General features: G+C 33.2%; 8 protein-coding genes across 15 annotated transcripts; all 8 read left to right on the forward strand.

The window, feature by feature from the left end:
- Positions 1-4,943: 4,943 nt before the first annotated feature.
- LOC148604492 (uncharacterized) lies at positions 4,944-20,354 on the forward strand. The gene is made up of 6 exons (XM_088550968.1): positions 4,944-5,076; positions 13,219-13,289; positions 13,451-13,562; positions 15,753-15,805; positions 16,390-16,446; positions 19,725-20,354. The coding sequence occupies exons 1-6, from the start codon at positions 4,985-4,987 to the stop codon at positions 20,183-20,185; spliced, it is 846 nt and encodes a 281-aa protein (XP_088407094.1). The 5' UTR covers positions 4,944-4,984; the 3' UTR covers positions 20,186-20,354.
- A 3,326-nt stretch (positions 20,355-23,680) lies between these two features.
- Positions 23,681-28,660, forward strand: LOC148604493 (uncharacterized). Of its 3 annotated transcripts, none has more exons than XM_088551005.1 (6): positions 23,681-23,942; positions 25,460-25,548; positions 26,229-26,343; positions 27,154-27,200; positions 27,584-27,607; positions 28,086-28,660. In XM_088551005.1, the coding sequence occupies exons 1-6, from the start codon at positions 23,917-23,919 to the stop codon at positions 28,127-28,129; spliced, it is 345 nt and encodes a 114-aa protein (XP_088407131.1). In that variant the 5' UTR covers positions 23,681-23,916; the 3' UTR covers positions 28,130-28,660. The 3 variants fall into 3 exon arrangements, with proteins under 3 accessions (XP_088407131.1, XP_088407129.1, XP_088407130.1); XM_088551003.1 differs by having other exon boundaries at positions 23,683-23,942; positions 28,014-28,660; XM_088551004.1 differs by having other exon boundaries at positions 23,688-23,942; positions 25,460-25,530; positions 28,014-28,660.
- A 13,235-nt stretch (positions 28,661-41,895) lies between these two features.
- Positions 41,896-48,782, forward strand: LOC148604494 (uncharacterized). Its single transcript, XM_088551010.1, has 4 exons — positions 41,896-42,001; positions 44,162-44,214; positions 44,799-44,855; positions 48,134-48,782. Exon 4 carries the CDS (start codon positions 48,208-48,210, stop codon positions 48,592-48,594), a length of 387 nt encoding a protein of 128 aa, XP_088407136.1. The 5' UTR covers positions 41,896-42,001; positions 44,162-44,214; positions 44,799-44,855; positions 48,134-48,207; the 3' UTR covers positions 48,595-48,782.
- A 3,318-nt stretch (positions 48,783-52,100) lies between these two features.
- LOC148604495 (uncharacterized) lies at positions 52,101-56,677 on the forward strand. Of its 3 annotated transcripts, none has more exons than XM_088550996.1 (6): positions 52,111-52,351; positions 53,869-53,957; positions 54,638-54,752; positions 55,563-55,609; positions 55,994-56,017; positions 56,424-56,677. In XM_088550996.1, exons 1-6 carry the CDS (start codon positions 52,326-52,328, stop codon positions 56,537-56,539), a joined length of 417 nt encoding a protein of 138 aa, XP_088407122.1. In that variant the 5' UTR covers positions 52,111-52,325; the 3' UTR covers positions 56,540-56,677. The 3 variants fall into 3 exon arrangements, with proteins under 3 accessions (XP_088407125.1, XP_088407122.1, XP_088407123.1); XM_088550997.1 differs by having other exon boundaries at positions 52,120-52,351; positions 53,869-53,939; XM_088550999.1 differs by lacking the exon at positions 55,994-56,017 and having other exon boundaries at positions 52,101-52,351.
- A 4,184-nt stretch (positions 56,678-60,861) lies between these two features.
- LOC148604496 (uncharacterized) lies at positions 60,862-77,177 on the forward strand. The gene is made up of 6 exons (XM_088550967.1): positions 60,862-60,994; positions 70,228-70,298; positions 70,460-70,571; positions 72,733-72,785; positions 73,370-73,426; positions 76,705-77,177. The coding sequence occupies exons 1-6, from the start codon at positions 60,903-60,905 to the stop codon at positions 77,175-77,177; spliced, it is 858 nt and encodes a 285-aa protein (XP_088407093.1). The 5' UTR covers positions 60,862-60,902.
- Positions 77,178-80,419: 3,242 nt separating this feature from the next.
- Positions 80,420-84,930, forward strand: LOC148604497 (uncharacterized). Of its 4 annotated transcripts, none has more exons than XM_088551013.1 (6): positions 80,423-80,582; positions 82,099-82,187; positions 82,869-82,983; positions 83,794-83,840; positions 84,237-84,260; positions 84,749-84,930. In XM_088551013.1, the coding sequence occupies exons 1-6, from the start codon at positions 80,557-80,559 to the stop codon at positions 84,790-84,792; spliced, it is 345 nt and encodes a 114-aa protein (XP_088407139.1). In that variant the 5' UTR covers positions 80,423-80,556; the 3' UTR covers positions 84,793-84,930. The 4 variants fall into 4 exon arrangements, with proteins under 4 accessions (XP_088407141.1, XP_088407139.1, XP_088407138.1 ...); XM_088551012.1 differs by having other exon boundaries at positions 80,428-80,582; positions 84,677-84,930; XM_088551014.1 differs by having other exon boundaries at positions 80,444-80,582; positions 82,099-82,169; positions 84,677-84,930.
- Positions 84,931-88,948: 4,018 nt separating this feature from the next.
- LOC148604498 (uncharacterized) lies at positions 88,949-106,553 on the forward strand. Its single transcript, XM_088550992.1, has 6 exons — positions 88,949-89,084; positions 98,487-98,557; positions 98,719-98,830; positions 100,999-101,051; positions 101,615-101,671; positions 106,169-106,553. The coding sequence occupies exons 1-6, from the start codon at positions 88,993-88,995 to the stop codon at positions 106,435-106,437; spliced, it is 654 nt and encodes a 217-aa protein (XP_088407118.1). The 5' UTR covers positions 88,949-88,992; the 3' UTR covers positions 106,438-106,553.
- An 8,908-nt stretch (positions 106,554-115,461) lies between these two features.
- LOC148604499 (uncharacterized) lies at positions 115,462-122,289 on the forward strand. Its single transcript, XM_088550995.1, has 4 exons — positions 115,462-115,628; positions 117,614-117,780; positions 119,816-120,080; positions 121,672-122,289. The coding sequence occupies exons 1-3, from the start codon at positions 115,520-115,522 to the stop codon at positions 120,053-120,055; spliced, it is 516 nt and encodes a 171-aa protein (XP_088407121.1). The 5' UTR covers positions 115,462-115,519; the 3' UTR covers positions 120,056-120,080; positions 121,672-122,289.
- Positions 122,290-144,179: the final 21,890 nt, after the last annotated feature.

Raw genomic sequence — 144,179 nt, forward strand, 5'->3', positions numbered from 1 at the left:
TTAAAAGATGGTGAGAGTGTGGAAGTGTTGATGACTTGGCATTTGGTGTTTTTGTAGAGTCCTTAAATAATCTTTACTATTTGACAGAGATTCCATAGTGTAGTAGTACATATAAAGTGTATTCCTGTAAACTATGTCAAAGTCCACGAAGGTGATGTAGAAGGATAATTGCTATTCTACGGACTGCTCAATGATAACTCTTGCTAGGATGTTTCTTGGAAGTGTAGCTGAATTTCTCTCCTGTTTTGGCAGTTGTTCAGGTCGCCCTTATTTTGAAGCTTAATGATGTTACCAAAACTCCACTCCTCAGGGATTTCTACTGTTTTCTAGATGTCAAACAACTCTTTCAAGATGCCTTAGGGCCCCGGGGCGGGTGTCAAAAGAATACACTCGCAGCAGTGCTAAGCTTGTCGTAAAAGGCAACTAAATAGTACTCCGAACTCTGGCGGTGCTAAAGGCGTTCTGCTCACAGAGCAAATGGTGTGTGTGCCCCAGGTGATGGAATTGGGTAACCCTAGCATTTAACATTTACCCCTTCCTTTGTATTCTATTGGATGTATCAGCATCAACATTAAGATCTTCCCCAGGTAGGTAGATCAGGAGCATCTGGTATAACTTCTCCATTTAAAAATGGTCGATCTAGGTTTGTTATCTTATTGCCATTGTTGTCTACCACTGGTTTTGATGTGTTGGTCTTTCTACCTGCCAGCTGTCATGGGATGTTGTACGCAGTCTTGGTGTCATTTCTGGCCATTGCATTCTTTGCTTTTGAAGCGTGCTCGTTGATGTAGGTTCTTTTTCGTTTATACAAATCGCGGATTTTAATTTGCGAAACAAACTATTATATCAATCAATGGATTGCCATTACCATTGTCAAAAATATGTTGTGTTCCGTACAATAAGTGACCTAATTCAAAACGGCTGGTAAGTTTGATACGCTCCTCGAGACGTTAAGGTTTTCCGCACGCACGATACACAAACGCACGCCAAAGGCTCAACAAATGCACGATACACGAACGCTTCTAACGTGCGTTTAAACGAACGCTCCTATCACGATAGACGAACGATGAGAAATAATAATATTGACATATAATGAAGTCAGAAAAAAAGTAGAAAACAAAATTAATGAAATTATATAAATTAATGATAGCAAAAATTATAAAAGGAACAGTTAAATCAAGGAAATAATCAGAATACAAAAATAAACGAACGCTTCTATCGTGCGTTTATCGTGCGTTTAAACGCGCAAAGCGATGTGTAAACGCACGATACACGAACGCTAAAATTGGAAACGTAAGCATCCCAAGGAGTGTAACTGGTTTCATTTAAAATAGTAATCAAAGAAACCAAGATTTTAGCGGAAATCAAAAGAATATAATCATGGGACAGATCAAACGGGAAAAACAGACATACACAACTATGAATATAAAATAACCAAAATAATAAGTATAAAGCAACAAAAGTAAATGAACTCGGACTCTACTAAAAACTGGGAGCATTGACCAGGTGCACCGTAAGGGTAGGCGTCCTGTGCTTTCGTAGAAACACCCGCCGTATTGCCCATTAAAAGTCAAGTCCGAGGTCGACAAAAGAGGAAACTTCAGGAATACTATGAGACGTTGAACAATTGGTTCCTATGGTGCAGATGGATACTCCGGAACAATCCACGGGTTCATGATGACGACCATAAAACGTTTGTAGTGATGATTTCAATCTTATAGCAATATAAGCCTTTTCCAGAAAGTCTAGCGCGATACAAATAATCTGCGTAGTTACGGCATAACATATGAGTGTGATATGAAAACTCCATACGCAGATACTGAAGGAATATTGCAACAGATGAAATGAAGGTTGACTATACGGAATGGAAAATCATCGCGTGTGTTGTATAGCTTGGTCAATAGTTTTTCTTTGCCATCGATCTCTAAGTGTAGGTTAAATAATGAGACTGATTTAACGGTGTCTGTCGTATCTTTTATCTCAAGTTCTTTGGGGTAGATGCGATGTATCAAATCCTTAGAACTAGGAAAGATTAACGATAATACATCATTTAAATAGTGGAAACTGAGATCAAATGTTCTGGCTAAACGACGTTTAGCTTTCCTCTGTGATCAGCTAAAAGTCAGCCTCATAGAGTGAAGGAATTGGTCGGCTATTAGAGGAGCACAATTTGCTCCCATTGGAATACCGACCGTTTGTTGGAAAACGCGTCAACCACTGTATTCCAGTATTTCAAAAACAACCTTCGGTATATTTGGAAGATGATTTGAAATTGTTTTAAGCTCAGCTGGTCTACAGGCCATGTGAGGTATTGGCATCACTTTGCGCCCGTCGTTATCTGTAGTCGGTAACTTTCTTCAAACAATTTTCCTTCTGAAACTGCATTTTCAATCTAAATGAAACTGGGTGTAGTGGTTTCTTAGGATATCCTCGCAAACTGATTAAAATTGTTTGAATCTTCAAAACTTGACCACTGTTACTATAAATAAAATAGAGGTCAAAACCTTGCAAAATTCTGACAAGGTTTTATTGTCCATCATGAGAAAATGGATCTATGCTGAAATTTTCGAAATGATTTATCGCCTGATGTAGGAGTTATGGACATTGGAACATATTTTGTAGTAGTTTTTTCACGTTTACAACTTTGAATATCTTCTCTGAAACCATGTAACAAAATGTTATTAAAGTTTGTCGTAATTGTTTGGTAGGATATCATTCACAAACTGGCCTTTTAAAATTTGTTCATCAATTGAAAAATACAGTTTTTATGCAAAAATTCTGATGAAGATTAATATTGATCACTATCAGGAGACCGACCTATGCCAAAATTTAAAAATGATCTGTCGCCCTTGAAACAGATTTATTTTCGTTTTTTTTCACGTCTACAATTTCAAAAATTTTCTCAGAAACTGTGCAACAACATTTAATGAAGCTTTGCATATTTGTTTTGAAAGGTATTTTGCACAAACTGATCGTTTAAAATCTTTCATCGGTTGAAAAACAAGGCCATCATCACTAAAAGTAGTGATTTGGTGATAATTTTTTCTCAACTATTGAAGAATAATAAAGATGAAAGCTTCTCATAAGATAGACATAATATTCTACAATTAAGCGAAATTCTAAATTGTTGTTAAATACACACATGTACCTAGAAAACATACCCAAGATAGATAAGGAATCATGGCCATCGCAACTATACCTTAATTACATACATATGTCAGATACATGATGTCTCCATAGATGGTCTTCTTCCTTTCGTACAGAAACCTCTTTGAGTTCATCACAGTCATTCGAAATAAACTCTATTCTTTACCTCTCACTTTACTATACTCCCTTTACAAAATAAGTTTACCATCCAACAAATAGTACTGTCCTAAGGGAAGGAGAGAAATACTTAGTACTGGAAACGCAAAAAAGGTGCTGCAATACCTTGAGGGTGCAATTACAAGATCAAAAGTAAAAGAAACCTTTCAAGCCAATAATGAACTCTTGTATTGGCATGGTGTATCCATCTGCACCATGAAAATCGATGTGTTCAACATATCATAGTTTTTCTTCCCTCTTTCGTCTACCCAGGCCTTCAATTTTAATGATGCACTTGGTGGGTGTTACAAAAGCAGGGGAAGTTTACCCTACCTGGTCTATGCTACTAGTTTTAGTGAAGCACTAGTTGTTATTTTGTACGTATTATTTTGGTTATTTTATGTTATTTGTTGTTGTTAGGTTTGTTTGAGGTTTAATATTGTGACTTTCGTATATTTTATGTTTTCCCTGTAATTTGCATGTCAATGATTTTATGGTTTATGCGTCAATAGTTTAAACGACTATGGTTTATGCATGCGCCAACGGCTTTCAAGATTGATGATTTATATGCATATGTGTATTATGGATTATGCGTTCATGTTTATGTGAACCTAGCGATACTTTTGGATATATACATTTAAACTGGTATTATAGTGTTAATGTACAGCCTTTTCTATATTGGTCCTGTAACATGCCCAAGGTATTGATAATGGCCTCTGATGGATGTAATGTCCCGAGGCAGCGCCTAGAGCCATTACAGCCATCCGATGCCATTATTAATAACAAGATATTCTTGGAACTTTAAACTCTTAGTAAATGTGATTCATCCAGGAGGAAACCCGTCCAATGAAGAATATTAATACTGACTAGAAATAAATACTGATATAATGATTAACTTGATACATATACAAAACAGAAAAGTACATGTACATGTTTTTTTTTTCTTTTTTAATGGCAATATCCGTTTATGACAAATTTGCGTCCTTTTGCGCCACAACTTATTTGTACCAGTGTTGAGTTTGCGCCACTTACATTTTACAAACGTGAACTCATTTGTGGACTAAATTAAGTACTCAATTGAGCCAATTCTAATTAAAAAGAATAGAATGAACTCATCTTGCGAGGATGAAATGAAATATAGGAAACGTTTGAGCATCCAAGAAATATAATGCTGCTCTTTGTCCATTTTGAAGAATTCGTAGCCTATAATGTTTATGGTCGTCCAAATATAATTTATGTTGCCTTTCTTTTGCTGGTTACTCTTAATACTTACTGGTGCCGTTAAAATAATTTTAAAAATGTAACGCCAAACCTTCACCATTTTAAATGTATCGTCTTGCATGCTGTGAATAACGGCCCGTTTGATGATTCTAGATATAAGCGCGTATGTATTTGTAAGCATTTCGGATAGTCTAATGATCGTCATTTATTGATTTTACGCATTGTGTTTTACCAAATTAGTTGGAATTTGAATAAAATTAAAAATCACTTTTTGCAAGAGTGCGGGAATCCAATCATTTCATGTATGGTAAGAATTCAAGCCGACAACATAACCAAAAGCCTTATTTATTGAACAATAGATAAACATACAATGTACTATTTCCGTACATAATTGTAGTGTGCAATTAATTTGCTTAGCCAAGTACAAGGAAAAATTTCCTTATCAAATTAAAATTTCAAAATGGTTGTTCGTTCAATGCGATTGTACATATTTCTTTTCGTTGTTTGTTGTTCCCGAACAGACGAACAATCCCGTGTTTGCTCAAGAAGAAGGTAATCTTGTTTTACTGGTATTATAATTTCTCTGTATAAAGTTTACGTTGTATTTGAATCGGTTAGCTAATTTCAATTTGTATATTTAACCAAGGAAACAATCAATGGATGTTTGGCCGTTTACAAGAAAATACAGCTAGGATCGCGCAGAGAATGCAAAGCGCCTCCTGGAATTTTAGAAATATCTACTTAGTTGTTCACTAAATGTAAATGTGTATTTGAACTTGCATGTTGCAAGTGTGGGAAATATATGAATACAAGAGTTGACAAGGAACATGCAATTGCGATATGGCAATACGATAAATTTTAGTTTTACTCGTGCTAACGCTGGGTTAAATAGTCATACAACTTGATATAATATCCATAATACAAGTATAAGCTTTCCAAACAAGCTTGCGTACCGTTTGTTTTCCAGGATTATTGTTTTAAACCGATTGGATGTTGATGTTTTCTCGGTCATTTAATCTAAAAAATATTTAACTACTGAATGATTTGAAGTTATTCACAATCTCAGATAGTTCATGTAACCCAGATCGTATTTTTAGACATTTGGCTTTCAGAATTCAGGGACGTATCATTTTTCAATTGGTATGGGGTAGGGCCGGGCAGGTCAAAATGTAGGGGGTCTGTTTTTTCTACCTGTGATGCGGGGGTAGGTCAAAATATAGGGGAGACAGTTTTTTTTTCTGTGATGAAAAAATGGGATAAGTGTTGTTTGACTTATTTTGTAGTAAGGGGGTTGGGTGGGGGGGATTCAATTATTTATCTATATTATTTAGTTTCGTTTAAATGGCAATGGGAGGGGGTAATTATTTTTTTAATCACACGATGCAGCAACTCAAGAATGATAAGAACTTATTTTTGGTAATTCTCATTAAAAAGGCATCTCTAATGAAGAATTGTCAATCAAGCCATACAACTTTTTTTACAGTTAGAACGATCTACATATATTACTTGCCTTGTATATACTTTCATTTATTCAACTATTAATATACAATCTGGTTTTTCTGTTCTATCGTCTGTGCATGTCTTTGAAATGCTAACTTCTTGATTATCTTTTTGTAAAATGTGATTTAAAATATTTTGCTGTCTCTTTGTCAAAGTAACGACAAGAAGTCATATTTTTGCTACATTTCTCTCTGCCCCTGCAGCAGCGCTAAGCTTGTCGTAAAAGGCGACTGCATAGTGCTCAGAACCCTAGCCCAACAAACAAACAAACATTTCTTTCTTGTCTCGGTGTTATAGTCTATAATCCTTTAGTACTTGAGGTAGATCATACCTAATACACGGAGCATTCTTTTCTGTCATCTTGCGAAATCATACAGACATATACGTTTTCTATAAACTAATAGTGTTTGAAATTAAGTGAAAATTAGAATGGTAAAATTAAAAACTTTTTTGTAAAATAGCTTCTTTCAAGGGGAGATAAATCGCGGGAAAATCTTTCAAAGGTAGATAATTGGAAGGAAAATGTCCATTTGAAATTTTAGTTTATTTAATATTGCAAAGAACGTTTGGTAACGCACATTTTCGTTTTGAATATGCAAGAATGTCAACTAAGTATTCTTCATATAAAGTTATAAGAAATGTTATCTGCCACCATTTAGAAGTTTGCGAAATATTGAAAATTCCCTTAAAAAGCCATATAATATATATATATATAGTAAAATGTTAGCTTTAAGAAGACTCAAGTATCTCAAAATTAGGTTCAGTGATCTATGTTTTTTAAGATTAAAATTCTAAAGTATGTTCATTTAATGCCATCTTTAAGAAAAAAAAAAAAAACTAGGCAAATTTATCTACTAAAAATATTTATGATCTACCTTAAGTCACTTTGTTTTATTTTGAATATATGTAAATCGTTCCCTAGAGAATATTTTTATCCGTTTCTGTAGAAATGAATAATCTTGGTGAATGCTCTGATCAAGACAGGGGTAAGTTGTATAAATGGCTCTACAATTTTGGAAGATCAGGGACCTTATAATTTTTGGTATCAGGTGGATCAAGTTTTTATGCAAAAGTACATTGGAGATCAAAAATATCCCGGGGATAAAAAAATCAGAAACTTTTTAGAAATGACCACCTCCCTAACCAAATCCAGGTAAAAAATATGTTTCTTAAGTTGGTGTCTTACTACCAGTCTCCTGTTGATAACAGAAGTTATACATTCATACCTGTTAATTGATACAATGTAGTACATACTGTTAAAAAGTGTTAGGGCAGTTTGAGTTGTTAAGTACTGTACCTCAGTTGTGGCAATGAACTTTTTTTTGTGTATGAATGAATGGCTACCGCTTTTTCTATGTTAGATGCCTCTAATTTTGTTTCGCAAAATGAATGACTTTAGGGATGTCTTGATGCAATGGTAATTAAATGAATGGAAATAAGTTACTAGCATGAAAACTGAAGACGCACAAACGGACGGACAGCACGATCGCCATAAACATCCTGGTTTTCAAGCAAGGGAGTATAATATATACAGATTAACAATAAAATCTACCACACACAGAATAAGACATCAAAAAGACATGTTTTTTACATTTAATACAAATGTCCAATAAATGTTTTTTTGAATGAAGCGTTATCAGACAATTTGTGATGCAAACAACTATACTTACAAAAACTTTTTCTTGGGTCAAAAGGCCGATCAATAAAATATATATTTTTTTAAATTATGACTACATTTAACTGTTCTAAAATTCAAACATTTAGCAGTACCAAAAACTTTCTTACACCATGACTGTTTTAATTTATCACATAACCCTTGTTTTACCATATGAGACAATACTAAATTATGTGGTACATTCTATGTAAATTTCAGAAAGACTACTAGAATTCTAGAACTAATTTCCCCGAAAACACCATGACCTTCATTTACAGGTACATTGTATGACTTTGCCTAGGGACTGTGTGAACACTTCGATGCTTTACACTGTCCATGAGAGACCACAAATGATAGCAAAGGGCGTTAAGAAATCCCTCAGTCCATTATGTATCAAAAATACCACATATGAGTGCAAACCAATTATCACAGATTTATAATGCACGAAATTAAGGGTGTAACGGACACACAGAAAGTGTATTTTTTTTTTCAACTTTATTGTTATAGTGTTATTTAACAAGGACAGTTTGACAACATTTTATATCACAAAATTGTACAAAGGTATTTATTAATATATATTTACTTCGATTACAATTATGGGATCACTTACGTGGAAGGTTTGATCAAGAGTTTATCACCAAAGTAGAAAGGACAGATCACTTGAATGTTCATGGACAAGGACTTGCTTCCACTGTCAAATATGCAACTCGACTAGTTACATACTAGATGGTCTGCACATTTGATAGTTGTAGTAAGCTCCTGTGTTAATATTTTCTTTTTATGACTGAAATTGCAAAGTGTGTCTCAGGTGACAGGCCCTCATTTTATCTTGGCGTCATCTTTTCCACTTCTTGCACTTACTGTAGTTTTGCTGAAGCATTTGAGATGTTTGGGTAAAATGTAGATATTCTGTCAATATACAGATTTTATCATAAAATGGCGATCAACTGATAATTGTTCGCCGTCGTTTTATTTAAAATGAGAAGCTTGTCTGAGAATGTGACACGCTAATGAAATATTTTCATCTTTGATTCGGTTGAAAATATCTCATTTATGACAAAATCTCATTAGTTTGGGCACTCATCATATGAAGTATAGGCAGGAACGACACGAACTTAGTTAGACAATAGTAGTTGTAATTTTGCAAACAATTGAAAGTCTATGAAACTAATTGAATTTTTCAGAGGTGGCAAAAATTATTCTTTTTACATAGAGTGTTCTTTATTTGCAATCCCTGCCATTAGGCCAATTTGACTATATATAATAGCTTTCGTTAACCAGGAAATAATTGATAATTGATTTTGTGATAATCGATATTGTTTACTTCCTTAATATCCCTACGAACTGGCAGGTCTTGAAAAGTTTCCCTTTGACGTATACATCTTCCGCTTTGGATATTATAACACCTTAAATTTCTCACAACTGACGACAAGTAGAGTTTGTATGTGGTTCAACGATTTTTTTTATTGCTATGTTCTTTAATTGTCATTGTGAACAAAAAACACAAAACAAACATAAAACAAAACATATACACATGATTTGTTTTTGAGCGAAAAGATCTTTATTAATTTATATTTGATTTCAATGCTGCTAATGAGAGGTTACAGTCCCTGTATGGTATAAACATCCCGCTTGCCCCATGCCCATTCCCCATAGCCCCATCCCCCATTGCTCATTCCCCATTGCCCCATACCCTATTCCCTATAGCCCCATTCCCCATTGCTCCATCCTCATTGCATCGACTTATTTCCCGTTGTCCAATGCCTTTTCCCATTCCGAAAGGAAAAAAAGAGTAAATGTTTTATCAAACACATATAATGCATTAGGATGTAGAAATTGTTGTGCAATCAATATTGATTTTAGAATCTCGACGGCGAACTCGGGAATTATCGAAATCTCGCGATATTTGCATTGTTTACATGTATTATCGCCACTCCGAGCTGCATGCAAAATATTCTTAAAACTATAGATACATGTATAAATTGTGAATGAATTTGATTTCTAAAATTATTTTTAAAAATGTTAAAATTGTCCAGATAAGATTTTTGTTGATTGTTGTTATACATATATTTCAAACTACATTCTTGAAAATGAGATATTTTTGTATATTACAATGTAAATGAGTGCGAACACATAAAATTACCCTAATGGTCCTATATAATTGTTTTAAAATGTGAAAATTGATACATTTTTTCAATCAAATTTCTCAAAAATAATATATTTCTTCAGATTGTAAGGGTGCGAACAATTTTAATTTCAATAATGGTCCCAAATTATTGTTACAAATATTAAAACTGGCAATTTTTTTATCCAGTTGGTGGTTGCGACACTCATATTTCAGTCAAAAATCTGCAAAATGACATAGTTTTGCTAAGTGAATTTGCTTTTTTAATATACCTGTTAGTCTAAAATAATTGTAAAAATGTTCAAATTGTATATATCATTATTATGTTGATGGCTTTGATACATATATTTCAGACCAAATTCTTGAAAATGAGATATTATTTGCAAATTGAATGCTTGCATATACTTGAAATATCCTTATAGTATTGTTTAAAATGTTAAAATTGTCCAAATAAGCATCATGTGTGGCTGTGATACATTTATTTCAATCAAATTTCTCAAAAATAACACATTTCTTCAGATTGTAAAGGTGCGAACAATTTTAATTTCAATAATGGTCCCAAATTATTGTTAACAATATTGAAACTGGTAATATTTTTATCCAGTTGGTGGTTGCGACACTCATATTTTAGCCAAAAATCTGCGACACTTGTAATAATTAAAAATTACTCTAAAACAAGCTGGTTTAAAAATTATTTTAATTGCTGTCATAGAATTATGATAGGTACGTTGCTAGCGGAAAAAGGCAGAACAATTTGTTTGATTGACCAATCAAAATTATTCCCTCGCCCCATTGCCATTGCCCTATTCATTTACCCCATTCCCAATGCCCCATTCCCCATTGCCCCATTCCCCATTCCCCCATTCCCCATGCCCCATTCCCTCATACCCCATAAAATGGGAAGTTTATCCCATACAGGTACTGTACTCCTTGAAACACGTGTACAGAATATTTGCAATTTTATATGATTAGTACTTTCGAATTCTATAACCACTGGATCGATGCCACTGCTGGTGGACCCAAGGTCCCGAGGCTATTCACCAACCCAGTAGTCAGATTTGTCTGACCACAAATCATTTATATATACTTTATTTGCAGTAATACATATTTCAAATTCATGAAACACCATGACTTAATCTCTTGGATAGCACAAGGTAGAAGTTCTCGAATTTGCTTTCTATTTCTATACTTTTGGATTTTAGAACTTCTTGGTAATAATTTTTTAGATTAAAATCGTCATTTGTATTCAATGGGAGATTACACCTTGAAATACGTGTAGAGCATATCGAAATTCGCAACATTATGAGAGTGGTACTTTTGTATTTTACATTTATTTTATCATTGATTTTTGGTTTTAAATAATAAGGTCATTTACTTTTTAAGCACTTTTTAAGTATTCTGCGATGGATAAAATTGGACCATTCTGAACTCAAAAAACAAATAAAAGTCAAATTTGTTCCTAAATAAATTTCCTTTGTCATTTACTTTTCTTTCGCATCACACGGGGAAGGGGGAAATAAAGTATTTAGTAACATTTAGGAAAATCCCTCAGGCAAAACTTCACTTTTTATCTTTTTTTAATAATCCCCATAACTAGAGTTATGTTGGTATGTCTGGTCGTATATCTCCCTCAAAATACGCAGATGTTTGAAAGAAGGTCAGGAGAATTGGATAATAGTCGAACAGAAGGACACACGTACGATTACTGTTGTACTAATTTATAAGTCACAGTTTTTTTTTAAATTAATATTCTTGTGCTCTTTGTCATCAACGTACTAGAAGAAAAAAATTCAGGAAATGTTTACTTTTAGTTTGATTTCAAAGGATTATCATCGTTTTGTTTTCCATGGATTTTACCTTTGATGTGGAGTCTTTCTTGTTTCTCTCAACAGTATTAACTGTTTGATTTATGTTATATGCTTTTGCATTTGTTGCTTTTACTGCCAATTTCACTACTTAAAACTGTAGGATTAAATTACAGTTTCTCTGTGAATTATTAAAACTCATTTAACCTTAATATATACATGATTGTAAATTCATGATATGTGTGTATGTTCATCAAAAATAGCCAATATAAAGCCGAGAGTGTGTGCTTTAAAAAATTATATTTTTAATGTTTTTGAAAAGTGAAGAAATTGCTTTTTAAAAACAAAAATGGCCTTTATGAACTCTTAACCAAACTATGTAAAATACAAGTCAATAGATAACACACCTTTCTGGAGGAATGCAAATTTTTTAGAATTTCCATTAGCCGTCCAAAATTTGAAACTGTTTGATAATAATGATAATAATCAACATATAACGATGATAGGTTTGTCAAAGGGACAACAATTCCACCTGGATGAACATATCAACCCAAGTGATGCGCGTGTCTTGATCTCAGTTCTGATATTAATAATGGCAAGCTTATTACTAAATTTTACGATACAATGAATAATTTTTTATTCATTATTATTAATTATCAATTTGGTTTTACTTCAACAAGGTTTTCGAAACTACAAGCTCGTAAAACATTCACAAAACACTTCAATCGACAGAAGGAACTAATTTTCAAGACAAAACCATTTATTTAGAGTCCTGTTTATATCTGTTCACACTTCACTTTAAATCCATACTAGTTTTCCCTGTGAACGGATCTCTAAGAAAATCGAGCCCATCCAACATTTTATTAAGTATTGATTTAAGACAATATATGTGGGAGACAAAATGCGGAATTGTTTGTTCGAGGATAATGATAATGCTTACTTAGAGGTTATGATACGGAACATCGGAATTAATAATAATTCGAAGGTTAGATTTTACCATGCTTAATACAAAAACTTACAAGAACAATGATACCGCTGACTGACGTCACTGTCTCAACCTGTAAATGATACCTACAAAGATAACACGTGTTCACGTGTGGGTAATATCATAAGAAGAATTATAACAATTTACCTTTTGTGTTATTATTCATAAAAAAATAATTTACATATCTTATAATTTCCCCGTATATTTCACAAGAATCGATCTTTTCGCTCATAGTAATCATTTGGTTCCTTCTGCAGTGTTTTCAGGTGAATGTTGTCCTGCGAATTAATTTGATTGATTGGTTGTTTAACATCCGACCACAGGTCAAACCTTTTAGTACTCTTGATCGCCATTAATGATAACTTGGGCATGTTCGGGCCAATTATTCATGGAGTCTGGTTCAACACGGTGTAACGTTGGAAATTGTGAAATTACATTAAAAGTTAGTCATTTATACTTCAAACGATATTCCTCACTATTTTATCTTTCTTACTTTTTTGTCAGTTGGGTATTTGTACATTAATATTGTAAAATATGCATGTTTATATGTATACCAATGTTTCTACATAGGTTTAGCAGAAATAAAGTATACAAGAAAGTATATATACATAATAACTCTTTACAGGAGAAATGGTGAAAACGAAATAACGACCTACTACTGTTGTCGTCCTCTCGTAGAGACACAGGGAGTTTGTGGTAAGTTAGTGTTTTGTAACCTAGTTGTACATTGGTTCCTTTAATTGTATTAGTTTTGTTTTCTGTTTGGTAAGGATTGTCTTTGTCGTAATATGTTTTTGTTTTAATTCATGAATTCGTTCACACAACTAAATTAGTTAGTATATGCCTATTTCTTTAAGGGTGTCCGTATGGCCAAACATATAAACCAGAAATAAGTTCCTGCCAAAATTGCTCTTATGGACACTATGGTAAAGACTGTAAGTCATCCTGTAACTGTCAGCGTAATGAAAGGTAAATATATACTTGTTTTATATGATCTTAAATTCTTTCAATTTAAAGTACGTTTCGATCTGCAAAAAAAAATCATTTTTTATTTTTTTTCTTCTAAAAATACCTTTATATACTCTTTTCTCTTGCCATTACTATTTTGTTTCACTAGTATTTTTGCAACCATACTAAAACATAAAATGAATGCCATAACTTCATCACCCCACCCCCCACCCTCCAAAAAAGAAGGAAAACACAGAGGACTCCATAACAGCTTATGACTTAATAAGGCAATGCTACTTGTACAACACATTTACACTGAAAATAAGATGGACAAATATTTTAAATTGCAAACTTCAATTATTTTTTTCATTAAAGTTACAAACTTATTTTCACTCAGACAAAGATAAAATAGCATTTAAAATTTGGTTAAAAATAAGAAAATGGTAATAAAAGTCTTATTCTTAGGCAGATTACAATGACATTATTTGGCAAAAATTGATGTGTCAATAAAATGCATACAATACAAAGAAAGTTCAATTCTTGCTATTGTAACAGAAAGAGTTTTTTTTTTTTATAAAATTACCTATTTAAAACTGACCAAAAGAGGTAACTCTAACTTATTCAGGGTATAGTCTATTCATCAAATAACTGACTGACAGATACAATTAAAGACAACTAACTTTTTTGTTCGATACCAGGTGCTGTATAATTCATTTTGATATTTATTTCCAATATATTACAAAAATGCTATCATTATAACAGATAGACTTTAAACACAGAAATTAACTTAAAAACCCTGGAGTTATCAAGGGAATGTAGCACTGCTTTACACACACACACACACACACACACACACACACACACACACACACACACATATATATATATATATATATATATATATAGACGTCTTAGAATGTGACGACTCTATTCGCTACACTGCTCCATTAGATCAAATTACTACAGTTAACGTAAACTTAAAGAAGGGTCTGAAAAATTCCCAACGGTTTTAGAACTGTCAAATTTGCGATTCAAATTGTTGGTCGTTCCCTTTGCGGGACACTGCCTGCACAAAGTCCAGCGCCCTAGACCACTCGGCAAGCTACGACCAAAAAATTATTACATCGTTGGGAATTTTTCAGACCCTATCATAAGTTTACATTATCTTCCCTGAATCAATTTGATCCAACTGAGCATTGTAGTGAATAGAGTCATCACATTCTGAGACGCTTGTATACATAAAAACAATATGACAGTAATGTCAGGAGTGCAGTAGTAAAATAACAAATCATTCTGCAAAAAGGTTAGACAACTTACTGAGCAAAACATTTGAATTTCATTTATCAAATTCTTTTTCAAACCTTTGATATCTGCTATACCATTCTTCTTTAACTACTGATTAATTCAAAAAATTGTTCAATCTAAATCAATTTACAATAAGAATGAACACAACAAAGTGTAAGCCACAGGCCACAGATATTCCAAGTCAATTTTATCTGTACTCGAAGTCACATACACCACATTTTCGATTTGAAGCTCTATTTTTTAAACTGTCGGGACTTACGGCTACAGCTGTCTCTCTTTTATTTAATCTGAAGATAGTTCGCATGTATGCATGACGTGATAGTTCCAACGAGTCGTTCATTGGCTGAAATCGTGCGTAACAAATCCTTACTGGAAAATCCTATACTAATATCCACCATGTTGGTTTCTATGGGATGATTTGTTTACAAACGAAGTTCGTAAGTTCCCGTCGAACTCCGGTGACAATCGTCTGCTTGATCAACTTCTCGATGTTGTACGATGTTTGCGTAGAATAAATCCGAGATATCCGAATTAGCGCAGAAATGCATTCTGGGTTCTTCGGTTTTTGGACAAACCATTTAAACGTAAACAACATCTCCTAGCAACCCGATCACTGTAAACATGGCCGACTTTTGATAATGTAAATATTGGGACCGAGAATTAAAATCTCACCGGAATTAAATGATTCAATGTTTAGGGAGAAGCCGTTTGGCAAAACGAATGAGCAAGTCATTTAAGACAATTTAAACGACGGTAAGTGTCAATAAAGTCGTAGACAATATTTTTATTCAAATTTTAACAGTATCTTATTTATGTGACGCCGAGTATAATGTTATCTTCTCTTTCAGAAAATCCGTAAGGTTTTTTGAAGTAGCTTATTTATATGTTTTAAGTTTTTTTTTTCAGGTGTGATTTTAAGGATGGCTGCGTGGACATAAGTACAACCACAAGGGGTCCAGGTACTGTTACTTTTAATGTGTATTTCTTTTGTTTCCTAGAAAAGATAAAATTTTACTTACAATTTAGCTTAAATCACTGTAACTTTAATAAGTGTATAATTTTTGATACTTACGTGATTTATTGTATTTTTTCAGTTACCGATTCTTCTACTTACAATTAAACTTAATTTCTTTTGCGACATTTTTCATTTTACATATGAGTTTAAATATTACGGCTCCAAAAATGTAGACTCTAAAGACAAGGGTGAAACATTTTTTTTGGTTTCAACGAATTGTTACTCGTTATAAAAATATCTTTACATTCGGTGTATTATAAACTATCATGCCCCTGTATGATTCACAAAATATGTATCTAATTAAACTGGTCGTATTGTGATCGTTCCATTGAGAGAAGTTTTTGGACAAATAAAATCAACATTAAAGCCTAAATCAGTAGCTGTCAAAGTATAAGCACATAAAATTGCATTAAAATTTGTATCAAAGTGGAATTGATAAGATTGTACAAAAAATACGTGTACAATAAATATGTTTAAAACAAGGGTTTTAGCTAATCTACATCTGACCAGTGCTATCACTTACTTTAGTCGTACGTGATGAAGTGACAGGCTTACAAAACGAAGAACAAAGAAAAAACACGGAAGGTAAGATGAATATTCAAGCAATTCCAGATTTTACTGTACTCCTTTTATCTATGGTAAAGTGGTAATAAAATCCGTAAACAGACTCTCACGATTCTGTGACAGAGTGGATATGAATTAAGCCTCTGGTAGCTAAGGGTAAAATTATGAAGTCATTTTACAACTGAGGAAGTCAATCTGGAATGTCCCCTGAAAACTGACCTCAGGAAGTGGATTTCAAAACGAAATCTCATATATAGAAACAGAATAATCAAGAATCTTGCAGAAATCTAAAGAATGTAATCCAGGGACAAAGACATGACACGGAAAACAGACATCTATGACAAAGAACATAAAATAACCAAAAATAATACATACAAAATAATAAAAGTAAATGAGGCCATGTACGAACACCGGAAGGTTAAGCGTTCTCTGTTTTCCTAAAGAGTTCCTCAAAACATATCAAATCTGGTTAAGACTAAAGTGGAAAGGGAAACTATGAAAAGTTGAACAAATCTGTTATCAAGGTGTAGATAGATACACCGTAGCAATTCACGATTGCGAGTTCATGATGACGACCATAGCTCTTCTGTAGTGATGACTTCAATCTTGTAGCAACATAACCTTGTTTCAGAAGCTCACTTTTAAGAAGTCTAGTGCGGTACAAAACATCTGCGTATTTACGGCATAACGTATGAGTATATGTAATATAAAATTCCACACACAGGTGCTGAAGGGATGTTGCCAGAAATAAAAGGAAAGGAAAAGTCTGCTTTTGTCGTATATTTCGGTCAATAATTTTTCTTTACCATCAATCTCTGTGTGTAGGTTAAGATATTAGGCTGACTTCACTGTTTCTGAAGTATCCTTTTTCTGAAATTATTTGGGGTGGATGCGATGCGATGTATAAAATCTAAAACTCCTACACAAGATTGGATCGGGTAGAAATATTTCTGTGTGCCGGCAAGTACAACATAACGACTTTAACCATGTGATTGTACTGTTCACGGCAAATTAAAATCCATGCTTAAGAACTGGTGTTGGAGAATTCTCTCTTTACTTAAGACTGTAGTTCATACAAATAAAGCAAAATTAAAAAAAAACGGTATCAGCAGGCTCCCTGAAGATCAAACGCTGGAAACAGTGCAGGAAAAAGTACAATAGTAGAGAGACAGTAAGTGGAATGTGTGAGAAGAATTACCATAAAAAGCCTTAAAAGAGGAGACAATAACTTCTTAGAAATTAACGTCAATAAGTGATACACGTTTGGACAAACAGACTTTCCATAGTGTGTTACGACTGTGGTTGATATAAGTCAAAGGGTCTTAGATACGATTTTAGTTAAAGATAACAGAGAGGAATAGTGGCTTGTTTTTAATTATTACATGTAATTTCAACTCGAAATCGACATAGACAAACACTGGCTACTGAGTTGGGTCCAGTATATATGTATCACTATATGAACCTGTCAGCAAGAAAATCACATGTGGGGGTATTTGCACCGGACCATACATTTTGCACCGATCCATGAAGAAGTAGACCGAAAACGTGCATAAGAGTAACCAAATACTACCAAGTCAAAAGAATCCCTAACCTTTTAGAATGCCAAATAAGCAAAGACATCGCCAAGTTCGATCCAAGTCTGATTAATAATGTATATGGAGTCCAACAAATAAAGTTGAAATTGAATGCATTGAAGGCGAATAAGCAAGAGATATACATCCCCTTGTAGGCAAAGGACAAAAATACTATAGTAACAAAAACCTATGTCGGAAAGCATGAAACGCCTTGTGATGTACAAAGAAAGCAGTCTGAGCCGACCACAAGGCAGAGTAAACTGGGGTGTCCGAAGAATAAGCTTACCTTTAAAAACAATTTCAATCAATGAGAGACTCCTTTGAGGTTTATGCTTACTGCGAATGGTTCACAGAGAAAACCAAGTGTTAATCGGGGCTACGTTTTGGACTGGTTATCTATTCTGTTGGACGAAATGCTGTAAAATTATCCCAAATTAAAATTTGGGCACGACAGGATATTTAAACCCAGTAAATTATGCAACTGGCTTGTTCAGCCCGACAAGCAATACACAGCAGCTAATCGGAAGCACATACTATCTAGATCATTTTGTCAACAGCAAGGAATTGACGAAGACGCTAGTACTATTGTGAGAAGTTTGTTTTGGTTTCAACACTGTATTTTAGAATGGAAGAGATATGGTCCAGTTGTATAACATTAGTGCTTAACAGAATAAGATAAATATGAGATTTATTTCACAAGAATTATTTGAAAAAAGAGTCAAGGAAATGGTTCCTCAATGAAATAAACATCATAGTTGTTGACAGACTGGTCAATATCGTGATATTAAGAATGCCCGTAGGACAGTCAGTCTAAATATCACGATATTGACCAGTTTATCAACAACTATTATATCATCAATAGATCCGTCTGTACGTTCGAACAGTTGTGGTAACATTTTCTTAGCTTCTAATTTGTAGGGGGTGGTGTCATATTTGACACTAAGCTTCATCGCCATAAGTCCTATGTCTTCTAAGTATGTGTTTTATCCTTCAGGTGCAACCTTTATGTTTAACAAGATCAAGAACATATGATCTTATCATATTCTAGGAAGATGTTATAATAAACATGATAATTTTAAATTGTTTGATTTAAAAGAGTAATCAAGGGAACCAAGGTTATAACGGTAATCAAAAGAATGTAATCCAGGGACAAAACCAGACATGGAAAACAGACATACACAAAAAAGAACATAAAGTAACTAAAATCATACATACAAAGTAACAAAAGTAAATTATTCTTTCAACCTATTCAACTCAAGTGTTTTAGGAAATGAATATTGCCCGCACTTCACTTAAAAACCATTACACAAATTTTAAGAGGGCGTCCATCCAGAACCTATGCAGTAATTGGCACAGCAAAATTTTGTTTCATCGATTCCATACCACAAATGCATCCTTCCTCACAAATGAATGTTGGTTTTTGAATAACTGCAACGGTTAAAGAAAAAAAATTATAAAGAAAGCACTAAAATTCAATGAAAAGACACAACTTTTTTATTTTGTGCAAAATGTGGCTGCTTTCTTATGGAACTTATAATTATTTTCTGAAATTTCCAATTTCAATATAAACAAATCTTATTATTCGACCCACATTTGATAAAAACACTACATTGGAAAAAAACATTTCAGTGGGATAAAATTTACAGAGATATAACACAACATTACTTTAAGTACATTTAGAATATTATCCATGTATGTTTATTGATATGAATGATTTCATTATAGAATCCTTTTGGACCACACACTCATCGTATATTTATATAAGTGGTATTTTAGTAATTGTCATCGTTATTTCCATCATGATACATATTGCCATACATATAATATTACATCGAGGTAGAAAACAACAGACAAGCGTCCAACAAACAAACAGCAATGATTTGGAGTATGAAAACCAGTATGAGGAAATTGAAGAAAATGTACTAGAAAGAAATCTTCAACAAGAAATACCAGCACAGGTCGATAATTTAGAAATTAACAACACTGACGCAATAGAAAATAAAGATGATGGATATCTTGACCCAGTTGTTCATTACATGACACCAAAACTCTTTTCTCAGACTTCTGAGAACAGCAACTCCGGATCAGTCGCTAATATCACCTCTGACTATCTTTATCCATATATGCCTATTCTAAAGGGTTCAGCTGAATCTCATGAATATACAGAGTCATATCTCAGTGAGTAAGGAGTTATTGTATATGTCCTGTTCTTGAGACAGGTGGTGTCGGAGGGCCCTTTTTATCGTTCATTTCTTTCCAACATTTATCGCAGTATTTGCATTTTTTGGTCACAAAAATAAAAATAGTATTGTATTTTTATCTCTCTTTTTTATTTTAACTTTTCCGTCCAGATATCGTAACAGTGTAAATACATTTTGTTTATATAAAATAAAATAAAAACAAAACAAAACAAAAAGAGTTGTAGTAGTTCCACAGAATTTTTCTATCGCATATGTCATCTCGCAAGTGACAGAGAATCGGCGGACGTTACCCTTACCAAATCAAATTCACTTTGTCACTAGCCACTATGCACAATAATGCATATAATGATTATGTAGATTAGTTAATCATCTATATATTAAATTCAAATGATTGATATATATATATTGGACAAAAATGAACTTCCTGTGCGCAGCTTTGTATTCAAATACTAGATTACGAAAAATAATCTAAGTTATGTAATCATGTCAGCTCAGTTAATGAAGGTGCTTTTATCGTGTTTAAGGAAAGAATTTATTTCTTAAATCGTATACAAAAGCCAAACAAATACTGTACTATACTTACTACAGTGAGTTGGTGCATTTGACTAAAGTGTTTCTTTATTGTCTGAAATATTGAGTATTCGTATTACCAGCGTCGCATGCCAGACTAACGATATACTACTATGTTCATCCAGATAGGAGCACAGAAATGCGTCAGGAAAGTAAATGCAAAGTCAAAATGGCATTTAATTAAGATATGCAGTTAATAACTAAAGAAAGTTATATTTACATTATCAGTAAGCTTAGGTATTCAATGTTTTAATGGACAACCGTTTTACAAAAAAATGTACCAAACCTATCTCGCCTGTTTCAGTTATCGTCCCTTTTTTCAATTACTTAATAAACGTAACAAAAATGTAGAAGTCCGATGCTTGGTTGGTAGTAGGTGGTGCCTTACTCATTCTTTTTTCAGTAGGTATGCAGAAGGTGTGCAATTCATGGTAACGCTTACGCCACTTAGACATTGACATATCTTTATGGGGCAAAACTAATTTTATGTAAACGGATGTCATGTTAAAATATTTCCGTTATGGTATTTATTACTGACAAGTACAGTGAAAACTGTCTAAATCGAATCCCTTTCAGACTTAACATTTATTCGGTTTCGAAAGGTGTTCGGTTTACCCAGATTAAATTATATTAAAATTGATACAAGAGGACGTCAAGAAGTATCTGGTTAAGGCAGGTTTTCGAATTATTCAGGGTTCGGTTTAGACAGGTTTCACTGATATCAAAGTCTGACATTATTTTTTTTTCAAAGTTAAATTTAAAATGATTTTTGTTAATTTTAACACTAAATATCGGCAAAAAATACATTGTAATGCCAAAGCGCCGGCGTTTGAATAATGTCAAAATTCAAATCATTGACTGGGGTAAAAACAGTAATTTATGACGATCCACATAAACAATGCTGCAAACTTATAATAACAGAAAACATATACAGACTCAAGAACAGAAAAAAACAAGACAATAACAAAAAAATCAAAGCACTAGCAAAATAAACTCAATAAAAAGAACAGGAGTGGTATTAGGTGCTCCGAAGAGGTAAGCATGTCCTGTTCCACTAGCAGTACTTGTCATATTGCAAAGGAGAATAATCCAGTAATAGTCTAGCAACAATAATGCAGCTCTTCGACACGAGTCACAGAGAAGTTCCTGTAAATTGGTTGATTATAGAAACATTTCGAAAGTTTACATTCAACAAATCTTTCAATTTGGAATTATTTGTCTAGGTATCTTAGTATAGTCTGATTTAAAATGCGGGATATTGCACAGTCAGTTTATCGGTAAAATTTGTTTGTGTGACGAAAACCAGTATCAATAAGACTTCAGCGTGTACAGTTAAGATGTATTTTTTCAACAACACAACCAATTATTTAAATGTTCATGTCAAGGCATATCAACGAGATTGTTTTACCATACGTCTCTATTCATTTACATTTTGTGCACGTTAATGGTTTTACCGATTGCAACCAACGAACACAGGAGTCATTGGAGTGTATAGAATTCTCAATACTGAAAAGCTTGCATCATATGTAGATCTTATCATGAAATATCACCCAAATATTTAGTCATTTAATCGTATTAATTATTGCAATCAGTCAGTATATCTTCTTTGAAGTGAATATTTACAAAAACAAAAACAGTGCATTGAATTGACATAAAACTAGTATACGGCTGAGGATTAGAACCGCGGGTATTGCAAGGCTGTGTAGATTACTTTCACTGTTTCGAGACGAATGACTGTCAAGTCCGTGCATTATCATAGTTGATATCAGCACCAAAATGTTCAAACGAAAAATGACGTTCTTTAACGAAGGAAAACAACGTTTTTATTCGAAGCGTTAGACATCCTGGCAACTTCAAAACAATTTAACGTTTGTGATGTCGCAAAAGTTATATTCAGTCAGTGACCCATAAATCACTAGAAAATATATGGTCAATACATTTTGGCTGTTCAAGAAGAGAGGTTGCAGTTTAAATATTTTTTTTCAATTCTGTCATCTTGTGCACAAATTATCAGTTGGTCTATAGGTCTTTCGCTGACGCTGCTTACTGATATATATTTTGATATCCAAACCTCTCAATGAATTATCAAATAAAAATGGACATTTAGGCCTCGGGCCTTTACAAAGGTTCATATGTATTTGCCCTTTTTTTACCAATGTGAGTCTAGGTATTCCATAAGAATTTTCCTTGGGTATAATGGTACAACTAAGACGCTCACTACTGAAAGGATTGCTATAAGTATCAAATTTTGTTTTCCCTTTTATTCAGGTATATCGTATTGTGTATAAATCATTTTGTGAATCTGCTATATCTAAGGTGAATGTAAATTATCGGTAACATCTTCTCAGGTAAACTGTTAGGAACATTCATTCAACTCACTGGCCAAAAATTATTTTACATTTTCTATCTTACGAGCACGCATCTTTACATGATTTTAGAAAAACATGGAATGCTTACGCTAGCATTCATCCGTTTAATGTTACATTTTTAGTGGAGTCACGATTGATAATTTACGTTTGGTTTGGGTTTTCTTAAACTTAGTTGATAATGTCTTTTTTTTATTGCAAGTCGTTATCTTTGGATCATTTTTTTATAACCGTTCTAATCATGGTTCCCTTAATTTCCCTTTCATCGGATATCAGTGTAATGCTAATTGTATCGTGATCTGAATTTCTAACTTCATATCATCAAAATCAAATAAATGTTGTCTTTCGTTCGAAGGTCAAATAATATTACATGTAATATGACATATCTAGCAAACCTTTCCAAAAGATTCTCAACGCCGTTTTTACATCATTGAAACTTCTCATTTGCTCTCTGTGTTTTTTTTAATGTTAATTCTGTGATTATATTTAATATATTTTCTTTTTCTAGATAACTTTATTTCGTTTGTTTCTATTACTTTATTTATTTTTTTTTCATTTTTATACATGTTGCATTATTATAACGAATCTGCTGCTCTTCTCGTATCTCAATACGGAAAAACGGAAATAATTTCAACTCTATTTCCTAACCGATTTCCTGAGTTATACAGTATAAAATGGTAATATAATTAAAATGTTTCCTCAAATAGAATTAAAATGGCCAGTCTCTATATTATCAACAACTGTGTATACTTAATTGTTTATAGTACGGTGATTTAAGGAATGAAAAAGTGTTCCATTTATAAAAGGTAAAGCCTACAATAATAATAAATAAAAAAATATACTCAGAACATTAACAACTGTAATTGTGTAATGATTAAAATTATAATGAAGTATTAAGGAATTATTTCACAAGGTAGTATGCTGTCGTTATCGTATAGAATTCATGCATGTTATTCTATTATTTGCTTTTGTTACTTTGTATGTATGATTGTAGTCACTTAATGTTCTTTGTTGTGTATGTCTGTTTTCAATGTCTGGTCTTTGTAACTGGATTACAATCTTGATCGCCACTATAACTTAGGTTCCCTTGATGACTCTACTGTACACAAATCAGTGTCAAAATTTTTCAAAACTTTCAACAAGTAAGTGTGTTTTAACCATTCTCCAAAGAAGAGATAGTAGAAAACCATAAATATGTGCTATCCTCTTTTGGTCTCTTTACCAAAGACGATGATTGTGATCTACCATCTATGTACTTGATTTCGTAACTCCATACAAGAACGCTAAATAGCTGGATCTGCAAATGTACCACCAAACCTCTTTCTTTCAAATCTCTTAGCTCTAATGCTCACAGCTGTCAAGGAGGGTCACCGGTCGTACCACGTGAAAAATTCGAAAGATCTTCTTGAAATCCTCATTTCAAGATTATTATCAGAACACAAAAACATAAAAAAACCTATGCTTTTTCAACTCTTTATACTTCTATTCTCTATCCCGACTCAAAAACAATGTACATCTTTGTTACTCCAAAAATGACGGTTTACCTATATACAGATGTATTTCTTATTAAAGATTTCCCATTCTTTAAAAATACTATTTCAAATCTACTTTCAAATACACGGAAGAAGATGTTATCTAAATGCTGGAATTTATGTTGATCGACAATATATTTTTCCAGTGTGGCGGGCGCGTTTTTCAACAAACGTTCGGCATTCCGAAGGAAACAAATTGTGCTCCTATACTTGCTGATCTATTCCTTTACTCATTTGAGTCTGACTTTATAGCTGATATAATTCAAAGAAAGGAACATTGTTTGGCCAGATTCTATGACCTATGTTTCTGCTATATAGATGACGTATTATCGTTAAACAATCCTAGTTTCTGGGATTTGTACTGCGCATCTACCCAACAGAACATGAGATAAATCATATTACAGACACTGTGATGTCTGATATCTTGACCAACAATTAGAGATCGATTTTAAATGAAAACTATTGATCAAACTATACGATAAAAGCGATGATTTTTTATTCCGTATTGTCAACTGTCTTTTCATCTGTTGCAACATCACTTCAACACCTGCGTACGGAGTTTTCATACGTTATATAGGAGCTTGCCGTTATTACGCAGACTTTTTGTACCGCGCTAGATTTATTACAACTAGGCTTTTGAAACAGGTTTATATTGGTACAAGGTTGAATAATCACTACAGAAAATTTACGGTCGTCTTCATAAGCTCGTGGATCGTTCCTTGATTACTTTATAACAAAAATAAAGGTTGCGAAGACATGGGTAGAATTGTTTTCATTTTATTTTATTACAGAATGAACAATAGACTTGTTACTGGCTATTTTTGCTGTCATCCCCTAATTGAAATAGCAAATTCAACTTGTGGTGAGTGCTGTTATAAAAGTAAGAATATTTGTCTTTAAAATATTAATTCAACTGATGAAATCTGATACACCAATGACATTTGTTGTAAGAATTGGATTTTGGCCCTAAAAATGCAGACAGAAATTTGGCTTTAAGATCAGGACTGTTGGTCCCTCCAGGATATATATTTGTTTAGATAAAAGTATGCATCTCTAAAAATAATATGAAAATGCACTCGGACAAAAAATTACTTTTGTATTGGTACTAAAAAGGATAGGCACATCTTTCCAGTACAAAAACGAGATATCACCCTCTTTGTCCGTAACCGAGTATAATCATTTATGATTTCGTCTTTCTATAGCGCTTTTACTGCACGTCTGGTCTTTTTATCTCGTTCTCATTGCTAGTTCCGTTATGGAACTAATAGTGTAGTGATTGTAACTGATAAATGTACAGATATAGGCTATTTGTCTTCTATCACCAAGGACACTAGCATATTTTTTTTTATTTAGGTAGAATGTGTCATAGTCTTTCAAAATTGGTATTGCTTTTGTACTTATAGACCTTATACGAATTTTGAGGTTTTGCAACACGTGTTAATTATGAATGAACATTAAAGATGCATTATAATAGAAGTGTACATGTATGGAGACCGAGAAATTAGAAGTCTGCACTAAATCTTGAACTTCATACTTCGACATATATGTTTAATGATTTAGGATTCAAACCTGGATTTGTATTCAGTGAAACACAAGGTAAGGCATGTGTTAAGTGCACAGCTGGCGCTTATGGAGTTGATTGTACAGGAACATGTGAATGTGGACCGACCCAGCGGTAACTATAACATCTGATATATTTTCTTTATATAAATAAATCTAAAACTAAAACAATGACATCAGTTGACACTCCCGTTGCCTGTTTCGGAAAATTTGTCATTTTCATGTGTAAAAGCGTAATCATGGGAACCAAGGTTATAGCGGTAATCAAAAGAATGAATGTAATCAGGGACAAAGACCAGACATGGAAAACAAACACACACAACAAAGAACACAAAGCAACTAAAATCATACATACAAAGTAACAAAAGCAAATGAGCAACTCGGACTTCACTAAAAACTGGGAGCATAATAAACGGTAAATAATTACCTAGCATCCCCTTTTTCTAAGGAATCGCACCTTCTTTTCGAAGTGTTTTGATCCGCCCATGGACATATAGCTTAGAGTTCATTTTGTGACGATTTTAAATCATTATTCCAGTCCTACGCTGCCTTCGCAATGTGGTTGTCATGATATATTTACGAAAAGCAAAATTGTTTTCAATGATATTTTTTCATTAAGATTGTATTTACAAATCTAAGATCACTTTTTTTTCTCGTCTTTGTGTTCGTCTATTTCCATCTTTTATATATGTGGGTCTTTTGTAATACAATGTATATGAAGCTTGTACAAGACGCAAAATTTATTAGAATTGTGTTGTGTGTTAATAATGCAAAATGCAAAATCGACGTACTGTAGTTAGTCATTTTACAGATTTCCATATACAATGCTCTAAATGGTCGTTGATCCCCTTACGTATGAGTTATCATTTTTTCATATATCACGGACGTGTTTCTTCCTCAAATGTGTTATGATTTTTTTCTGTAGATGTGATCCTGTTGATGGTTGCATTTCTACGCCTAAGAATAACACAGGTAGATTGTAAATGTAAATTAATTTTGTATCAATAAGTTCTTCCTATCTTCGGACCTCCCGTCTCCCTTTTCAGAATATAAATTTCAATTTCCGAATTATTGGTCTTTAAAAACGGGCGTATAATGTGCAATAATAGCACAGCTGTTGGTTTCCTACAACGGTCTTTTTCGTACAAATTCAGAAAATTGGCATTTACTGGTGAACACCTGAAATAAAAACTTTGTTATAAATCATTTTATAGGTTAGTGATCCTTTTAAGACAAAAAAAAAATAAATAAATAAAATAAAATAAAATAAAATAAAAGAATAACATTTCCCTTGGAAATTCAAAAAGAATGCATTCACTACATTACTACATACACTCTGTGCTTTCTTTCAACAGCGGAAAGTGGATTTGGATCTACAGGTAGGACGGATTAATAAGTGCTAGTGTATCACAGTCGTACGCAAAATGTTTATAACTCAATAGCACATAGTGTCGCCAGATAATAAGTCCTCAGACACCTATTACAAGAAAACAAAAGCAAAATACATGAACTTACATGTTATAGTACATGTAGCTAAATTCTTTTTGTATTTACACACAAAAAAAAATAATGTCAAATTATTCCCATATTTTCCAGGTCCATTTATACAGACCTCTTTATTTTCTTGCATTTGTAATAGTAGCTTTTCATATAATTATATTTTGCGACATTCAAAAAAAAAAAAAAAAAAAACAAAACAAAACAGAAATGTTTCTCTCTTTGTTCGATTTGTAGCGGGAAGACAAAATGTTTGTCGTAACTGATGTATTTGAAAATTCGTTTTAGGCACCCCTGCCGATATCATATTTATGTCATGCATTGCTGCTATTGGATTAACTATAGCCTTCGGTATCGCAGCCTTCAGGAATAGAGAATGGTTGATCGGTAAAATCAGGGCATGAAGTGGAATGTTTTCGACGTTTCCTAGGCTGGATATACCAACCAAAGTGGAGAAGATGAAGAATAATGTCAGAAAAAGTGAGAATTGTTATGACGACATCAATGAGAAAGAAATGATCCGTGATTTTGGGCGTTTGAAACAGGAAAATATCTGACATTTTCTGTCATTCATTCAATTGAATTCATCATGAACATATGCTTGTGCGTACTGATTGCCAATAAGCGTGTAATTACTGTACATATTTGTGTGATGGATATTAATATTGAGGCCATTGATTTTCTATGAACAGTATTCATACAAATGCATTTAATATTTTGAACTATATTTTTTATAAAGTGATTCATAGTGTTACTTAGTGTTTCTCTTCATGTTTCTTTGAACCCATTCCTTAAAATGTTGGGCTGTATACATTTTGTATAGTGGAAGTAAACAAAAATACAATTGATTTCCGTCTTACATTTAGGAAGGGAAGTACACTATATTAGGTCTCGCGAGATATGATACGTGATTTATTAAACTATACTATACTGAATACAGATCTTCTAATTTCCTGTTGAAATATTTATATAAAAAAAATATTTTATAATACATAAGTTTGATTAAGCTATGTACAACTCATTTTGAGTTATGGTTTTCGACATATCCAAATGATGCACACCTAAACTCCAGGGCTATTCTTTGCTGCTGTATAAACGCCTCTTTTGTAGGGGAAACTTATTACAAAAACATGGATGTAGAACCCAGAAATGTTGGGTGATCTCATTTCGTGCCAAAAAGAGACTCTTTTAAACCAGTTATCCTTTTGCGCCAGTTTTCTTATTTCGTTTAAAGCGCTACGCATGTACCATTTTTGTCAAAATTTAATTTTCTGTTCTACTGACCACTCTATACATTTTTTTTTTAATTTATATATATATTTATTTTTAAGTACCGGGAAGTGTGTTAAAACGACAAACAATATAAGTATGTATAGTAAGTAATTAACGGAAGAAGATAAAAATATTAACAAGTCCTTAAATATGATTGAAAGAGAACACATCTTCAGACATGTACATATTGAATAAGAACATAGTTCTAAAGATTGTAAGAGCCTCCGATTATCAAAGGGACTATTAACTATCGTGTGTAGCCATGATATGAGCATTGTTTGACTTTGTTTGTTTTGATTTTATAGATTAGGTGTCGTGTGCAAAAAACATTGTTAAACTTCCAGAGCTGATGTCACAACATTACTGTAAAGAGTGCCGTATGCACAGGATTATTTCCTTCCGTATTGTTGTTTTTTTTGTTAACATCCGATCATATGATTGGTACTTCACCTATTTCAGAATTCTAAAGTGGTTATTGGCAGGAATAATTATTAAAAACACATGACAATTCGACATCTCATTATATCTAAACGTCCACTAATGAAGCTATTTGTTTATGGAAACATCTCTCCATATAAGGCAATGAAAAAAAGTCCAGTTCAAAGAATAAAATTAGAACTTTAAATAGGACCAGCATGCATGATGAAAACGACAACAATTTAAGTGAAAACAATCCGAAGAATGCATATGACTGAAAACAAGTAAAATCGAGTTTCGGGAAAATGTCAGAACTAAATAAAAAAAATGGTGGAATAGCGAATTGTATCACAAAATAATACTCGGTCAAAAATTACAAACAGGTTACAAAGCTTGATCTTGACTACGGAGAGTAATCAAGGGAACCAACGTTATAGCGGTAATCAAAATAATGTAATCCAGGGACAAAGACCAAACATGGGAAACAGACATACACAACAAAGTAACTAAAATCATACATACAAAGTAACAAAAGCAAATGAGCAACTCGGACTCTACTAAAAACTGGGAGCATGGACCAGGTGCACCGGTAGGGTAAGCGTCCTCTGCTTTTCTAGAAACACCCGCTGAGTTGCTCATAAAAAGTCAAGTCCGGAGTAGACAAACGAGGAAAGGAAAACTATGACCCGTTGAATAAATCAGTTCTCATGGTGCAGATGGATACATCATAACGATCCACGAGTTCATGATAACGACCAAAAACTTCTGTAGTGATGACTTCAATCTTGTAGCAACATAACCTTGTTCCAGAAACCTATTTGTTAGAGTTCTAACGCGACACAAAAAGTCTGCGTAGTTTCGGCAAGCTCTGGCTTAACGTATGAGTTGTTATATGAACCCTCCATATGCAGGAGCCGAAGGGATGTTGCCACAGATGAAAGGAAAGTTGACAATTCTGAATGAAAAGTCATCACGTTTGTCGTAAAGTTTGGTCAATAGTTTTCTTTTACCATCAGTTTCTAAGAATTAATCGGTTCTCATACCATCAAACGAACTAAAACATTTGAATAATACTGCATGTATATATGATATGACTATCTCTCACGTTACTCCTACCCCGCCTTTTTGCTAAATAAAAGAATAAAGATGAAAGCCTCTCATAAGATAAACATAATATTCTGAAATTAGCCGAAATTCTAAATTGTTGTTAAATACACACATTTACCTAGAAAACATACCGAAGACAGATAAGGAGTCATAGTCGTCGCAACTATACCTTAATTACCTACATGTAAGATACATGATGTCTCCATAGATGGTCTTCTTCCTTTCGTACAAAAATCTCTTTGAGTTCATCACAGTCATTCAAAATAAACTCTTTTCTTTACCTCTCACTTTACTATACTCCCTTTACAAAATAAGTCTACCATCCAACGAATAGTCCTGCCCTAAGGGAAAGAGAGAAATACTTAGGACTGGATACGGAGGCAAGGTGCTGCATTACCTTACTGGTGCAATGACAAGATCAAAAGTATAAGAAAACTTTCAAGTGAATCATGAACTCTTTCGTGGGCCTTTGCAACGTATCCATCTGTAAAATGAGAACCGATGTGTTCAGCATATCATGGTTTCTTCCCACTTTCGTCTAACTCGGCCTCGAATTTTTTTGATCCACTAGGTGGGTGTTACAAAAGCTACCTGTAGTTGTTACTTTGTACGAATTATTTTGGTAATTTTTATGTTCTTTGTTGTTTTTAGGTTTGTTTGTGTTTTAATATTGTGACTTGCGTATATTTTATATTTTCCTTGTAATTTTCATGTCAATTATTTTATGGTTTATGCGTCAATGGTTTAAACGACTATGGTTTATGCATGCGTCAACGGTTTTCAAGATTGATGATTGATATGCATCTGTGCATTATGCGTTCATGTTTATATGAACCTAGCGATAATTTGCGATATATACACATAAACTGGTATTATAGTATTAATATACGGCATTTTCCATATTGACCCTGTAACATGCCCAAGGTATTGATAATGGCCTCTGATGGCTGTAATGTCCCGATGCAGCACCGAGAGCCATTACAGACATCTGAGGATATTATTAATGACAAAAATTTCTTGAAACTTTAAACTCTTAGTAAATGTGATTCAACAGAAAAGTACATGTTTTTTTATTTCATAATGGCAATATCCGTCCATGACAAATTTGCGTCCTTTTGCGCCACAATCTATTTGTACCAGTGTTGAGTTTGCGCCACTTACATTTCACAAACGTGGACTCATTTGTGGACTAAATCTAGTACTCGATTGAATTAAAAAGTATAGAATGAACTCATCTTGCGGGCATGAAATGAAATATAGGAAACGTTTGAGCATCCAAGAAATATAATGCTACTCTTTGTCCATTTTGAAGAATTCATAGGATATAATGTTTATGGTCGTCTAGATATAACTTAAATTGATTTCCTTTTACTGGTTATTCTTACTTACTTACTAATACTTACTGGTGCCGTGAAAACAATTTAAAAAATGAAACGACAGACTTCACCATTTTAAATGTATCGTCTTGCATGCTGTGAATAACGACCCGTTTGATGATTCTAGATATATGCCCGCCTGTATTTGGAAGCATTTCGGATAGTCCAATGATCGTCATTTATTGATTTTACGCATTGTGTTATACCAAAGTAGTTGGAATTTGAATAAAATTAAAAATCACTTTTTCAAAAGTGCGGGGAAGCAGTCATTTCATGCATGGTAAGAATTCAAACCGGCAACATAACCAAAAGCCTTATTTATTGAACAATAGATAAACATACAATGTACTATTTCCGCACACAATTTGAGTGTGCAATTAATTTGCTTAGCCAAGTACAAGGAAAAATTTCCTTATCAAATTAAAATTTCAAAATGGTTGTTCGTTCAATGCGATTGTACATATTTCTTTTCGTTGTTTGTTGTTCCCGAACAGACGAACAATCCCGTGTTTGCTCAAGAAGAAGGTAATCTTGTTTTACTGGTATTATAATTTCTCTGTAAATAGTTTATGTTGTATTTGAATCGTTTGGCCAATTTCAATTTGTATATTTAACCAAGGAAACAATCAATGGATGTTTGGCCCTTTACAAGAAAATACAACCAGGATCGTGCACTTAGTGTACCGGAATGCAAAGCGCCTCCTGGAATTTTAGAAATATCTACTTAGTTGTTCACTAAGAATCGTTGTAAATGTGTACTTGAACTTGCATGTTGCAAATGTGGGAAATATATGAATACAAGAGTTGACAAGGAACATGCAATTGTGATATGGCAATACGATAAATTTTAGTTTTACTCGTGCTAACGCTGGGTTTAATAGTCACACAACTTGATATAATATCCATAATACAAGTATAAGCTTTCCAAAAAAGCTTGCGTACCGTTGTCATTTAGTTTTTGAGTTTGTTTTCCAGGATTATTTTTTGAAACCGATTGGTTTGTTTGTTTGTTTGGGGTTTAACGTCCGAGCAGCATTATTTCAGCTATATTCAGACAATGAACATGAAATGGATGATACAATGAAATGAAATGAAGAAAAAAAGAGGGGTCACAAGGATAATAGGGTCGACAAATTTTGATGGCCACTGGAAAAAGGGGGGATGGGTAAGGTTGGGCAATTTAGCCTCCTGTGGCGGAGCGCAAAGGTTCCTACTCCTATCGAATACAACAGCAGGGTTTTTTAACGTGCGAGGAACGTGGCATCTTTCCCAACACGGTGCACCACTATGGTTTGCGGTCAGGTTTTCCGTATTATAGCCTGACAACCCCAGCATGCAACACGCCAGGGGTACCCCATTCCACCACCTGGGGTACACATCCCAGTTGCTCTGTGGGCAGAGCGCCTAGCCCCCGGCTAGGTTTCTGAGCACTATTTAGTTGCCTTATACGACAAGATTAGCGCTGCTGCAGGCTTATTCTTTTAACACCCGGACCTGCACGGCCGATTGGATGTAGATGTTTTCTCGGTCATTTAATTTAAAAAATGTTTAACTACTGAATGATTTGAAGTTATTCACAATCACAGATAGTTCATGTAACCCAGTTCGTATTTTTAGACATTTGGCTTTCACAATTCACGGACGTATCATTTTTCAATTGGTATGGGGTAGGGCCGGGCAGGTCAAAATGTAGGGGGTCATTTTTTTTATCTGTGATGCGGGGATAGGTCAAAATATAGGGGATACAGTTTTTTTCTGTGATGGAAAAATGGGATAAGTGTTGTTTGACTTATTTTGTAGTAAGGGGGTTGGTGGGGGGGTTTCAATTATTTATCTATATTATTTAGTTTCGTTTAAATGGCAAAAGGAGGGGGTAATTATTTTTTTAATCACACGATGCAGCAACTCAAGAAAGATAAGAACTTATTTTTGATAATTCTCATTAAAAAGGCATCTCTAATGAAGAATTGTCAATCAAGCCATACAACTTTTTTTACAGTTAGAACAATGTACATATATCACTTGCCTTGTATATCTTTCATTTATTCAACTATTATCCATCTGATGCTTAAATTTGTACAGTTATAAAATCAAAGAGGTCGGAGTTATCCCCATAAGAACTGTCACCAAGAATGTCTTTTCCGGTTCTTTCTCGCTGGATATACAATCTGGTTTTTCTGTTCTATCGTCTGTGCATGTGTTAGAAATGCTAATTTCTCCCATGGTATTGTTGATTTTTGTTTTGTTTTTGTAAAATGTGATTTAAAATATTTTGCTGTCTCTTTGTCAAAGTAACGACAAGAAGTCATATTTTTGCTACATTTCTCTCTGCCCCTGCAGCAGCGCTAAGCTTGTCGTAAAAGGCGACTGCATAGTGCTCAGAACCCTAACCGGGGGCTAGGGCACTCTGCACCAGAGCAACTGGGATGTGGGCCCCAGGTGGTGGAATGTGGTACCCCTGGCGTGTTGCATGCTGGGGTTGTCAGGCTTAAATATGGAAAACCTGACCGCAAACCATAGTGGTGGACTGTGTTGCGAAAGATGCCACATTCCTTGCATGTCAAAGAACAATACTGTGGTATTCTCCCGGAGTAGGAACCATAAGGCTCCGCTACAAGAGGCTAAATTGCCCGTCCCTACCCATCTCTCCCTATTTCCAGTGGCAATCAAAATTTGTGGACCCCATTGTCCTTGTGTCCCATCCCTATTTCATTTCATCATCATTTCATGTTCATTTTATCATCAATTTCATGTTCATCGGCTGAATATAGCTGAAATATTGCTGCTCGGACGTTAAACCCCAACAAACAAACAAACATGTCTTTCTTGTCTCGGTCTTATAGTCTATAATCCTTTAGTACTTAAGGTAGATCATACCTATTACACGGAGCATTCTTTTCTGTCATCTTGCCAAATCATACAGACATATACGTTTTCTATAAACTAATAGTGTTTGAAATGAAGTGAAAATTAGAATGGTAAAATTAAAAACTTTTTTTTACAATAGCTTCTTTCAAGGGGAGATAAATCGCGGGAAAATCTTTCAAAGGTAGATAATTGGAAGGAAAATGTCCATTTGAAATTTAAGTTTATTCAATATTGCAAAAAAAGTTTGTAAAGCACATTTTCGTTTTGAATATGCAAGAATGTCAACTAAGTGTTCTTCATATAAAGTTATAAGAAATGTTATCTACCACCATTTAGAAGTTTGCGAAATATTGAAAATTCCCTTAAAAAGCCATATAATATATATATAGTGAGAAGGCTCAAGTATCTCAAAATTAGGTTCAGTGATCTATGTTTTTTAAGATTAAAATTCTAAAGTATGTTCATTTAATGCCATCTTTAAGAAAAAAACTAGGCAAATTTATCTACTAAAAATATGTATGATCTACCTTAAGTCACTTAGTTTTATTTTGAATATATGTAAATTATCCCTTAGAGAATATTTTTATCCGTTTCTGTAGAAATGAATAATCTTGGTGAGTGCTCTGATCAAGACAGGGGTAAGTTATATAAATGGCTCTACAATTTTGGAAAATCAGGGACCTTATAATTTTTGGTATCAGGTGGATCGAGTTTTTATGCAAAAGTACATTGGAGATAAAAAATATCACGGGGATAAAAAAATCAGAAACTTTTTTTAGAAATGACCACCCCCCTAACCAAATCCAGGTAAAAAATATGTTTCTTAAGTTGGTGTCTTACTACCAGTCTCCTGTTGATAACAGAAGTTATACATTCATACCTGTTAATTGATACAATGTAGTACATACTGTTAAAAAGTGTTAGGGCAGTTTGAGTTGTTAAGTACTGTACCTCAGTTTTGGCAATGAACTTTTTTTTGTGTATGAATGAATGGCTACCGCTTTTTCTATGTTAGAATGCCTCTAATTTTGTTTCGCAAAATGAATGACTTTAGGGATGTCTTGATGCAATGGTAATTAAATGAATGGAAATAAGTTACTAGCATGAAAACTGAAGACGCACAAACGGACGGACAGCACGATCGCCATAAACATCCTGGTTTTCAAGCAAGGGAGTATAATATATACAGATTAACAATAAAATCTACCACACACAGAATAAGACATCAAAAAGACATGTTTTTTACATTTAATACAAATGTCCAATAAATGTTTTTTTGAATGAAGCGTTATCAGACAATTTGTGATGAAAACAACTATACTTACAAAAACTTTTTCTTGGGTCAAAAGGCCGATCAATAAAATATATATATTTTTTAAATTATGACTACATTTAACTGTTCTAAAATTCAAACATTTAGCAGTATCAAAAACTTTCTTACACCATGACTGTTTTAATTTATCACATAACCCTTGTTTTACCATATGAGACAATACTAAATTATGTGGTACATTCTATGTAAATTTCAGAAAGACTACTAGAATTCTAGAACTAATTTCCCCGAAAACACCATGACCTTCATTTACAGGTACATTGTATGACTTTGCCTAGGGACTGTGTGAACGCTTCGATGCTTTACACTGTCCATGAGAGACCACAAATGATAGCAAAGGGCGTTAAGAAACCCCTCAGTCCATTATGTATCAAAAATACCACATATGAGTGCAAACCAATTATCACAGATTTATAATGCACGAAATTAAGGGTGTAACGGACACACAGAAAGTGTATTTTTTTTTTCAACTTTATTGTTATAGTGTTATTTAACAAGGACAGTTTGACAACATTTTATATCACAAAATTGTACAAAGGTATTTATTAATATATATTTACTTCGATTACAATTATGGGATCACTTACGTGGAAGGTTTGATCAAGAGTTTATCACCAAAGTAGAAAGGACAGATCACTTGAATGTTCATGGACAAGGACTTGCTTCCACTGTCAAATATGCAACTCGACTAGTTACATACTAGATGGTCTGCACATTTGATAGTTGTAGTAAGCTCCTGTGTTAATATTTTCTTTTTATGACTGAAATTGCAAAGTGTGTCTCAGGTAACAGGCCCTCATTTTATCTTGGCGTCATCTTTTCCACTTCTTGCACTTACTGTAGTTTTGCTGAAGCATTTGAGATGTTTGGGTAAAATGTAGATATTCTGTCAATATACAGATTTTATCATAAAATGGCGATCAACTGATAATTGTTCGCCGTCGTTTTATTTAAAATGAGAAGCTTGTCTGAGAATGTGACACGCTAATGAAATATTTTCATCTTTGATTCGGTTGAAAATATCTCATTTATGACAAAATCTCATTAGTTTGGGCACTCATCATATGAAGTATAGGCAGGAACGACACGAACTTAGTTAGACAATAGTAGTTGTAATTTTGCAAACAATTGAAAGTCTATGAAACTAATTGAATTTTTCAGAGGTGGCAAAAATTATTCTTTTTACATAGAGTGTTCTTTATTTGCAATCCCTGCCACTAGGCCAATTTGACTATATATAATAGCTTTCGTTAACCAGGAAATAATTGATAATTGATTTTGTGATAATCGATATTGTTTACTTCCTTAATATCCCTACGAACTGGCAGGTCTTGAAAAGTTTCCCTTTGACGTATACATCTTCCGCTTTGGATATTATAACACCTTAAATTTCTCACAACTGACGACAAGTAGAGTTTGTATGTGGTTCAACGATTTTTTTTATTGCTATGTTCTTTAATTGTCATTGTGAACAAAAAACACAAAACAAACATAAAACAAAACATATACACATGATTTGTTTTTGAGCGAAAAGATCTTTATTAATTTATATTTGATTTCAATGCTGCTGATGAGAGGTTACAGTCCCTGTATGGTATAAACATCCCGCTTGCCCCATGCCCCATTCCCCATAGCCCCATCCCCCATTGCTCATTCCCCATTGCCCCATACCCTATTCCCTATAGCCCCATTCCCCATTGCTCCATCCTCATTGCATCGACTTATTTCCCGTTGTCCAATGCCTTTTCCCATTCCGAAAGGAAAAAAAGAGTAAATGTTTTATCAAACACATATAATGCATTAGGATGTAGAAATTGTTGTGCAATCAATATTGATTTTAGAATCTCGACGGCGAACTCGAGAATTATCGAAATCTCGCGATATTTGCATTGTTTACATGTATTATCGCCACTCCGAGCTGCATGAGAAATAATCATGCAAAATATTCTTAAAACTATAGATACATGTATAAATTGTGAATGAATTTGATTTCTAAAATTATTTTTAAAAATGTTAAAATTGTCCAGATAAGATTTTTGTTGATTGTTGTTATACATATATTTCAAACTACATTCTTGAAAATGAGATATTTTTGTATATTACAATGTAAATGAGTGCGAACACATAAAATTACCCTAATGGTCCTATATAATTGTTTTAAAATGTGAAAATTGATACATTTTTTTCAATCAAATTTCTCAAAAATAATATATTTCTTCAGATTGTAAGGGTGCGAACAATTTTAATTTCAATAATGGTCCCAAATTATTGTTACAAATATTAAAACTGGCAATTTTTTTATCCAGTTGGTGGTTGCGACACTCATATTTCAGTCAAAAATCTGCAAAATGACATATTTTTGCTAAGTGAATTTGCTTTTTTAATATACCTGTTAGTCTAAAATAATTGTAAAAATGTTCAAATTGTATATATCATTATTATGTTGATGGCTTTGATACATATATTTCAGACCAAATTCTTGAAAATGAGATATTATTTGCAAATTGAATGCTTGCATATACTTGAAATATCCTTAATGGTCTTATAGTATTGTTTAAAATGTTAAAATTGTCCAAATAAGCATCATGTGTGGCTGTGATACATTTATTTCAATCAAATTTCTCAAAAATAACACATTTCTTCAGATTGTAAAGGTGCGAACAATTTTAATTTCAATAATGGTCCCAAATTATTGTTAACAATATTGAAACTGGTAATATTTTTATCCAGTTGGTGGTTGCGGCACTCATATTTTAGCCAAAAATCTGCGACACTTGTAATAATTAAAAATTACTCTAAAACAAGCTGGTTTAAAAATTATTTTAATTGCTGTCATAGAATTATGATAGGTACGTTGCTAGCGGAAAAAGGCAGAACAATTTGTTTGATTGACCAATCAAAATTATTCCCTCGCCCCATTGCCATTGCCCTATTCATTTACCCCATTCCCAATGCCACATTCCCTATTGCCCCATTCCCCATTGCCCCATCCCCCATTCCCCCATTCCCCATGCCCCATTCCCTCATACCCCATAAAATGGGAAGTTTATCCCATACAGGTACTGTACTCCTTGAAACACGTGTACAGAATATTTGCAATTTTATATGATTAGTACTTTCGAATTTTATAACCACTGGATCGATGCCACTGCTGGTGGACCCAAGGTCCCGAGGCTATTCACCAACCCAGTAGTCAGATTTGTCTGACCACAAATCATTTATATATACTTTATTTGCAGTAATACATATTTCAAATTCATGAAACACCATGACTTAATCTCTTGGATAGCACAAGGTAGAAGTTCTCGAATTTGCTTTCTATTTCTATACTTTTGGATTTTAGAACTTCTTGGTAATAATTTTTTAGATTAAAATCGTCATTTGTATTCAATGGGAGATTACACCTTGAAATACGTGTAGAGCATATCGAAATTCGCAACATTATGAGAGTGGTACTTTTGTATTTTACATTTATTTTATCATTGTTTTTTGGTTTTAAATAATAAGGTCATTTACTTTTTAAGCACTTTTTAAGTATTCTGCGATGGATAAAATTGGACCATTCTGAACTCAAAAAACAAATAAAAGTCAAATTTGTTCCTAAATAAATTTCCTTTGTCATTTACTTTTCTTTCGCATCACACGGGGAAGGGGGACATAAAGTATTTAGTAACATTTAGGAAAATCCCTCAGGCAAAACTTCACTTTTTATCTTTTTTTAATAATCCCCATAACTAGAGTTATGTTGGTATGTCTGGTCGTATATCTCCCTCAAAATACGCAGATGTTTGAAAGAAGGTCAGGAGAATTGGATAATAGTCGAACAGAAGGACACACGTACGATTACTGTTGTACTAATTTATAAGTCACAGTTTTTTTTTTAAATTAATATTCTTGTGCTCTTTGTCATCAACGTACTAGAAGAAAAAAATTCAGGAAATGTTTACTTTTAGTTTGATTTCAAAGGATTATCATCGTTTTGTTTTCCATGGATTTTACCTTTGATGTGGAGTCTTTCTTGTTTCTCTCAACAGTATTAACTGTTTCTGATTTATGTTATATGCTTTTGCATTTGTTGCTTTTACTGCCAATTTCACTACTTAAAACTGTAGGATTAAATTACAGTTTCTCTGTGAATTATTAAAACTCATTTAACCTTAATATATACATGATTGTAAATTCATGATATGTGTGTATGTTCATCAAAAATAGCCAATATAAAGCCGAGAAAGTGTGCTTTAAAAAATTATATTTTTAATGTTTTTGAAAAGTGAAGAAATTGCTTTTTAAAAACAAAAATGGCCTTTATCAACTCTTAACCAAACTATGTAAAATACAAGTCAATAGATAACACACCTTTCTGGAGGAATGCAAATTTTTTAGAATTTCCATTAGCCGTCCAAAATTTGAAACTGTTTGATAATAATGATAATAATCAACATATAACGATGATAAGTTTGTCAAAGGGACAACAATTCCACCTGGATGAAAATATCAACCCAAGTGATGCGCGTGTCTTGATCTCAGTTCTGATATTAATAATGGCAAGCTTATTACTAAATTTTACGATAAAATGAATAATTTTTTATTCATTATTATTAATTATCAATTTGGTTTTACTTCAACAAGGTTTTCGAAACTACAAGCTCGTAAAACATTCACAAAACACTTCAATCGACAGAAGGAACTAATTTTCAAGACAAAACCATTTATTTAGAGTCTTGTTTATATCTGTTCACACTTCACTTTAAATCCATACTAGTTTTCCCTGTGAACGGATCTCTAAGAAAATCGAGCCCATCCAACATTTTATTAAGTATTGATTTAAGACAATATATGTGGGAGACAAAATGCGGAATTGTTTGTTCGAGGATAATGATAATGCTTACTTAGAGGTTATGATACGGAACATCGGAATTAATAGTAATTCGAAGGTTAGATTTTACCATGCTTAATACAAAAACTTACAAGAACAATGATACCGCTGACTGACGTCACTGTCTCAACCTGTAAATGATACCTACAAAGATAACACGTGTTCACGTGTGGGTAATATCATAAGAAGAATTATAACAATTTACCTTTTGTGTTATTATTCATAAAAAAATAATTTACATATCTTATAATTTCCCCGTATATTTCACAAGAATCGATCTTTTCGCTCATAGTAATCATTTGGTTTCTTCTGCAGTGTTTTCAGGTGAATGTTGTCCTGCGAATTAATTTGATTGATTGGTTGTTTAACATCCGACCACAGGTCAAACCTTTTAGTACTCTTGATCGCCATTAATGATAACTTGGGCATGTTCGGACCAATTATTCATGGAGTCTGGTTCAACACGGTGTAACGTTGGAAATTGTGAAATTACATTAAAAGTTAGTCATTTATACTTCAAACGATATTCCTCACTATTTTATCTTTCTTACTTTTTTGTCAGTTGGGTATTTGTACATTAATATTGTAAAATATGCATGTTTATATGTATACCAATGTTTCTACATAGGTTTAGCAGAAATAAAGTATACAAGAAAGTATATATACATAATAACTCTTTACAGGAGAAATGGTGAAAACGAAATAACGACCTACTACTGTTGTCGTCCTCTCGTAGAGACACAGGGAGTTTGTGGTAAGTTAGTGTTTTGTAACCTAGTTGTACATTGGTTCCTTTAATTGTATTAGTTTTGTTTTCTGTTTGGTAAGGGTTGTCTTTGTCGTAATATGTTTTTGTTTTAATTCATGAATTCGTTCACACAACTAAATTAGTTAGTATATGCCTATTTCTTTAATGGTGTCCGTATGGCCAAACATATGAACCAGAAATAGGTTTCTGCCAAAATTGCTCTTATGGACACTATGGTAAAGACTGTAAGTCATCCTGTAACTGTCAGCGTAATGAAAGGTAAATATATACTTGTTTTATATGATCTTAAATTCTTTCAATTTAAAGTACGTTTCGATCTGCAAAAAAAAAATCATTTTTTATTTTTTTTCTTCTAAAAATACCTTTATATACTCTTTTCTCTTGCCATTACTATTTTGTTTCACTAGTATTTTTGCAACCATACTAAAACATAAAATGAATGCCATAACTTCATCACCCCACCCCCCACCCTCCAAAAAAGAAGGAAAACACAGAGGACTCCATAACAGCTTATGACTTAATAAGGCAATGCTACTTGTACAACACATTTACACTGAAAATAAGATGGACAAATATTTTAAATTGCAAACTTCAATTATTTTTTTCATTAAAGTTACAAACTTATTTTCACTCAGACATAGATAAAATAGCATTTAAAATTTGGTTAAAAATAAGAAAATGGTAATAAAAGTCTTATTCTTAGGCAGATTACAATGACATTATTTGGCAAAAATTGATGTGTCAATAAAATGCATACAATACAAAGAAAGTTCAATTCTCGCTATTGTAACAGAAAGAGTTTTTTTTATAAAATTACCTATTTAAAACTGACCAAAAGAGGTAACTCTAACTTATTCAGGGTATAGTCTATTCATCAAATAACTGACTGACAGATACAATTAAAGACAACTAACTTTTTTGTTCGATACCAGGTGCTGTATAATTCATTTTGATATTTATTTCCAATATATTACAAAAATGCTATCATTATAACAGATAGACTTTAAACACAGAAATTAACTTAAAAACCCTGGAGTTATCAAGGGAATGTAGCACTGCTTTACACACACACACACACACACACACACACACACACATATATATATATATAGACGTCTTAGAATGTGACGACTCTATTCGCTACACTGCTCCATTAGATCAAATTACTACAGTTAACGTAAACTTAAAGAAGGGTCTGAAAAATTCCCAACGGTTTTAGAACTGTCAAATTTGCGATTCAAATTGTTGGTCGTTCCCTTTGCGGGACACTGCCTGCACAAAGTCCAGCGCCCTAGACCACTCGGCAAGCTACGACCAAAAAAGTATTACATCGTTGGGAATTTTTCAGACCCTATCATAAGTTTACATTATCTTCCCTGAATCAATTTGATCCAACTGAGCATTGTAGTTAATAGAGTCATCACATTCTGAGACGCTTGTATACATAAAAACAATATGACAGTAATGTCAGGAGTGCAGTAGTAAAATAACAAATCATTCTGCAAAAAGGTTAGACAAATTACTGAGCAAAACATTTGAATTTCATTTATCAAATTCTTTTTCAAACCTTTGATATCTGCTATACCATTCTTCTTTAACTACTGATTAATTCAAAAAATTGTTCAATCTAAATCAATTTACAATAAGAATGAACACAACAAAGTGTAAGCCACAGGCCACAGATATTCCAAGTCAATTTTATCTGTACTCGAAGTCACATACACCACATTTTCGATTTGAAGCTCTATTTTTTAAACTGTCGGGACTTACGGCTACAGTTGTCTCTCTTTTATTTAATCTGAAGATAGTTCGCATGTATGCATGACGTGATAGTTCCAACGAGTCGTTCATTGGCTGAAATCGTGCGTAACAAATCCTTACTGGAAAATCCTATACTAATATCCACCATGTTGGTTTCTACGGGATGATTTGTTTACAAACGAAGTTCGTAAGTTCTCGTCGAACTCCGGTGACAATCGTCTGCTTGATCAACTTCTCGATGTTGTACGATGTTTGCGTAGAATAAATCCGAGATATCCGAATTAGCGCCGAAATGCATTCTGGGTTCTTCGGTTTTTGGACAAACTATTTAAACGTAAACAACATCTCCTAGCAACCCGATCACTGTAAACATGGCCGACTTTTGATAATGTAAATATTGGGACCGAGAATTAAAATCTCACCGGAATTAAATGATTCAATGTTTAGGGAGAAGCCGTTTGGCAAAACGAATTAGCAAGTCATTTAAGACAATTTAAACGACGGTAAGTGTCAATAAAGTCGTAGACAATATTTTTATTCAAATTTTAACAGTATCTTATTTATGTGACGCCGAGTATAATGTTATCTTCTCTTTCAGAAAATCCGTAAGGTTTTTTGAAGTAGCTTATTTATATGTTTTAAGTTTTTTTTTTTCAGGTGTGATTTTAAGGATGGCTGCGTGGACATAAGTACAACCACAAGGGGTCCAGGTACTGTTACTTTTAATGTGTATTTCTTTTGTTTCCTAGAAAAGATAAAATTTTACTTACAATTTAGCTTAAATCACTGTAACTTTAATAAGTGTATAATTTTTGATACTTACGTGATTTATTGTATTTTTTTCAGTTACCGATTCTTCTACTTACAATTAAACTTAATTTCTTTTGCGACATTTTTCATTTTACATATGAGTTTAAATATTACGGCTCCAAAAATGTAGACTCTAAAGACAAGGGTGAAACATTTTTTTGGTTTCAACGAATTGTTACTCGTTATAAAAATATCTTTACATTCGGTGTATTATAAACTATCATGCCCCTGTATGATTCACAAAATATGTGTCTAATTAAACTGGTCGTATTGTGATCGTTCCATTGAGAGAAGTTTTTGGACAAATAAAATCAACATTAAAGCCTAAATCAGTAGCTGTCAAAGTATAAACACATAAAATTGCATTAAAATTTGTATCAAAGTGAAATTGATAAGATTGTACAAAAAATACGTGTACAATAAATATGTTTAAAACAAGGGTTTTAGCTAATCTACATCTGACCAGTGCTATCACTTACTTTAGTCGTACGTGATGAAGTGACAGGCTTACAAAACGAAGAACAAAGAAAAAACACGGAAGGTAAGATGAATATTCAAGCAATTCCAGATTTTACTGTACTCCTTTTATCTATGGTAAAGTGGTAATAAAATCCGTAAACAGACTCTCACGATTCTGTGACAGAGTGGATATGAATTAAGCCTCTGGTAGCTAAGGGTAAAATTATGAAGTCATTTTACAACTGAGGAAGTCAATCTGGAATGTCCCCTGAAAACTGACCTCAGGAAGTGGATTTCAAAACGAAATCTCATATATAGAAACAGAATAATCAAGAATCTTGCAAAAATCTAAAGAATGTAATCCAGGGACAAAGACATGACACGGAAAACAGACATCTATGACAAAGAACATAAAATAACCAAAAATAATACATACAAAATAACAAAAGTAAATGAGGCCATGTACGAACACCGGAAGGTTAAGCGTTCTCTGTTTTCCTAAAGAGTTCCTCAAAACATATCAAATCTGGTTAAGACTAAAGTGGAAAGGGAAACTATGAAAAGTTGAACAAATCTGTTATCAAGGTGTAGATAGATACACCGTAGCAATTCACGATTGCGAGTTCATGATGACGACCATAGCTCTTCTGTAGTGATGACTTCAATCTTGTAGCAACATAACCTTGTTTCAGAAGCTCACTTTTAAGAAGTCTAGTGCGGTACAAAACATCTGCGTATTTACGGCATAACGTATGAGTATATGTAATATAAAATTCCACACACAGGTGCTGAAGGGATGTTGCCAGAAATAAAAGGAAAGGAAAAGTCTGCTTTTGTCGTATATTTCGGTCAATAATTTTTCTTTACCATCAATCTCTGTGTGTAGGTTAAGATATTAGGCTGACTTCACTGTTTCTGAAGTATCCTTTTTCTGAAATTCTTTGGGGTGGATGCGATGCGATGTATAAAATCTAAAACTCCTACACAAGATTGGACCGGGTAGAAATATTTCTGTGTGCCGGCAAGTACAACATAACGACTTTAACCATGTGATTGTACTGTTCACGGCAAATTAAAATCCATTCTTAAGAACTGGTGTTGGAGAATTCTCTCTTTACTTAAGACTGTAGTTCATACAAATAAAGCAAAATTAAAAAAAAACGGTATCAGCAGGCTCCCTGAAGATGAAACGCTGGAAACAGTGCAGGAAAAAGTACAATAGTAGAGAGACAGTAAGTGGAATGTGTGAGAAGAATTACCATAAAAAGCCTTAAAAGAGGAGACAATAACTTCTTAGAAATTAACGTCAATAAGTGATACACGTTTGGACAAACAGACTTTCCATAGTGTGTTACGACTGTGGTTGATATAAGTCAAAGGGTCTTAGATACGATTTTAGTTAAAGATAACAGAGAGGAATAGTGGCTTGTTTTTAATTATTACATGTAATTTCAACTCGAAATCGACATAGACAAACACTGGCTACTGAGTTGGGTCCAGTATATATGTATCACTATATGAACCTGTCAGCAAGAAAATCACATGCGGGGGTATTTGCACCGGACCATACATTTTGCACCGATCCATGAAGAAGTAGACCGAAAACGTGCATAAGAGTAACCAAATACTACCAAGTCAAAAGAATCCCTAACCTTTTAGAATGCCAAATAAGCAAAAACATCGCCAAGTTCGATCCAAGTCTGATTAATAATGTATATGGAGTCCAACAAATAAAGTTGAAATTGAATGCATTGAAGGCGAATAAGCAAGAGATATACATCCCCTTGTAGGCAAAGGACAAAAATACTATAGTAACAAAAACCTATGTCGGAAAGCATGAAACGCCTTGTGATGTACAAAGAAAGCAGTCTGAGCCGACCACAAGGCAGAGTAAACTGGGGTGTCCGAAGAATAAGCTTACCTTTAAAAACAATTTCAATCAATGAGAGACTCCTTTGAGGTTTATGCTTACTGCGAATGGTTCACAGAGAAAACCAAGTGTTAATCGGGGCTACGTTTTGGACTGGTTATCTATTCTGTTGGACGAAATGCTGTAAAATTATCCCAAATTAAAATTTGGGCACGACAGGATATTTAAACCCAGTAAATTATGCAACTGGGTTGTTCAGCCCGACAAGCAATACACAGCAGCTAATCGGAAGCACATACTATCTAGATCATTTTGTCAACAGCAAGGAATTGACGAAGACGCTAGTACTATTGTGAGAAGTTTGTTTTGGTTTCAACACTGTATTTTAGAATGGAAGAGATATGGTCCAGTTGTATAACATTAGTGCTTAACAGAATAAGATAAATATGAGATTTATTTCACAAGAATTATTTGAAAAAAGAGTCAAGGAAATGGTTCCTCAATGAAATAAACATAATAGTTGTTGACAGACTGGTCAATATCGTGATATTAAGAATGCCCGTAGGACAGTCAGTCTAAGTATCACGATATTGACCAGTTTATCAACAACTATTATATCATCAATAGATCCGTCTGTACGTTCGAACAGTTGTGGTAACATTTTCTTAGCTTCTAATTTGTAGGGGGTGGTGTCATATTTGACACTAAGCTTCATCGCCATAAGTCCTATGTCTTCTAAGTATGTGTTTTATCCTTCAGGTGCAACCTTTATGTTTAACAAGATCAAGAACATATGATCTTATCATATTCTAGGAAGATGTTATAATAAACATGATAATTTTAAATTGTTTGATTTAAAAGAGTAATCAAGGGAACCAAGGTTATAACGGTAATCAAAAGAATGTAATCCAGGGACAAAACCAGACATGGAAAACAGACATACACAAAAAAGAACATAAAGTAACTAAAATCATACATACAAAGTAACAAAAGTAAATTATTCTTTCAACCTATTCAACTCAAGTGTTTTAGGAAATGAATATTGCCCGCACTTCACTTAAACACCATTACACAAATTTTAAGAGGGCGTCCATGCAGAACCTATGCAGTAATTGGCACAGCAAAATTTTGTTTCATCGATTCCATACCACAAATGCATCCTTCCTCACAAATGAATGTTGGTTTTTGAATAACTGCAACGGTTAAAGAAAAAAAATTATAAAGAAAGCACTAAAATTCAATGAAAAGACACAACTTTTTTATTTTGTGCAAAATGTGGCTGCTTTCTTATGGAACTTATAATTATTTTCTGAAATTTCCAATTTCAATATAAACAAATCTTATTATTCGACCCACATTTGATAAAAACACTACATTGGAAAAAAACATTTCAGTGGGATAAAATTTACAGAGATATAACACAACATTACTTTAAGTACATTTAGAATATTATCCATGTATGTTTATTGATATGAATGATTTCATTATAGAATCCTTTTGGACCACACACTCATCGTATATTTATATAAGTGGTATTTTAGTAATTGTCATCGTTATTTCCATCATGATACATATTGCCATACATATAATATTACATCGAGGTAGAAAACAACAGACAAGCGTCCAACAAACAAACAGCAATGATTTGGAGTATGAAAACCAGTATGAGGAAATTGAAGAAAATGTACTAGAAAGAAATCTTCAACAAGAAATACCAGCACAGGTCGATAATTTAGAAATTAACAACACTGACGCAATAGAAAATAAAGATGATGGATATCTTGACCCAGTTGTTCATTACATGACACCAAAACTCTTTTCTCAGACTTCTGAGAACAGCAACTCCGGATCAGTCGCTGATATAACCTCTGACTACCTTTATCCATATATGCCTATTCTAAAGGGTTCAGCTGAATCTCATGAATATACAGAGTCATATCTCAGTGAGTAAGGAGTTATTGTATATGACCTGTTCTTGAGACAGGTGGTGTCGGAGGGCCCTTTTTATCGTTCATTTCTTTCCAACATTTATCGCAGTATTTGCATTTTTTGGTCACAAAAATAAAAATAGTATTGTATTTTTATCTCTCTTTTTTATTTTAACTTTTCCGTCCAGATATCGTAACAGTGTAAATACATTTTGTTTATATAAAATAAAATAAAAACAAAACAAAACAAAAAGAGTTGTAGTAGTTCCACAGAATTTTTCTATCGCATATGTCATCTCGCAAGTGACAGAGAATCGGCGGACGTTACCCTTACCAAATCAAATTCACTTTGTCACTAGCCACTATGCACAATAATGCATATAATGATTATGTAGATTAGTTAATCATCTATATATTAAATTCAAATGATTGATATATATATATTGGACAAAAATGAACTTCCTGTGCGCAGCTTTGTATTCAAATACTAGATTACGAAAAATAATCTAAGTTATGTAATCATGTCAGCTCAGTTAATGAAGGTGCTTTTATCGTGTTTAAGGAAAGAATTTATTTCTTAAATCGTATACAAAAGCCAAACAAATACTGTACTATACTTACTACAGTGAGTTGGTGCATTTGACTAAAGTGTTTCTTTATTGTCTGAAATATTGAGTATTCGTATTACCAGCGTCGCATGCCAGACTAACGATATACTACTATGTTCATCCAGATAGGAGCACAGAAATGCGTCAGGAAAGTAAATGCAAAGTCAAAATGGCATTTAATTAAGATATGCAGTTAATAACTAAAGAAAGTTATATTTACATTATCAGTAAGCTTAGGTATTCAATGTTTTAATGGACAACCGTTTTACAAAAAAATGTACCAAACCTATCTCGCCTGTTTCAGTTATCGTCCCTTTTTTCAATTACTTAATAAACGTAACAAAAATGTAGAAGTCCGATGCTTGGTTGGTAGTAGGTGGTGCCTTACTCATTCTTTTTTCAGTAGGTATGCAGAAGGTGTGCAATTCATGGTAACGCTTACGCCACTTAGACATTGACATATCTTTATGGGGCAAAACTAATTTTATGTAAACGGATGTCATGTTAAAATATTTCCGTTATGGTATTTATTACTGACAAGTACAGTGAAAACTGTCTAAATCGAATCCCTTTCAGACTTAACATTTATTCGGTTTCGAAAGGTGTTCGGTTTACCCAGATTAAATTATATTAAAATTGATACAAGAGGACGTCAAGAAGTATCTGGTTAAGGCAGGTTTTCGAATTATTCAGGGTTCGGTTTAGACAGGTTTCACTGATATCAAAGTCTGACATTATTTTTTTTTCAAAGTTAAATTTAAAATGATTTTTGTTAATTTTAACACTAAATATCGGCAAAAAATACATTGTAATGCCAAAGCGCCGGCGTTTGAATAATGTCAAAATTCAAATCATTGACTGGGGTAAAAACAGTAGTTTATGACGATCCACATAAACAATGCTGCAAACTTATAATAACAGAAAACATATACAGACTCAAGAACAGAAAAAAACAAGACAATAACAAAAAAATCAAAGCACTAGCAAAATAAACTCAATAAAAAGAACAGGAGTGGTATTAGGTGCTCCGAAGAGGTAAGCATGTCCTGTTCCACTAGCAGTACTTGTCATATTGCAAAGGAGAATAATCCAGTAATAGTCTAGCAACAATAATGCAGCTCTTCGACACGAGTCACAGAGAAGTTCCTGTAAATTGGTTGATTATAGAAACATTTCGAAAGTTTACATTCAACAAATCTTTCAATTTGGAATTATTTGTCTAGGTATCTTAGTATAGTCTGATTTAAAATGCGGGATATTGCACAGTCAGTTTATCGGTAAAATTTGTTTGTGTGACCAAAACCAGTATCAATAAGACTTCAGCGTGTACAGTTAAGATGTATTTTTTCAACAACACAACCAATTATTTAAATGTTCATGTCAAGGCATATCAACGAGATTGTTTTACCATACGTCTCTATTCATTTACATTTTGTGCACGTTAATGGTTTTACCGATTGCAACCAACGAACACAGGAGTCATTGGAGTGTATAGAATTCTCAATACTGAAAAGCTTGCATCATATGTAGATCTTATCATGAAATATCACCCAAATATTTAGTCATTTAATCGTATTAATTATTGCAATCAGTCAGTATATCTTCTTTGAAGTGAATATTTACAAAAACAAAAACAGTGCATTGAATTGACATAAAACTAGTATACGGCTGAGGATTAGAACCGCGGGTATTGCAAGGCTGTGTAGATTACTTTCACTGTTTCGAGACGAATGACTGTCAAGTCCGTGCATTATCATAGTTGATATCAGCACCAAAATGTTCAAACGAAAAATGACGTTCTTTAACGAAGGAAAACAACGTTTTTATTCGAAGCGTTAGACATCCTGGCAACTTCAAAACAATTTAACGTTTGTGATGTCGCAAAAGTTATATTCAGTCAGTGACCCATAAATCACTAGAAAATATATGGTCAATACATTTTGGCTGTTCAAGAAGAGAGGTTGCAGTTTAAATATTTTTTTTCAATTCTGTCATCTTGTGCACAAATTATCAGTTGGTCTATAGGTCTTTCGCTGACGCTGCTTACTGATATATATTTTGATATCCAAACCTCTCAATGAATTATCAAATAAAAATGGACATTTAGGCCTCGGGCCTTTACAAAGGTTCATATGTATTTGCCCTTTTTTTACCAATGTGAGTCTAGGTATTCCATAAGAATTTTCCTTGGGTATAATGGTACAACTAAGACGCTCACTACTGAAAGGATTGCTATAAGTATCAAATTTTGTTTTCCCTTTTATTCAGGTATATCGTATTGTGTATAAATCATTTTGTGAATCTGCTATATCTAAGGTGAATGTAAATTATCGGTAACATCTTCTCAGGTAAACTGTTAGGAACATTCATTCAACTCACTGGCCAAAAATTATTTTACATTTTCTATCTTACGAGCACGCATCTTTACATGATTTTAGAAAAACATGGAATGCTTACGCTAGCATTCATCCGTTTAATGTTACATTTTTAGTGGAGTCACGATTGATAATTTACGTTTGGTTTGGGTTTTCTTAAACTTAGTTGATAGTGTCTTTTTTTTATTGCAAGTCGTTATCTTTGGATCATTTTTTTATAACCGTTCTAATCATGGTTCCCTTAATTTCCCTTTCATCGGATATCAGTGTAATGCTAATTGTATCGTGATCTGAATTTCTAACTTCATATCATCAAAATCAAATAAATGTTGTCTTTCGTTCGAAGGTCAAATAATATTACATGTAATATGACATATCTAGCAAACCTTTCCAAAAGATTCTCAACGCCGTTTTTACATCATTGAAACTTCTCATTTGCTCTCTGTGTTTTTTTTAATGTTAATTCTGTGATTATATTTAATATATTTTCTTTTTCTAGATAACTTTATTTCGTTTGTTTCTATTACTTTATTTATTTTTTTTTCATTTTTATACATGTTGCATTATTATAACGAATCTGCTGCTCTTCTCGTATCTCAATACGGAAAAACGGAAATAATTTCAACTCTATTTCCTAACCGATTTCCTGAGTTATACAGTATAAAATGGTAATATAATTAAAATGTTTCCTCAAATAGAATTAAAATGGCCAGTCTCTATATTATCAACAACTGTGTATACTTAATTGTTTATAGTACGGTGATTTAAGGAATGAAAAAGTGTTCCATTTATAAAAGGTAAAGCCTACAATAATAATAAATAAAAAAATATACTCAGAACATTAACAACTGTAATTGTGTAATGATTAAAATTATAATGAAGTATTAAGGAATTATTTCACAAGGTAGTATGCTGTCGTTATCGTATAGAATTCATGCATGTTATTCTATTATTTGCTTTTGTTACTTTGTATGTATGATTGTAGTCACTTAATGTTCTTTGTTGTGTATGTCTGTTTTCAATGTCTGGTCTTTGTAACTGGATTACAATCTTGATCGCCACTATAACTTAGGTTCCCTTGATTACTCTACTGTACACAAATCAGTGTCAAAATTTTTCAAAACTTTCAACAAGTAAGTGTGTTTTAACCATTCTCCAAAGAAGAGATAGTAGAAAACCATAAATATGTGCTATCCTCTTTTGGTCTCTTTACCAAAGACGATGATTGTGATCTACCATCTATGTACTTGATTTCGTAACTCCATACAAGAACGCTAAATAGCTGGATCTGCAAATGTACCACCAAACCTCTTTCTTTCAAATCTCTTAGCTCTAATGCTCACAGCTGTCAAGGAGGGTCACCGGTCGTACCACGTGAAAAATTCGAAAGATCTTCTTGAAATCCTCATTTCAAGATTATTATCAGAACACAAAAACATAAAAAAACCTATGCTTTTTCAACTCTTTATACTTCTATTCTCTATCCCGACTCAAAAACAATGTACATCTTTGTTACTCCAAAAATGACGGTTTACCTATATACAGATGTATTTCTTATTAAAGATTTCCCATTCTTTAAAAATACTATTTCAAATCTACTTTCAAATACACGGAAGAAGATGTTATCTAAATGCTGGAATTTATGTTGATCGACAATATATTTTTCCAGTGTGGCGGGCGCGTTTTTCAACAAACGTTCGGCATTCCGAAGGAAACAAATTGTGCTCCTATACTTGCTGACCTATTCCTTTACTCATTTGAGTCTGACTTTATAGCTGATATAATTCAAAGAAAGGAACATTGTTTGGCCAGATTCTATGACCTATGTTTCTGCTATATAGATGACGTATTATCGTTAAACAATCCTAGTTTCTGGGATTTGTACTGCGCATCTACCCAACAGAACATGAGATAAATCATATTACAGACACTGTGATGTCTGATATCTTGACCAACAATTAGAGATCGATTTTAAATGAAAACTATTGATCAAACTATACGATAAAAGCGATGATTTTTTATTCCGTATTGTCAACTGTCTTTTCATCTGTTGCAACATCACTTCAACACCTGCGTACGGAGTTTTCATACGTTATATAGGAGCTTGCCGTTATTACGCAGACTTTTTGTACCGCGCTAGATTTATTACAACTAGGCTTTTGAAACAGGTTTATATTGGTACAAGGTTGAATAATCACTACAGAAAATTTACGGTCGTCTTCATAAGCTCGTGGATCGTTCCTTGATTACTTTATAACAAAAATAAAGGTTGCGAAGACATGGGTAGAATTGTTTTCATTTTTTTTTATTACAGAATGAACAATAGACTTGTTACTGGCTATTTTTGCTGTCATCCCCTAATTGAAATAGCAAATTCAACTTGTGGTGAGTGCTGTTATAAAAGTAAGAATATTTGTCTTTAAAATATTAATTCAACTGATGAAATCTGATACACCAATGACATTTGTTGTAAGAATTGGATTTTGGCCCTAAAAATGCAGACAGAAATTTGGCTTTAAGATCAGGACTGTTGGTCCCTCCAGGATATATATTTGTTTAGATAAAAGTACGCATCTCTAAAAATAATATGAAAATGCACTCGGACAAAAAATTACTTTTGTATTGGTACTAAAAAGGATAGGCACATCTTTCCAGTACAAAAACGAGATATCACCCTCTTTGTCCGTAACCGAGTATAATCATTTATGATTTCGTCTTTCTATAGCGCTTTTACTGCACGTCTGGTCTTTTTATCTCGTTCTCATTGCTAGTTCCGTTATGGAACTAATAGTGTAGTGATTGTAACTGATAAATGTACAGATATAGGCTATTTGTCTTCTATCACCAAGGACACTAGCATATTTTTTTTTATTTAGGTAGAATGTGTCATAGTCTTTCAAAATTGGTATTGCTTTTGTACTTATAGACCTTATACGAATTTTGAGGTTTTGCAACACGTGTTAATTATGAATGAACATTAAAGATGCATTATAATAGAAGTGTACATGTATGGAGACCGAGAAATTAGAAGTCTGCACTAAATCTTGAACTTCATACTTCGACATATATGTTTAATGATTTAGGATTCAAACCTGGATTTGTATTCAGTGAAACACAAGGTAAGGCATGTGTTAAGTGCACAGCTGGCGCTTATGGAGTTGATTGTACAGGAACATGTGAATGTGGACCGACCCAGCGGTAACTATAACATCTGATATATTTTCTTTATATAAATAAATCTAAAACTAAAACAATGACATCAGTTGACACTCCCGTTGCCTGTTTCGGAAAATTTGTCATTTTCATGTGTAAAAGCGTAATCATGGGAACCAAGGTTATAGCGGTAATCAAAAGAATGAATGTAATCAGGGACAAAGACCAGACATGGAAAACAAACACACACAACAAAGAACACAAAGCAACTAAAATCATACATACAAAGTAACAAAAGCAAATGAGCAACTCGGACTTCACTAAAAACTGGGAGCATAATAAACGGTAAATAATTACCTAGCATCCCCTTTTTCTAAGGAATCGCACCTTCTTTTCGAAGTGTTTTGATCCGCCCATGGACATATAGCTTAGAGTTCATTTTGTGACGATTTTAAATCATTATTCCAGTCCTACGCTGCCTTCGCAATGTGGTTGTCATGATATATTTACGAAAAGCAAAATTGTTTTCAATGATATTTTTTCATTAAGATTGTATTTACAAATCTAAGATCACTTTTTTTTCTCGTCTTTGTGTTCGTCTATTTCCATCTTTTATATATGTGGGTCTTTTGTAATACAATGTATATGAAGCTTGTACAAGACGCAAAATTTATTAGAATTGTGTTGTGTGTTAATAATGCAAAATGCAAAATCGACGTACTGTAGTTAGTCATTTTACAGATTTCCATATACAATGCTCTAAATGGTCGTTGATCCCCTTACGTATGAGTTATCATTTTTTCATATATCACGGACGTGTTTCTTCCTCAAATGTGTTATGATTTTTTTCTGTAGATGTGATCCTGTTGATGGTTGCATTTCTACGCCTAAGAATAACACAGGTAGATTGTAAATGTAAATTAATTTTGTATCAATAAGTTCTTCCTATCTTCGGACCTCCCGTCTCCCTTTTCAGAATATAAATTTCAATTTCCGAATTATTGGTCTTTAAAAACGGGCGTATAATGTGCAATAATAGCACAGCTGTTGGTTTCCTACAACGGTCTTTTTCGTACAAATTCAGAAAATTGGCATTTACTGGTGAACACCTGAAATAAAAACTTTGTTATAAATCATTTTATAGGTTAGTGATCCTTTTAAGACAAAAAAAAAAATAAATAAATAAAATAAAATAAAATAAAATAAAAGAATAACATTTCCCTTGGAAATTCAAAAAGAATGCATTCACTACATTACTACATACACTCTGTGCTTTCTTTCAACAGCGGAAAGTGGATTTGGATCTACAGGTAGGACGGATTAATAAGTGCTAGTGTATCACAGTCGTACGCAAAATGTTTATAACTCAATAGCACATAGTGTCGCCAGATAATAAGTCCTCAGACACCTATTACAAGAAAACAAAAGCAAAATACATGAACTTACATGTTATAGTACATGTAGCTAAATTCTTTTTGTATTTACACACAAAAAAAAAATAATGTCAAATTATTCCCATATTTTCCAGGTCCATTTATACAGACCTCTTTATTTTCTTGCATTTGTAATAGTAGCTTTTCATATAATTATATTTTGCGACATTCAAAAAAAAAAAAAAAAAAACAAAACAAAACAGAAATGTTTCTCTCTTTGTTCGATTTGTAGCGGGAAGACAAAATGTTTGTCGTAACTGATGTATTTGAAAATTCGTTTTAGGCACCCCTGCCGTTATCATATTTATGTCATGCATTGCTGCTATTGGATTAACTATAGCCTTCGGTATCGCAGCCTTCAGGAATAGAGAATGGTTGATCGGTAAAATCAGGGCATGAAGTGGAATGTTTTCGACGTTTCCTAGGCTGGATATACCAACCAAAGTGGAGAAGATGAAGAATAATGTCAGAAAAAGTGAGAATTGTTATGACGACATCAATGAGAAAGAAATGATCCGTGATTTTGGGCGTTTGAAACAGGAAAATATCTGACATTTTCTGTCATTCATTCAATTGAATTCATCATGAACATATGCTTGTGCGTACTGATTGCCAATAAGCGTGTAATTACTGTACATATTTGTGTGATGGATATTAATATTGAGGCCATTGATTTTCTATGAACAGTATTCATACAAATGCAACCATATCTGACATTTTCTGTCATTCATTCAATTGAATTCATCATGAACATATGCTTGTGCGTACTGATTGCCAATAAGCGTGTAATTACTGTACATATTTGTGTGATGGATATTAATATTGAGGCCATTGATTTTCTATGAACAGTATTCATACAAATGCATTTAATATTTTGAACTATATTTTTTATAAAGTGATTCATAGTGTTACTTAGTGTTTCTCTTCATGTTTCTTTGAACCCATTCCTTAAAATGTTGGGCTGTATACATTTTGTATAGTGGAAGTAAACAAAAATACAATTGATTTCCGTCTTACATTTAGGAAGGGAAGTACACTATATTAGGTCTCGCGAGATATGATACGTGATTTATTAAACTATACTATACTGAATACAGATCTTCTAATTTCCTGTTGAAATATTTATATAAAAAAAATATTTTATAATACATAAGTTTGATTAAGCTATGTACAACTCATTTTGAGTTATGGTTTTCGACATATCCAAATGATGCACACCTAAACTCCAGGGCTATTCTTTGCTGCTGTATAAACGCCTCTTTTGTAGGGGAAACTTATTACAAAAACATGGATGTAGAACCCAGAAATGTTGGGTGATCTCATTTCGTGCCAAAAAGAGACTCTTTTAAACCAGTTATCCTTTTGCGCCAGTTTTCTTATTTCGTTTAAAGCGCTACGCATGTACCATTTTTGTCAAAATTTAATTTTCTGTTCTACTGACCACTCTATACATTTTTTTTTTAATTTATATATATATTTATTTTTAAGTACCGGGAAGTGTGTTAAAACGACAAACAATATAAGTATGTATAGTAAGTAATTAACGGAAGAAGATAAAAATATTAACAAGTCCTTAAATATGATTGAAAGAGAACACATCTTCAGACATGTACATATTGAATAAGAACATAGTTCTAAAGATTGTAAGAGCCTCCGATTATCAAAGGGACTATTAACTATCGTGTGTAGCCATGATATGAGCATTGTTTGACTTTGTTTGTTTTGATTTTATAGATTAGGTGTCGTGTGCAAAAAACATTGTTAAACTTCCAGAGCTGATGTCACAACATTACTGTAAAGAGTGCCGTATGCACAGGATTATTTCCTTCCGTATTGTTGTTTTTTTTGTTAACATCCGATCATATGATTGGTACTTCACCTATTTCAGAATTCTAAAGTGGTTATTGGCAGGAATAATTATTAAAAACACATGACAATTCGACATCTCATTATATCTAAACGTCCACTAATGAAGCTATTTGTTTATGGAAACATCTCTCCATATAAGGCAATGTAAAAAAGTCCAGTTCAAAGAATAAAATTAGAACTTTAAATAGGACCAGCATGCATGATGAAAACGACAACAATTTAAGTGAAAACAATCCGAAGAATGCATATGACTGAAAACAAGTAAAATCGAGTTTCGGGAAAATGTCAGAACTAAATAAAAAAAATGGTGGAATAGCGAATTGTATCACAAAATAATACTCGGTCAAAAATTACAAACAGGTTACAAAGCTTGATCTTGACTACGGAGAGTAATCAAGGGAACCAACGTTATAGCGGTAATCAAAATAATGTAATCCAGGGACAAAGACCAAACATGGGAAACAGACATACACAACAAAGTAACTAAAATCATACATACAAAGTAACAAAAGCAAATGAGCAACTCGGACTCTACTAAAAACTGGGAGCATGGACCAGGTGCACCGGTAGGGTAAGCGTCCTCTGCTTTTCTAGAAACACCCGCTGAGTTGCTCATAAAAAGTCAAGTCCGGAGTAGACAAACGAGGAAAGGAAAACTATGACCCGTTGAATAAATCAGTTCTCATGGTGCAGATGGATACATCATAACGATCCACGAGTTCATGATAACGACCAAAAACTTCTGTAGTGATGACTTCAATCTTGTAGCAACATAACCTTGTTCCAGAAACCTATTTGTTAGAGTTCTAACGCGACACAAAAAGTCTGCGTAGTTTCGGCAAGCTCTGGCTTAACGTATGAGTTGTTATATGAACCCTCCATATGCAGGAGCCGAAGGGATGTTGCCACAGATGAAAGGAAAGTTGACAATTCTGAATGAAAAGTCATCACGTTTGTCGTAAAGTTTGGTCAATAGTTTTCTTTTACCATCAGTTTCTAAGAATTAATCGGTTCTCATACCATCAAACGAACTAAAACATTTGAATAATACTGCATGTATATATGATATGACTATCTCTCACGTTACTCCTACCCCGCCTTTTTGCTAAATAAAAGAATAAAGATGAAAGCCTCTCATAAGATAAACATAATATTCTGAAATTAGCCGAAATTCTAAATTGTTGTTAAATACACACATTTACCTAGAAAACATACCGAAGACAGATAAGGAGTCATAGTCGTCGCAACTATACCTTAATTACCTACATGTAAGATACATGATGTCTCCATAGATGGTCTTCTTCCTTTCGTACAAAAATCTCTTTGAGTTCATCACAGTCATTCAAAATAAACTCTTTTCTTTACCTCTCACTTTACTATACTCCCTTTACAAAATAAGTCTACCATCCAACGAATAGTCCTGCCCTAAGGGAAAGAGAGAAATACTTAGGACTGGATACGGAGGCAAGGTGCTGCATTACCTTACTGGTGCAATGACAAGATCAAAAGTATAAGAAAACTTTCAAGTGAATCATGAACTCTTTCGTGGGCCTTTGCAACGTATCCATCTGTAAAATGAGAACCGATGTGTTCAGCATATCATGGTTTCTTCCCACTTTCGTCTAACTCGGCCTCGAATTTTTTTGATCCACTAGGTGGGTGTTACAAAAGCTACCTGTAGTTGTTACTTTGTACGAATTATTTTGGTTATTTTTATGTTCTTTGTTGTTTTTAGGTTTGTTTGTGTTTTAATATTGTGACTTGCGTATATTTTATATTTTCCTTGTAATTTTCATGTCAATTATTTTATGGTTTATGCGTCAATGGTTTAAACGACTATGGTTTATGCATGCGTCAACGGTTTTCAAGATTGATGATTGATATGCATCTGTGCATTATGCGTTCATGTTTATATGAACCTAGCGATAATTTGCGATATATACACATAAACTGGTATTATAGTATTAATATACGGCATTTTCCATATTGACCCTGTAACATGCCCAAGGTATTGATAATGGCCTCTGATGGCTGTAATGTCCCGATGCAGCACCGAGAGCCATTACAGACATCTGAGGATATTATTAATGACAAAAATTTCTTGAAACTTTAAACTCTTAGTAAATGTGATTCAACAGAAAAGTACATGTTTTTTTATTTCATAATGGCAATATCCGTCCATGACAAATTTGCGTCCTTTTGCGCCACAATCTATTTGTACCAGTGTTGAGTTTGCGCCACTTACATTTCACAAACGTGGACTCATTTGTGGACTAAATCTAGTACTCGATTGAATTAAAAAGTATAGAATGAACTCATCTTGCGGGCATGAAATGAAATATAGGAAACGTTTGAGCATCCAAGAAATATAATGCTACTCTTTGTCCATTTTGAAGAATTCATAGGATATAATGTTTATGGTCGTCTAGATATAACTTAAATTGATTTCCTTTTACTGGTTATTCTTACTTACTTACTAATACTTACTGGTGCCGTGAAAACAATTTAAAAAATGAAACGACAGACTTCACCATTTTAAATGTATCGTCTTGCATGCTGTGAATAACGACCCGTTTGATGATTCTAGATATATGCCCGCCTGTATTTGGAAGCATTTCGGATAGTCCAATGATCGTCATTTATTGATTTTACGCATTGTGTTATACCAAAGTAGTTGGAATTTGAATAAAATTAAAAATCACTTTTTCAAAAGTGCGGGGAAGCAGTCATTTCATGCATGGTAAGAATTCAAACCGGCAACATAACCAAAAGCCTTATTTATTGAACAATAGATAAACATACAATGTACTATTTCCGCACACAATTTGAGTGTGCAATTAATTTGCTTAGCCAAGTACAAGGAAAAATTTCCTTATCAAATTAAAATTTCAAAATGGTTGTTCGTTCAATGCGATTGTACATATTTCTTTTCGTTGTTTGTTGTTCCCGAACAGACGAACAATCCCGTGTTTGCTCAAGAAGAAGGTAATCTTGTTTTACTGGTATTATAATTTCTCTGTATATAGTTTATGTTGTATTTGAATCGTTTGGCCAATTTCAATTTGTATATTTAACCAAGGAAACAATCAATGGATGTTTGGCCCTTTACAAGAAAATACAACCAGGATCGTGCACTTAGTGTACCGGAATGCAAAGCGCCTCCTGGAATTTTAGAAATATCTACTTAGTTGTTCACTAAGAATCGTTGTAAATGTGTACTTGAACTTGCATGTTGCAAATGTGGGAAATATATGAATACAAGAGTTGACAAGGAACATGCAATTGTGATATGGCAATACGATAAATTTTAGTTTTACTCGTGCTAACGCTGGGTTTAATAGTCACACAACTTGATATAATATCCATAATACAAGTATAAGCTTTCCAAAAAAGCTTGCGTACCGTTGTCATTTAGTTTTTGAGTTTGTTTTCCAGGATTATTTTTTGAAACCGATTGGTTTGTTTGTTTGTTTGGGGTTTAACGTCCGAGCAGCATTATTTCAGCTATATTCAGACAATGAACATGAAATGGATGATAAAATGAAATGAAATGAAGAAAAAAAGAGGGGTCACAAGGATAATAGGGTCGACAAATTTTGATGGCCACTGGAAAAAGGGGGGATGGGTAAGGTTGGGCAATTTAGCCTCCTGTGGCGGAGCGCAAAGGTTCCTACTCCTATCGAATACAACAGCAGGGTTTTTTAACGTGCGAGGAACGTGGCATCTTTCCCAACACGGTGCACCACTATGGTTTGCGGTCAGGTTTTCCGTATTATAGCCTGACAACCCCAGCATGCAACACGCCAGGGGTACCCCATTCCACCACCTGGGGTACACATCCCAGTTGCTCTGTGGGCAGAGCGCCTAGCCCCCGGCTAGGTTTCTGAGCACTATTTAGTTGCCTTATACGACAAGATTAGCGCTGCTGCAGGCTTATTCTTTTAACACCCGGACCTGCACGGCCGATTGGATGTAGATGTTTTCTCGGTCATTTAATTTAAAAAATGTTTAACTACTGAATGATTTGAAGTTATTCACAATCACAGATAGTTCATGTAACCCAGTTCGTATTTTTAGACATTTGGCTTTCACAATTCACGGACGTATCATTTTTCAATTGGTATGGGGTAGGGCCGGGCAGGTCAAAATGTAGGGGGTCATTTTTTTTATCTGTGATGCGGGGATAGGTCAAAATATAGGGGATACAGTTTTTTTCTGTGATGGAAAAATGGGATAAGTGTTGTTTGACTTATTTTGTAGTAAGGGGGTTGGTGGGGGGGTTTCAATTATTTATCTATATTATTTAGTTTCGTTTAAATGGCAAAAGGAGGGGGTAATTATTTTTTTAATCACACGATGCAGCAACTCAAGAAAGATAAGAACTTATTTTTGATAATTCTCATTAAAAAGGCATCTCTAATGAAGAATTGTCAATCAAGCCATACAACTTTTTTTACAGTTAGAACAATGTACATATATCACTTGCCTTGTATATCTTTCATTTATTCAACTATTATCCATCTGATGCTTAAATTTGTACAGTTATAAAATCAAAGAGGTCGGAGTTATCCCCATAAGAACTGTCACCAAGAATGTCTTTTCCGGTTCTTTCTCGCTGGATATACAATCTGGTTTTTCTGTTCTATCGTCTGTGCATGTGTTAGAAATGCTAATTTCTCGCATGGTATTGTTGATTTTTGTTTTGTTTTTGTAAAATGTGATTTAAAATATTTTGCTGTCTCTTTGTCAAAGTAACGACAAGAAGTCATATTTTTGCTACATTTCTCTCTGCCCCTGCAGCAGCGCTAAGCTTGTCGTAAAAGGCGACTGCATAGTGCTCAGAACCCTAACCGGGGGTTAGGGCACTCTGCACCAGAGCAACTGGGATGTGGGCCCCAGGTGGTGGAATGTGGTACCCCTGGCGTGTTGCATGCTGGGGTTGTCAGGCTTAAATATGGAAAACCTGACCGCAAACCATAGTGGTGGACTGTGTTGCGAAAGATGCCACATTCCTTGCATGTCAAAGAACAATACTGTGGTATTCTCCCGGAGTAGGAACCATAAGGCTCCGCTACAAGAGGCTAAATTGCCCGTCCCTACCCATCTCTCCCTATTTCCAGTGGCAATCAAAATTTGTGGACCCCATTGTCCTTGTGTCCCATCCCTATTTCATTTCATCATCATTTCATGTTCATTTTATCATCAATTTCATGTTCATCGGCTGAATATAGCTGAAATATTGCTGCTCGGACGTTAAACCCCAACAAACAAACAAACATGTCTTTCTTGTCTCGGTCTTATAGTCTATAATCCTTTAGTACTTAAGGTAGATCATACCTATTACACGGAGCATTCTTTTCTGTCATCTTGCCAAATCATACAGACATATACGTTTTCTATAAACTAATAGTGTTTGAAATGAAGTGAAAATTAGAATGGTAAAATTAAAAACTTTTTTTTACAATAGCTTCTTTCAAGGGGAGATAAATCGCGGGAAAATCTTTCAAAGGTAGATAATTGGAAGGAAAATGTCCATTTGAAATTTAAGTTTATTCAATATTGCAAAAAAAGTTTGTAAAGCACATTTTCGTTTTGAATATGCAAGAATGTCAACTAAGTGTTCTTCATATAAAGTTATAAGAAATGTTATCTACCACCATTTAGAAGTTTGCGAAATATTGAAAATTCCCTTAAAAAGCCATATAATATATATATAGTGAGAAGGCTCAAGTATCTCAAAATTAGGTTCAGTGATCTATGTTTTTTAAGATTAAAATTCTAAAGTATGTTCATTTAATGCCATCTTTAAGAAAAAAACTAGGCAAATTTATCTACTAAAAATATGTATGATCTACCTTAAGTCACTTAGTTTTATTTTGAATATATGTAAATTATCCCTTAGAGAATATTTTTATCCGTTTCTGTAGAAATGAATAATCTTGGTGAGTGCTCTGATCAAGACAGGGGTAAGTTATATAAATGGCTCTACAATTTTGGAAAATCAGGGACCTTATAATTTTTGGTATCAGGTGGATCGAGTTTTTATGCAAAAGTACATTGGAGATAAAAAATATCACGGGGATAAAAAAATCAGAAACTTTTTTTAGAAATGACCACCCCCCTAACCAAATCCAGGTAAAAAATATGTTTCTTAAGTTGGTGTCTTACTACCAGTCTCCTGTTGATAACAGAAGTTATACATTCATACCTGTTAATTGATACAATGTAGTACATACTGTTAAAAAGTGTTAGGGCAGTTTGAGTTGTTAAGTACTGTACCTCAGTTTTGGCAATGAACTTTTTTTTGTGTATGAATGAATGGCTACCGCTTTTTCTATGTTAGAATGCCTCTAATTTTGTTTCGCAAAATGAATGACTTTAGGGATGTCTTGATGCAATGGTAATTAAATGAATGGAAATAAGTTACTAGCATGAAAACTGAAGACGCACAAACGGACGGACAGCACGATCGCCATAAACATCCTGGTTTTCAAGCAAGGGAGTATAATATATACAGATTAACAATAAAATCTACCACACACAGAATAAGACATCAAAAAGACATGTTTTTTACATTTAATACAAATGTCCAATAAATGTTTTTTTGAATGAAGCGTTATCAGACAATTTGTGATGAAAACAACTATACTTACAAAAACTTTTTCTTGGGTCAAAAGGCCGATCAATAAAATATATATATTTTTTAAATTATGACTACATTTAACTGTTCTAAAATTCAAACATTTAGCAGTATCAAAAACTTTCTTACACCATGACTGTTTTAATTTATCACATAACCCTTGTTTTACCATATGAGACAATACTAAATTATGTGGTACATTCTATGTAAATTTCAGAAAGACTACTAGAATTCTAGAACTAATTTCCCCGAAAACACCATGACCTTCATTTACAGGTACATTGTATGACTTTGCCTAGGGACTGTGTGAACGCTTCGATGCTTTACACTGTCCATGAGAGACCACAAATGATAGCAAAGGGCGTTAAGAAACCCCTCAGTCCATTATGTATCAAAAATACCACATATGAGTGCAAACCAATTATCACAGATTTATAATGCACGAAATTAAGGGTGTAACGGACACACAGAAAGTGTATTTTTTTTTTCAACTTTATTGTTATAGTGTTATTTAACAAGGACAGTTTGACAACATTTTATATCACAAAATTGTACAAAGGTATTTATTAATATATATTTACTTCGATTACAATTATGGGATCACTTACGTGGAAGGTTTGATCAAGAGTTTATCACCAAAGTAGAAAGGACAGATCACTTGAATGTTCATGGACAAGGACTTGCTTCCACTGTCAAATATGCAACTCGACTAGTTACATACTAGATGGTCTGCACATTTGATAGTTGTAGTAAGCTCCTGTGTTAATATTTTCTTTTTATGACTGAAATTGCAAAGTGTGTCTCAGGTAACAGGCCCTCATTTTATCTTGGCGTCATCTTTTCCACTTCTTGCACTTACTGTAGTTTTGCTGAAGCATTTGAGATGTTTGGGTAAAATGTAGATATTCTGTCAATATACAGATTTTATCATAAAATGGCGATCAACTGATAATTGTTCGCCGTCGTTTTATTTAAAATGAGAAGCTTGTCTGAGAATGTGACACGCTAATGAAATATTTTCATCTTTGATTCGGTTGAAAATATCTCATTTATGACAAAATCTCATTAGTTTGGGCACTCATCATATGAAGTATAGGCAGGAACGACACGAACTTAGTTAGACAATAGTAGTTGTAATTTTGCAAACAATTGAAAGTCTATGAAACTAATTGAATTTTTCAGAGGTGGCAAAAATTATTCTTTTTACATAGAGTGTTCTTTATTTGCAATCCCTGCCATTAGGCCAATTTGACTATATATAATAGCTTTCGTTAACCAGGAAATAATTGATAATTGATTTTGTGATAATCGATATTGTTTACTTCCTTAATATCCCTACGAACTGGCAGGTCTTGAAAAGTTTCCCTTTGACGTATACATCTTCCGCTTTGGATATTATAACACCTTAAATTTCTCACAACTGACGACAAGTAGAGTTTGTATGTGGTTCAACGATTTTTTTTATTGCTATGTTCTTTAATTGTCATTGTGAACAAAAAACACAAAACAAACATAAAACAAAACATATACACATGATTTGTTTTTGAGCGAAAAGATCTTTATTAATTTATATTTGATTTCAATGCTGCTAATGAGAGGTTACAGTCCCTGTATGGTATAAACATCCCGCTTGCCCCATGCCCATTCCCCATAGCCCCATCCCCCATTGCTCATTCCCCATTGCCCCATACCCTATTCCCTATAGCCCCATTCCCCATTGCTCCATCCTCATTGCATCGACTTATTTCCCGTTGTCCAATGCCTTTTCCCATTCCGAAAGGAAAAAAAGAGTAAATGTTTTATCAAACACATATAATGCATTAGGATGTAGAAATTGTTGTGCAATCAATATTGATTTTAGAATCTCGACGGCGAACTCGGGAATTATCGAAATCTCGCGATATTTGCATTGTTTACATGTATTATCGCCACTCCGAGCTGCATGAGAAATAATCATGCAAAATATTCTTAAAACTATAGATACATGTATAAATTGTGAATGAATTTGATTTCTAAAATTATTTTTAAAAATGTTAAAATTGTCCAGATAAGATTTTTGTTGATTGTTGTTATACATATATTTCAAACTACATTCTTGAAAATGAGATATTTTTGTATATTACAATGTAAATGAGTGCGAACACATAAAATTACCCTAATGGTCCTATATAATTGTTTTAAAATGTGAAAATTGATACATTTTTTTCAATCAAATTTCTCAAAAATAATATATTTCTTCAGATTGTAAGGGTGCGAACAATTTTAATTTCAATAATGGTCCCAAATTATTGTTACAAATATTAAAACTGGCAATTTTTTTATCCAGTTGGTGGTTGCGACACTCATATTTCAGTCAAAAATCTGCAAAATGACATATTTTTGCTAAGTGAATTTGCTTTTTTAATATACCTGTTAGTCTAAAATAATTGTAAAAATGTTCAAATTGTATATATCATTATTATGTTGATGGCTTTGATACATATATTTCAGACCAAATTCTTGAAAATGAGATATTATTTGCAAATTGAATGCTTGCATATACTTGAAATATCCTTAATGGTCTTATAGTATTGTTTAAAATGTTAAAATTGTCCAAATAAGCATCATGTGTGGCTGTGATACATTTATTTCAATCAAATTTCTCAAAAATAACACATTTCTTCAGATTGTAAAGGTGCGAACAATTTTAATTTCAATAATGGTCCCAAATTATTGTTAACAATATTGAAACTGGTAATATTTTTATCCAGTTGGTGGTTGCGGCACTCATATTTTAGCCAAAAATCTGCGACACTTGTAATAATTAAAAATTACTCTAAAACAAGCTGGTTTAAAAATTATTTTAATTGCTGTCATAGAATTATGATAGGTACGTTGCTAGCGGAAAAAGGCAGAACAATTTGTTTGATTGACCAATCAAAATTATTCCCTCGCCCCATTGCCATTGCCCTATTCATTTACCCCATTCCCAATGCCACATTCCCTATTGCCCCATTCCCCATTGCCCCATCCCCCATTCCCCCATTCCCCATGCCCCATTCCCTCATACCCCATAAAATGGGAAGTTTATCCCATACAGGTACTGTACTCCTTGAAACACGTGTACAGAATATTTGCAATTTTATATGATTAGTACTTTCGAATTTTATAACCACTGGATCGATGCCACTGCTGGTGGACCCAAGGTCCCGAGGCTATTCACCAACCCAGTAGTCAGATTTGTCTGACCACAAATCATTTATATATACTTTATTTGCAGTAATACATATTTCAAATTCATGAAACACCATGACTTAATCTCTTGGATAGCACAAGGTAGAAGTTCTCGAATTTGCTTTCTATTTCTATACTTTTGGATTTTAGAACTTCTTGGTAATAATTTTTTAGATTAAAATCGTCATTTGTATTCAATGGGAGATTACACCTTGAAATACGTGTAGAGCATATCGAAATTCGCAACATTATGAGAGTGGTACTTTTGTATTTTACATTTATTTTATCATTGTTTTTTGGTTTTAAATAATAAGGTCATTTACTTTTTAAGCACTTTTTAAGTATTCTGCGATGGATAAAATTGGACCATTCTGAACTCAAAAAACAAATAAAAGTCAAATTTGTTCCTAAATAAATTTCCTTTGTCATTTACTTTTCTTTCGCATCACACGGGGAAGGGGGACATAAAGTATTTAGTAACATTTAGGAAAATCCCTCAGGCAAAACTTCACTTTTTATCTTTTTTTAATAATCCCCATAACTAGAGTTATGTTGGTATGTCTGGTCGTATATCTCCCTCAAAATACGCAGATGTTTGAAAGAAGGTCAGGAGAATTGGATAATAGTCGAACAGAAGGACACACGTACGATTACTGTTGTACTAATTTATAAGTCACAGTTTTTTTTTAAATTAATATTCTTGTGCTCTTTGTCATCAACGTACTAGAAGAAAAAAATTCAGGAAATGTTTACTTTTAGTTTGATTTCAAAGGATTATCATCGTTTTGTTTTCCATGGATTTTACCTTTGATGTGGAGTCTTTCTTGTTTCTCTCAACAGTATTAACTGTTTCTGATTTATGTTATATGCTTTTGCATTTGTTGCTTTTACTGCCAATTTCACTACTTAAAACTGTAGGATTAAATTACAGTTTCTCTGTGAATTATTAAAACTCATTTAACCTTAATATATACATGATTGTAAATTCATGATATGTGTGTATGTTCATCAAAAATAGCCAATATAAAGCCGAGAAAGTGTGCTTTAAAAAATTATATTTTTAATGTTTTTGAAAAGTGAAGAAATTGCTTTTTAAAAACAAAAATGGCCTTTATCAACTCTTAACCAAACTATGTAAAATACAAGTCAATAGATAACACACCTTTCTGGAGGAATGCAAATTTTTTAGAATTTCCATTAGCCGTCCAAAATTTGAAACTGTTTGATAATAATGATAATAATCAACATATAACGATGATAAGTTTGTCAAAGGGACAACAATTCCACCTGGATGAAAATATCAACCCAAGTGATGCGCGTGTCTTGATCTCAGTTCTGATATTAATAATGGCAAGCTTATTACTAAATTTTACGATAAAATGAATAATTTTTTATTCATTATTATTAATTATCAATTTGGTTTTACTTCAACAAGGTTTTCGAAACTACAAGCTCGTAAAACATTCACAAAACACTTCAATCGACAGAAGGAACTAATTTTCAAGACAAAACCATTTATTTAGAGTCTTGTTTATATCTGTTCACACTTCACTTTAAATCCATACTAGTTTTCCCTGTGAACGGATCTCTAAGAAAATCGAGCCCATCCAACATTTTATTAAGTATTGATTTAAGACAATATATGTGGGAGACAAAATGCGGAATTGTTTGTTCGAGGATAATGATAATGCTTACTTAGAGGTTATGATACGGAACATCGGAATTAATAGTAATTCGAAGGTTAGATTTTACCATGCTTAATACAAAAACTTACAAGAACAATGATACCGCTGACTGACGTCACTGTCTCAACCTGTAAATGATACCTACAAAGATAACACGTGTTCACGTGTGGGTAATATCATAAGAAGAATTATAACAATTTACCTTTTGTGTTATTATTCATAAAAAAATAATTTACATATCTTATAATTTCCCCGTATATTTCACAAGAATCGATCTTTTCGCTCATAGTAATCATTTGGTTTCTTCTGCAGTGTTTTCAGGTGAATGTTGTCCTGCGAATTAATTTGATTGATTGGTTGTTTAACATCCGACCACAGGTCAAACCTTTTAGTACTCTTGATCGCCATTAATGATAACTTGGGCATGTTCGGACCAATTATTCATGGAGTCTGGTTCAACACGGTGTAACGTTGGAAATTGTGAAATTACATTAAAAGTTAGTCATTTATACTTCAAACGATATTCCTCACTATTTTATCTTTCTTACTTTTTTGTCAGTTGGGTATTTGTACATTAATATTGTAAAATATGCATGTTTATATGTATACCAATGTTTCTACATAGGTTTAGCAGAAATAAAGTATACAAGAAAGTATATATACATAATAACTCTTTACAGGAGAAATGGTGAAAACGAAATAACGACCTACTACTGTTGTCGTCCTCTCGTAGAGACACAGGGAGTTTGTGGTAAGTTAGTGTTTTGTAACCTAGTTGTACATTGGTTCCTTTAATTGTATTAGTTTTGTTTTCTGTTTGGTAAGGGTTGTCTTTGTCGTAATATGTTTTTGTTTTAATTCATGAATTCGTTCACACAACTAAATTAGTTAGTATATGCCTATTTCTTTAAGGGTGTCCGTATGGCCAAACATATGAACCAGAAATAGGTTTCTGCCAAAATTGCTCTTATGGACACTATGGTAAAGACTGTAAGTCATCCTGTAACTGTCAGCGTAATGAAAGGTAAATATATACTTGTTTTATATGATCTTAAATTCTTTCAATTTAAAGTACGTTTCGATCTGCAAAAAAAAAATCATTTTTTATTTTTTTTCTTCTAAAAATACCTTTATATACTCTTTTCTCTTGCCATTACTATTTTGTTTCACTAGTATTTTTGCAACCATACTAAAACATAAAATGAATGCCATAACTTCATCACCCCACCCCCCACCCTCCAAAAAAGAAGGAAAACACAGAGGACTCCATAACAGCTTATGACTTAATAAGGCAATGCTACTTGTACAACACATTTACACTGAAAATAAGATGGACAAATATTTTAAATTGCAAACTTCAATTATTTTTTTCATTAAAGTTACAAACTTATTTTCACTCAGACATAGATAAAATAGCATTTAAAATTTGGTTAAAAATAAGAAAATGGTAATAAAAGTCTTATTCTTAGGCAGATTACAATGACATTATTTGGCAAAAATTGATGTGTCAATAAAATGCATACAATACAAAGAAAGTTCAATTCTCGCTATTGTAACAGAAAGAGTTTTTTTTATAAAATTACCTATTTAAAACTGACCAAAAGAGGTAACTCTAACTTATTCAGGGTATAGTCTATTCATCAAATAACTGACTGACAGATACAATTAAAGACAACTAACTTTTTTGTTCGATACCAGGTGCTGTATAATTCATTTTGATATTTATTTCCAATATATTACAAAAATGCTATCATTATAACAGATAGACTTTAAACACAGAAATTAACTTAAAAACCCTGGAGTTATCAAGGGAATGTAGCACTGCTTTACACACACACACACACACACACACACACACACACATATATATATATATAGACGTCTTAGAATGTGACGACTCTATTCGCTACACTGCTCCATTAGATCAAATTACTACAGTTAACGTAAACTTAAAGAAGGGTCTGAAAAATTCCCAACGGTTTTAGAACTGTCAAATTTGCGATTCAAATTGTTGGTCGTTCCCTTTGCGGGACACTGCCTGCACAAAGTCCAGCGCCCTAGACCACTCGGCAAGCTACGACCAAAAAATTATTACATCGTTGGGAATTTTTCAGACCCTATCATAAGTTTACATTATCTTCCCTGAATCAATTTGATCCAACTGAGCATTGTAGTTAATAGAGTCATCACATTCTGAGACGCTTGTATACATAAAAACAATATGACAGTAATGTCAGGAGTGCAGTAGTAAAATAACAAATCATTCTGCAAAAAGGTTAGACAAATTACTGAGCAAAACATTTGAATTTCATTTATCAAATTCTTTTTCAAACCTTTGATATCTGCTATACCATTCTTCTTTAACTACTGATTAATTCAAAAAATTGTTCAATCTAAATCAATTTACAATAAGAATGAACACAACAAAGTGTAAGTCACAGGCCACAGATATTCCAAGTCAATTTTATCTGTACTCGAAGTCACATACACCACATTTTCGATTTGAAGCTCTATTTTTTAAACTGTCGGGACTTACGGCTACAGTTGTCTCTCTTTTATTTAATCTGAAGATAGTTCGCATGTATGCATGACGTGATAGTTCCAACGAGTCGTTCATTGGCTGAAATCGTGCGTAACAAATCCTTACTGGAAAATCCTATACTAATATCCACCATGTTGGTTTCTACGGGATGATTTGTTTACAAACGAAGTTCGTAAGTTCTCGTCGAACTCCGGTGACAATCGTCTGCTTGATCAACTTCTCGATGTTGTACGATGTTTGCGTAGAATAAATCCGAGATATCCGAATTAGCGCCGAAATGCATTCTGGGTTCTTCGGTTTTTGGACAAACTATTTAAACGTAAACAACATCTCCTAGCAACCCGATCACTGTAAACATGGCCGACTTTTGATAATGTAAATATTGGGACCGAGAATTAAAATCTCACCGGAATTAAATGATTCAATGTTTAGGGAGAAGCCGTTTGGCAAAACGAATTAGCAAGTCATTTAAGACAATTTAAACGACGGTAAGTGTCAATAAAGTCGTAGACAATATTTTTATTCAAATTTTAACAGTATCTTATTTATGTGACGCCGAGTATAATGTTATCTTCTCTTTCAGAAAATCCGTAAGGTTTTTTGAAGTAGCTTATTTATATGTTTTAAGTTTTTTTTTTTTCAGGTGTGATTTTAAGGATGGCTGCGTGGACATAAGTACAACCACAAGGGGTCCAGGTACTGTTACTTTTAATGTGTATTTCTTTTGTTTCCTAGAAAAGATAAAATTTTACTTACAATTTAGCTTAAATCACTGTAACTTTAATAAGTGTATAATTTTTGATACTTACGTGATTTATTGTATTTTTTTCAGTTACCGATTCTTCTACTTACAATTAAACTTAATTTCTTTTGCGACATTTTTCATTTTACATATGAGTTTAAATATTACGGCTCCAAAAATGTAGACTCTAAAGACAAGGGTGAAACATTTTTTTGGTTTCAACGAATTGTTACTCGTTATAAAAATATCTTTACATTCGGTGTATTATAAACTATCATGCCCCTGTATGATTCACAACATATGTGTCTAATTAAACTGGTCGTATTGTGATCGTTCCATTGAGAGAAGTTTTTGGACAAATAAAATCAACATTAAAGCCTAAATCAGTAGCTGTCAAAGTATAAACACATAAAATTGCATTAAAATTTGTATCAAAGTGGAATTGATAAGATTGTACAAAAAATACGTGTACAATAAATATGTTTAAAACAAGGGTTTTAGCTAATCTACATCTGACCAGTGCTATCACTTACTTTAGTCGTACGTGATGAAGTGACAGGCTTACAAAACGAAGAACAAAGAAAAAACACGGAAGGTAAGATGAATATTCAAGCAATTCCAGATTTTACTGTACTCCTTTTATCTATGGTAAAGTGGTAATAAAATCCGTAAACAGACTCTCACGATTCTGTGACAGAGTGGATATGAATTAAGCCTCTGGTAGCTAAGGGTAAAATTATGAAGTCATTTTACAACTGAGGAAGTCAATCTGGAATGTCCCCTGAAAACTGACCTCAGGAAGTGGATTTCAAAACGAAATCTCATATATAGAAACAGAATAATCAAGAATCTTGCAAAAATCTAAAGAATGTAATCCAGGGACAAAGACATGACACGGAAAACAGACATCTATGACAAAGAACATAAAATAACCAAAAATAATACATACAAAATAACAAAAGTAAATGAGGCCATGTACGAACACCGGAAGGTTAAGCGTTCTCTGTTTTCCTAAAGAGTTCCTCAAAACATATCAAATCTGGTTAAGACTAAAGTGGAAAGGGAAACTATGAAAAGTTGAACAAATCTGTTATCAAGGTGTAGATAGATACACCGTAGCAATTCACGATTGCGAGTTCATGATGACGACCATAGCTCTTCTGTAGTGATGACTTCAATCTTGTAGCAACATAACCTTGTTTCAGAAGCTCACTTTTAAGAAGTCTAGTGCGGTACAAAACATCTGCGTATTTACGGCATAACGTATGAGTATATGTAATATAAAATTCCACACACAGGTGCTGAAGGGATGTTGCCAGAAATAAAAGGAAAGGAAAAGTCTGCTTTTGTCGTATATTTCGGTCAATAATTTTTCTTTACCATCAATCTCTGTGTGTAGGTTAAGATATTAGGCTGACTTCACTGTTTCTGAAGTATCCTTTTTCTGAAATTCTTTGGGGTGGATGCGATGCGATGTATAAAATCTAAAACTCCTACACAAGATTGGACCGGGTAGAAATATTTCTGTGTGCCGGCAAGTACAACATAACGACTTTAACCATGTGATTGTACTGTTCACGGCAAATTAAAATCCATTCTTAAGAACTGGTGTTGGAGAATTCTCTCTTTACTTAAGACTGTAGTTCATACAAATAAAGCAAAATTAAAAAAAAACGGTATCAGCAGGCTCCCTGAAGATGAAACGCTGGAAACAGTGCAGGAAAAAGTACAATAGTAGAGAGACAGTAAGTGGAATGTGTGAGAAGAATTACCATAAAAAGCCTTAAAAGAGGAGACAATAACTTCTTAGAAATTAACGTCAATAAGTGATACACGTTTGGACAAACAGACTTTCCATAGTGTGTTACGACTGTGGTTGATATAAGTCAAAGGGTCTTAGATACGATTTTAGTTAAAGATAACAGAGAGGAATAGTGGCTTGTTTTTAATTATTACATGTAATTTCAACTCGAAATCGACATAGACAAACACTGGCTACTGAGTTGGGTCCAGTATATATGTATCACTATATGAACCTGTCAGCAAGAAAATCACATGCGGGGGTATTTGCACCGGACCATACATTTTGCACCGATCCATGAAGAAGTAGACCGAAAACGTGCATAAGAGTAACCAAATACTACCAAGTCAAAAGAATCCCTAACCTTTTAGAATGCCAAATAAGCAAAAACATCGCCAAGTTCGATCCAAGTCGGATTAATAATGTATATGGAGTCCAACAAATAAAGTTGAAATTGAATGCATTGAAGGCGAATAAGCAAGAGATATACATCCCCTTGTAGGCAAAGGACAAAAATACTATAGTAACAAAAACCTATGTCGGAAAGCATGAAACGCCTTGTGATGTACAAAGAAAGCAGTCTGAGCCGACCACAAGGCAGAGTAAACTGGGGTGTCCGAAGAATAAGCTTACCTTTAAAAACAATTTCAATCAATGAGAGACTCCTTTGAGGTTTATGCTTACTGCGAATGGTTCACAGAGAAAACCAAGTGTTAATCGGGGCTACGTTTTGGACTGGTTATCTATTCTGTTGGACGAAATGCTGTAAAATTATCCCAAATTAAAATTTGGGCACGACAGGATATTTAAACCCAGTAAATTATGCAACTGGGTTGTTCAGCCCGACAAGCAATACACAGCAGCTAATCGGAAGCACATACTATCTAGATCATTTTGTCAACAGCAAGGAATTGACGAAGACGCTAGTACTATTGTGAGAAGTTTGTTTTGGTTTCAACACTGTATTTTAGAATGGAAGAGATATGGTCCAGTTGTATAACATTAGTGCTTAACAGAATAAGATAAATATGAGATTTATTTCACAAGAATTATTTGAAAAAAGAGTCAAGGAAATGGTTCCTCAATGAAATAAACATAATAGTTGTTGACAGACTGGTCAATATCGTGATATTAAGAATGCCCGTAGGACAGTCAGTCTAAGTATCACGATATTGACCAGTTTATCAACAACTATTATATCATCAATAGATCCGTCTGTACGTTCGAACAGTTGTGGTAACATTTTCTTAGCTTCTAATTTGTAGGGGGTGGTGTCATATTTGACACTAAGCTTCATCGCCATAAGTCCTATGTCTTCTAAGTATGTGTTTTATCCTTCAGGTGCAACCTTTATGTTTAACAAGATCAAGAACATATGATCTTATCATATTCTAGGAAGATGTTATAATAAACATGATAATTTTAAATTGTTTGATTTAAAAGAGTAATCAAGGGAACCAAGGTTATAACGGTAATCAAAAGAATGTAATCCAGGGACAAAACCAGACATGGAAAACAGACATACACAAAAAAGAACATAAAGTAACTAAAATCATACATACAAAGTAACAAAAGTAAATTATTCTTTCAACCTATTCAACTCAAGTGTTTTAGGAAATGAATATTGCCCGCACTTCACTTAAACACCATTACACAAATTTTAAGAGGGCGTCCATGCAGAACCTATGCAGTAATTGGCACAGCAAAATTTTGTTTCATCGATTCCATACCACAAATGCATCCTTCCTCACAAATGAATGTTGATTTTTGAATAACTGCAACGGTTAAAGAAAAAAAATTATAAAGAAAGCACTAAAATTCAATGAAAAGACACAACTCTTTTATTTTGTGCAAAATGTGGTTGCTTTCTTATGGAAGTTATAATTATTTTCTGAAACTTCCAATTTCAATATAAACAAATCTTATTATTCGACCCACATTTGATAAAAACACTACATTGGAAAAAAACATTTCAGTGGGATAAAATTTACAGAGATATAACACAACATTACTTTAAGTACATTTAGAATATTATCCATGTATGTTTATTGATATGAATGATTTCATTATAGAATCCTTTTGGACCACACACTCATCGTATATTTATATAAGTGGTATTTTAGTAATTGTCATCGTTATTTCCATCATGATACATATTGCCATACATATAATATTACATCGAGGTAGAAAACAACAGACAAGTGTCCAACAAACAAACAGCAATGATTTGGAGTATGAAAACCAGTATGAGGAAATTGAAGAAAATGTACTAGAAAGAAATCTTCAACAAGAAATACCAGCACAGGTCGATAATTTAGAAATTAACAACACTGACGCAATAGAAAATAAAGATGATGGATATCTTGACCCAGTTGTTCATTACATGATACCAAAACTCTTTTCTCAGACTTCTGAGAACAGCAACTCCGGATCAGTCGCTGATATAACCTCTGACTATCTTTATCCATATATGCCTATTCTAAAGGGTTCAGCTTTACCCTTACCAAATCAAATTCACTTTGTCACTAGCCACTATGCACAATAATGCATATAATGATTATGTAGATTAGTTAATCATCTATATATTAAATTCAAATGATTGATATATATATATTGGACAAAAATGAACTTCCTGTGCGCAGCTTTGTATTCAAATACTAGATTACGAAAAATAATCTAAGTTATATAATCATGTCAGCTCAGTTAATGAAGGTGCTTTTATCGTGTTTAAGGAAAGAATTTATTTCTTAAATCGTATACAAAAGCCAAACAAATACTGTACTATACTTACTACAGTGAGTTGGTGCATTTGACTAAAGTGTTTCTTTATTGTCTGAAATATTGAGTATTCGTATTACCAGCGTCGCATGCCAGACTAACGATATACTACTATGTTCATCCAGATAGGAGCACAGAAATGCGTCAGGAAAGTAAATGCAAAGTCAAAATGGCATTTAATTAAGATATGCAGTTAATAACTAAAGAAAGTTATATTTACATTATCAGTAAGCTTAGGTATTCAATGTTTTAATGGACAACCGTTTTACAAAAAAATGTACCAAACCTATCTCGCCTGTTTCAGTTATCGTCCCTTTTTTCAATTACTTAATAAACGTAACAAAAATGTAGAAGTCCGATGCTTGGTTGGTAGTAGGTGGTGCCTTACTCATTCTTTTTTCAGTAGGTATGCAGAAGGTGTGCAATTCATGGTAACGCTTACGCCACTTAGACATTGACATATCTTTATGGGGCAAAACTAATTTTATGTAAACGGATGTCATGTTAAAATATTTCCGTTATGGTATTTATTACTGACAAGTACAGTGAAAACTGTCTAAATCGAATCCCTTTCAGACTTAACATTTATTCGGTTTCGAAAGGTGTTCGGTTTACCCAGATTAAATCATATTAAAATTGATACAAGAGGACGTCAAGAAGTATCTGGTTAAGGCAGGTTTTCGAATTATTCAGGGTTCGGTTTAGACAGGTTTCACTGATATCAAAGTCTGACATTATTTTTTTTTCAAAGTTAAATTTAAAATGATTTTTGTTAATTTTAACACTAAATATCGGCAAAAATACATTGTAATGCCAAAGCGCCGGCGTTTGAATAATGTCAAAATTCAAATCATTGACTGGGGTAAAACAGTAGTTTATGACGATCCACATAAACAATGCTGCAAACTTAAAATAACAGAAAACATATACAGACTCAAGAACAGAAAAAAACAAGACTATAACAAAAAAATCAAAGCACTAGCAAAATAAACTCAATAAAAAGAACAGGAGTGGTATTAGGTGCTCCGAAGAGGTAAGCATGTCCTGTTCCACTAGCAGTACTTGTCATATTGCAAAGGAGAATAATCCAGTAATAGTCTAGCAACAATAATGCAGCTCTTCGACACGAGTCACAGAGAAGTTCCTGTAAATTGGTTGATTATAGAAACATTTCGAAAGTTTACATTCAACAAATCTTTCAATTTGGAATTATTTGTCTAGGTATCTTAGTATAGTCTGATTTAAAATGCGGGATATTGCACAGTCAGTTTATCGGTAAAATTTGTTTGTGTGACCAAAACCAGTATCAATAAGACTTCAGCGTGTACAGTTAAGATGTATTTTTTCAACAACACAACCAATTATTTAAATGTTCATGTCAAGGCATATCAACGAGATTGTTTTACCATACGTCTCTATTCATTTACATTTTGTGCACGTTAATGGTTTTACCGATTGCAACCAACGAACACAGGAGTCATTGGAGTGTATAGAATTCTCAATACTGAAAAGCTTGCATCATATGTAGATCTTATCATGAAATATCACCCAAATATTTAGTCATTTAATCGTATTAATTATTGCAATCAGTCAGTATATCTTCTTTGAAGTGAATATTTACAAAAACAAAAACAGTGCATTGAATTGACATAAAACTAGTATACGGCTGAGGATTAGAACCGCGGGTATTGCAAGGCTGTGTAGATTACTTTCACTGTTTCGAGACGAATGACTGTCAAGTCCGTGCATTATCATAGTTGATATCAGCACCAAAATGTTCAAACGAAAAATGACGTTCTTTAACGAAGGAAAACAACGTTTTTATTCGAAGCGTTAGACATCCTGGCAACTTCAAAACAATTTAACGTTTGTGATGTCGCAAAAGTTATATTCAGTCAGTGACCCATAAATCACTAGAAAATATATGGTCAATACATTTTGGCTGTTCAAGAAGAGAGGTTGCAGTTTAAATATTTTTTTTTCAATTCTGTCATCTTGTGCACAAATTATCAGTTGGTCTATAGGTCTTTCGCTGACGCTGCTTACTGATATATATTTTGATATCCAAACCTCTCAATGAATTATCAAATCAAAATGGACATTTAGGCCTCGGGCCTTTACAAAGGTTCATATGTATTTGCCCTTTTTTTACCAATGTGAGTCTAGGTATTCCATAAGAATTTTCCTTGGGTATAATGGTACAACTAAGACGCTCACTACTGAAAGGATTGCTATAAGTATCAAATTTTGTTTTCCCTTTTATTCAGGTATATCGTATTGTGTATAAATCATTTTGTGAATCTGCTATATCTAAGGTGAATGTAAATTATCGGTAACATCTTCTCAGGTAAACTGTTAGGAACATTCATTCAACTCACTAGCCAAAAATTATTTTACATTTTCTATCTTACGAGCACGCATCTTTACATGATTTTAGAAAAACATGGAATGCTTACGCTAGCATTCATCCGTTTAATGTTACATTTTTAGTGGAGTCACGATTGATAATTTACGTTTGGTTTGGGTTTTCTTAAACTTAGTTGATAGTGTCTTTTTTTTTATTGCAAGTCGTTATCTTTGGATCATTTTTTTATAACCGTTCTAATCATGGTTCCCTTAATTTCCCTTTCATCGGATATCAGTGTAATGCTAATTGTATCTTGATCTGAATTTCTAACTTCATATCATCAAAATCAAATAAATGTTGTCTTTCGTTCGAAGGTCAAATAATATTACATGTAATATGACATATCTAGCAAACCTTTCCAAAAGATTCTCAACGCCGTTTTTACATCATTGAAACTTCTCATTTGCTCTCTGTGTTTTTTTTAATGTTAATTCTGTCATTATATTTAATATATTTTCTTTTTCTAGATAACTTTATTTCGTTTGTTTCTATTACTTTATTTATTTTTTTTTCATTTTTATACATGTTGCATTATTATAACGAATCTGCTGCTCTTCTCGTATCTCAATACGGAAAAACTGAAATAATTTCAACTCTATTTCCTAACCGATTTCCTGAGTTATACAGTATAAAATGGTAATATAATTAAAATGTTTCCTCAAATAGAATTAAAATGGCCAGTCTCTATATTATCAACAACTGTGTATACTTAATTGTTTATAGTACGGTGATTTAAGGAATGAAAAAGTGTTCCATTTATAAAAGGTAAAGCCTACAATAATAATAAATAAAAAAATATACTCAGAACATTAACAACTGTAATTGTGTAATGATTAAAATTATAATGAAGTATGAAGGAATTATTTCACAAGGTAGTATGCTGTCGTTATCGTATAGAATTCATGCATGTTATTCTATTATTTGCTTTTGTTACTTTGTATGTATGATTGTAGTCACTTAATGTTCTTTGTTGTGTATGTCTGTTTTCAATGTCTGGTCTTTGTAACTGGATTACAATCTTGATCGCCACTATAACTTAGGTTCCCTTGATTACTCTACTGTACACAAATCAGTGTCAAAATTTTTCAAAACTTTCAACAAGTAAGTGTGTTTTAACCATTCTCCAAAGAAGAGATAGTAGAAAACCATAAATATGTGCTATCCTCTTTTGGTCTCTTTACCAAAGACGATGATTGTGATCTACCATCTATGTACTTGATTTCGTAACTCCATACAAGAACGCTAAATAGCTGGATCTGCAAATGTACCACCAAACCTCTTTCTTTCAAATCTCTTAGCTCTAATGCTCACAGCTGTCAAGGAGGGTCACCGGTCGTACTACGTGAAAAATTCGAAAGATCTTCTTGAAATCCTCATTTCAAGATTATTATCAGAACACAAAAACATAAAAAAACCTATGCTTTTTCAACTCTTTATACTTCTATTCTCTATCCCGACTCAAAAACAATGTGCATCTTTGTTACTCCAAAAATGACGGTTTACCTATATACAGATGTATTTCTTATTAAAGATTTCCTATTCTTTAAAAATACTATTTCAAATCTACTTTCAAATACACGGAAATAGATGTTATCTAAATGCTGGAATTTATGTTGATCGACAATATATTTTTCCAGTGTGGCGGGCGCGTTTTTCAACAAACGTTCGGCATTCCGAAGGAAACAAATTGTGCTCCTATACTTGCTGACCTATTCCTTTACTCATTTGAGTCTGACTTTATAGTTGATATAATTCAAAGAAAGGAACATTGTTTGGCCAGATTCTATGACCTATGTTTCTGCTATATAGATGACGTATTATCGTTAAACAATCTTAGTTTCTGGGATTTGTACTGCGCATCTACCCAACAGAACATGAGATAAAGCATATTACAGACACTGTGATGTCTGATATCTTGACCAACAATTAGAGATCGATTTTAAATGAAAACTATTGATCAAACTATACGATAAAAGCGATGATTTTTTATTCCGTATTGTCAACTGTCTTTTAATCTGTTGCAACATCACTTCAACACCTGCGTACGGAGTTTTCATACGTTATATAGGAGCTTGCCGTTATTACGCAGACTTTTTGTACCGCGCTAGATTTATTACAACTAGGCTTTTGAAACAGGTTTATATTGGTACAAGGTTGAATAATCACTACAGAAAATTTACGGTCGTCTTCATAAGCTCGTGGATCGTTCCTTGATTACTTTATAACAAAAATAAAGGTTGCGAAGACATGGGTAGAATTGTTTTCATTTTTTTTATTACAGAATGAACAATAGACTTGTTACTGCCTATTTTTGCTGTCATCCCCTAATTGAAATAGCAAATTCAACTTGTGGTGAGTGCTGTTATAAAAGTAAGAATATTTGTCTTTAAAATATTAATTCAACTGATGAAATCTGATACACCAATGACATTTGTTGTAAGAATTGGATTTTTGGCCCTAAAAATGCAGACAGAAATTTGGCTTTAAGATCAGGACTGTTGGTCCCTCCAGGATATATATTTGTTTAGATAAAAGTACGCATCTCTAAAAATAATATGAAAATGCACTCGGACAAAAAATTACTTTTGTATTGGTACTAAAAAGGATAGGCACATCTTTCCAGTACAAAAACGAGATATCACCATCTTTGTCCGTAACCGAGTATAATCATTTATGATTTCGTCTTTCTATAGCGCTTTTACTGCACGTCTGGTCTTTTTATCTCGTTCTCATTGCTAGTTCCGTTATGGAACTAATAGTGTAGTGATTGTAACTGATAAATGTACAGATATAGGCTATTTGTCTTCTATCACCAAGGACACTAGCATATTTTTTTTTATTTAGGTAGAATGTGTCATAGTCTTTCAAAATTGGTATTGCTTTTGTACTTATAGACCTTATACGAATTTTGAGGTTTTGCAACACGTGTTAATTATGAATGAACATTAAAGATGCATTATAATAGAAGTGTACATGTATGGAGACCGAGAAATTAGAAGTCTGCACTAAATCTTGAACTTCATACTTCGACATATATGTTTAATGATTTAGGATTCAAACCTGGATTTGTATTCAGTGAAACACAAGGTAAGGCATGTGTTAAGTGCACAGCTGGCGCTTATGGAGTTGATTGTACAGGAACATGTGAATGTGGACCGACCCAGCGGTAACTATAACATCTGATATATTTTCTTTATATAAATAAATCTAAAACTAAAACAATGACATCAGTTGACACTCCCTTTGCCTGTTTCGGAAAATTTGTCATTTTCATGTGTAAAAGCGTAATCATGGGAACCAAGGTTATAGCGGTAATCAAAAGAATGAATGTAATCAGGGACAAAGACCAGACATGGAAAACAAACACACACAACAAAGAACACAAAGCAACTAAAATCATACATACAAAGTAACAAAAGCAAATGAGCAACTCGGACTTCACTAAAAACTGGGAGCATAATAAACGGTAAATAATTACCTAGCATCCCCTTTTTCTAAGGAATCGCACCTTCTTTTCGAAGTGTTTTGATCCGCCCATGGACATATAGCTTAGAGTTCATTTTGTGACGATTTTAAATCATTATTCCAGTCCTACGCTGCCTTCGCAATGTGGTTGTCATGATATATTTACGAAAAGCAAAATTGTTTTCAATGATATTTTTTCATTAAGATTGTATTTACAAATCTAAGATCACTTTTTTTTCTCGTCTTTGTGTTCGTCTATTTCCATCTTTTATATATGTGGGTCTTTTGTAATACAATGTATATGAAGCTTGTACAAGACGCAAAATTTATTAGAATTGTGTTGTGTGTTAATAATGCAAAATGCAAAATCGACGTACTGTAGTTAGTCATTTTACAGATTTCCATATACAATGCTCTAAATGGTCGTTGATCCCCTTACGTATGAGTTATCATTTTTTCATATATCACGGACGTGTTTCTTCCTCAAATGTGTTATGATTTTTTTCTGTAGATGTGATCCTGTTGATGGTTGCATTTCTACGCCTAAGAATAACACAGGTAGATTGTAAATGTAAATTAATTTTGTATCAATAAGTTCTTCCTATCTTCGGACCTCCCGTCTCCCTTTTCAGAATATAAATTTCAATTTCCGAATTATTGGTCTTTAAAAACGGGCGTATAATGTGCAATAATAGCACAGCTGTTGGTTTCCTACAACGGTCTTTTTCGTACAAATTCAGAAAATTGGCATTTACTGGTGAACACCTGAAATAAAAACTTTGTTATAAATCATTTTATAGGTTAGTGATCCTTTTAAGACAAAAAAAAAAAAAAAAAAATAAAAAAATAAATAAAATAAAATAAAATAAAATAAAAGAATAACATTTCCCTTGGAAATTCAAAAAGAATGCATTCACTACATTACTACATACACTCTGTGCTTTCTTTCAACAGCGGAAAGTGGATTTGGATCTACAGGTAGGACGGATTAATAAGTGCTAGTGTATCACAGTCGTACGCAAAATGTTTATAACTCAATAGCACATAGTGTCGCCAGATAATAAGTCCTCAGACACCTATTACAAGAAAACAAAAGCAAAATACATGAACTTACATGTTATAGTACATGTAGCTAAATTATTTTTGTATTTACACACAAAAAAAAAATAATGTCAAATTATTCCCATATTTTCCAGGTCCATTTATACAGACCTCTTTATTTTCTTGCATTTGTAATAGTAGCTTTTCATATAATTATATTTTGCGACATTCAAAAAAAAAAAAAAAAACAAAACAAAACAAAAAACAAAACAGAAATGTTTCTCTCTTTGTTCGATTTGTAGCGGGAAGACAAAATGTTTGTCGTAACTGATGTATTTGAAAATTCGTTTTAGGCACCCCTGCCGTTATCATATTTATGTCATGCATTGCTGCTATTTGATTAACTATAGCCTTCGGTATCGCAGCCTTCAGGAATAGAGAATGGTTGATCGGTAAAATCAGGGCATGAAGTGGAATGTTTTCGACGTTTCCTAGGCTGGATATACCAACCAAAGTGGAGAAGATGAAGAATAATGTCAGAAAAAGTGAGAATTGTTATGACGACATCAATGAGAAAGAAATGATCCGTGATTTTGGGCGTTTGAAACAGGAAAATATCTGACATTTTCTGTCATTCATTCAATTGAATTCATCATGAACATATGCTTGTGCGTACTGATTGCCAATAAGCGTGTAATTACTGTACATATTTGTGTGATGGATATTAATATTGAGGCCATTGATTTTCTATGAACAGTATTCATACAAATGCATTTAATATTTTGAACTATATTTTTTATAAAGTGATTCATAGTGTTACTTAGTGTTTCTCTTCATGTTTCTTTGAACCCATTCCTTAAAATGTTGGGCTGTATACATTTTGTATAGTGGAAGTAAAAAAAAATACAATTGATTTCCGTCTTACATTTAGGAAGGGAAGTACACTATATTAGGTCTCGCGAGATATGATACGTGATTTATTAAACTATACTATACTGAATACAGATCTTCTAATTTCCTGTTGAAATATTTCTATAAAAAAATATTTTATAATACATAAGTTTGATTAAGCTATGTACAACTCATTTTGAGTTATGGTTTTCGACATATCCAAATGATGCACACCTAAACTCCAGGGCTATTCTTTGCTGCTGTATAAACGCCTCTTTTGTAGGGGAAACTTATTACAAAAACATGGATGTAGAACCCAGAAATGTTGAGTGATCTCATTTCGTGCCAAAAAGAGACTCTTTTAAACCAGTTATCCTTTTGCGCCAGTTTTCTTATTTCGTTTAAAGCGCTACGCATGTACCATTTTTGTCAAAATTTAATTTTCTATTCTACTGACCACTCTATACATTTTTTTTCTTAATTTATATATATATTTATTTTTAAGTACCGGGAAGTGTGTTAAAACGACAAACAATATAAGTATGTATAGTAAGTAATTAACGGAAGAAGATAAAAATATTAACAAGTCCTTAAATATGATTGAAAGAGAACACATCTTCAGACATGTACATATTGAATAAGAACATAGTTCTAAAGATTGTAAGAGCCTCCGATTATAAAAGGGACTATTAACTATCGTGTGTAGCCATGATATGAGCATTGTTTGACTTTGTTTGTTTTGATTTTATAGATTAGGTGTCGTGTGCAAAAAAACATTGTTAAACTTCCAGAGCTGATGTCACAACATTACTGTAAAGAGTGCCGTATGCACAGGATTATTTCCTTCCGTATTGTTGTTTTTTTTTAACATCCGATCATATGATTGGTACTTCACCTATTTCAGAATTCTAAAGTGGTTATTGGCAGGAATAATTATTAAAAACACATGACAATTCGACATCTCATTATATCTAAACGTCCACTAATGAAGCTATTTGTTTATGGAAACATCTCTCCATATAAGGCAATGAAAAAAAGTCCAGTTCAAAGAATAAAATTAGAACTTTAAATAGGACCAGCATGCATGATGAAAACGACAACAATTTAAGTGAAAACAATCCGAAGAATGCATATGACTGAAAACAAGTAAAATCGAGTTTCGGGAAAATGTCAGAACTAAATAAAAAAAATGGTGGAATAGCGAATTGTATCACAAAATAATACTCGGTCAAAAATTACAAACAGGTTACAAAGCTTGATCTTGACTACGGAGAGTAATCAAGGGAACCAACGTTATAGCGGTAATCAAAATAATGTAATCCAGGGACAAAGACCAAACATGGGAAACAGACATACACAACAAAGTAACTAAAATCATACATACAAAGTAACAAAAGCAAATGAGCAACTCGGACTCTACTAAAAACTGGGAGCATGGACCAGGTGCACCGGTAGGGTAAGCGTCCTCTGCTTTTCTAGAAACACCCGCTGAGTTGCTCATAAAAAGTCAAGTCCGGAGTAGACAAACGAGGAAAGGAAAACTATGACCCGTTGAATAAATCAGTTCTCATGGTGCAGATGGATACACCATAACGATCCACGAGTTCATGATAACGACCAAAAACTTCTGTAGTGATGACTTCAATCTTGTAGCAACATAACCTTGTTCCAGAAACCTATTTGTTAGAGTTCTAACGCGACACAAAAAGTCTGCGTAGTTTCGGCATGCTCTGGCTTAACGTATGAGTTGTTATATGAACCCTCCATATGCAGGAGCCGAAGGGATGTTGCCACAGATGAAAGGAAAGTTGACAATTCTGAATGAAAAGTCATCACGTTTGTCGTAAAGTTTGGTCAATAGTTTTCTTTTACCATCAGTTTCTAAGAATTAATCGGTTCTCATACCATCAAACGAACTAAAACATTTGAATTATACTGCATGTATATATGATATGACTATCTCTCACGTTACTCCTACCCCGCCTTTTTGCTAAATAAAAGAATAAAGATGAAAGCCTCTCATAAGATAAACATAATATTCTGAAATTAGCCGAAATTCTAAATTGTTGTTAAATACACACATTTACCTAGAAAACATACCGAAGACAGATAAGGAGTCATAGTCGTCGCAACTATACCTTAATTACCTACATGTAAGATACATGATGTCTCCATAGATGGTCTTCTTCCTTTCGTACAAAAATCTCTTTGAGTTCATCACAGTCATTCAAAATAAACTCTTTTCTTTACCTCTCACTTTACTATACTCCCTTTACAAAATAAGTCTACCATCCAACGAATAGTCCTGCCCTAAGGGAAAGAGAGAAATACTTAGGACTGGATACGGAGGCAAGGTGCTGCATTACCTTAATGGTGCAATGACAAGATCAAAAGTATAAGAAAACTTTCAAGTAAATCATGAACTCTTTCGTGGGCCTTTGCAACGTATCCATCTGTAAAATGAGAACCGATGTGTTCAGCATATCATGGTTTCTTCCCACTTTCGTCTAACTCGGCCTCGAATTTTTTTGATCCACTAGGTGGGTGTTACAAAAGCTACCTGTAGTTGTTACTTTGTACGAATTATTTTGGTTATTTTTATGTTCTTTGTTGTTTTTAGGTTTGTTTGTGTTTTAATATTGTGACTTGCGTATATTTTATATTTTCCTTGTAATTTTCATGTCAATTATTTTATGGTTTATGCGTCAATGGTTTAAACGACTATGGTTTATGCATGCGTCAACGGTTTTCAAGATTGATGATTGATATGCATCTGTGCATTATGCGTTCATGTTTATATGAACCTAACGATAATTTGCGATATATACACATAAACTGGTATTATAGTATTAATATACGGCATTTTCCATATTGACCCTGTAACATGCCCAAGGTATTGATAATGGCCTCTGATGGCTGTAATGTCCCGATGCAGCACCGAGAGCCATTACAGACATCTGAGGATATTATTAATGACAAAAATTTCTTGAAACTTTAAACTTTTAGTAAATGTGATTCAACAGAAAAGTACATGTTTTTTTATTTCATAATGGCAATATCCGTCCATGACAAATTTGCGTCCTTTTGCGCCACAATCTATTTGTACCAGTGTTGAGTTTGCGCCACTTACATTTCACAAACGTGGACTCATTTGTGGACTAAATCTAGTACTCGATTGAATTAAAAAGTATAGAATGAACTCATCTTGCGGGCATGAAATGAAATATAGGAAACGTTTGAGCATCCAAGAAATATAATGCTGCTCTTTGTCCATTTTGAAGAATTCATAGGATATAATGTTTATGGTCGTCTAGATATAACTTAAATTGATTTCCTTTTACTGGTTATTCTTACTTACTTACTAATACTTACTGGTGCCGTGAAAACAATTTAAAAAATGAAACGACAGACTTCACCATTTTAAATGTATCGTCTTGCATGCTGTGAATAACGACCCGTTTGATGATTCTAGATATATGCCCGCCTGTATTTGGAAGCATTTCGGATAGTCCAATGATCGTCATTTATTGATTTTACGCGTTGTGTTATACCAAAGTAGTTGGAATTTGAATAAAATTAAAAATCACTTTTTCAAGAGTGCGGGGAAGCAGTCATTTCATGCATGGTAAGAATTCAAACCGGCAACATAACCAAAAGCCTTATTTATTGAACAATAGATAAACATACAATGTACTATTTCCGCACACAATTTGAGTGTGCAATTAATTTGCTTAGCCAAGTACAAGGAAAAATTTCCTTATCAAATTAAAATTTCAAAATGGTTGTTCGTTCAATGCGATTGTACATATTTCTTTTCGTTGTTTGTTGTTCCCGAACAGACGAACAATCCCGTGTTTGCTCAAGAAGAAGGTAATCTTGTTTTACTGGTATTATAATTTCTCTGTATATAGTTTATGTTGTATTTGAATCGTTTGGCCAATTTCAATTTGTATATTTAACCAAGGAAACAATCAATGGATGTTTGGCCCTTTACAAGAAAATACAACCAGGATCGTGCACTTAGTGTACCGGAATGCAAAGCGCCTCCTGGAATTTTAGAAATATCTACTTAGTTGTTCACTAAGAATCGTTGTAAATGTGTACTTGAACTTGCATGTTGCAAATGTGGGAAATATATGAATACAAGAGTTGACAAGGAACATGCAATTGCGATATGGCAATACGATAAATTTTAGTTTTACTCGTGCTAACGCTGGGTTTAATAGTCACACAACTTGATATAATATCCATAATACAAGTATAAGCTTTCCAAAAAAGCTTGCGTACCGTTGTCATTTAGTTTTTGAGTTTGTTTTCCAGGATTATTTTTTGAAACCGATTGGTTTGTTTGTTTGTTTGGGGTTTAACGTCCGAGCAGCATTATTTCAGCTATATTCAGACAATGAACATGAAATGGATGATAAAATGAAATGAAATGAAGAAAAAAAGAGGGGTCACAAGGATAATAGGGTCGACAAATTTTGATGGCCACTGGAAAAAGGGGGGATGGGTAAGGTTGGGCAATTTAGCCTCCTGTGGCGGAGCGCAAAGGTTCCTACTCCTATCGAATACCACAGCAGGGTTTTTTAACGTGCGAGGAACGTGGCATCTTTCCCAACACGGTGCACCACTATGGTTTGCGGTCAGGTTTTCCGTATTATAGCCTGACAACCCCAGCATGCAACACGCCAGGGGTACCCCATTCCACCACCTGGGGTACACATCCCAGTTGCTCTGTGGGCAGAGCGCCTAGCCCCCGGCTAGGTTTCTGAGCACTATTTAGTTGCCTTATACGACAAGATTAGCGCTGCTGCAGGCTTATTCTTTTAACACCCGGACCTGCACGGCCGATTGGATGTAGATGTTTTCTCGGTCATTTAATTTAAAAAATGTTTAACTACTGAATGATTTGAAGTTATTCACAATCTCAGATAGTTCATGTAACCCAGTTCGTATTTTTAGACATTTGGCTTTCACAATTCACGGACGTATCATTTTTCAATTGGTATGGGGTAGGGCCGGGCAGGTCAAAATGTAGGGGGTCATTTTTTTTTATCTGTGATGCGGGGATAGGTCAAAATATAGGGGATACAGTTTTTTTCTGTGATGGAAAAATGGGATAAGTGTTGTTTGACTTATTTTGTAGTATGGGGGTTGGTGGGGGGGTTTCAATTATTTATCTATATTATTTAGTTTCGTTTAAATGGCAAAAGGAGGGGGTAATTATTTTTTTAATCACACGATGCAGCAACTCAAGAAAGATAAGAACTTATTTTTGATAATTCTCATTAAAAAGGCATCTCTAATGAAGAATTGTCAATCAAGCCATACAACTTTTTTTACAGTTAGAACAATGTACATATATCACTTGCCTTGTATATACTTTCATTTATTCAACTATTATCCATCTGATGCTTAAATTTGTACAGTTATAAAATCAAAGAGGTCGGAGTTATCCCCATAAGAACTGTCACCAAGAATGTCTTTTCCGGTTCTTTCTCGCTGGATATACAATCTGGTTTTTCTGTTCTATCGTCTGTGCATGTGTTAGAAATGCTAATTTCTCCCATGGTATTGTTGATTTTTGTTTTGTTTTTGTAAAATGTGATTTAAAATATTTTGCTGTCTCTTTGTCAAAGTAACGACAAGAAGTCATATTTTTGCTACATTTCTCTCTGCCCCTGCAGCAGCGCTAAGCTTGTCGTAAAAGGCGACTGCATAGTGCTCAGAACCCTAACCGGGGGTTAGGGCACTCTGCACCAGAGCAACTGGGATGTGGGCCCCAGGTGGTGGAATGTGGTACCCCTGGCGTGTTGCATGCTGGGGTTGTCAGGCTTAAATACGGAAAACCTGACCGCAAACCATAGTGGTGGACTGTGTTGCGAAAGATGCCACATTCCTTGCATGTCAAAGAACAATACTGTGGTATTCTCCCGGAGTAGGAACCATAAGGCTCCGCTACAAGAGGCTAAATTGCCCGTCCCTACCCATCTCTCCCTATTTCCAGTGGCAATCAAAATTTGTGGACCCCATTGTCCTTGTGTCCCATCCCTATTTCATTTCATCATCATTTCATGTTCATTTTATCATCAATTTCATGTTCATCGGCTGAATATAGCTGAAATATTGCTGCTCGGACGTTAAACCCCAACAAACAAACAAACATGTCTTTCTTGTCTCGGTCTTATAGTCTATAATCCTTTAGTACTTAAGGTAGATCATACCTATTACACGGAGCATTCTTTTCTGTCATCTTGCGAAATCATACAGACATATACGTTTTCTATAAACTAATAGTGTTTGAAATGAAGTGAAAATTAGAATGGTAAAATTAAAAACTTTTTTTTACAATAGCTTCTTTCAAGGGGAGATAAATCGCGGGAAAATCTTTCAAAGGTAGATTATTGGAAGGAAAATGTCCATTTGAAATTTAAGTTTATTTAATATTGCAAAAAAAGTTTGTAACGCACATTTTCGTTTTGAATATGCAAGAATGTCAACTAAGTGTTCTTCATATAAAGTTATAAGAAATGTTATCTACCACCATTTAGAAGTTTGCGAAATATTGAAAATACCCTTAAAAAGCCATATAATATATATATAGTGAGAAGGCTCAAGTATCTCAAAATTAGGTTCAGTGATCTATGTTTTTTAAGATTAAAATTCTAAAGTATGTTCATTTAATGCCATCTTTAAGAAAAAACTAGGCAAATTTATCTACTAAAAATATGTATGATCTACCTTAAGTCACTTAGTTTTATTTTGAATATATGTAAATTATCCCTTAGAGAATATTTTTATCCGTTTCTGTAGAAATGAATAATCTTGGTGAGTGCTCTGATCAAGACAGAGGTAAGTTATATAAATGGCTCTACAATTTTGGAAAATCAGGGACCTTATAATTTTTGGTATCAGGTGGATCGAGTTTTTATGCAAAAGTACATTGGAGATAAAAAATATCACGGGGATAAAAAAATCAGAAACTTTTTTAGAAATGACCACCCCCCTAACCAAATCCAGGTAAAAAATATGTTTCTTAAGTTGGTGTCTTACTACCAGTCTCCTGTTGATAACAGAAGTTATACATTCATATCTGTTAATTGATACAATGTAGTACATACTGTTAAAAAGTGTTAGGGCAGTTTGAGTTGTTAAGTACTGTACCTCAGTTGTGGCAATGAACTTTTTCTTGTGTATGAATGAATGGCTACCGCTTTTTCTATGTTAGAATGCCTCTAATTTTGTTTCGCAAAATGAATGACTTTAGGGATGTCTTGATGCAATGGTAATTAAATGAATTGAAATAAGTTACTAGCATGAAAACTGAAGACGCACAAACGGACGGACAGCACGATCACCATAAACATCCTGGTTTTCAAGCAAGGGAGTATAATATATACAGATTAACAATAAAATCTACCACACACAGAATAAGACATCAAAAATACATGTTTTTTACATTTAATACAAATGTCCAATAAATATTTTTTTTGAATGAAGCGTTATGTGATGCAAACAACTATACTTACAAAAACTTTTTCTTAGGTCAAAAGGCCGATCAATAAAATATATATTATTTTAAATTATGACTACATTTAACTGTTCTAAAATTCAAACATTTAGCAGTATCAAAAACTTTCTTACAGCATGACTGTTTTAATTTATCGCATAACCCTTGTTTTACCATATGAGACAATACTAAATCATGTGGTACATTCTATGTAAATTTCAGAAAGACTACTAGAATTCTAGAACTAATTTCCCCGAAAACACCATGACCTTCATTTACAGGTACATTGTATGACTTTGCCCAGGGACTGTGTGAACGCTTCGATGCTTTACACTGTCCATGAGAGACCACAAATGATAGCAAAGGGCGTTAAGAAACCCCTCAGTCCATTATGTATTAAAAATACCACATATGAGTGCAAACCAATTATCACAGATTTATAATGCACGAAATTAAGGGTGTAACGGACACACAGAAAGTGTAATCTTTTTCAACTTTATTGTTATAGTGTTATTTAACAAGGACAGTTAGACAACATTTTATTTCACAAAATTGTACAAAGGTATTTATTAATATATATTTATATATTTACTTCGAGTACATTGATGGGATGATTTACGCGGAAGGTTTGATCAGAGTCAAAAGGGTATCACCAAAGTAGAAAGGACAGATCACTTGAATGTTCATGGACAAAGACTTGCTTCCACTGTCAAATATGCAACTCGACTAGTTACATACTAGATTGTCTGCACATTTGATGGTTGTAGTAAGCTCCTGTGTTAATATTTTTTTTATGACTGACATTGCAAAGTGTGTCTCAGATGACAGGCCCTCATTTTATCTTGGCGTCATCTTTTCCACTTCTTGCACTTACTGTAGTTTTGCTGAAGCATTTGAGATGTTTGGGTAAAATGTAGATATTCTGTCAATATACAGATTTTATCATAAAATGGCGATCAACTGATAATTTTTCGCTGTCGTTTTATTTAAAATGAGAAGCTTGTCTGAGAATGTGACACGCTGATGAAATATTTTCATCTTTGATTCGGTTGAAAATATCTCATTTATGAGCAAAATCTCATTAGTTTGGGCACTCATCAAATGAAGTATAGGCAGGAACGACACGAACTTAGTTAGACAATAGTAGTTGTAATTTTGCAAACAATTGAAAGTCTATGAAACTAATTGAATTTTTCAGAGGTGGCAAAATTATTCTTTTTAGCTACATAGAGTGTTCTTTATTTGCAATCCCTGCCACTAGGCCAATTTGACTACATATAATAGCTTTCGTTAACCAGGAAATAATTGATAATTGATTTTGTGATAATCGATATTGTTTACTTCCTTAATATCCCTACGAACTGGCAGGTCTTGAAAAGTTTCCCTTTGACGTATACATCTTCCGCATTGGATATTATAACACCTTAAATTTCTCACAACTGACGACAAGTAGAGTTTGTATGTGGTTCAATGAGTTTTTTTTATTGCTATGTTCTTTAATTGTCATTGTGAAAAAAAACAACAAAACAAACATAAAACAAAACATATACACATGATTTGTTTTTGAGCGAAAAGATCTTTATTTATTTATATTTGATTTCAATGCTGCTGATGAGAGGTTACAGTCCCTGTATGGTATAAACATCCCGCTTGCCCCGTGCCCCATTCCCCATCCCCCATTGCTCATTCCCCATTGCCCCATACCCTATTCCCTATAGCCCCATTCCCCATTGCTCCATCCTCATTGCATCGATTTATTTCCCGTTGTCCAATGCCTTTTCCCATTCCGAAAGGAAAAAAAAGAGTAAATGTTTTATCAAATACATATAATGCATTAGGATGTAGAAATTTTTGTGCAATCAATATTGATTTTAGAATCTCGACGGCGAACTCGGGAATTATCGAAATCTCGCGATATTTGCATTGTTTACATGTATTATCGCCACTCCGAGCTGCATGAGAAATAATCATGCAAAATATTCTTAAAACTATAGATACATGTATAAATTGTGAATGAATTTGATTTCTAAAATTATTTTTAAAAATGTGAAAATTGTCCAGATAAGATTTTTGTTGATTGTTGTTCTATATATATTTCAAACTACATTCTTGAAAATGAGATATTTGTGCATATTACAACGTAAATGAGTGCGAACACATAAAATTACCCTAATGGTCCTATATAATTGTTTTAAAATTTTAAAATTGATACATTTTTTTCAATCAAATTTCTCAAAAATAATATATTTCTTCAGATTGTAAGGGTGCGAACAATTTTAATTTCAATAATGGTCCCAAATTATTGTTACAAATATTAAAACTGGCAATATTTTTATCCAGTTGGTGGTTGCGACACTCATATTTCAGTCAAAAATCTGCAAAATGACATATTTTTGGTAAGTGAATTTGTGCGAACTTTTTTTAATATACCTGTTTGTCTAAAATTATTGTAAAAATGTTCAAATTGTCTATATCATTATTATGTTGATGGCTTTGATACATATATTTCAGACCAAATTCTTGAAAATGAGATATTATTTGCAAATTGAATGATTGCATATACTTGAAATATCCTTAATGGTCTTATAGTATTGTTTAAAATGTTAAAATTGTCCAAATAAGCATCATTTGTGGCTGTGATACATTTATTTCAATCACATTTCTCAAAAATAACATATTTCTTCAGATTGTAAAGGTGCGAACAATTTTAATTTCAATAATGGTTCCAAATTATTGTTAAAAATATTGAAACTGGTAATATTTTTATCCAGTTGGTGGTTGCGACACTCATATTGTAGCCAAAAATCTGCGACACCTGTAATAATTAAAAATTACTCTAAAACAAGCTTGTTTAAAAATTATTTTAATTGCTGTCATAGAAATATGATAGGTACGTTGCTAGCGGAAAAAGGCAGAACAATTTGTTTGATTGACCAATCAAAATTATTCCCTCGCCCCATTGCCATTGCCCTATTCATTTACCCCATTCCCAATTCTACATTCACTATTGCCCCATTCCCCATTGCCCCATCCCCCATTCCCCCATTCCCCATGCCCCATTGCCTCATACCCCATAAAATGGGAAGTTTATCCCATACAGGTACTGTACTCCTTGAAACACGTGTACAGAATATTTGCAATTTTATATGATTAGTACTTTCGAATTTTATAACCACTGGATCGATGCCACTGCTGGTGGACCCAAGGTCCCGAGGCTATTCACCAACCCAGTAGTCAGATTTGTCTGACCACAAATCATTTATATATACTTTATTTGCAGTAATACATATTTCAAATTCATGAAACACCATGACTTAATCTCTTGGATAGCACAAGGTAGAAGTTCTCGAATTTGCTTTCTATTTCTATACTTTTGGATTTTAGAACTTCTTGGTAATAATTTTTTAGATTAAAATCGTCATTTGTATTCAATGGGAGATTACACCTTGAAATACGTGTAGAGCATATCGAAATTCGCAACATTATGAGAGTGGTACTTTTGTATTTTACATTTATTTTATCATTGTTTTTTGGTTTTAAATAATAAGGTCATTTACTTTTTAAGCACTTTTTAAGTATTCTGCGATGGATAAAATTGGACCATTCTGAACTCACAAAACAAATAAAAGTCAAATTTGTTCCTAAATAAATGTCCTTTGTCATTTATTTTTCTTTCGCATTACACGGGGAAGGGGGACATAAAGTATTTAGTAACATTTAGGAAAATCCCTCAGGCAAAACTTCACTTTTTATCTTTTTTTAATAATCCCCATAACTAGAGTTATGTTGGTATGTCTGGTCGTATATCTCCCTCAAAATACGCAGATGTTTGGAAGAAGGTCAGGAGAATTGGATACTAGTCGAACAGAAGGACACACGTACGATTACTGTTGTACTAATTTATAAGTCACAGTTTTTTTTTTAAATTAATATTCTTGGGCTCTTTGTCATCAACGTACTAGAAGAAAAAAAATCAGGAAATGTTTACTTTTAGTTTGATTTCAAAGGATTATCATCGTTTTGTTTTCCATGGATTTTACCTTTGATGTGGAGTCTTTCTTGTTTCTCTCAACAGTATTAACTGTTTGATTTATGTTATATGCTTTTGCATTTGTTGCTTTTACTGCCAATTTCACTACTTAAAACTGTTGGGTTAAATTACAGTTTCTCTGTGAATTATTAGAACTCATTTAATCTTAATATATACATGATTGTAAATTCATGATATGTGTGTATGTTCATCAAAAATAGCCAATATAAAGCGGAGAAAGTGTGCTTTAAAAAATTATATTTTTGATGTTTTTGACAAGTGAAGAAATTGCTTTTTTAAAAACAAAAATGGCCTTTATCAACTCTTAACCAAACTATGTAAAATACAAGTCAATAGATAACACACTTTTCTGGAGGAATGTAAAATTTTTCGAATTTCCATTAGCCGTCCAAAATTTGAAACTGTTTGATGATAATGATAATAATCAACATATAACGATGATAGGTTTGTCAAAGGGACAACAATTCCACCTGGATGAAAATATCGACCCATGTGAGGCGCGTGTCTTGATCTCAGTACTGAAATTAATAATGGCAAGCTTATTACTAAATTTTACGATAAAATGGATAATTTTTTATTCATTATTATTAATTATCAATTTGGTTTTACTTCAACAAGGTTTTCGAAACTACAAGCTCGTAAAACATTCACAAAACACTTCAATCGACAGAAGGAACTAATTTTCAAGACAAAACCAAGAAGTCAAATACCTCGCATAAATAATAAACAATTATCTAAATGGCAGATCAATCGGCATCATGGTTATTCCATATTCAAAACCATGTATATTTTGTGATATTGCAAGCGAACATTATGCAGAATCCACTATGCTTTCAAACATAAAACATTTCTTAGTTGTGTGCTGTTATTTAGAATCTTGTTTATATCTGTTCACACTTCACTTTAAATCCATACTAGTTTTCCCTCTGAACATCGAGCCCATCCAACATTTTATTAAGTATTGATATAAGACAATATATGTGGGAGACAAAATGCGGAATGGTTTGTTCAAGGATAATGATAATGATTACTTAGAGGTTATGATACGGATTATCGGAATTAATAGTAATTCGAAGGTTAGATTTTACCATGCTTAATACAAAAAACTTACAAGAACACTGATACCGCTGACTGACGTCACTGTCTCAACCTGTAAATGATACCTACAAAGATAACACGTGTTCACGTGTGGATAACATAATAAGAAGAATTATAACAATTTACCTTTTGTGTTATTATTCATCAAAAAAATAATTCACATATCTTATATTTTCCTGTATATTTCACAAGAATCAATCTTTTCGCTCATAGTAATCATTTGGTCCCATCTGCAGTGTTATCAGGTGAATGTTGTCCTGCGAATTAAATTGATTGATTGATTGTTTAACATCCTACCACAGGTCAAACCTTTTAGTACTCTTGATCGCCATTAATGATAACTTGGGCATGTTCGGGCCAATTATTCATGGAGTCTGGTTCAACACGGTGTAACGTTGGAAATTGTGAAATTACATTAATTTTTTTGTAAGTTAGTCATTTATACTTCAAACGATGTTCCTCACTATTTTATCTTTCTTACTTTTTTGTCAGTTGGCTATTTGTACATTAATATTGTAAAATATGCATGTTTATATGTATACCAATGTTTCTACATAGGTTTAGCAGAAATAAAGTATACAAGAAAGTACATATACATAATAACTCTTTACAGGAGAAATGGTGAAAACGAAATAACGATCTATTACTGTTGTCGTCCTTTCGTAGAGACACAGGGAGTTTGTGGTAAGTTAGTGTTTTGTAACCTAGTTGTACATTGGTTCCTGTAATTGTATTAGTTTTGTTTTCTGTTTGGTAAGGGTTGTCTTTGTCGTAATATGTTTTTGTTTTAATTCATGAATTCGTTCACACAACTAAATTAGTTAGCATATGCCTATTTCTTTAAGGGTGTCCGTATGGCCAAAGATATAAACCAGAAATAGGTTTCTGCCAAAATTGCTCTTATGGACACTATGGTAAAGACTGTCAGTCATCCTGTAACTGTCAGCGTAATGAAAGGTAAATATATACTTGTTTTATATGATCTTAAATTCTTTCAATTTAAAATACCTTTATATACTCTTTTCTCTTGCCATTACTATTTTGTTTCACTAGTATTTTTGCAACCATACTGAAACATAAAATAAATGCCATAACTTCATCACCTCCACCCTCCAAAAGAGAAGGAAAACACAGAGGACTCCATAACAGCTTATGACTTAATAAGGCAATGCTACTTGTACAACACATTTACACTGAAAATAAGATGGAAAAATATTTTGAATTGCAAATTTCAATTATTTTTTCATTAAAGTTACAAACCTATTTTCACTCAGACAAAGATACAATAGCATTCAAAATTTGGTTAAAAATAAGAAAATGGTAATAAAAGTCTTATTCTTAGGCAGATTACAATGACATTATTTGGCAAAAAATGATGTGTCAATAAAATGCATACAATACAAAGAAAGTTCAATTCTCGCTATTGTAACAGAAAGAGTTTTCTATAAAATTACCTATTTAAAACTGACCAAAAGAGGTAACTCTAACTTATTCAGGGTATAGTCTATTCATCAAATAACTGACTGACAGATACAATTAAAGACAACTAACTTTTTTGTTCGATACCAGGTGCTGTAAAATTCATTTTGATATTTATTTCCAATATATTACAAGAATGCTATCATTATAACAGAGAGACTTTAAACACAGAAATTAACTTAAAAACCCTAGAGTTACCAAGGGAATGTAGCACTGCTTTACACACACACACACACACACACACACACACACACATATATATATATATATATATATATCGACGTCTCAGAATGTGACGACTCTATTCGCTACACTGCTCCATTAGACCAAATTACTACAGGGAAGTTAACGTAAACCTACAGAAGGGTCTGAAAAATTCCCAACGGTTTTAGAACTGTCGAATTTGCGATTCAAATTTTTGGTCGTTCCCTTTGCGGAACACCGCCTGCACAAAGTCCAGCGCCCTAGACCACTCGGCAAGCTACGACCAAAAAATTATTACATTGTTGGGAATTTTTCAGACCCTATCATAAGTTTACATTATCTTCCCTGAATCAATTTGATCCAATTGAGCAGTGTAGTGAATAAAGTCATCACATTCTGAGACGCTTGTATGAAAAAAAAAAAAAAAAACAATATGACAGTAATGTCAGGAGTGCAGTAGTAAAATAACAAATCATTCTGCAAAAAGTTAGACAAATTACTGAGCAAAACATTTGAATTTCATTTATCAAATTCTTTTTTCAAACCTTTGATATCTGCTATACCATTCTTCTTTAACTACTGATTAATTAAAAAAATTGTTCAATCTAAATCAAATCACAATAAAAATGAACACAACAAAGTGTTAGCCACAGGCCACAGATATTCCAAGTCAATTTTATCTATACTCGAAGTCACATACACCACATTTTCGATTTGAAGCTCTATTTTTTAAACTGTCGGGACTTACGGCTAGAGTTGTCTCTCTTTTATTTAATCTGAAGATAGTTCGCATATATGCATGACGTAATAGTTCCAACGAGTCGTTCATTGGCTGAAATCGTGCGTAACAAATCCTTACGGGAAAATCCTATACTAATATCCACCATGTTGGTTTCTACGGGATGATTTGTTTACAAACGAAGTTCGTAAGTTCCCGTCAAACTCCGGTGACAATCGTCTGCTTGATCAACTTCTCGGTGTTGTACGATGTTTGCGTAGAATAAATCCGAGATATCCGAATTAGCGCCGAAATGCATTCTGGGTTCTTAGGTTTTTGGACAAACCATTTAAACGTAAACAACATCTCCTAGCAACCCGATCACTGTAAACATGGCCGACTTTTGATAATGTAAATATTGGGACCGAGAATTAAAATCTCACCGGAATTTAATGATTCAATGTTTAGGGAGAAGCCGTTCGGCTAAACGACTGAGCAAGTCATTTAAGACAATTTAAACGACGGTAAGTGTCAATAAAGTCGTAGACAATATTTTTATTAAATTTTAACAGTATCTTATTTATGTGACGCCGAGTATAATGTTATCTTCTCTATCAGAAAATCCGTAAGGTTTCTTGAAGTAGCTTATTAGTCGTTGGTCAGTTTTGTTTTTTCAATATCATTATAATCGACAGAATTTATATGTTCTAAGTTTTTTTTTCAGGTGTGATTTTAAGGATGGCTGCGTGGACATAAGTACAACCACAAGGGGTCCAGGTACTATTACTTTTAATGTGTATTTCTTTTGTTTCCTAGAAAAGATAAAATTTTCCTTACAATTTAGCTTAAATCACTATAACTTTAATAAGTGTATAATTTTTATACTTACGTGAATTTGTTGTATTTTTTCAGTTACCGATTCTTCTACTTACAATTAAACTTAATTTCTTTTGCGACATTTTTCATTTTACATATGCGTTTAAATATTACGGCTCCAAAAATATAGACTCTAAAGACAAAAATGAAACAGTTTTTCGGTTTCAACGAATTGTTACTCGTTATAAAAAAAATCTTTACATTCGGTGTATTATAAACTATCATGCCTCTATATGATTCACAAAACATGTGTCTAATTAAACTGGTCATATTGTGATCGTTCCTTTGAGAGAAGTGTTTGGACAAAATCAGTAGCTGTCAAGGTATAAATACATACAATTGTATTAACATTTGTATCAAAGTGGAATTGATACGATTGTACAAAAAAATACGTGTACAATAAATATGTTTAAAACAAGGGTTTTAGCTAATCCACATCTGACCAGTGCTTTCACTTACTTTAGTCGCACGTGATAAAGTGACAGGCCTACAAAACGAAGAACAAAGAAAAAACACGGAAGGTAAGATGAATATTCAAGCAATTCCAGATTTTACTGTATTCCTTTTATTTATGGTAAAGTGGTAATAAAATCCGTAAACAGACTCTCACGATTCTGTGACAGAATGGATATGAATTAAGCCTCTGGTAGCTAAGGGTAAAATTATGAAGTCATTTTACAACTAAGAAAGTCAATCTGGAATGTCCCCTGAAAACTGACCACAGGAAGTGGGGTCCAAAACGAAATATCATATATAGAAACAGAATAATCAAGAATCTTGCAGAAATCTAAAGAATGTAATCCAGGGACAAAGACATGACACGGAAAACAGACATCTATGACAAAGAACATAAAATAACCAAAAATACTACATACAAAATAACAAAAGTAAATGAGGCCATGTACGAGCACCGGAAGGTTAAGCGTTCTCTGTTTTCCTAAAGAGTTCTTTAAAACATATCAAATCTGGTTAAGACTAAAGTGGAAAGGGAAACTATGAAAAGTTGAACAAATCGGTTATCAAGGTGCAGATAGATACACCGTAGCAATTCACGATCGCGACTTCATGATGACGACCATAGCTCTTCTGTAGTGATGACTTCAATCTTGAAGCAACATAACCCTGTTTCAGAAGCTCAATTTTAAGAAGTCTAGTGCGGTACAAAACATCTGCGTAGTTACGGCATAACGTATGATTATATGTAATATGAAATTCCACACACAGGTGCTGAAGGGATGTTGCCAGAAATAAAAGGAAAGTTGACAATCCGGAAGGAAAAGTCATTGCTTTTGTCGTATATTTCGGTCAATAATGTTTCTTTACCATCAATCTCTGTGTGTAGGTTAAGATATTAGGCTGACTTCACAGTTTCTGAAGTTTCCTTTATCTGAAATTCTTTGGGGTGGATGCGATGTATAAAATCTAAAACTTCTACACAAGATTGGACCGGGTAGAAATATTTCTGTATGCCGGCAAGTACAACATAACGACTTTAACCATATGATTGTACTGTTAACGACAAATTAAAATCCATTCTTAAGAACTGGTGTTGGAAAATTCTCTTTTTACTTAAGATTGTAGTTCATACAAATACAGCAAAATTAAAAAAAAGTATCAGCAGGCTCCTTAAAGATCAAACGCTGGAAACAGTTCAGGAAAAAGTACAATAGTAGAGACAGCAAACGGAATGTGTGAGTAGAATAACCATAAAAAGCCTTAAAAGAGGAGACAATTACTACCTAGAAACTAACATCAATAAGTGATACACGTTTGGACAAACAGACTTTCCATAGTGTGTTACGACTGTGGTTGTCAAAGGGTCTTAGATTTTAGTTAAAGATAACAGAGAGGAATAATGGCTTGTTTTTAAGTATTACATGTAATTTCAACTCGAAATCGACACAGACAAACCCTGGCTACTGAGTAGGGTCCAGTATACATGTATCACTATATGGACCTGTCAGCAAGAAAATCACATGCGGGGTATTTTCACCGGACCATATATTTTGCACCGTTCCATGAGGAAGTAGACCGAAAACGTGCATAAGAGTAACCAAATACTACCAAGTTAAAAAAATCCTTAACCTTTTAGAATGCCAAATATGCAAAGACATCGCCACCTTCGATCCAAGTCTGATTATTAATGTATATGGAGTCCAAAAAATAAAGTTGAAATTGAATTCATTGAAGATGAGGCGAAGAAGCAAGAGATATACATCCTCTTGTAGGCAAAGGAAAAAAATACTATAGTAACAAAAACCTGTGTCGGAATTCATGAAACGCCTTGTGATGTACAAAGAAAGCAGTCTGAACCGACCACAAGGCAGAGTAAACTGGGGTGTCCGAAGAATAATCTTACCTTTAAAAACAATTGCAATCAATGAGAGACTCCTTTGAGGTTAATGCTTACTGCGAATGGTTCACAGAGAAAATCAACTGTTAATCGGGGCTACGTTTTGGATTGGGTACCTATTCTGTTGGACGAAATGTGTAAAATTATCCCAAATTAAAATTTGGGGCACGACAGGATATTTAAACCCAGTAAATAATGCAACTGGGTTGTTCAGCTCGACAAGCAATACACAGCAGCTAATCGGAAGCACATACCATCTAGATCATTTTGTCAATAGCAAGGAATTGACGAAGACGTTAGTACTATATATTAAGCAAGAAGTATTGGAAAATATAACCAAGATCTTATATCTCAATTTTATAAGTCATTGAATGTAAACTCTTCTATAGTGAAGGATAGTTGTAACCTAACCACCGAGTATAGGAGAGCGAAACACATCACGATAGGAACCTAAAATACAAGGCGTACAATTTCATACTTATGTTTGCCACAGGTTATTCCTGAACACTTAACCTCTATTAAATGTAGTAAAGCTCTGAAATCAACGGGGTTGAACGTATTAAGTGCATTCTAAGCAACGAAGAGAGAGAAGTTAAACTCGCTCAGCACGACGATTCAGTTTGAGTACTACTGACGAGTTCAACCCCTCTATAGGAAACTAATGTTTGTGGACAATTCAAATGCCAGAAGCCCGAACCTCTAGACTGTGTTGAGTAAAATATTTGCTGCGGCTTTTCAATAGACTATTTTGTACTAACGTTGGGGTAGTCGATGAGCATGCGTAGAGAATGCTCAATATACACTTCCGCAAGGAAAATTCTTTTGTTCTACCCAAGCTCTACCTCGCGGAAGTGTATATAAAGCTTGCTCACCAACTTACCACAAAAGGGTCTATTGTGATCAGTTTTTTTTTGTTTCAAAACTGAATTGTAGAATGGAAGGGATATGGTCCAGTTGTATAATATTAGTGCTTAATAAAATAACATAAATATGAGATTTATTTCACAAGAATTATTTATAATGGATTTGGATTTAAAAAGGTAAACGAACATCTTTTTTAAGCACAAATATACGCACACATATACGTTGGCGGTATAATTTCATATCAGGCGTTAGTGATACCACTATTCAAATCATCGTATATCTCTGTTAATAATTATTAAACACATAAAATCAATTTACAATCATTATTTTATCGAAAAAAATCTTTCGACAAAATTCGTCTGGAGTTCGTCCTAATGCACGATTTTGTACTGTAAACCATCTGTTATAGGTTCTCTACCTGGTAAATAAAATAATCAACGAACTACCATCATTTTGAAAAAAAAAAGACGAAAATACACAGCGTGTAAGTTTTAGCACTAACTGCCATTTGTGCACAATTCGGGTGATATTGTAGTGTTGTTGGCTACCACAATCAACGATATGACAAGGCCATACTGAGAACGATTTTGTGTTTAGTTTCTCCACGCCAGCAATTCTGATCAGGAAACAAATGTTTTGGTACAAATCTGTCCAGAATAAGAGGTAGACCGATTGCTATTTTCGAATGCGGATATTTGTGTAAATAGCAGTCTCTAAAACCTCTTTTACACGTTGTCGGCAAATCACGTGTACATCGATGTGGCCTTTGTATTTAACAGCAAAATTAATTACCAGTTATTACCAACTATGGTCTATTCGACCTTTAGCGATGACAATGCGCATACTTATCCCTTAATACAGGACGCTACCCAGCCGTAGATCCCACCACCGGTTTAAACGAATCAAGCATCGTAAGAGTGCACTAGAGTAACACCGACCAAAGGAATGAACTACTACAATGTGGAAAACAAGCATTTATGACTCCACTGAACGAACACAATATTTACATAATGCATTACACTAGCAATAGATAAAGATAAATCAATCAGAAAAATTATTGTTGAAGTATCATGAAAATATAACAATTAAAAACAAAAAAATAAAAACAAAACAAAATAAACCAAAAATATATTAAAGAGAACCACAGAGAATGTAAACATTCAATGAACATTTGAATAAGGAAAGTTATGGCGAAGGAAAATTTTTACCTTAGAGAATGCATTGCCCGTTCTTAAAACTGTGGTCCTAAATCATTTGAAAAAACAAACGCAACAAAAGGGTAGATATGAAAAGGGAACCAATCGCATCATTCGCTTTTCTACATTAGTGAATGCAATTATATGAAAAGAGATATAATATAAACCTGAACTACCCCAAACTAGAAAAATATGCAAGGAGAACAATATTTGTCCAACGTTTAATTTATTTGTTCGTTGTTTGATTGCATTGCTCTCATTATCTCTCTCTCTCTCTCTCTGTGATTCAAATAAAGGATCATAAAACACAAATGTGTGTCGTACGCGAGAAACAAAATCTGTGTTGATATCAGTTGCAGGAAATACAATTACATATTAATCATGACTTCTACCAGTTATGCTTTTATTAGATAAAACGATGCTATAAATTCAGATGTACTGGTATTCATATCAATTTTACATTTTTCATTTAAAAATTATGAAAGGCAATTTTTTTTAAACAGTATATGACTTGATCTTACTTTATACATATTTTAACTCGCAAGACCAACCATTAATTTATTTGTATTAGAAATGAAATGTATTAATTCAGACATGTCTTACAGATACTCGAGAAATCATCATTTACATGTCTTGCATTGCTGCCATCGGATTAACCATAGCGTTTGGTATCGCTCTGTTCAAGAATAGGGGGTGGATGGCTAGCAAAGCAAACTCATTAAGGGGTCGGTACCCTAAATTACGTAGACTGGAAAGAAATGTTATGTTCGAGAAAATTCATTTTGATGTCAGGAAGAGCGAGAACGTCTATGAAGACATCAACGAAAAATACATGATATGTGACTTTGACGACCACAAATTTGGAAAATTTTGAGAATGTTTGTGTATCAATTCAACTACGCTGTATAGACAATTTAGTACATTTAAAGGACTTTAGTATTTCTATTCCACTGAATTGTTTTCGTTTTAATAAATCAGGTTTATATTCTTTATCAATGTATGTAAAAATGACAATAAAGGCCATAGCAGTTGTAATCAAAGAAACAAGGAAATTTAACTTTATCATCAAAGTACATGTGCATGCCTTCTTCTCTTTCAAATTGTTATTTTTTATGTTTAACTATCATATTTTTAAAAGTATAATGTTTCTAGCAAATGAATTCGTTTCTAATCAAATTGTCATTTATAAACGAAAACCATAATTTCATACGTTTACCTTTTAAAGGTCCCAAGTACCGTGAATCACGCTCCATAAATTGGAATTATAACTTTAAAGTTCTTATGGATTCCGTTGAGGAATGCGTAAAAAAATGGATAAAACGAGAATATGAAGACATTGTTTCTCTGCCAGAGTGGTTAAAGGCCGTGAGGTCTTTAATTTTGAAAAGAAATGAAAGTTTAAGTAGTTGATCACCGCTATAACTTTAGTTCCCTTGATTACTTAAGCAAATATTTTTTTTAGACGGGGTTACTTGCTTTCTTGCTATTACAAGAAGTCAACGGCATAGGACGGAGCATACCGAATTGTGTAGTGAGGAGAAAACAGTAATATCAAAGCAAGCTTAACATCTTTATCGTATTGAAAAGCTGATAATCTGCTTGGTCCTTAATAGCTTGTTTGCATAAAATCATTTAAAATGCTGAAGAGATAAGGTTTTTTTAAATAACTCGCCTGGAATTGAGGTTCCACAAGTCAAAGTAGCTCATTTTTTTCACTAGATTTCTTTAAAGTTAGGAAGACATCACTACAAATAGAACAAGAACCTATCCAAGAACAATCAATCAATGAACAAAATGATAAAGTAAATTAAACCTGTCTAATCATAATTCCAAAGCAACATTTGCAACGAAAAAGTTTTTATTTGAAAGGCGGACTAAAACATTGAATAGAATACTGGTGCATTACAAATGCAATATTCGATTGGAAAACAAGTTATTCTTTCTCTGTCCTTTGATTAACAATTTTCATGTTTACACTTAGTGTCGACAAAGGACACAATACTGAAGCATCATAGCAGAAGAATGGTTCAATTACATAAAACTTGAAATCAGGAAACAAATACGATCCACATATATAATTTAAGCAATAGAATAAAAATGCCCCTACATATTAAAACAGAAAACCGAAAAAAAAAAGTTACAGCGTGAACTCCTGCATTAGACCGTGAGTATAGCCAGGTATTCCGAAAGGGTAAGCATGTTATGCCCATCATGCACCCGTCACATTGCAAATAATTACAATTCGGCAATGGCCATGTTCTGTAAATTATCATTCCGGTATAGACGTGAATTTAACTGACGCTGTCTATTTTCTTTTCTCTGATGATTGTAGTTCTTCTTGTTTTTTTTTTTATTTTCTATTTCTTTTTGAATATAGTCAGGATTTTACAACATCCCGATACATCATTACCTGACTAGAGTGTAATGGAGTTTTGTAAACATGTATATAATCCTCACTATATTATATAAATTTGAAAGACTGCACTTATCGTACTTATTCACTCTCGCTCTCACACTTTCAATTTACAATTTGAAATAAAATAAGACGAAATACACTGTCTTGTATTTTAAAATCTAATAAACACATTTTTAGTTATCAAATATCTGAAATATTTCTAACAGGGGCCCATATCGTCTCACATTTATGCAAAACATTATTTCTCTTGGCAATAAAATGTTCAATGTGGTAGTAATGTCGAATTCTTTGCTTTAAACCAACAATGTGGGGCAGTTTTTCTTCCAATTTGCACTTGAATATGTACTTTTTTCCAATAAATAACAAAAGATTGAATTTGATATCTGCCTCAGGAACCCCCCCCCCCCCCCCCCCCCCGCCAAAAAAAAGTGCTTTTTTCACAACAAAATCAGAATAATATTTTCTAAGAAAAATCTGAAAATAGTATAAGACATTTGAAGTGACTAAGCAGTAAAAAAACAGATTTTCCATAGTCTCTATACTCTGGTTACAAAAAGAACACAAATTTGAGTCTTTAATATGAATCTTGTACAAACAATATTTGTAGGCACAACTCGATGTAAAAACTTGCATTGGAAATTGGCAAGATGAGCATTACTACAACACTTCTTATTCAGAACAAAATAGGTCTTCCAATCTGGAATTTCAGTATATAATTCACTTCCCCATTTCAAAAATGGTCATGGGGAAGATAGCATTGTAATGTCACCGAATGACGATAAATAAATCCAATATATTTATTATTAACGGACATTTTTTTTTTTAAAATGAGTCCTCAAAAGTGTGTATCATCGTGTTGTCTACATTTTTAAAATATATTGTCTTAAATCAGAAGGAATACTTGATATTAAGGAAAAATATTTCACAAAGATTTGTGTATGTACCTTGCATTTCAGTTCTGTAAAGGTGAGGAATTTTTTCCTCACTATATCAAATACATCACTAAGATATTTGACATTTGAGTCTTCCCACTTAACAAAGTAAGATATGGAGGCTTATTTCTGCCATCAAGATGTTAAGCTGTCGAGATAATTATCGAGACATGTCGACATAATTTTTTCGACAAGTCGACTTAATTTTCTTGGAAAGTCGACTTAACGCCATTTTTATGTCGATTTGTCACGAAAAATATCCAAACAAGTCGACATATTTTTCTCGACAAGTCGACATCAAATATCTTAAATTCTCATCCTGAGGTCGAGATGTTGCTCGTAGCTGCCACCGTGAAGTTGCGTTGTCCAGATAATCATGTTAACTTTTCGGGATTAAGAAGTCGGATTGTCGAGATAATGATCTGAAAAAGTCGATTTCAATCTCTATTTTCACAACATGTCGACCAGCTCAATTATTTATTATCAAGACATGTTTATATAATTTTCTCGACAAGTCGACATACATATTCGAATTTTCGGCAAGATGTTTATCTCGTAATTTTACTACGGTGAAGGCACACGTGCAGTGCTAGTACCGCCATGGATAATCAGGTAGGTGAAAAATGTCATGTCACCCCTCTCCCTCTCCTGGATATTACTTCCATATTTTTTGTACAAAGCGTGGGGAAGCAGGTCCGAAAATGGTGTTCAAATTAAGGTAGCTAGGAGGACGCCAGAGAAATTCAAATGACATTTATCAAAAATGATTAAAAAAATGTCAACAATTTTTTATTTTAAAGTAAAATAAAGAAAGGTTACCAGGAGTGTTTGTGTCCGGAAGGGAGGGGGTGCATTACAATAGGTAATGTACTAGTACATGTATGTGCCGCAAAACAGGGTCTTGTTTTATCCAAATAATAAACAAGGTCGTTCGTTTAACCTTATGTCATAAGCAGGGTTTCGACTTAAATCATTGATACTTTATTGCAAAAACGGGTTGTTGCTGACGTGAATGACAGTCAGCGCAGATAAAAAAATTAAAATGTAAGTACTGTTCATTTTTTTAAAAGTTATCACTATATTTGAACATTCCACGTCTTATCTATAACCTGAATGCATTAATAAAAAAGGTTAAATGGGTGTAATCATGGTTAGTATCAAGATAATTAGATAAAGTTAGATTAATTGCAACTCTTGGCTTCATAGAGCGCCTCTGATGAGTTTTAAATAGACAACACAGTCATGCGTAGTAAAAATTCTTTTTGCTTACAGTGTCAGTCCCCTTGCTTTGTATACCCTCACTCCAGAACTAATCATGGTAAGGCGGCAAGAGACTTTTAACCTTTTTTATTAATGCATTTAGAACGAGTTCATATTTCTAAAAAAAATTATGAAAAATACATGTGCATATTACAGATATGGGTTCCATAACAACGCATGGAAAGTTTTTATAATTTGCTACTTAGGGAAACCACAAAAGTACTTCATATAAATGGTTAAAATGTCCAAAAATACTTCAAGTGATCAAGGGGCCAGTTGGGGGTAACGATTTGCCTATCAAGGCTAAACCAAGTCTTAAAACCCTGCTAACAGTCATCTGGAAATCGTTTTGTTTGTTTTGTAAGTAGGTCATCAGATTGGGAATAACCCTATGGGAATATATCTCAATTGGGATGTTATACAGGTTGGGTGTAATCATGGTAAAGATATCAAAATTGCAACTCTTGGCTTCATATATAGATGTCTCTGGTGAGTTTGAAATAGACAACACATATGTGTCAGGCGTAGCAAATATTTTGTTGTTGCCTGAAATTTTATTGCAGTTTCGATTTTTAAAGGTAAAAATTGTCAATTTTTAACAAGTTTGTCATATTTTTGCATGATTGAGAAATTTTTTTTTTTTGCTTTTGCATTTTCTGCCATTACTTCTCAGCTCTTCAAGTTCAGTATCTTAAATTATACATGTTTATAGTAGTTTTGATTTCATGGAACGTCGCAAGGTTTTGTTCTCTTTTTTCTCATTCAAGGATAAAGTACAGATTCCGCTAAAAATATACAGTCAAAATAGAATGACAAGAAAAGCAGTTGTCGTGCACTCATTTCAAGACTTGATTAACAAATGTAAGTACATTTTAGCTCACCTCACGAAGGTGAGGGGGAGGGGGCTTATGTGATACCCCTGGCATTGGCGTCCGCACCCACTTAGAGAAGAATGGTTAAGATCCATACACGGTTACTTGCAAATGCCACATCAATAATATTGGTATGGTAGGTGCACCTAGTGATGCTAAGCACAACGCATGCTTCGGATGCTGGCTGCAACCTATATTTTCTGGATGGATGACCACTTACAGAAGAATGGTTAAAGACTGGCAAGTGGCACATAAATGATATTGGTATGGTAGGTGCATCTAGTGATGCTAAGCACAACAATGCATGCTTTGGATGCTGGCTGTGATCTATATTTTCTGGATGGATGACCACTTACATTACCAATATTTTACTACTGAAAAATAGTTACTCCATACTTAATAACAAGGAGAGTTAATCGACATGTTAGGATGCTGCCTGTCAAAAGGAAAGCTTTAAGCACAATGCAGGCTTTGAATGCAGACTGCGACCTCCTTTTTCTTCGTGGATGACAAATTAAAACTTTGAAAGGTTTAAGTCCATTCCTGCTTATCAAAAATACTATGTAACAAGGTGAGCTTTGTAATTGACAGATTACCTATGTTTTTTTTTTTTCATGTATTTATATAGTTCACAAAATCACAAAAATTTAGTACCCAATGAAATGGAAATTTTTCATCGATTTGAATAATAAAGTTGTCTAAATCACAAATTTATGCATCCACAAACCTTAAACAGATTTCTCGACTTCTGTTAAAGGGAAAGCTGACATATTAGGTATGTGACTGACTAGGTGACTTGAGCCCCCTTCTAGGGTCAAAGGCACAGCAACTTCCTGTTAACCATTAGCCTTAGTATTTTTATACCCTGCCACATCAAGTGGTGAGATATTATGTTATATCCTCCGTTTGGTTCGGTGTCTGTCTGTTCATCTGTCCCCCGCACAGTTTCCAGATGATAACTTGGAAACGTGTCAAGGGATTTGAATTATATTTTGCACAGCTGTAAAGTACAATTAGATAAAGGTCAAGTTTAATTTCCAGGTTAATCTGGGAAATGTTTTTTTGAGTTGGGTCACTTTGAAGAACTAAAGTGAATGTATTTTTGAGTGTCTATGTGATAACTTTAAAGCACGTCAAGGCCTTTAAGGGATTGCCTTATATTTTACACAGCTGTAAAATGCAATAAAATAAAGACCAAGTTAAATTTTCATCTTAATCTGAAAAATATTTAAAATTTCATGTAATTATTGATTTTGAATTTTGGATTTTACATGGCAGAATATCATATAATGTCCCATTAGATGCCCTATTTTTTCAGGATGTATTTACCTTATTGTAAATATCTTAATAAATTTCTCCGCTGCTACATGAGGGATACTTTCATAATTATTTTCAAAATTTTCAGACTTTAGTTAAGTATAGTTAAGTATAATTCAGATGTTTTTCATAATGTTCCAGTATGGTACAAATAAGTACAATTTAGTACCAAACCTAAATTGTTCTGCAGACTTTATCTCAACATCAACTGCCTGCAAAGGATGAAAAAATAGGTTGACCTGGCCTACTCTTTGCAAACTATTTTTTCATACTTTGCAAGGCAGTTGAAGTTGAGATAAACTAAACAATTTTTTGAATAATTTGTATAGAAATATAGAGAAAATATTGCATATTTACACCCAGGGTACTATTTTTGAGACAATTAAATTTCATAACTGCTTTGGATATTAGGTTCCTTTTGGTGCATATCAGATGTTAGGAGTTTTAAATTATAGAGGAAAAAAATGTAAAAATTTTTAAAGTTAGTTTGGCCAGATTTATGAATGGAAAATGAGTAATTCATTTGTACAGTAAGAAATATAAACTGAAATTGGAGAATCTGAAGAAAACATTGATGAAAATGATTTTAAAAATAACTAGTTTGATGATGCTTAATAATGTTTAATCTTTTTCAAATACATGTAGGTTCCACTGGCCAAAAGGCAAAATAATTATTCCAATCAAACACGATTACCCAGTCTTTTCAAAAGAACTTTTTAATCTAAAACAAAACAAAAGTTAAGCAGCTTTCATTAAAAGACATTGAAATTTATGCAAATGATATCTTTTGTTTTGTAAGATACATGTAGTATATAAAGGGAACTGAAGGAAGTAATTGAACCAGATGCACAAAAAGATACTGAATGATTTATGTAGTTTTCAATTCAGGCAAAGAAAAATTCATGACTGTTGATCAAACATTAGCAATAGTATTAAACAGTGATGGGGTGGAAATAGACGAGGATTATTTTCTACTGTTAGCAGGAAATACAAAGTTAATGCTCCTGCAAGGAGATGAAAGATGGGTTCCACAATATGTTCCTCATGGTAATTTATTTGCTAGCCAAGTGTTATAATATATATTTGTAATGGGATGTCCTGTGGACACAATTGGTAGATACCTGTACCAATTAAGACATGACAATTATTAAGTGGCCAGCAAAGTTTGTGTTCAACTTTATAATGTTACTCATTGTTTTGTTATCTCACTATCCAAAACTAGAACTTTGGGCCAATACTTAGCCCAGTACATATATATTTTTAGGCTTTAAATTTGTTATGGGTATATCATGTACATATGCATGTACATTATTCTGTGCTTGGTATCATGTTTTCGTTTGTTAATTTCTCAATGATAATTACAAAGCATTTATTTTAAAAACATTTTAAATAGAACCACCAAAATTTTAATGGTAACATGACAACTACATGTAGTTATAATTAGCTCACATGACCCAAAGAATCATGTGAACTATTGCCATCAATTGAGGTCTGTCATCCGTTATCTGTCCATTAACTTTTCTTTACATTAAAGATCTTCTTTTCTAAAACCACAGAAGGAATTCATTTATAACTTGAGTACTTCATTATTAGGATGTCTTGTACCAAGTTTTTGAAATATATTGCTGCTGACCAACCAAGATGGCCACCATAGCTAAAGATAGAATATAACTCTTCATTTTCAAGATTGCTACCCTTTTCCCTGCCAAATTGATAAGTAAGTCAGATTTTAAAGAAACATGGTATACCAAGTTGAATGCTGATGAAACATTATTTTCTGATTTGCCATTTTCAAGTTGGCAGTCATTTAATTGCATATATTTTCATGTTGCTCATGATTCAATGAAATTTGGTATACATCGAAAACATGGTATGCTAAGTTGAATGGCAGTGACAATTTTTTTTTTAATTTGACATTTCCCTTCAAATTTTCAACTTGTCATTTTTTCAATAACTGACAATTTTTAGTCAAATTGTGCACTTTGAGTCAGATGAGCGATTCAGGCTTCTAGGGGCCTCTTGTTTAAATCGTAAGATTATTCTATTCTCAGACATAAGGTGCTCTTAGTTTAGAATTTGGCACCCTGTTTGTCATTGTTTTTGGATTTTATATTGTGCTCATCTTCCAGTTTACTGGTGCCTTACAACTTTTGACTTGAGCATCTCTGATGAGTGTTTAACATGTTTAAGGAGGTACATGACCCTTAAGCAATTTTTTTCTTGTCATTGAATTTTCTTTAAAACTAAATATGTCATGACATGTTTTTTGAATTTTGACTTCCCAACTCAGTTTCATAATAAATAACTCCAAGGGTTGGATGAATTTCATTGAAATGTTAAAGAAAATGGAAAATTTCAATAAAAAAATGTTAATAAAAATTTTGTCATTGAAATTTTGTTAGTTTTTTACATTGACTAGTACATTGCATTAGAAAAAAAAGAGGATGTTTAGTTTTCAAAAGTAATCAAAATTGGCATATTTGGACACAAATTACCTCCCTTAGCAATATTGCAGGAAAATTCAATCAGTTAATGACATTTTTTAACCAACTGAAATAAACAATTACTAGAAAAATTGTTCATTTTCTCCAAGATCAAAACCAAAGTCACAGACACAAAATTAAGAATGTTTTAACAAATATTTTGAAACCTGGAAATCTTTTCTATAATAATTCTTCAATAGTCTGAAGTTTTATTTTGATCAATGTCATGCACCTCCTTATTGGATATAACACAAGACAGTGAAAGTTTTAACTTGTTTGTATGAAACTGTTTTGTATTTTGGCATTTTTTTCACAAAACTTTGAGAAATGGTTTATTATTGTACAGACTTGGATGTAATTGATTTTCAGTTAATTTCTTCAAAAGGTATAAATTTTCAGGAAGTTAAAGGTAAAGGTGAAGATTGTTGTAACCACCACAATATATTTTGGAAGGTATGGGGGTACTGTGATCTTGCTCACTGTGGTTCTTTCATTTTCTTTAATATAATCGCCAAATCTGTTGTAAAAAAATTGTATACCTTGTCCTATTTTGTGAAAAAATAAAACTAAAAGAACTACACCTCTTTATGTCATATGTATATTATTCTTATTTAGCTAAATAGGAAGACACCACAAAGAAAAACGTATGTGAAGATTAGTTTAGGATGGCTGTATTATGATGTTTTTTGTCAAAATGGGGGTGGAACTAGAGTTGTTGATTTCAGATGGGATAGCACATATGGAGATATACTTCAAAAAGCAAAGGAATTGTGTTTTCCCAAATAGTAAGTTAAATAAAAGTTATTAGAAAGCCCTGTGAGCTTCTGTCATCACTTGATACCTCTACTAATTTTTTTTCAAAATCTAGAAAACACTTGGTTAAATATACTAAAATTTAGTGCAGCTGTTTTCTATTGTGTCTTTTACAAAATTATTGATTGGTTTCAAAAACATGGGTGTCATAGCTGTGATTAAATGCAGTTTTTGTCACAAAGTGGGTGAAGTTGATTGAACATTAGGTGGCAGGCAGGTGTGGAAAAATATTTTTAACTGATTTCTTACTTTTACTCTGAAGGGGTTGGTTTCCAATTTGATACACTGCACAAACACGGTGACTTGTACCATTCCTCCTCTTTCCATGTTGGTACACATCTTCTCCTCTTGCAACTAACACTATTTTAAGTGTCCATGCTCGAGTAATGGATTTTTTTCTTTTTAAATTTTTTCCAATAATGTACCTAAATTGTACTACAGTATAGTTAGTTTTTTTCCGGACCACACATTTCATGATTTTTAACAAAAACGGGGGTATTCCATTTAAGATGACTTTCAATTCTCTAAAACAAATGTATGGCAAGCCTACATTTAGTGAGTTTTTATTTTCGTGACTGTAAGGTCATTAGAAATATAGCAAAATATAGAATCTTGCAAAATTACTGGCTACATTAAAACCTATTGTCATAATTGTAAAGGCTTAAATTCATATGGTAAGTGTTAGGCACATCCAAATTGACTACAAAGCACAAATTGTTCAGAATCAAACTTTTTGACATGACCTCTGAAAGTGTTGGATTAAAAATACATTTTTTAATGTTTTCGCCTTATAAATTGAAAACCTTTGGAGATAATAAAAAGCTTTTGCTTGCTTAAATGTCAAGCTAATTCATTTGGTAAAATTGTTTTATGTTTTGGTAGAAATTATTGCTCTTGAAATATCAGAACTGTGCTGTGGAAGTTTTCGCCTTAAAATTTTAAACCAATTTACAGATATATTATAAAAAAAAAATGCTCTGCTTGCTCAAATGATCATTTGGTTGTCATTTACAGTGTTTCTTAAGTCAGGAAAGTGATGCAGGATTTTGGGAGGCTCTTGTTTTTTGGAAGGTTTTAATGATTTCTAATAGCTGTCAACATGTTCTGTAAAATTTTATAAGATTATAGATTTATCCTGTAGTTTTAGAGATGCTTTGATCTGGAGGGTTAAGTGGACAATGGTCATCACTATTGGTCAAAGCATTTTCAAAACTTGTTCAATGTTGTCTATTACCTTGTCTTTCAAAACATCGTATCTTAAACATTCAGAGTGATTAAAGCCCCCTGGGCCAATGTTTTGTCTATTTCATGTAAAATAATAAATTAAAAATATGAAAATTGAAAACCTCTTAGAATTATAATTTTTTAAACTATGCCAATGTATTCACAATTTTTCTTTCTAAGTTTGGTAGAGAGCCATACTGTTGTTATCATGTCCCTTTGTCCATCTGAAAGATTGTCAATCTTAGTCATCTGAAACTAATAAACTGAATTTCATAAAACTTGGCATTTATAGTGAGTACACATATGTAGTTGTGCGTATCAACATGAAAGTTTGATTTTTTTATACATTGCAGGAGGCATATTGCCTTTTAACCTTAGAAATTATGTGTCCTCACACTTTGGGGGATGTCTTTGCCTACTTTGGTGGCATATTGTTTTTTATTATTTTTGTCATGTCTATCCATCCGTAACAAAGTTATTCAATGCAAGTCCTTTGAATTAATCATCAGAATTGAATGAAACTTGGTTTGTAGTAAATACATCATATGTAGTTGTGAACGGAAAATTTGATCCTCTAATTTTTGTAGGAGTTGTAGCCCTTTAAACTTAGGATTTTTCTGAAAATCTATTATCGTGTGCAACTCCTACTAAAACTACTTTACATAATGAAAATCGTCATAACTAAATCAAATTTCTTGAAACTTTCAATAAAGTTTATATTATTTTTATGCAGATGTTTCTTCCAAGGGACATTGGGATTCCTTTATAAATCAGCTTGGAGATTTCAAACAGAACAATATTCTATCTACAGGATTTAGCCTTGAGCAATATATTCAAAGACACTGTCTTACATTGAAACCTAGAATCTACCTTATGTCTAAGGAAATATTGGAAGAACAGGTAAATATTAGAATCAAACAAGAAATAAATGTGTTTGGATGCCAACGACAAATTGCCAATAAGTGACCTTGGATAATTTTCTATTGCAATTACTACATCAAAGTATGCATAATAACCTAATTTTACTGAAATCAGACAGTTGAATTGTTTTGGAGTGCACGTGAGGTAGTAAAATAGCAGTTTATTTAAAACAGTCGGCTGAAAAAGAAATGAAAATAGATTGTTCATTAACAACACACTAATCAACCTAAACAACAAATTCAGGTATTTGTGCAATACATATTCGAAATAAACTTGAATTTCTTAACTACTTCAAAGAAGAAAATAGTGTTCTGGCAATCACGGAAACACATTTAGATCCATTTATAAAAAATAATGAATAACTCTCAAAATCCAATAAGACTTGACAGAAATAGCTTTATATTTTAAGGACCATTTATACATAAAGCGTATAATGGAACTTGGAAATCTGCTTGACGAAATGATTTGGGTTGAAATCTGTACTAAAGGTGAACAGTTTTTTCTGTGTAACACCTATAGACCTGAGTGGACTGACGATCTTTATAGGTCACAGCAGCACACTTTTAGACCTAATTTTTTAATCAGCAATACACTAAATTGCAATTTTTCTGATGTATTATGTGTCACTAGAACAATCAGTGATCACGAAAATAAATCATTCTAAATCTTTTAAAAGGGAAATATGGCTCTATAATAATGGAGGTAAGATTAGATTTGGCGATAAGTTAGATAATGTAGATCGGGAGACAATCCTACATTTTGATGATGTTGATAATATGTGCACAATTTTTACAGACAAAATTATAGATATAGCTAGAGAATGTATTCCTACAAAATATGTAACTGTCAGAACCAGAGATAAACCCTGGTTTAATAGTGAACTTAGAAAAGAAATAAGAATTCGAGATAGACTTAGACGGAAATCTTTAAAATCAAAAATAGACATTGCCATGCTACAATACAAAAAAAGAGAAACAAGGTGAATTACTTGGAAAAGATTGCTAAGGAGAGATTGCAACAGAATTTAGACCACATTATATTTGAAAATGCAAACAATACTAAAACATATTGGAAAATAATGAGTCCACGTCTCACTTCCTCAAAACCTTTACAACATTCATTTATACTTTTTGGTAAAAAATTAACCAATCAGAATCATTGCTTCTGTAAACAACTGTAATTTCAAGATAAACATAAACTTCCATTGTTAGATAAAACTATATCTTAGCAACTAAAATTGTATAGGGGTGACATTTTGTCAGGAAGTAACCAACGTGCTTGAGTACAAAGTTTTAGACCAAAAACAGGTCTTATTGCCCCTTCTACTTTACCTGCAACACGTATGTCACGTAAGAGATTCAGGCTACTTGGCACCTCTAGGTTCCCTAGTTCATTGATACTACACACGCAAATTCAAACTAATAAATAAATAATATGGTAAAGGCTTGCCATCAAATAGGCATCACTAGAATGCAGTTGTTTGTTCCTTTTATTGTTTTTACTCTGTGCTAGAAGCTTTAATGCAATTATGACATAACAGCCAATTGTTACAACATGACAAGGCAAAACTCTTTCGAGGAAAACGATATAACATTTTTGGCACTTTACCTAAAATTTGAATGAAAGGTATTAAACATTTTAGATAATGATAAGATGTTGAATAAGTGTATGTGACACAACCCCTATAAGCAGTGATTTTAAAATTCAGTTTAATACTGTTCATAGGCACAAGCCGCACATTGTTGATTTCTTATTGCAAATAAATGTAAATTGCTAAAGGTTTGATGCACAATGCCAATTCTATGCAGGAATAACACATATGATTCTGGCTAGCTTTGTTCACATGTCATGCTGCTCACATCTTGTGATACTATCTTCAATTGTTATGGGAAATAACAAGACATTCTGTTGGTAAGGTGTAATGCGAATGATAACATTGGGAAAAGATAAAGAGCTACTTTATATTTACTTTATATATACTTTATACATTTTGTATTTATTTTTTTCTTGTCAGGATTTTGAATTACCTGACCTGCTAGGAACTGGAATTGACGATGACCCAGTAGTGGTTACAGATAGTAGTTCTGATGATGCCCTACCTGAAACTGCCATTTTTAATTCTCCAATTGGCAACCAAGAACAAGGAGCTGACATCCCAGTATTGAATTCCCAAAATAGTCAAGAAGTCCTACCTGGAATTCCTGCATTAAATTCTCCACATATTAATCCAGTAACAGTATCCAGTGATCCATAGATATGGTTCAGAGTCTTCACCAGTGGTAACATTTATTTATTAATTTCCTCAAATGAAGTGGGGGTGTTGGTGACATTGATTTGAACATTTTAAGCTCATCTGACCCAAAGGCTCATGTAAGGTATTGCCATAGCTTGTTGTCTCTTTTGTCTGTCGTCTGTATGTAATCTTCTTCTATAAAACCACTGAAGGGATTGCTTTGAAATTTTGCACACATTGAATTATCTCAAGAATGTCCTCTATCACGATTGCACCAATCATGGCTGCTGACCAACCAACATGGTCGCTGTGGCTATAAGTTGATCGCTTGCATCTTCTCACCTGATTGTCACCAATCCTATTTATCATTTTAGATAGAAACAAATTATTGTCTTATCATTTTAGATAGAAACAAATTATTGTCTTATCATTTTAGATAGAAACAAATTATTGTTTTATAATAGAAAGGTTTAACAAAGAAATCTTGGATGCGGTAAGGAACCAGAAAAGTATTAGTGATATTAATCATGAATAATGCAAACAAACACCATGAACATTTGTTTCATGCTCTTTTATGTTCAAAAGTCCCAATGGAGATTTTTAGAAGTTGGCAATTAGTGACAATGGCCATATTCTATCCAAATTTTTAACCAGTGATTTTTAAAATAGCTAACATTTTTAGGCTTTGATTCATGCGAGCGATTCAGGCTTCTAGGAGCCTCTAGTTATTCTTCTAACCACTAAATTGTTCTTGGTGTCCTCTGAAATGGTTGAACTAATTGCTACTATACTTGGCACAAAAAAAAGACCCACCTGAAGTTGTGCAACATCGACACAGAACCATTGGTCGTTCGACGTTTCAAAATGGCAATCGACAAAATTTTGAAGAAAAAAAATATATAAAAATTCCTAAAAATCAGCCGGTCAACCAATCAATTCCAAGTTGGTAGAAATATAGAACATAAAGATGATGAAATGTCTAACTAAGGACACATATTAACAAGTCCAGGTGGGCTGCCATTTCAAAATTGCAGACCTAATACATAAAAAAAACTGAAAAAAAATCTTCAAAAATCAGTTGCTCAACTAATAAATTCCAAACTTGGCTGAGTAACAGGACATGGTTTATCTGACTATCTACATATAATATCAACTTACGATCATTGGCCATTTTCAAATGGTGACCATTAAAAATTTTTTAAAGTTTGGAAAAAAAATCTACAATTCAGTGGGTCAACAGAATGATTATAAACTTGGTTGTAGAAATAGGACATGATATACTTGTCTTTTCTATATAATGTCAACTTCTGACCGGTGGCAATTTTCAAAATGGCCGACATTAAAATGAAAAAAACTCTGTAAGGTTATTGTACCGCCAGGGGATATAGTGATTGGGGTGTCTGTACTTTTGTCAATCCTAGGGGTTACTCAACTCTTATACACAACTCCTCCTACACCACTGCTTTCAATTAAATTTGAAATGAAACTTTAAAGGCTATAATATGATCTGTTATTGCACTGAAATTATGATAAAAATATGATTGCTTACTGGTACAAAAAATGTAATTGATACATTGGTGAAACCATAAAGATATGGGTTAGATACATGTTATATTTAAGATTATTTTTTGTTACAGGTTGTGAAGGCTCCACCAATTCCAAAGTGTACTGTTTGTACAGACAGATTTTGTGATTCTTTTCTAAGTTGCGGTCATATAATTTGTTTCATTTGTGCTGCAGAATTGGAGGAGAGGGGGTCAAAATGCCCAGTGTGCCGAAAAAATTTTTCACAAGTATCTAAACTCTTTTATTAAAAGAAAAACAATGATCCGAGATGAGCAAGAAGAAATTGCTTTAAATTAATAACAACTTTTATTTCTACTGGTACTTTTTTTTAAATACTGTTTTGTACTTAATTATTGTATTTACATGTATTAATTATTTTAGGTTGTTTTACAGAAAAGAATCTGTGATAAACATTATTTTACACTTGTAAAGCCTAACTGTGTTATTTAAGTTAATTAACTTAGAAGATGTAAAAACTTCAACAATTATTGTTTGCCAATTTTTTTATGTCCCAGAGAAGACTAGTGGTATCAAGTTGTAACCTATTTGTACATACACATAATTGTATGCTTTTTTTACAGTAGTTTACTAATGCCATAACTTGCATAATTTATCATTTTAAGTCTGAATATTTCTAATCTTTCCCAAAAAAACACAATGCATATTACAATAAACGATAAAAAATTCAATTTTGTTCATTTTTACCCATACTTTAAAGAAATGATTGTGTTTATATACTACTTGTATATGCTCACCTAACCTGCAATGACAAGAAAGGTCATTTGAGCTATTGCTATCATTTGTACACTATCCTCTCCAAATATTGCACAAATCATGATCACTGACCAATGGACATATAGAGAGTGACTACAAATAAAACATGGCTGTCAAAAAGTTTTTGGCTTTTAACTCGAAAAATATTATAGACAGAGGAAAACGTAAGGTAATGTACTCCTTCAGCTTGATGGGCTCTACAAAACTATCCATTGGATGGCCCCTTGAAGGAGTTATTTCCACTTAATTGTCAAAATGGGCAATTTTACAGTTTTTAGCTAACCTGAAGAGTCGAATGAGCTTTTGTCATCATTTGGAGCACGTCTGTCAAAAAACATGGCTGCCGTTGCAAAAAATAGAACATAGGAGTCAAAAAGCAGGTTTTGCAAATAACTCAAAAATGGTTAGGTTTAGCCAAATTCTGGCAAATGGCAATTATGATATCTACCATTAAACAAATTTTTGTAAAAATCTAATAACCAATGTTGGAGTTATTGCCCTTTATGACATTTTTTTTTGCTTTTTTTGACTGTTTCAAAAAAATCAAAAAAATTCATAAAATCTTGTCTTAAACCACTTTGCCAAATACAACCAAACTTGGTGTGATTGTTCTTTAGGGTGTCTTTAAAAAATTGTCGTTTGAATTTTGATTGGTCGAAAAACATGGCCACAGTTACGGTGTACAAAATTATCATTCACATTTTTTATTTGTCTAAAGAGATGGCCACCATTACTAAAAATAAAACATAGAGGTCAAAAAGCAGTTTTTTGGAAATAACTCAAAAATGGTAAGGTTTAGCCAAATTCTGGAATAGGTTAAAATGATCAGAATTATGAGATCTGCCAGGAGACAAATTCTCCTAAAAATCTAATAACTGATGTTGGCGTTATTGTCCTTTTTTGACATTTGTTTTTTTTGTTTTTTTGTTTTTGTTATTTAGACTAAAAACTCTTCTCTTCTTAAACCACCTGGCCAAATGCAGATAGAGAAACTTAAATATCCAGCTCATTTAGCCCTAAAAAAATTTATGGTCCAAGATACCAGATGACCTCTTATTTGAGTTATTGTCTTGTAAAGGTTGAAAGTTGTGATTTTGTCTTAAAAAATGGAAGCTAAGCATATTATTATTGGATAACTGTTTAGCAGATAGAGCTCTACAAACAACTCCACGAATATAGGTCTTGCAGTTTCTGTCATTTTTTAGCAAACATGAACCGAAGGCCCATGTGAACTATTGCTATCACATAGTTCTGTCATCGTCTGTTAACAATTTTTCAAAAATCTTCTCTAAAACTACTGAACTGAATTTAATGAAACTTGGTATGATTATTCCTTAGTGTGTTCTACACAAAGTTTGTGTTTCGTTTTTAAATCCATCTTTAAGGGCTTATCACTCTGAAAGTATAAGAGATAGAAAATAACCAAAGGATCTTAGGCTCTTCAGAATCATTGAGCTCTACAAAAGTCTCCATTGGGTCGAAGTGGTCAGATGACCCCTAATAGGGGTTACAGCCCTTTAAAGGTGAAAAAAGTTTTTTTTCATCTTTTTAGCCAATAGAATGAAATCTATTGCAGATAGAGAAAAGCTGTTGTTGCTTTAACATTTAGCTCATTGAGCTCTACAAAAATCTTCATTAGCTTGGAGTTGTCAGATAACCCCTTATAGGGGTTACGCCCCTTAAAGGGGAAAATAGTGTTTTTTCATGTTTTTGCATATGGAATGAAAACTATTGCAGATAGAGAAAAGCTGTTCTTGATTAAACCTGCTCATTGAGCTCTACAAAAGTCCCCATGGGTTGAAGCTCTCAGATGACCTCTTAAAGGCAGCGAAAAGGTTTTTTTCATGTTTTTTGGCCTATGGAATGAATTAATACTTGTGCAGATAAAGAAAGTTGCGGCTTGCTTCCTTAAACCTTCAGCTCATTGAGCTCTATTTGTTAAAAAATGCCTATAACGACCCAAAAAGATACTCATATAGACAGCTTAATACCAGGGGAGCGATTCCGTCTCCTTGGGAGCCCTGTGTTCGCTGGTATAGGTGGGTGAGCGATGCAGGCTCCTGGGAACCTCGAGTTTACAAAAAAAATCCAGAAACCATAATAGTAAGGTCACAAGCTAGCATTGCAAAATTGATCCTAATTGTGCTGTACTAAAAAGACATCATGGTCAAAATTGTCATACGCCCAGTTTTTGTTGTAGTTATGTTACCTTAACCCATTTTAATTACCCCCTCTTTGAAAACAGGGGACATAGTGGTGGGGCTGTTTGTTCGTTCGTAACTCAAGGAGGTACACATCTTATCTACAGCTCCTCATACATCACTGCTTGGAATTTAATGAAACTGTCAATCTTTATTACATATTTCACATATGTGTCGAAGCCAGGACATTATGTGTCGATTTACATGAAGGTATTTTATTGCTCTCCAATATCATTCAGGGGAGATCATTCGACTTACAATTTACATTACATACTGCATATAGGATATTGTAAGCACAACTTTTCCTTAACCGTTTCTGGAAATTGATGAAACTACATGAAAAGGAAGGAAATCATTTGCAGATTTGCATGAAGAAATTTAATTGCTCTTGGATTTCATTCAGGGGAGATACTTGGACTAAAGCGCAACTCCGTCTACAACATTTCATGGAATTTGATAAAAATATACGTCTCTGGTCACCTTCAATACATTTTCGAAATTAATGATTTAGATTGTGAATTGAGTTCATTTTTTCTACAACTATAATTCATGGTAGTATGATATTTAGACAGTAGATTCATCACAGTTGTAAAGAATTAGGTCGTAGACCTATCTTTTCCTGATGGAGACTTCCATTGGGTTTAAACCTTTTACATTAAAATTTTTCAGCAACCACAAGTATAAGAGATATGGCATTTGGTCCGTGGACACATCGGTAGTATTAACTTCGGTAGTAACACAAGTTAAGCAACATTTGCATATTATACAGGAACTACACCTTTCATTTTTTATTTAAGAAATAATTCATTGAATGGTAAATTACATGTATGGCACGCCATGGTTATTGTCAGAAGTATAGCTTAAATATAATATATGTACACAATTTTGAGTGATTTTCAGTTTTGAGTATTTTAAAATTTTAAGTATGTAATGTACGTTTTTGAGTATGTAATTTGTAAAATTTTAAGTGTACATTTTAACTTTGAGTGTGCAATTTCAAATTTTGAGTGTTGAATTTCATTTTTGAGTGTGTAATTAGATTGTTGTCATACGTTTGACTGAAACGGCGTGCCATAGTATATATATGGGATAAACACTTTATGTTGAATGTTTTTGAGAGAAAAAATATGATTGAGATTCGTCATAAGTGATTAGTTATGATACAAGAGACTCCCAGGAGTCTGAATCGCTCACCTGACTTTATTAGCTATGTATAATATGTAAATGATAATGGTCATTTCCCACCTTTAGAGTTGTTGTAGAGCTCACATAGCTGTGCATTAAGCAAACTAAAGCTTTACCTACCTTTTTCACAATCTACCATAAAATGGCTGATTTTTTATGGTTAACGAGCCATAACTCGTGTTAGCAGTCATCTGACAATTTCGAATAAATGGTAAAAAGAGTTATTTTTATATGTTTAAGGGGCCATAACACCAATAAGAAGTGATCTGACAAAGCCGAACAATAGACAATTCTGCAATCTAATTAAAATTAGATTCCACACTCAGCTCCCACTTTTTCTCTGTCACTACGTGGGTCATCTAACGACATCTCATTAGGGGTCATGTTCTATTACTTTTGGCCAATAAAAAAGAGCGTACATGATTGCACTGGCGGTATGGATGTATTAGAAATGTTCCGAATTTGACCTTAGACATAACCCCTAATAGGATGTTGTTATATCTCCCAGGCAGCGACATAGAAAAAAAGGGGGAGCGGAGTGAGAGATCTAATTTTAATTAGATTGATAATTTTGTAGAGTTCAATTAGCTGCATATTTCAGCAAGCAAAAGTTATTCCCTATCTTCTATGGTTCACAATGTACAAGGCAAAATGACTATTTTTGACTTTAGGGGGCCATAACTCCTATAAGGAGTCATCTAACAATTTTGAACCAAGGACAAATTTGTAGAGCTCAATTAGCTTTACATTTAACATTTAAGCAAGCAAAATCTTTCTCTATCTTCTGTGGTTCTTTATCTATAAGGCAAAAACCAGTATTTTTGACGTTTAAGAGGCTAAATCTCTATAAGGGTGTCATCTGAAAAATTCGATTCAATTAACAATTTTGTATAACTCAAATAGCTGAACATTTAAGCAAGCAAAAGCTTTTAACCTTCTCCTATGGTTTAAAATCTATATGGCAAAAACAACTATTTTCGACGTTTAAGGGGTCAGAACTCCTACAAGGGGTCATCTGACAACTTTGACCCAATGTAGACTTTTGTAGAGCTTTACGAGCTAATCATTTAAGCAAGCAACAGCCTTTCTGTATGTTCAATAGCTTCCTTTTTTTCTTAAACCACGAAAAAACCGTATTTTTACCATAAATGGCCATAACCCTGATAAGGGGTCATCTGACAACTTCGACCCAATGAAGACTTTTGTAGAGCTTAATGAGCTGGACATTTAAGCAAGCAACAGCTTTTCTGTATCTTCAATAGTTTTCATTCTATAGAGCACAAACATACAAAAACGCAATTTTTGACTTTAAAGGGCCATAAACCCTATTAGGGGTCATTTGACAGCTTCGACCCAATGAAGACTTTTGTAGAGCTTTTGATGCCTAAGAAGGAAGATTGCATAAGATTTTCTCCATCTCTTAGCCATGGCTTGCATTTGGCCCAGCATTTTAAGCGGAGAAGATTTTTGAAAAGTTGAACTGACGGATGGACAGACGATTGACACCAAGTGTGGACAATAGCTCACATGACTCTTTGGATCAGGTGAGCTAATAATCTACATTTATTTATAGCCGGCCATTTTTACTCGTTCCATTACTGAATCTAAAATGCATCATTTGAATATTGATGAAAAATTATTTCTTTAAAAGGAAAAAAGCATGCAAAATCGTGTATGCTTTTTCCATCGGTAATAATATGTTGATCAATCAAAAACTCTTCGTTATAACTGCACGCACTATACATCAATGGTCCCTGATTCTATTTTGGTACCAGAGGTGAAGAAAAGAAAGGATTTATGTCATACAAAATAATGTTAAAAGTAAATAATTTTTTTCGCACTCTGCGCGAAAATAATTCTATCCAGACCAAAAAACAACCCCACTTTTCAAGTCACATAGTCGGCCCCTTAGAAACAGGTTTACCATCCTACCTTATATCATCATTTTTCATGCATTGTTATTAATCACCCCTTTCATGTTAATCTACAAGATGTAGCCGAAATGCACTGTTAGGGAGTAAAGCAATAACTAAGCTTTGAATTCCTAATTATTATTTTTTAAAATGTCGTAAATTTAACACTAATAGTTAAATACTTTAAGAATATTTATTAGAATAAACTAATCAACCAATCACGTTTTTTTCTGAAAACAAAGAATTATCAGACATGACAAAACAATATGCATTTGTAAACGCTTATATAATAATTCTGACAACGACATCATCTAAAATCAAGCAGCGATGCCATTGATAAATTCTTTTAATGAATATCATTTTGCGGATGCAAGTAAAATAACAGTTCTTTGAAAAAACGTTTTACTGAATGTTATCCCTTACGTAACTGATTATTTCATAATAAAGTAGAGCCGCTTCATCAATGGAATTCGGCGGGTATGACAGTCCTCGTTGACGAATGATATAATTTGCTAACCACTCAAATTCTTGACACACCCCGTGCTCTTTGGGTCGTTGGCAATATTCATTCTGAAGTATGTCAGCGTTTCCTTGAAGTATCATCTTCTGATTCACAGTTCCAAAAGTTTCAGGTTGAAAATATAGAACATCAGGTTTTCCAAAGGGGCCGTTGCTTCTAGGGTTGTATCTAATAGGATGCTCATTCTACTGACGCACAACAGACACTAAATCTAGATTTATTTAATGCAAGAAGCAATACCGGATGCACTCCAGGTGCAAATTATCTGATGTGTCTAAAGAACCATCATCTGTCATCAGTTTAAAAAAATCCATCCATGTATCACCACACATCCTTGTAAGATCTCTCCAAAACCGCTCGATCCTGGTATTTCTTGTTGAAGAGCCATATCTATAACTTGACAAACCCTGATACTGGTCATTATGGTTCCATCTAAGAGTGTATTGTAGATCCCTAGTAATTGAGTTTTCTGTTCCTCTGTCGCTATATACCAAAACTGGTACCCCATTTATTTCTCTGATGTAGTTTAGATAAAAGAATGGGACGTAATGAGGGTTTTTGTTCGAATCACACGCTCTAAGCCAAATAATTCTTCTAGAAAATCCATCTATAGCGGCATGTATTGACACACCGTACGGTTTCAACTTGTCCCCGCCATCCATGTGAATTGCGAAATTCGGACCTGGATTACTATAAATACGACGTCGAATTGAACGACGACTTCTCTGCGCAACACCTTGCCTATCCAAGACACAAAGTACCTGACGTACAGTTTCGGCAGTGACTGTTAAATGGTGCGTTGGTTGTAAACGCCTTCGCATCAGGCGATAACCAATATGTTGATCCTGACGAGCCAACTCGTGAGAAACAGCTAGAATAATATCTGCAAGAGGAGATTCATTGCCCCTCCAAAGTAGATTCATGCCGCGTAATATACGATGAACTTGTCTTTCGCTGATGGGACTATCATGTCGAAGAGTCATAAAACCTATTATTTCTCTTATTCCGTAACCATTCTGATAGTATATTCCAATCAATTCGTTTCTGCTTAACCTTTGGCTTGCAATTTGCTGGTCACTGAGGTTTGCAGGAGTATAAAGACCCGTTCTGTAAATGAAATATGTTGTATAATTGACTATATCATTAATCTATGATGTACATAAATTTCAAATATTCTCTCAGACTAATAAGATTTTGAACAAATAAAAAGAAATGTGTCCATAGTGACAATAAGTTACTGTCAAACGGATGTAAGAAAAAGTCGCTTAAAGTAGTTGCTTTCGGAATATGAAAAGAATACTGAGTAGATGTTCATGGGCAAAATATTTTACAGATTTTGGAATGGAAAAAGGCAGAAGAGCTGGCATATCCGTTTGACAATGTCTGAGAAATCAAAGATGGCAACTTTCTTAAGCATACAATACATTTAGAAAAAATGTGTAAAACTAAATCCTCCCAACCCAGGAAGATGAAGTGGCCATGGCAAATTAATATTTCAGGAAAATATATACCAGTATATCTGAATCATTACGTAATTTCCACAATAAACCTTACAATTTATTTTGCTAAAAATTAAATCAACATAACTGGAAAGTAATAGATAATAACGAGATGTGGAATAAATTTACATCACAACGAGAATTTAAAAAAAAGCTGCCATGTAAAAAGCCAAAAGCCTACAACGTATATATAGACCAGCGATCCCTTGCGTGCGGTTTTGAAGTTGTTCGAGTTAACTAAAATACATTTTACTTTTTAGTTCTATGGCCTTTTTTCAAATCTATGGTTACAGTAGTTTTTCAGTGAAGTGTCAGCACACAATAAATCTTAAGCTTGAAATATTCATAAATTCTAATTCTTTTTAAGGATTTTTAGTACAAAATTAAAATCGAAATTGGCCAAAGTAACCAAATACCCGATATATTTGTACTCCAGGGTAAGAAATGGAGATCACCAATGTAATACAGTTGAAGATAAGTATCAATTTTTATTGTTATGTAAATGTAACTCAACAATCAGAGATAATTTCTTAGAAAAATTCAAACATTTTCGAAGAATTGTTCACCTTATAGGTACACTTGATGTAATATTATGCCCATCAACGCCATCACAAGTAAATAATCTAGTTCCTTCATTAAAACGTCTTTAGCACTAAGGACAGGGGATTCGCAGACATTTACTTGTTAACACCGATTTACTATGTTAATGCATGTAACTGAAATATTGTATATATTTTATGTATAGTACAATTTGAATGTATTTTTGTCACAATCACTTTTTGTTTAATAAAGTTTTGATTGGTTGATGAAAATGTATAGAAAATCCATATCATTCCTTAGGGCATGATGTGGATTTCTATTGAAAACGTTTTGTACATCCATCTCTTACCATGAAGGGGCTGTTATATGGCATTCGTATTACACCCCTTGGGTATATCGTTCTTCGACCACTACCAATATCATATATGCAAAATAAAACATATCTTTACCAAGTATATGATTATACTGGTTACCGGCCTCTTCAGAGGATATTTTTTACTTTACAAGTATATGATACACAAATAATTACATGACACCTTTAGCCAACCCTTATATTATCCCTCTGTGATGATAAAAGGTATGATGTTAACACTGCCATATGCCATATTTTTTAAAGTAAGATTTACTAAAATATATTTTGCCGTTTTCGTCAAAGCAGGAAAGACGAAGCCCACGCCACCAGGCAATATATAAAGTTTTGAGACTGATATTTTTTGCATATACCCCTCCATCACATTAGATATCTGTTCAATATACAAGAACATTTTCCCTTGGTACCTTGAATTGCATGTAAGTGTTATATTACCCTCCGCCCACGTCGTTGGGCAATTTAACAAACATGCAATTCAAGGTACCTCTTGAAAATATTCATGTATATTGACAATAACATGGGATATTTGTATAATAAATATTTCAAAGAGCAATACACACCGTGTTTTAAGTCACCAATCAATAAATGACAGTAAAATCTAGCTACATTTGACACGCGGAAACTGATGATAGAAGAGTAAATTGCCTGCATACTTTCTTTTTTTGGGGGAGGGGGGGGGGGGGCGCAGCTGTAATATATTTGTTGCCCTGTTTTAATTTTCCACATGCATTTCTTAGCTAAGCTTACCTGATTTGAAGCCCTCCAAATATTGTGCAGAGTGGTCCTATCTGCTTTATTAATATTATAAAATACAAAGAGCTCCCTTTCTCCGACGCTAGTCCGTGTGCCTCCTCGGTCCACGTGTAGTATAAAATTACTTAAATGACTGGTTGGTCAAATGCCATGTTAACATGTGATAATTTTATAATAAATGATTTAGTTTGTCGATTGGCCACATAATTATGTCGACATGTTTTGACAATACATGTATAAAACAATGAAGTCAACTTCTTTCGATTATTATCTCGATAATACAACTTGATGAAGTTGATATAATTATCTGGACAACGCAACTTCACGATGACAGCTACGAGCAACATCTCGACCTCAGGATGAGAATTTAAGATATTTGATGTCGACTTGTCGAGAAAAATATGTCGACTTGTTAAGATATTTTTCGTGACAAATCGACATAAAAATGGCGTTAAGTCGACTTTCCAAGAAAATTAAGTCGACTTGTCGAAATAATTATGTCGACATGTTTCGATAATTATCTCGACAGCTCAACATCTTGATGGCAGAAATAAGCCTCCATAGTAAGAAAAATCTTGTAAAGGCACAAAATATCTAAGCTTAAACACTAGTTAATATCTGTAAGGTTTTGTAATGGTTTATATAACGATAAGGCATAAAACACATCTTTCCAAAACAGATTTTTAATATTTTTTATAATTCTAATAACGTCCCCTTTTGTAAAGAGAAGGCTCTCATCCCCCATAGTCTTTCAATTCATTATTAAGCAAACTTTGCAACTCTCCTGTTTTTTGTAAAAAGAGTCTTCTCACCCACCCAATTTTAAATACATAATAAAAGAATATATATGGACCATCTTTAATCCCCCATCTTCTATGTTAGTTTTACGTTTTATCTTTTCTGTTTTTCCATCCCATATAAAACTGTAAAACATTCTATCCAAGTCATTAATGTATGTTCGATGGCAAACAACCAGTTACGACATATCATTATACCCGTCCTGCACTACATTCCAGTCTCCACAGAATATATAGATTGTATAGTTGAATTTAACACCATGAAACAGAACTTCATCGAACAGGTCAGGTCTATCTAAATTATAACCATACAAACATACAGAAGTAAATCTGTGCTCAAAGATAGTTATATCTAATATGATATATCTACCATGTTGATCAATGATTGAATTATGGACGTCATATTGAAGACCTGGCTCGAACATAATACATACATCGGCACTCTTACCATCATCATGACTGAAATAACACTAATGACCCCACTCATTTTCCCACTTCTTTTCTACCACCTCAGTGCTATAGGTTTCGTGTAAACAAATAATGGATGCATTTTTGCTTTTAACCAATTAAAATGTCTACTCTCTTCTTAATATTTGATTGTAAGCCTCTTATATTTATTGATAATATTTCTACACAACTACTCATTACTACAAATGAGATTTGATAACGTTTTACACAAGACAGTGCATTTAACAAATTGTACCAAATAAAATAAAGAAACAACAGATTATTTCATACACACACACTCAAGATAGGACATTTTGTTTGCAGAAATTTCTAAATAATTAGTTAAGATTGATGGCAATTATTTCAATAAGCGAATGAATTCATTTTTTTAGAAAATATATACATAAATATGCTCTAACTTGTAAGAGTTGAGCAACTGAGTACTCAAGTAATTGAAAGTTAATCAATATGTTTTATATAGTCAACACCACAGGAAAATAAGTAGAAAGAAACGTACTCAAGAAGATATCATTTTAATTTAATACAACTTCATGTGTGTGTGACTTCTTATGGTTAGAACAACCATAGCTTGTATAATGTATATCAAAAGTTGCTACCTCTAGTAAAAAGGGACATGAATCAAAAATCATACTTTATCAATTTTGAAATTCAAAATTTAACTGGTTATGTTGTACATTCAAATTATATGTACATACCGATAGGCATGAACTTCATATCATATTATTTTACATGCAATGTACACCTAGAAAGGATTTGTTATTATCACAAATAAAATGCAAAATTAATGTATCATTCATCCATACATTTGATTGTATGCCCATATATTGTAAGCTTGAAAAGATTGATATATTTGAGGAGCTGTAACAACAGAGGCCCAGAACATGTGCTTCAGCTCATCAAGCTTAGTAGCAATCCAAAACATGGTAAAAATATCAGTAATTAACATTACGCACAGTTTCTGCAGTTTAAAAAAAAATAAACCCCTCTGTTCAGTATAAACACATCAAACCATCACTTACATGTATGGCTAATCAAAATGATAAATGAATGAATAAATACAAAAAGAAGAACAATTGTGTAAAAAAACAAAGTAAGTATAGAGTTGAAATAAATTAACTTATTTTGTTACACACATGTAACAACTCACTTGTTCCATGTCCTGACTGAATAAATGATAATACATGTCAATAAATACTTACAAAGGAAATAGGGAAACTAGTAGACAAATTATCCATACTATGAATTTAATTTCTTACGAATGTCATCACAGATATCAAATTTCATTCGTTTTCCTGATGACTTAATCTTTGCATTAATTTCCTCTTCTTAGATAGAGAGCAAAGTAATGTGCCAGCAATTGTGTATTAATATTACTGTGCTTGTTTTTTTTTCTCTGCATCGAATTGATTGGTTTAAGAAAGTGTCATTACATATGTTGTCACTTTGTGACAAGTTGTTTGCACATTTATTTTATTTTAACATTTGAACTCTTATTGGTCATATTCTCAATACCAACAAAATTAAAGTGAATGTGTTTTATATTACACAAATATAAAAGAATCTTAGATAGCCAAGGGTTACGGGCCTGCCCGCCCCTCCATTTATACAAAGGTAGGGACAAGACCGTAATCAATGCCTAGCGAAGATTATAAAAAAGCTACTACTCGGAAATTTGCCACACATCCAGATTTTCGTTTTACATTTATATAAAGACAGATTGACGGACGCTAGAGGAAAGGAGAGAAAAAGCGTTAAACTTAATATTCTAGCAATAAACATGGTCAACATCTCCATATTTTTTTCAAGCCATGGTTGCTAAATATGATTCTTTAAATTTATATATGTCATTTTCATGACTAATTTAGTATTTATGGTGCTTTCTCTTGATTATGGATACATTTATCCTGTTCCTCGTTCCAATGTCCTCAAAAAAGAACATCGTTGGGCGCTCAATTATTAAATAACAGAACAAAACATGTTACACTATTGAAACTTGAAAAATGTACATAAAGAATCTAGAAATTAGAATATACGAATAGCCGCAATTAGTTTTTCTAAAGTTCAGGAATTGTCACCCTGAATTACTTAATATAGGGCATAACCTTTTCTCATATAACTTCGTAAAGATCCACACCCATGTGCCTAGTGATTGCTGCCTAATGCCTTCATGGATATTTTAAGCACCTCCATTACTCATTTTCTACTTATATCCAAAAGAACTTGAGATCAATGATACTATATACACTGTGAAGTCATATCTTGACCTACACTTACGGTGTATCCATCTGTACTATGAAAACAGACTTGTTCAACATGTCGTAGTTTTCCTTTCTTCTTTCATCTATCCCGGACGTAACTTTTCATGAGAAAACTTGCTGATGTTTCTAAAAAAAAAACTACAGGAGGCTTATCCTACCGGTGCACCTTGTCCATGCTAACAGTTTTTTAGTCCGAGTTGCTCATTTACTTTTGTTGCTTTGATTGTAAGAATTTGTTTTTCGTTTTCTTTAAATCTTTGTTGTGTGTGTCCGTTTTCCCTGTCACGTCTTTGTCCATGGATTACATTCGTGCGATTTCCGATAGAATCTTAGTTGCCTCGATTACTCTTCCACTGCCATTCCACCAACGTAAAAACTGAAATAAACTTGATTTAAATGCTTTTAAATTATTTCTCTCTCTCGCTCTCTCTCTCTCTCTCTCTCTCTCTCTCTCTCTCTCTCTCTCTCTCACACACACACACACACACATGATTTACACGTCTTTGTTATTTAACTTTAAGGATCGTTTGAAACATTTTTGTATACATGTACTAGAAACATATCTTGAAAAAGTGACTTCACAGTTTTGACATAAGAAATTAATTGTTTTATTGAAATATCTCACTCGTCTTCGAAACCTGTACTTCAATGAGACTTAACCAGTTCATATATTTTTATTTGTTCAGCAAGGTAATTTTCATTGAGTATAGTAGTTGCATTGAATGTACATGTAATTTGTCTCAAACCCACAGACTTCCTTAAAATTTGATAATAGTCTGTATTGTTTCCCTTGTTTAATTTTTGCCAATATGAATGTCCTAACATTACACAGCAAGAAATACAGATGATCCTTACCAATGACTTTATATCCTAAATAAAGAAACTGTATTTATTTTGAAGTAAATCAGTCAAGTAGATGAAAATTTTTGTGGCACAGATTTTTAACACACGGACCGATAAGCTGATTCATGTATACATCGTTGAGTAGGGATATAATTTCGGGCTAAAAAAACAAAGTCATCATTTCTCTTAAACAATTCAGTGTTGTCAAAAACGCGAATTTTCGTCGTGCAATTTTTTAATGATGTGTGAATGGTTTTTCAGCTAATTAACTAATTAATAACCTATTAAACTAGAAAATAAAATAATACCACTTCATTCTGCATTCAATGCATTTGTATCTTCGGCAACTTAACTACACCCTGAAATAATCATTTCCATTAATTCGATTTTAAAAATTCCTATCCTGGAGTAAGTCATTGTCCTCCAACATTTCATTCCTAAATCACTTTATTGTGTATGTCTGTTTTCCATGTCTGGTCTTTTTTTCTTGAATTACATTCTTTTGATTACCGCTATAACCTTGGTTCCTTTTATTATTCTTACAACATCCTAACTAACAAATTTAGATAGAAATAACGTCAACTTCTGAAATTTTTACTCCGGGGTTTGAATATGAAAGCTCTCAAATCCTTATTCTGTGCATAACTTTTGGCTTTTATTATTTACTGCTGCTACAAATTTATTGTTATCTGCGCATGCTCCAAACAAATTATCAACATATTTATTTGAGTTCGAAATTAATTTTATTCATATTTTTCTTGTTAACAAATACTTTTACTGATCATCCAAATCATCAAACCTTCAGGTTTGATAATATTTGAGGATATAATAATTGATTACGAATTTTATCTTCTTCCTTTTGGTGGATATTTGTAAAAAAAAGTTGTCAAAAAAGTTCAGTTACGTGTTCGAGCATACGCAGTTATAACTTGTCTTGATCTTCTGGTTCCTTACCTCATACCTTCAGATTGGATGGTATGGTAACGACGATGGTTATCCTGTAGATACTTGGGAAAAAATAATGTTAATAAATATAACAAAAAAATTATCCTTGTAAATCGTATCTGTCCCTGCAACGCCAAGCTAGGACGGCATAGAAGTAAATCATATTTCTTAAAGCAGCAGTAGTGACTTTTTGAAAAAAAAATGTTGATGACTAACTGTCTAGATGGTTGCCTGAATTTCATAGGCGATAAAACTGTCTAGTAAGATAAAGTCAGGCATCTTCGTGCTATTTTTTTTTATTATATTCAATGTATATTTTATATCAAAAAAATAAGTTATGAAAAATGAAATTTGTAATTCACCTTAGGTCGTTTAGCGATCCCATTTAAAGGAATTTTAATTTCCCATGACCCTGCTACCCTCCTCATTTTTACTTGGATACTTATACATGTAAGTCAAGTTTGTCAATATGTTTGGTAGTTGATCAGAGCAATGTGACAAATTGTGAGGGATACCACAGAGTTCCACATTTTGTAAGCATTTTAAAACCTTGAAGTAGAAATCACTCTGATTGTTTCATTTTTATTACAAATTGCATATAAAATATGCTAGGTCAATAAAAATCAAATGTTTTTTTTTTTGTTAAAGTTCTGATTGTCTACCCCATTTCGTGGTAATATGCATAAATATAAACAAATGATCATAGTGATTTTTTTTTTTTGAAAATTTGCATAAATACCTCAGATGTAGGCACCCTAGAGCTACACAAATTTAATTCAATTTAAGACAGAGAAATGTTTCATATCGGTGCTAAGCATGTGCAAATGCAGTTGTTGTCACGTGACTATGTACGTATATACACCAACAAAAGAACAAGTTAAACAATTTCATATATGAGATATATGCTCATAAAATGACATAAATCATTATATACTGCTGCACACACGTGAAAAACACGATACATATGCTTCTAGAAATTTTATTTTATTCCATTTTAACATGCTTTGTAAATGATCTTACAGATTCAACGTAAAGGTGCTTCATTCAAGCCATTCTATACATTAAATGTTATGTAGTATGTTGAATAAGGACCTTTAGACTGCTAAAATGATCCATTTAATACACAGGACGAACGCTTGACGGTTTATTTTGAACCTGATATTTACATATTACTTAAACATGCAACATTTAAATGTTTGCTGTGATAATTGTAATCACCACATTTAACAATGTTCCAAATACATAAATGTAATCACCAAACATTTAACAATGTTCAAAATGCATAATTGTAATCACCAAACATTTAACAATGTTCCAAATGCATAATTGTAATCACCATACATTTAACAATGTTCCAAATGCATAATTGTAATCACCATACATTTAACAATGCTCCAAATGCATAAATGTAAGAATTGTAGCAGGGAATAGAAAGTCCACGTAATTTTGGCAAAAGTATTGGTATTAAGTATAAGTTGTGATAAGGAAATATGCAGGAGCTAAAGGAATGTTGACGCACTCAAATGGAAAGTTGATGATAAGGCTTATGAAATTGAATTTACTTTGTTCTGCTATTCATTTTATGAACACCATTATCTTCAATAACGTGGTTTGTTTGCATACATTTGTAATGGAAATTAAATGAATGAAGTATGAAAACCAGGCAGTGAGTGGTTTGTCATATCTTAAGATAATCGATGAAACTGTATAAATACATATTTACACGAAACAACTATTCCTTTGTTTATATCCTTAGATTTGTTACTTATCATGATATATTTGTTGACATGTTATAGTGTAAAAGTTCTGGCGGGAAATTTTACCGTATTTTTTCCGTAGAAGAACATAACCAAAATCTTAGTATTAATATCTTCATGTGCATTTTTAAATACAGTTTCTATTAGGCCTACTGAAGGACTTTCGACTAAAAAGTATTTAGTGTCTTCTATAAATCTTGAAATATCTTTTACTGATTATATTGTACAAATTCTGGCTTGAAAGTTTCACGTACTAATCCTGCAAATTTTAAGTTTGAATATCTCGAGTGGATTACTTTTACTTGCACCTATATTTACTATTACAGTTCCTTGGAGTCTAAAGAAGGATTTGCAATAAAAATATTTGGGATTAAGAAATGTTTATTTATAAAGTGAACTTCTACATTGTTTGCTATTTTTTTGTGATTCCACTTTGATGAGGTATACTAGAAAGCTACATTATTTTACATTAAGGCTAGATCCTTCCTAGATTTGACTCACGTGTACTATGACTAGAGTCTCTTGCAGAACAGGACAGCGTAACATTTCGGAGTACCCGATTTCACTCCCGGATTTTTTAGATTGTTGATTTTGCAAGAGTTTTTATTTTTGTCTGTGTGAAGGTTTGCTTCCTAAATGTCAGTTTTTATATGCAATTGTATTTATGTTTACTGTAACACTTGAAGCAGTATTGAAACGTAAGATAAGGAGTAATCAAGGAATCAGGATTCTAACGAAAACCATAAGAATGTAATCTAGGGAAAAAAAAGCAGACTTGGAAAACAGATATATACAACAAAGAACATAAAATAACCAAAATAATTCATAAAATTGACAAACTCGGATTGTTTAACGATAATCAATATAGCGGAAACTGACATTAAAAGATTTAGCTAAACGATGACCCTTCTTTCGGGATAGATCAGCAATTAAGTCAGCTACATAAGAGTGAAGGAACAGATAAGCAAGTAGAGGAGCACAATTTGTTCCCATTGGAATACCGACCGTTTGTTGACAAATGCGTCCACCACACTGGACAAATATGTTGCCAATAAAAAATCAGGCATTTTGAAACCATCTTCTTCGGTATATTTAGAAGGTGATTTGGAATTATTTTTTAACAAAGTATGAAGAATCTAGGCGTACCGTCTTTTTTGGAGAAACAATCGTGAATAATGTTTTTGAATCGGGATTTTAACTGAGTATAGGGAACAGAAGTATAGATAGTTGAAAAATAATAGGTTTAAATGATATTATATTCTGATAACGATCTTATAATGCGTGTTTCCAGAAGATCTTTTGAATTTTTCAGGATTGAATTATTACCACTATGGGAGTTACAAGTGTCGTGGTAGGACTTGAGACTCTCTTTGACAGCTGTGAGTATAGAAGTTAAAAGTTTCGAAAGTGGTTTGGCGGTACACTTTGCAGATCCTGCTATGTAGCATTTTTTGTATGGATTCTTGTGAAGTGCATAGACGACAGAACACAATCATGGTCTTTGGTAGAGGGACCAAAAGAGGATACTAGATATTTATTGTTGTCGACTATCACGTCTTCGAAGAGTGTGCAAGCAGTATGTATGTATTGTTTTCTACGTCAACCTCTGATAATAAAAATTGGACGTAATACGTTTTGCAGACAAAAACAATGTTGCTTTGAGCTTTGTCTGCTGGTTCTACACAATATTTGTTATGCATAGTAGAAAATGTTTTTCCTACAACAGGGTTTTTGAGAACTGATGGAGATTTACACTCATTGACCTACTTTCATACATTTAAAATTTAAAGATCTCAAAGCCTTTACCCACTCTGATATAGAATCAATGTTTTCTTTCTTTTCGTTTTATCCATTTTGTTGCGTAATCTTCCACGGCATCCATAAGAACTTTAAAGTTATTGTTCAAATTTATGGAGCATGGTTCACGGTATTTGGGACCTTTAGGAAGGACTTTACGGAAAGATTCGTTTTCGATGACGTTTAAATCTCCCATAATGACTCTATGACCATATAAATGGAGAGTGTTTACAAGAAAAGTCAGGTGGTTCAGCTTTGAAGTCCTCAATCTCGAGGTCTTGCAATAACCTTTTATAATTGAAAATTTGAATGTAATAGGCGAAGTATAGGAATATGAAATAATCGGTATTGATGTGTCTTTGAAATACGGGGAATTTTGTTCGTGGCATTTTTTAATGTAGGAAATTAGCCAAATTAATTGCATCTATACCTTTGTTGAAAAACAGTAGTGTAAAAAAAACTCATTTTTTTTTCATCTTGACCTTTTATAAAAAACGGGTTTAAAGAGTCTGTGAAAACCAATATCAAAACTGATAGCCACCAGGTTATACAATGATGAGGTAGGGTCAGAAACAGGAGTGTCAAGACTTGTTTTTGCGAAGGAAGTGTAGTAGAGCGAGAACTTTAGAATAGAGATTAGTTCGAATGTGATGAAGTCCAAGAGATTTTTGTATGAGAGGAAGAAGACCATTTCTGAAGTAACCATGAATCTTTTAATTCCACGATTAATTTGATAAAGTACAATTGGTTCGTCATCGTTGTAGTCAAATATCATTTAAAGTGATAGAAAATGGTTTGATTAGTTTAAAATTGTTAGATGTTTTGTACTGGAGTAGATCGTCAGCATACGGAACGTGCGATTGGATAACATTTTTTGTAATTTTCGGGGCAGTAGAATAGTTTGCCTCAAATAAGCAACACGGATTTTAGAATTCAGAAACCATGACACATATCCAATCATACTTTAATACAAAAACAAGTTTTCTTCGACATTCTGCGTAATAAGTAAGGTTTACGAATAAAACTCAGGGATAATCGAACTCTTCGCAAGTTGAATATATCGTTGTATGTTTTCTATTTTGTAGGGATCAAGTTCGGATTCGTCGTGCTTGTGAGCGAAATCAGGGTATTGCATTTTCAAATATTGTGTTTTACCTTTAAGTAATCCAAATAAAAGGTTGTTTTTTGAAATTAAATTAGGATTTTTCTGTTAACCACATCCGTCATTTCACAACTAGATCATTAGGATTTTTCCATCCTCTGTTTGGCGGAATGACTTTACAAGGCCTAGTATATGTGAGGATATGTCGCCCTATTCATCCCATATTGGACAAAATGTTATAACTTCAGTTTAAAGTTGAAAACCTGCGTAAGCCAAATTACCTCCAAGTTTTCCAGCTTTTCATACCTCGTATTTCCGCTTTCTGAAATCAGTTCTCAAACAAAACGATTCACATCACAATGGTTTGTTTTATTTATACAAATTATATAGACATTACATTGCAAGCAATCATAAATAATTAAATGATAACAGGAAATATTGAAAATGATTTAAAAAAAATGATGCAAAATTCATACATAACCATATATAAAACAATATAGAACATGGTTAATTGAAAAGCTTAATAAAAAATGTTTGTTGCAAAACCTTGATTAAACCTGATAATAAAACAACAGTCTTTAACAATAGCACAAATATACAGTTATGCAATTTATCGAGTATAACTTATACATTTATTACTTAGCTTTACTATAAAGAGTAATCAAGGGAACCAAGGTTATTTGATTGAGCATAAAGATAAAAAAATCGACAATTAATGAAATCCCAACCAATACACCTTCTGCTGATTCATAAGTTATAAATAACAATACTAAATAAATCATTTAGGTACCATTTATTATCTTAGTTAACTCCATTTGTACATGTAATATATATATATATATATATATATATATATATATATATATATATATATATATATATATATATATATATATATATATTCTTAAAAATAACTATTTCCATGAACATACTAGTCGACGTTTGATGTCGATGGTGGTTATCTTGAATACTCTGAAAAAAGAACTAAAATTGCATGGAATAATTTTGTGTTATGTTTTGTTACCGTATGTAGTATGTTAGAAATCATTTATTGTTCCTATCTTGAATGATTTCCAAATATTCTTAAACATAACAAAATTAAAAATGTATTCATTTGGATGTCGTGCTGACTTGAACGTTATACAAAAAAGATACTTGCCTAACATAAAAGACAATAGAGAATTAAAAGAAATATGATATGATATATACATATTGCCTGCAGTAAAGAGTAATATGCCGAAGTAACACATGAGAGACGTAGTCGAGGGTTATGTATTTTCTGGGTGTATTACTCGGTATATCACCCTCTGCTGCAGACAGTATGTGTTAGATTATACTGAATACTCTTTTTAATATTAAACTCTTGTGTAATGGTTGCAGTTTCTCGGATATAGAAAATTCAAACGGGAATGAAATTTACAACTATTTTAACATTTTAATGAATCAACAATGACAAAGGAATAAAAATAAACACTTTCCTGTCAATTGTATCTTTAATGAAAAGGAAAAGGACGCACATACGGACAAGGAAATGTATATCCGGTCAAGCGGGAGACATATCGTGATGTGGGTGGTATATTCTTAACTCAGAATCACTTTTAAGGGACGGAGCTAGCGAGGAATACACCAAAATAACACATAATGCTTATTCAAATGAAATGCGTGTTTTCTATATGAATTATAATATACCTTAATACAAAATCGTCAGACAGACTTGATCATTTCATTAAGAGTAATCAAGGGAACCAAGGTTATAGCGGTAATCAAAAGAATGTAATCCTGATACAAAGACCTGACATGGAAAACAGTAATACACAACAAAGAACATAAAGTAACTAAAATCATACATACAAAGTAACAAAAGCAAATGAGCAACTCGGACTCCACTAAAAACTGGGAGCATGAACCAGGTACAACGGTAGGGTAAGCGTCCTCTGCTTTTCTAGAAACAGCCGCAAAGTTGCTCATAAAAAGTCAAGTCCGGGGTAGACAAACGAGGGAAGGAAAACTATGACCCGTTGAATAAATCAGTTTTCATGGTGCTGATGGATACACCATAACGATTCACGACTTCATGATAACCACCATAAAACCTCTGTAGTGATGACTTCAATCTTGTAACAACATAACCCTGTTCCAGAAGCCTATTTGTTAGAGTTCTAGCGCGATACAAAAAGTCTGCGTAGTTTCGGCAAGCTCTGGCATAACGTATGAAGTGTGATATGAACACTCCATACGCAGGAGCCGAAGTGATGTTGCCACAGATGCAGGGAAGTTGACAATTCTGAATGAAAAGTCATCACGTTTGTCGTAAAGTTTGGTCAATTAAAAATTCATTGAATAGGGCAAACCGTACTTTGTAATGTAAATGTTGACATATACCATAAAGGTCTGTAATGTTTCAATGTGTGTATTCTTATTTTCAAATGATTCACTATAGAGTTCGATAATGGTGTCCTTTTGTACATGTCTTCCGTCAAATGACCTTTTGAATGAGAACAAAGCATTTGTACAATACGTTCGTTTTTTTTGTGACATGCAATGTGCAGAGGAGTACGCTTTTTTTTATATCTTCGACCTCAGTTAAAGCCCTGTTCGTTAAAAGTAATTTAACAAAGCAAAGAGGAGTTTGATCAGCTGCGTTCTTAACATCAACTGGTGCCCCGTTTTCTAGTAATAGTTTAGCAATATCAATATCTCCCTTTTGACAAACAATGTTCAGTATTGATAACATTTCTCCACGTTCTTAATGAAAACTGATGCCTCGTTTTCTGATAATAAAATTACAGAAGTATTATCATAACTTGTACGACAGGCAATGTGTAAGGGTGTTTCCTTGTTATTGTTAACACAATGA

Source organism: Perna viridis, chromosome 10 (genome assembly GCF_037379345.1).
Source record: "Perna viridis isolate PV_CMFRI_1.1 ecotype Kerala chromosome 10, ASM3737934v1, whole genome shotgun sequence".
Taxonomy (NCBI): Eukaryota; Metazoa; Mollusca; class Bivalvia; order Mytilida; family Mytilidae; genus Perna; species Perna viridis.

What these genes read in the sequence shown, in the direction of transcription:
- LOC148604494 (XM_088551010.1), top strand. Translation starts at nt 48,208, where the DNA reads ATGATACATATTGCCATACATATAATATTACATCGAGGTAGAAAACAA.
- LOC148604495 (XM_088550996.1), top strand. Translation starts at nt 52,326, where the DNA reads ATGAAAAAGTGTTCCATTTATAAAAG. An exon ending in TGGTGAGTGCTGTTATAAAA is followed by an intron (nt 53,958 to 54,637) that starts GTAAGAATATTT and finishes TTAATGATTTAG; the next exon opens with GATTCAAACCTGGATTTGTA. An exon ending in TACGCCTAAGAATAACACAG is followed by an intron (nt 55,610 to 55,993) that starts GTAGATTGTAAA and finishes TTCTTTCAACAG; the next exon opens with CGGAAAGTGGATTTGGATCT.
- LOC148604496 (XM_088550967.1), top strand. Translation starts at nt 60,903, where the DNA reads ATGGTTGTTCGTTCAATGCGATTGTACATATTTCTTTTCGTTGTTTGT. An exon ending in CGTGTTTGCTCAAGAAGAAG is followed by an intron (nt 60,995 to 70,227) that starts GTAATCTTGTTT and finishes AACTCTTTACAG; the next exon opens with GAGAAATGGTGAAAACGAAA. An exon ending in TACAACCACAAGGGGTCCAG is followed by an intron (nt 72,786 to 73,369) that starts GTACTGTTACTT and finishes CACTTACTTTAG; the next exon opens with TCGTACGTGATGAAGTGACA.
- LOC148604499 (XM_088550995.1), top strand. Translation starts at nt 115,520, where the DNA reads ATGATGTTTTTTGTCAAAATGGGGGTGGAACTAGAGTTGTTGATTTCA. An exon ending in GAATTGTGTTTTCCCAAATA is followed by an intron (nt 115,629 to 117,613) that starts GTAAGTTAAATA and finishes ATTTTTATGCAG; the next exon opens with ATGTTTCTTCCAAGGGACAT. An exon ending in AGGAAATATTGGAAGAACAG is followed by an intron (nt 117,781 to 119,815) that starts GTAAATATTAGA and finishes TTTTCTTGTCAG; the next exon opens with GATTTTGAATTACCTGACCT.
- LOC148604497 (XM_088551012.1), top strand. Translation starts at nt 80,557, where the DNA reads ATGAAAAAGTGTTCCATTTATAAAAG. An exon ending in TGGTGAGTGCTGTTATAAAA is followed by an intron (nt 82,188 to 82,868) that starts GTAAGAATATTT and finishes TTAATGATTTAG; the next exon opens with GATTCAAACCTGGATTTGTA. An exon ending in AAGTGGATTTGGATCTACAG is followed by an intron (nt 84,261 to 84,676) that starts GTAGGACGGATT and finishes AATTCGTTTTAG; the next exon opens with GCACCCCTGCCGTTATCATA.
- LOC148604492 (XM_088550968.1), top strand. Translation starts at nt 4,985, where the DNA reads ATGGTTGTTCGTTCAATGCGATTGTACATATTTCTTTTCGTTGTTTGT. An exon ending in CGTGTTTGCTCAAGAAGAAG is followed by an intron (nt 5,077 to 13,218) that starts GTAATCTTGTTT and finishes AACTCTTTACAG; the next exon opens with GAGAAATGGTGAAAACGAAA. An exon ending in AGAGACACAGGGAGTTTGTG is followed by an intron (nt 13,290 to 13,450) that starts GTAAGTTAGTGT and finishes TATTTCTTTAAG; the next exon opens with GGTGTCCGTATGGCCAAACA.
- LOC148604493 (XM_088551003.1), top strand. Translation starts at nt 23,917, where the DNA reads ATGAAAAAGTGTTCCATTTATAAAAG. An exon ending in AAGTGTTCCATTTATAAAAG is followed by an intron (nt 23,943 to 25,459) that starts GTAAAGCCTACA and finishes ATTTTATTACAG; the next exon opens with AATGAACAATAGACTTGTTA. An exon ending in TACGCCTAAGAATAACACAG is followed by an intron (nt 27,201 to 27,583) that starts GTAGATTGTAAA and finishes TTCTTTCAACAG; the next exon opens with CGGAAAGTGGATTTGGATCT.
- LOC148604498 (XM_088550992.1), top strand. Translation starts at nt 88,993, where the DNA reads ATGGTTGTTCGTTCAATGCGATTGTACATATTTCTTTTCGTTGTTTGT. An exon ending in AGAGACACAGGGAGTTTGTG is followed by an intron (nt 98,558 to 98,718) that starts GTAAGTTAGTGT and finishes TATTTCTTTAAG; the next exon opens with GGTGTCCGTATGGCCAAAGA. An exon ending in AACTGTCAGCGTAATGAAAG is followed by an intron (nt 98,831 to 100,998) that starts GTAAATATATAC and finishes TTTTTTTTTCAG; the next exon opens with GTGTGATTTTAAGGATGGCT.